We start from the raw sequence: 106,674 nt of genomic DNA, 5'->3' as shown, positions 1-106,674 counted from the left end.
TGAGCTCTCATTATTGCCGGGACTTCAGCAAAATCAGCGGCGGCTTACATTAGCGGCCGCTCATTGGCTGGGACCCATGTGGACTTAGCCAATGAGCGGCTCCTCAACGTGGGTCCCAGCCAATGAGCGGCCGCTAATGTAAGATATAGCCATCTTCCCAATGGAAATATATAGAACACAGTCCCAGGTATACATATATGCATTAAAATGTTATCAGGCCCACCATTTGGGTGTAGTAGGCATCACCGCTGGATGCCTGTCCGGCGGTTCAAATCCCAACAGCGGCGGCCGGCAAGGGTGAAAATCCAGATTGTCCCTAAAGTAAGTATCGCTAACCTAATTTCCCCCCCAACCCTCCCTTAGGGCTCGCCTAACCCTAATCCCCCCTCTAAGTGCCTAAACTTAACCCCCCCCCCTTCCCTGCAGCCTAAACCTAAGTCCCCTAGGGGGGGTGCCTAACCATAACCTTCCCCCGGGGTGACTAACCCTAACCCACCCTTCCCCTAGCCTAACCCTAACCCTCCCGGGGGGTGCCTAACCCTAAGTTCCCCTGGGAGCCCTAAACCCAACCCCCCCCCCACTCCGGCTGTCCATGCTCGGCATCACTTAGATCAGGATGCCGGGCGCCGGTCTTCCGACGTCTGGTTAATGACAGGCATCGACTTTTCGACGCCTGTCATTAGTACCACGCCGGGATTAGAAAGTCTGGAAGCCGGCGGTCGGGATTTAGACAATCGGCTTCCAAACTACATCCCCACTATTTGCAGCTGATTTATACATTTGATGGTCGGATCTACTCAGCCGCACATTTTGCCACAGTGACATAAAAGTTTTCTACTACACTCCATTCTCATATGCCATTCTCTGCAATGTTCTATGGGGTCAATACAGTTGGCCATTGGGTACTAGTATAATATGGGTCCTTTCTTGCCATCAAATAATAACTTCTGTTCCCTGCCCCTGGAGAAGTAGGTTATGTTTGTATTGGATATCCCAGGCTTTCCATAGGGGACAGAGAAAGTCTAGAAGGACCCGTTCACCTTAGGTGAGCTGGAGGAGAACATTAAATCCACTCCCTCTGGTAAAAGCCCCAGACCAAAGGGCTTCTCCATTAGGTATTATAAAGCTATTCAAGACAATCTTGACTCATTCACTCAATCTTGCCTAAGAGCTTGTAACACCATATCTGACCAGGTCCCTGTTCTCCCACCAATCCGTAGAAGCTCATACCAGTCATCCCTATAGAAGGAAAGGACCCTTCCCTGTACCCCTAGCTACCTACCCACGTCTCTTCTAAATGTGGAGGTGAAAATGTTGGCATGCCTTGAAAAAGTAGTAGCAAAATGACATGCTGTTATCAATGACAATGTTTATATGATACATGTCGGTGACTTAAGCTGGGTACATATTTAATGATGTGTGTACCCAGCGATGTGACTCGCGACCTTCTTGCCGACGGGCCTACATATCGGGGTGCTGGTACACACTAGATGATCCGGTTCCCACAACACAATATTCCATATCCCGCTGCATGGGGCAATCAGGCACATTGTCAAGCCGGTCCTACATGCAGGCCAACCTGACAATGCGACTGACGACCCCACGGTGCGTTGGAATAGGGCAAAGTGTTCTAAAAATCGTCTAGTGTGTAGGCACCTTTAGAACAATATAGATAGCAATACCAGGGTTGATATATTGATTCTAGCCACGATAGGGTATTATGTTTAGAATACAATGCAGTTTTTTTAATTGTTCAGATAACTGTTCTAGACCGCAGATTGAGGGCAGGAACAGTATTGTGTAATGAGTGGTAAAATTATAACAAACTTTGGGGCAGATGTACTAAGCTCTGGAAAGTAATACATTGAAGAGTGATAAACTACCAACCAATCCGTTCCTGTCATTTTTTAAACACAGCCTGCAACATGTCAGTCAGAAGCTGAGTGGCTGGTAGTTATCACTCTCCAGTTTATCACTTGACAGAGCTTAGTACATCTGCCCCTTAAAGTAGAAGAGTGAAATGGAAACAAATATTCTAAAGTAGTTATTCTGGCTACAATTGCTAAATGATAAATGTATGAGTAAACCGACAAATATTTACTGAGTCACAGTTGTGCTAATAATTGATTGAGATACTTGCTACTAATCTTGAATTCCGAACACGTGAACTGATAAAACGATTCATTAAAACAGATATCCAGGCTGCTGCTCTCTAATTACAATTAGAGAATGAGCAGCAATATTAATGCTCAACATAGAGCAACCAATGAATTGCATTAATAAACAAATGAACAAAAGGCACTTGGTTCCACAACAGTTGTATAGAATGTAATTAATAATAACTTATATGGATAGATCACTATAATTTATCCAGATTTACTTTTTGAGACTTGCATTTGTCTCTAACTATCTTTGGACCTGAGGGCTGTATAACAACAGAGTGAGCAATGTTGATATCAGCGGAGTGCAAATAAATGGGACAAACTCAATTAGGGGCGAGGTAAACAAAAACCTTGCACCCCTCGCGTCCAATCGGGTATGCGCACTACCAATACTCAATAAAAAAAAAGTGGTTGTAGGGTTTTCAGAGCTGAAAACCCCACAGCGTGTAAAAAAAAAAAATAATAATAATACTCACGTGTCTTGTCACTGGGGAGGGGGCTACTGGGAGTTCCAGGGGTGGCTATGAGGCGCAAGGGTTGCTGGGTGATGTAGTTCTCCCAGCGCCAGCTATACACTCACATGGGGGGTCACTCACACTCATACACACTAACAAACACTCACACACATTCACATACTCACCCTGCTGCAGAAAACCTGGCTCCCAATGCTGGAGGAAGAAGACACCGCTTCGGAAGGTGAGTAATTAAGGCCGAATGAAGCTAATTGGAAACTTAGAAATCACTGCATCTTATTTTCAGTCCCTTAATGGAATAGCAAAACCCCACGCCTCGGTTTTTTTTGTTTGTTTTTTTTACATATCCCGCCCGCAATTGGATTCTCCCCAATATCTCATATAGTTTGGATATGTAATAATGTGCACACCGAATCCATAAAAACCAATATCGATTTAGAATAGAGATTTGTGTACAATAGTCTGTTCCCTTCCCCAAAAAATCTAATCTGCATACTAAGCATATATCTTATACTAACTTAGCATTTAATTATGTGCATATGTCCAAATGCTATATGCCGAATAATGAATCATCATTACATATATTAGTTATGATCTCTCTTGAATTAATTTTTTGTCTATTTTTGTTCAAGCTGAGGCTTATCACAGATAGATGCAAACTAGGATGCATCAAAAATAGGATCTTTAACTGCTTTGATTGGAAGTGATGTCTATCACACCAATATATAGAACAAGCAAGGTGACACATTAATAGCCAGATGATCATTAGTGGAATAACCTTGGATGTATAAATTAGCAGGATATACCGATAATCATATAATTCTACAAATTTACATCAACATTATTGTGATATGCTCTAATAATAAATGTGTTTATAAGCTGATATTTAAATTGTTATACTGTATGTTTAAGTAATGCAATAACTGGTAATATCTATGTGTGTCTACTATAACACTACAATAATACACTGAACTCATTACGGAGTTTACAGTGAGATAATATTATTAGATGAGAACGGACTTGCAACATTGTATTAGTCATCGGTAGAGACAGTAACAATCTTCTGTGTTCTAGTTAAGGCCCCTACCCACGGAACAATGTAGGTAACGATAAGATCTCGTTAATGATTTCCCTTGAACTCCTCAACACTCCTGGACAAATGATATTGTGCATACACATGGAACGATTGTACAAACAAACGATATAGATGGGTTGTTAACGATTGCAAATCGTTAACACTATATCATTTGGCAGCAAACAACCTCACGATGCATCTTCTGGCTCTCCGTCGGCTGGCACAAAATGGTGGAGGGGAGTGGCCAAGAAAAGTGACGACAAATCGGTCTGCGTACACACGGAACGATGTGTGGCAGATCGTGAAAGACAGGTCGTGATCTTTCTGCATGTTCAAAAGATCACAGACCACGACAAAAGACCAGAGGGAGCGCGCATCAGCATCTTTTTCGTGCCTACACACGGCACTTTTTAAACGATTTATCGTTCCAACCGGTCGAAAATAGCAATATCATTTAAAATATCGTACTGTGTGTAGGCACCTTTAGACAGATCCACCATAATACAGGGTGATTCACAATTAGAATAAAATGAAGTTATACACTGCCAACATATTGTACAGGTAATCCTGTGGTGAATGACTAAACAAATTATACAGTCTCATCTATTTATTTCTGAACAAATCTATTGATATACAGTATACCCACAGTATAGTGATTATTTTAAATCACTTAATTTCTAATCTTATACACATATACTTCTTTGTTTTAAAACTTAACTTTTAATTTGTTTATTGTATATAAAAATTATCCATTGAAGAAAAAAATAATAAAAAGCTATGTTTGAACAACGATTTCTATGTCCCCATGTGCACTGCAACGAAAAAGTCTATAATAATTATTGGATTGAGGGACACCTGTAACATAAAATAAAAGGTCATACTATATTCTAGTTCAGGATAACAGCTTTGTTCTTTTTCAGACTTACTCCGGGCAGTAGGAAGTTATTGCTCGCCATAAGTGCTGCAGCAAAAAAGGCCATTTTACAAGAGTGGATACACCCAATCCCCATCAATGTTCAATTGTACACGGAAAAACTCAGGTTCATTTTCATATGGATTGGGTGGAGGCGTTGTTTGACATGGAGAGGAAGGTCTCTTCCTTTTCTGATATGTGGGAAAGTTTTATTGCAACCGTACCAGCCTCAATGCAATCCCAGAATTTTCATAGGTCTGCGCATGACCCAATGGTATGAGACCCAAATTCTTTTGGGTGATCCTTTCATTGTTTTGCCCGGCAGATGTGTGCCAGATACCCTTCTTCTTTTGTTTTTAGTTGTGTCAATCATTTGTACTCGAATATTGAGCTACATGGAAGCCTTTATATTGTATATATCCGGTTACCGAATGGGCACCTATGGAAGCTACGGTTTGTCTATTGTATTGTATATTGCTTACCAATATATGCGATGTTCATTAAGCTTGATTGATATGCCTTTGTCTTGCAATTAAAAAGAAAAACATTCCAAGATAATTGGATTTACTGGCTTGATCTTAATGGGTCAGCCACTTTGAAATCCCTGAGCGCTCTCACCTCCTCTTTTTATTTTCCTTTTTTCATTCTCTTATCAGAGTGTGTTTCCTGGGCCTCCAACTGTTTGGTTGTGTCATGGTGTGTATGTCACTGGCTTCCATCTGTGTGTCCTTCTCTTCAGCCAAACTTCTAGGGCCCGATGCTCTTCCCACATAGTTTATCCCAGGTTATTACCCATTGGTGCCATTTGTAGATGACTTATTCTTTCCCTCCCCCCTTTATGTTCTTGCCCTCCCCACATTATGGGTATGGTATCTCCCTGCTGCTTTCTGTCACGTACAGCACTGAGTTGGTATGACTATGGCATGCTCCACCGTCTGCCTTGATGGTTGGGCTGATCTTTTTTATTTTTGTCCAGTTAGCTGCCTTACTATTGTTTCATATCTGCCCTCTGGCTGGGCTGCCATTGTCTTTATTGTTAAATGTTCACATTGCTCTTTTGCACTCTTTGAACCCAATAAAGAAAATTTGCATTAAAAGACCAAAAGTTTTGTGCCTATAGGCACTAAAGAAGTAATGTTGGCTTTAGCTATTTTCTATGGTCTCAGTTACTTATGAACATCTCACTGCATTTTAGTCATTGTAAAAGCTAATGTAATAAACAGCACTTCATTTGCAAATAAACGATCTATGTAAAGAATAATTATGCTTAAAAATATAATTATCAACAGATACTTTGCCAAAAAGAATATATTATACAAAATGAAAATACATACAAATTATAAATGTTCATAGAAAAACAGATTTAATAAATTAAGGAAAATATACCAAATAATGAATAGTCTCCTGTAGACTATTCCAGAATGGTTGTAGCATGCATGTCTCTGGTCATATTTGATTTTTCATTGAGTTTTGACTGAAGCAGTGTATGCTCTACAACACCAATCCTAATGTCCATCTGTACTGTCTCTTGTTTAAGCTTCATCAAACCTTGTTTCATCTTCACAAGTGGAGCTGGAAAATAAGGGATATATAAAAACCAGTGATTATATTATGTACAGAGGCATTCCAAATAAGAAATACGAGATACAGTAATCATGCAGCCACTGATCTGAGTTGCACATACATACTGTATAGTGATCTAAAAGGGCAAGTAAAACACAAATTCTTATACATGAAAGGCTGAATATTACAGATCTAAATAATATACAATGAATTAGTTTTATATGTAATGAAATATTGTTTATCACACTTTGTCATGCTCTATGCGGCAGATTTCCATGTTACAAGGGTTATCTTCATTACTATAGCAGGTATATATTCAGGTTTGGATTGGTGGAATCTCTATGGATACTGTATTATTATAAGTGGAAGGGGCTTAATCTGTCTGTAATGGAGGGAGGGGGGGGGGGATTGTTAAGAGCTGCAGTGGAATAGTTAACAATAATCAATGTATTTGGCCAATTTTGGTGTTTAGTGGTCATTTAACATATGTGTACTGTCCTAAAATCCATTGCAGTCAATGCATTGCTGTGGGGTCTGGTGTGGACAAGGTTTGGCAGTATGCAGGTGCCTATGATTGCTGGGAAGCAAAGGCTGCAGGAAAAACTTACAATATCACATCTGTAACTAGTGGCTGCTGATTCCCTAAGATTGTTTAGGAGTGCAGGGAAGCACTGACACCACAGTGACTGAGGGATGAGAGCAAATGCTTGAAGAGTTCTCATCATGCCCAGTAGGCCCTACTCAAACCCGTGTGGTTTGAGGCTCCAACCACTGTTACCCACAAAAAAAAAAACACAACAATATATAAACAGGAATGTCAGAAAAATATAAATCGAGGTACATACTGAAATCTACAGATTGCTAAATAATGTAAAAGCTTGTAAGAAATATAAACTAGGAGTATGTGTATACTGGAAATAGCCATTTACTCTATGGTTCTACAGTAAGAATCATACTAGAGTAGGCCTTAAAAAACATGTAACCACAAAGTGAATCATACATGTTATTATCAGTACTTTAACTACTGCATCAGAACATGAAGAAGGCATATGAGACAGCCTAGAACATTGGATAAAAAAGCAGGCAGAAATCAGGAAAGGGTGCTTTTTTGGTAAAACAAGGTCATGGAACTGTATATTGTAAGCACAATATGATAACTTACTTCCATCTGTGATACTACTTCCTTTCTCTTCAATTTCCTGCTTTACTTTTTCTAACTCATCATTCAGCTTAAAAAAAAAAAAAAAAAAAAAAATGCAGTGGAGTAGATTTTGTTTTCATTATAGTTTACATTCACTGTGACTACTAAAAGAACTGTAACAGAGAGCCAACATGCTAGATCTGTTACGCAAACTAACAAATTACAACAATACAACTGGGAGGATTGAAAACTGGGGAGGGGTAAAAGTGTCCACAGCTAGTTTTACTAGCAGCACAAAAATAATCAGCATAAAAGTAAATCCTGGCCTGTCTGGCTCTAACTAAAAAGATGATTCCCTCTCTCTCAGAGTAGAGGGACCTAATCTCCCTCCCACATAACAGAGTCTTTAGCACAGCACTTACATTCAGTAATCAGTGTCTCTTAACAGGCAGTGAGAGATTGACTACAGAGACTGACACGCCCTTTATCAGCCGCTCACAGGTGGTCTGGCAATCAAGGCTGCTAATCAGTTTTTGTCTACTAGACATTTTTATCTATCTACAGAAAGTATCAAGATGAATATATACATTGCGTGCTATTACATATCTTCAACTATTATTATTCAAAAATGTTTCACCCATCTATTGTGACACATCCAGCCTAAATGTGTCACCCACAGATGTGTCATTTCTCATGGTGGTATGTTGGAAAAATGCAGCCATGAAAAAATATAAAGGCTTTACCTCTGACAGGATTCTCGTCTTTTCTGTAACTTTTGTTGTTAATTCTTGGTATTGCTCTTTCAACTAAGAGGAGAAAAAAAAAAACAACTAGACTGTAAGAAAGCATTTTATCTGGTCTACACCGCACTTTTTCACCCACACAGGTAAATAATGTCAGTGTGTTATTTTATTGCCAGCACAAACAGGAATAGAGCTTGATATACACAAATTCTATTTAGCAATTCATGCCATGAGAAAGTTTAATATCACAGCGCAAACTACACTTTAATAGTTTCAAACACTGTAGAGCAGTAAAAGTGATATTTACATTAACTATGTAGAAACAGTCACTTAAATCAATTACTGCAATTGACTGATTCTACATTGTACACATCTTTAATACACGAAATGTGTGATATGTACATCACCAATATTAAGCTTTCTCAACATGTGGTCTTTATGGGGTGGCACTAGAGTAAGAAATTTAGAAAGATTGAGATATACAGTACTGTGCAAAAGTTTTAGGCAGGTCTGGAAAAAAAATGCTGCAAAGTAAGAATGCTTTTAAAAATAGAAGTGTTCATTTATTTTTTATCAATTAACAAAATGCAAAGTGAATGAACAGAAGTGAAATCTAAATCAAATCAATATTTGGTGTGACCATCTTTTGCCTTCAGAACAGCATCAATTATTCTAGGTACACTTGCACACAGTTTTTGAAGGAAATAAACTATTAGCACTTCTAGTTTTGAAAGCATTCTTACTTTGCAGGTTTTTTTCCACACCTGCCTAAAACTTCTGCACAGTACGGTATTTAACCATAGTTTTCCTGTGTTTTCAGGTATCCTTTCTAGTTCACCCTCTAACTGGTCACCCCTTACCATGCGCTTACGGGCAGGGAACTCTTCCCTCTTGTTCTCCCTTTAGCACTATCCAGTCACCAGTGCTCTGCCCTAGTCTCCTATTCCCCATCAGCAACTCTGACACTGTTTGCTTTCCCAGGTTCCCTGATTTGTGAACTCACCCTCTGCTTACTCCTTCAAGATGCAGAGAGTTGCCCTACAAATGCTCCTGTTATTGTTCTATTCAGTTTTACCTATGCTATGATTTTACCTATGCTATGTATTTAGGCTATGATTGCCTATTGTGTTTTGTACTTATGATAGTTTATTACTTAAAACACTGCTATGTGAACTGTCCTGTACGGTACTGTAGACACTTTTTGATGCACTGCAATAAAATAAGATAACAACCACCACCACAATGAGGGTTGTTAAACATTCAAATAAACATTTATTTTGTGAAATGGATTTTTTTAGTGATCAGCATAATCGAAGAATTGTAACCTCCAACACAGTGATGTGTTTAGCTCACCATCACAATTATTTCACATGCTCCAACCATTGTTATCCCTATAGTCTTAAATACATCCCCACAGTAGTAGCCTTATTTCAAGACATCAGGATGATATTAAGGCAGCTAATGACTTAAACTGGAGATCTCCATATATTGTAAAATGCTGCAGGCCTTTATAAAAAGAAAAAAAGATATTCTGTTTATAGCTTACAAGGTGACATCAGTTACTTTGCTTTCCCTAGGACAGCATTAGCATCATACCTACTCTGTGACAGTACAGCAAAAATTACTTTAGCAAGAAAACATTTAAAGGGTTAGGTAAATATATAACGGGAAATGCACAATTTTGTGTGTACCTCACTCAGTTGGGCTTGTGCAGTTCGATACTCTTGGACCAAGGGATCCAGCTGATTATTTATATACCTCTCACGACTGCCCACTTTCTCCAATGTCTTACTGATCTCATTGTGGAGCTTGTCCAGGTAACCCTGAGGAAAGATTTGGTACAAGTTCACTGAAGGAGAGAGTCAGATCAGAAGTGAATGGTCGGGATATTTGCAAAGAATGACAAACGGTAATAAACTTTACTGCATCTGTATGCAATGTTCTTACACTTCTGTCTACACTGTGATAGAGACTTTTATAAGGCTAGTCATTCATGTTTACATCACACTTCCTTCTGGTTCCTTTCTTACCTCTCATCTTACACAAATAAAATAAAATTAACTTAAAAACACCTTTGTTTCTTTTAACGATGTTTCAATGCCATCTTTGTGTTGATGCATTTGGTCGACATGAACCCTCCAGTCCTGAAAATGAACATAAGTATTTGGTTAATCATGTAATCCACATAAAGTAGTTCAACAATACAATAAATATAACTTCTCTCACTAGCACATTGTATTTAACAAATATATATATCAATATCATTGTTTATATTACACAGACAATAATTATACAATATGTAAAGTGATTGAAATAGATCACATATTAGGCTTACTTATTAACACACAATATCTCCTTTCATTGGCCATTCAGAGACAGACTGAGTTTTTGGATTATGGTTGTTATGGGTTACAGCTCACCTTGTTATCCGTTCTGACTGTGACTTTCAGCTGTGGAAGAACACGCTCCACCTCCAGGTACCATTCTGTTGCATCGGTATTAGACTCCAAAATCTCCTCTGGCTTAGAGAAGTCACCAGCATTCTACAGGAGAAAAGATATTGGTGTGTGTTAGCACTGTAAGCAAACAGTATGGGTCTAGAGTGTCTGTACAGTTTACTAACAGTATACGGGAAGAAAGAAACAATGGTAAGCACATATTCTTGTGTATGTGTCATCGTTACTATGTTCAATTATCTATTCTGTACAAGATCCCCCCATTGTTTCCCTCTTCTCAATTTATTTTATAGGAATATAGCCAATAAACATATTTGTTTACTTATTTAGTTATTCATTTAAGAAAATTACTGTACATGTAATGCAGACACAAAATGCTCTTAATATAAAAAAATACTTGCCAATTTGTTAGTTTGTGCCTTAAGAACATTTAAATCTATGAAGTTTTCCTCATCATCGGACTCTTCCTCCTGACAAAACACAGTAAAATGTTAGCTTTATACACATGTACATGCCCAAGGTCCGGATTTAATTACTTGTGTTTTCCATACTGTCCTGCTTTCATTTCCATCACATATCCTGGGTTATTTTTGCTAAAATAAAGTTGTCATGCGTTAACTCCGCAGTGTGTGAACTATGTGACGTGCATGACAGAGAGGAGAAATCAACCCGAATCCTCAAAAAGGGGGCAAATAAGATAGCAGGATAGTGCAGAAGGCTGTTAGTGGCCCTACGCAAAGTATTAGTGACCGTTATATGGGGGCAAATAAGATAGCAGGATAGTGCAGAAGGCTGTTAGTGGCCCTACGCAAAGTATTAGTGACCGTTATATGGGGGCAAATAAGATAGCAGGATAGTGCAGAAGGCTGTTAGTGGCCCTACGCAAAGTATTAGTGACCGTTATATGGGGGCAAATAAGATAGCAGGATAGTGCAGAAGGCTGTTAGTGGCCCTACGCAAAGTATTAGTGACCGTTATATGGGGGCAAATGGTTGATTTCTGCAACTTTTATTATTGAGGGAAAAATGATACTAGCAACTGTATTTCAGCAAAAAAAAAGGGCTTACAGACACATTAATATGTCACTGTTGTGTTTTTATTTAAGTGTTTACATACAAGTTTGTAAAATATTGGAAAATACTCGGTCAACTCCCATCTGCAAGTTCAAAAACCCAAATCCTACCAATACAGCACCTACATGTTCTACATCATCTGACCCATTTTTCAGCTTTTTAGAGAATATAGGTCTTCATTGGTCAAATTTTACTATTTAAACAACCCTAAATAAATGATTATTCATTGGAAGGGATGTACCAGAAATACTGCACTGTGTCCTGACATTTTTACATTATAATAAAGACTTTTTCATAGTTATCACCTAGCCTGGAGGTGTGAACTAAAAATTACAAAATATCCAATTGAACAGTAAAATGTCCCAGCTGCGGGTTTTATCTGCGGTAAAAATATTTGTGCGACCTTGCTTGCTGCTAATTCAATCTGTTCCTTAGAGCAAAAACATTTGTTGTGGATAAACTCAAATTAGAAAGAAGAATGAATATAAAAAACAAACAACAAATAATAAATGGCAATAAAGATCATGAAGACTTGTTTAAGCGCTGTTTACCTCACAGGTGTATTGCTACAGAGATGAGTGCTACTATGCTGGCCACAGACGCTGTAATACTGGGCAAAAGTGGACAGGATAATTATTGGTTATATTAGAAAACGTGTTCAGAAGACGAGCACTGCCAGCCAAACTGTGCAGTCATCTATCGCTCTCTATGTAAGGTGCCAAGAGGACCAACCAAAGACATAAATGAACTAACAGTTAGACCCAGTGACTAAAGGCTGAATCTTGTCCTAGTTAGTGGCCAAACTGGACAGTGAACATGATGCTTGGCACTCTGGCTAGGTAGTATGATGGCATTGTGTGGCCAGTTCTAGATAACCATGCTTGTATTCTTCTGTTAATCATATAAACTAAAATTATTAGTGCTTAAATATAAAGTTACATTGTAGCAACACTAAAGTTGTGCCAGTCGCAGAACGGGTTTGGTACGGGATGCCGACGCTCGAGATCCCGGCGGTCAGAATCCCGACGCCTGGAATCTGACAGGTGTTGGGATTATGGCGCCGACATTCTGATGCCTTGGAGAACAACTGGCAAAAAAAACACACACTGGAATGTACATAGAAAAGTTATTCGATTATCAATATAAGATGATACAAATAATGGCAACAAATCCGCATTTATGGCATTATTCATGGAAAGGATACAAGTCATATTTAACTGTACATATATATTTATCTTATACTCACAGCAATTTCATCTTCTATTTTATTTAATGTTAGCTCAGCATCATCTTCCACTACAACCTCTTCATCTAGCTCCTCTGAGGGGTAGACAGGCCTGAAATGTAGAACCTCACATAGGAACATAGAATGCAGCACTGTACAGCCATTAACTTTATTAAGTGCACGTTCCCCATTCAGTTCTCAGATTTTCTTTCTTGTACCCCTTTGTCAATTATTATTACATATGTATTATAATTTTGTAGTAGAAATCTAATAAATAATAGGTCCACAGGACATAAGCCTCCTGGGAGATTACACATACCTTCCTAAATCCAAAAGACAGCTAAAAAAATTAAAAAGCATCCCAGCCTAAATGAACAATTTACCCACAGAGCATCCCAACACTGCTTTTGTCACAATACACTGCAACACCACAATTCACTTCTCAATCCAGCAATATTAACGCAACATCTTCACAATGCAATTCCTCATTTCACACAACCTCCTTTGCATCAATACAACATTTTTATTACAATAAAACACTAAAGTAACATGTGGCAATATCGGATTGCCACAAACGCCAACTTGTTTCACCACCATTCAAAAAACTACTAAGTAAAGATTCTTGGCATGCAACGCTGGTGCCAGTGCTGCGATGAATACATACTGAACATGCACTGTACAAGTAAAATAATGGTGTATGAAGAAGCCTAGGACAGCGCGTCTCATAACCCCCAGCCTAAACATTTCATATCTCCAGGGAAAACAGGGAACCCTGGTAAGAACTGCTGGTCTAGAACTTGTGTTCATTCTAGCACCCTGCACCTGTCATAACCTTTGCAGTTCCTCTTTACTGCCTGGGGTGTCAATCTCTGCTCTGGTGCTTCTAGCATACTCTGGTCTGTATCTCAGCAGTTTGTTGCATTAGCTGATATATAGTCAATAACTTACTTGGTATTTTAAATGTGAAAATAAAGTGTACCCCGTCCACAAAATGTCAGAAAGGGATCCAGGGAGCCCCAATGTTCCCCCTTGGCTGCGCATACACTGGATAATTTACATTTTGACTGTATAATACTAAGGCCCGTATTCAATGTGAGATAATACTAAGGCCCGTATTCAATTTGAGGTGAAAAGTCCAGACTTTTCGCCTCCTTCGCCTGTTTTCCAGGTGGAAAAGAATCGCACGTGTGCCCGCTATTCCCAGTATTCAATTCCAAAGTAGGCGAAATCGAGAACAGGCGAAACTTGGATCGGCAAAAAAATACAGGACTTTTTGGGAAATAATTGTAGGGCCCTCCTAAAGATGTCCAGACCTCTGGGATCACTATGGGTACCCCCGTTTTTGCCTGCAGAAGAAAGTCTGCTTTTTAAATAGATGCGTCAGGTGGTTATTTTTCCCGACATTGAAGAAGTGATGCAGAAGAGCACTTAGGTTTTTTTTTTTCGTTTTTAAAAGTGGTCCCATCAAATTTTGGGTACATGAAAATGGGGGTAAGCATTTTTTTTAGGTCCCTAAAGTTATATTTAAAAATCTGCAAAATTGCACCTACCGCTTGTCCGCGCAATGAAGAAAACACCTGCCGCATAAATGGGGACCCGACCTGAATTAATTTAGATAGTTTGGCACCCTGTTCACCTATTTTTTTATTTTTTTTTAACCCCCAAAATCAAACAATTTTTTTGGGGGTGTCCCGAATATTTTTAAACTTTTTTTTGACACAGTTTAACTTTAGGGGACTGTCTTAAGGCTGCAATAGGGTTCCCGCAATGCTGTACCCCAAAACCGCAATGCTGTACTTTTTTCCGCCTGCTATTCAAAGTGAAATTTTTTCGCCTATTGCATTGCATTGATTTTCCGCCTAGGCGAAAAGTCTTCCAAATTGAATACGGAGGAAACTCAAAACAGGCGAAAATGACGTCATCGGCAAAAAAGTATCGCGGAAACTGACTTTTCGCCTCAAATTGAACACGGGCCTAAATTGGAGATAGAAACAGGCACGTGGCCTGGACAACTTACTTTGGTATATTAAATGCCAGAATATTTGCCCAAGGTTATGGTTTTATTTTATCATTGGCAGTAAACAAAAGTATGACATGGAGGGTGTGTCACAACATAAAAAATTAGTAAAGGTGACAATGTTAAAGTGAAGATTTCAAAATAATCAATACAATACATACAATGTGAGCACAGTCAGGAATGGCATATAATAAGCCTAGTTACTATGTAACATTACATAATAAATGTATTTACCTTTCTAGTTCTGTTGCTATAAACAATGGGAGTATTACATGTTCACTTCATATGATTAAATCACATTTTGTATAAAAAAAAAAAAAAAAAAAGAAAGAAAATAACTTACCTCTTCCAGATGAATCCTATATGTTTTAAAGCTTCCTCAGCTAAATAATCAAGTACATAGCAAACTTGTTCTCCATAGCCTGCCTTCAATTTGGAAGGGGGAAAATCCGCTGTACCACCCTGAGAAATATAAATAGCAATGAATACATGATGCAACTTTATAGCGTTCTAGGCTTTAATCAGGAGAGGGAGCTGAGAACTTACTAATGAACGCAACTCTGTGAGAATTTTGGAAATAATTGCATTTGGATCATCATATTCTTGGGGCTGTTCAAAATAGTGTCCAGCTTTATTTATGAGCCAAGCAGCCAGGGTGGCAAACATGAAAAACTGCTCCCCGGGATTTGTTGCCAACGCAAAATACAGCCTGTTAACAAAATAATAATTAAAAAAACACATTACAAACATTTGACCGCTATCAGATATTTAGGGTAAAAGATTGTTCATACAATGGAGTCAATTCAATCAAGAGCGAGTAGGGTCCAGCAAGCCATGTTCACAGTGAATTTGGATTTGTTTGTGCACACCCTTGAGCAGGTGAGAAGGTAGGAAAACTCTTTATATTAAGGAAACCATTTCAGGAATTTTCATGCACTTCTCCCAGGTCATTTTATGTAGAAAGAAGCGCAACATTCTGCGATTCGTCATTTCTAATGGAAACTCGCATTTCTCAGGTGTGTGCATTGCCATTATGCATGCCAGTTTTATGGTGCGAGTTCACTTTTGCAAACTACCATCTAATTGAATTGACTGCAATGTGAGGTATAGGCAAATGGAGTAAAATATACAATGTAGTAATTAGAATCTTTAAATATAAAAAAAAGCAAAGACAATGCTATGTCCTCCCTTATGAGATAGGGATCTTAGACAATATTTATACATAATCCATACCTTGACACAGGCCTCATGTTGTGTTTTCTTAGTACTTCCTCTTCATAGTCAAGTAATTTCAATTTCTCTATTAAGTCTTCCATGAGGGCAAACACCTTGAAAGCAGCTCCAGGGCCTTGGTCATCATCTTCCATTCTTCTACTGTCTTCTGCCATTATCAGGCAAAACCAGACAGCTCTTCTACTTCAATTAGTCCAAGAAAATGTTTTACTCCTCTCGCGGACTTGTGCTCATGCTATATAATTAAATTATCACATTGACATAGTTACAAAAAGCTTACATAAAACACATTGAGTGGTATATGTATTCATTTTCAATCAAAACTGCTTTAAATATTTTCTGTAACTTTTTAGCAACACACATTGAGGGTGATGGTCTGGAATTGCCAGTGTTCGGACCTTTTCCCCAACAACTCACAACACTGCAGATTTTACTTTGTAGCACATAGAGGGGAACAGGATAATATGTGGTGTTACTGTATTCTCTGCAATTTATGCTATTATGCATATCACCAAGAATTGAATCTCGCCATTGTGTTCTAAGTATAGAATATCTGATTCTCCTAAACAAATATGTTTCAAGTAAACCAGAGGCAGGTAACCTGGCTTCCCAGCTGTTAAGGAGATACAAGTCCCAGCTTGTTGTACAAATGTAGTCACATTTGTAAGCCGTGGCTACTTTTTTTGAGCCAATCCTTGATTTTATAGATGTGGCAATGGAAAGGTTTGCCCTTAAGTAATTTTCAGGGATTGGGTGTGGGGTCCCGGCGCCCAGAATCCCGATAGGTTAGGATACTGACAGCTGTGGGTCAGTTTTCTAACCCTCCCCCCCCAGATGCCTAAACCTAACCTCCCTCCTAGTGCTTAACCCTCCCCCTTATGTCTAACTCTAACTCTTCCCCTAAGCCCAGTACTTACCACCAGGATTCTGACAAGTGTCGGGATTCCGGGGCCGGCAATCTGAGTGCCTGCATCCCACACATCTGGATTTTGACCGGATCCCATTTTCAGAATTGACCAACAGAACAATACAATTCCTCTTATTCCCCATGCAAATCTTACCATCTATTCTTAGGGGTATATCTACTAAAATGAGAGTTTTTACAACTGAAGATGTTACGCATAGCAATCAATCAGATTCTACTTAACATTTAACTAACACCTTCTAGAAAATAATAACTAGAATCTGATTGGTTGCTATGGGCAACATCTCCACTTCTAAAAACTCTCACTTTAGTAAATATACCCCTTACTCTCTAAGCTTTATGTTTAACGTTAACATTCATGGAAAACAGTTACAAAAGCTTACAGTATAATCACTCGCAGTTAACAGTACAAAATTGGAACTGTATTACAAAGATCACTGAGACAGTACTGTCACGGTCTCAGCTTGGAAAGGATATTATGATGATATTAACTATGCATGTTCATGAGAAGTGTTTTTTCCTTATTGTATGTAACTATACATGGATCAGGCATCTTTTTTTGGGTAAAATTTTGAATTTTTATAAACTAGTTCCAGAAGCAAGAAAAATCAGTGATATAATTTTAGAAATTAATAGAATACTTGTCGGGAGTATGGAAACTACTATAAACTTTGTATCAACTTGTAATCTTAAGTGAATACTGGCAGCTTTTGTCATAAAAAAAACAAAAACGAACACTGCGGGTGATTCAGCCTCAGACAGATGATATTACAGCTGCTAACATGGTAGTAGTTACATTAGCACTATTATGGTAATGCAGCAGGAGACATCACACCCCCTGCATGCATACTGATCCAAACTGCTTCCATGGATGCGGCACTGGATCACCTGCGGGATCCTCGGCCAGCTAAGTGACCCCCCCCCGGGCAGTGTTGATTGTATCATCTTCAGTCTAGGGATTGATATCGATGATTAAACCATTGAAGGATGATGGTTTCACACAGTTGGGTGGAAACCATCAAGGGTTAAGGACTGCACATGTGCAGATGACAGGAGCCGTGGCCACATAGACGCAAAGAACGGAAACCTCCATCATAGGGCCTGCTAAAACCATGGCCACTGGATGCAAACCATTGATGGATGGATTTCCATCTGACTATGGCCATTTCTAGTTCAACTTATTCCCCCAGGAATGTGGCTGGTTCCCCACACTGCACATTACACGCTGGGCTCTGTTAGGGCCACAGTGGGGTAATAGCACATATGACATAGCCAGCAAGTTGGTAAATCACAGCAATGGAGAGAACCATGCAACAATAGCAATGAGAAAAGCAACCGTAAAAGCGTTCTACAAACTCTGACAGCTAATGCATGCCTTCTAATAGATATGTGGCTGCTACAGGGGCATACACAGTATAAAGATGCTGACATGCTGAAGAACTGATCCGAGACCCCCCAGACAGGTATAAAGCAAGCTGTGACTACCATCGGGACAGATAGCGCCACCATTCCGCCTTACCCTCCATGTTGCCACAGCGCCTATGTGGCCGCTAAACTCGTCTCCAGGCAACGTGACGTCACGCTCTGCGACGCGAGATCGAAGGCGCACGGAATGAGCGTTGAACACCTGCTGTCTCCATATTTGCTGTGGGCAGTGACTGGGTTATCAGTGTCTTCTGTGTAGTAAATGGACAGTGTTTGACGTGACGTTATGGATACAGTAGCCAGTAGCTTTTAACTATACAGTTCGTAAAAAGCATTCATAGCTGACAGTACAATTATTAATTGTTATGCACTGTTTATTATAGAGTACATAGGAACTACAACACTGAAACACTGCAAAAACAGTTCAAAAACAATGGCTAAAGTGCCCATTTTATATATATATATATATATTTATATTAGGGGTGTGCACCGGCCACTTTTCGTGTTTTGGTTTTGGATCTGGATCTTTCTTCGTGTTTTGGATCTGGATTGGTTTTGCCAAAACCACCCTTCCGTGTTTTGGGTTCTGGGTTTTGGATCTGTATTTAAAAAAAAAAAAAAGCATAAAAACAGCTCAAATCACAGAATTTGTGGGTTTTTCTGCTCATATGCTATTATTAACCTCAATAACCTTAATTTCCACTCATTTCCAGTCTATTCTGAACACCTCACAATAGTGTTTTTATATCCAAAAGGTTGCACCGAGGTAGCTGGATGACTATGCTAAGAGATACGAGTGGGCGGCACAAACACGTGGCCCATCTAGGAGTGAAACTGCAGTGGCAGACAGGATGGCAGTTTCAAAAACTAGGCCCCAAACAGTACATAATTCAAAGAAAAAAAAGGGGTGCAAGATGGAATTGTCCTTGGGCCCTCCCACCCACCCTTATGTTGTATAAACAGGACATGCACACTTTAACAAACCAAACATTTCAGCGCCAGGGTCTGCCACATGACTGTGGCTGAAATGATTGGTTCGTTTGGGCCCCCACAAAACAAGCTAGCAATTAATCTGTCCCTGCGCAAACTGGCTCTACGGAGGCAAGATGTTGTCCTCATCCACCGATTCCTCACCCTCTTCAGTGTTGTGTACATCCTCATCCTCACAGAGTATTAATTCGTCCCCGCTGGAATCCACAACCACAGGTCCCTCTGTACGTTCTGGAGGCTGGTCTCCCTGGAAGAGTTGATAATTCATTTTATGAACATCATCTCCACATTTTGTGGAAGCAACCTCCTACGCCTTTCGCTGACAAGGTTCCCGGCTGCACTAAACACTCTTTCGGAGTACACACTGGAGGGGGGGTCAACTCAGGTAAAATAGAGCCAGTTTGTACAGGGACCTCCAAATTGCTTCTTTTTCCTGCCAGTACAGGTACGGACTGTCTGACATGCCTACTTGGATGCTGTCACCGATGTAATCCTTTAACAGACAGACGCATGCTTGTCGCTGCTGCTTTAAGGATGCAGGTGCGGCTACAGCCCACACATTTCACAAAGACAGAAAAAAAGAAGAATTTTTTTTATTGTTTGTGGAGCGCACTTTGAGGGTTACACCACCCTTTAACAGACAGACGCACGCTTGTCGCTGCTGCTTTAAGGATGCAGATGCGGCTACAGCCCACACATTTCACAAAGACAGAAAAAAAAAGAAGAATATTTTTATTGTTTGTGGAGCGCACTTTGAGGGTTACACCACCCTTTAACAGACAGACGCACGCTTGTCGCTGCTGCTTTGAGGACAGTATCATATGCAGTGACAGTAGACTTGTCAGAAATTGTTGGCACGTCCTTCAGTCCGGACCAGATGTCCAAACCGGCCCTTGACTTATGACACAGGCGCACGCTTGGCGCTGCTACTGTGTTGATGCACGTGCGGCTACATCGCACACAAGTCACAAACACATAAAAAAAATAGTTTTTTATTTTTTGGAGCACATTGAGGGTTACACCACCCTTTAACAGACAGACGCACGCTTGTCGCTGCTGCTTTGAGGATGCAAGTGCGGCTACAGCCCACACAATTCACAAAGACAGAAAAAAAAAAGAAGAATTTTTTTATTGTTTTTGGAGCGCACTTTGAGGGTTACACCACCCTTTAACAGACAGATGCACGATTGTCGCTGCTGCTTTGAGGATGCAGGTGGAATCTAGACGGGATTTGGAACCGGGGACACACTACCTCCATCAATTGTCTAAATCCCACTGCACTAATGGCGGATACCGGACGCACGTCTAACACCAACATAGCAGTCAAGGCCTCAGTTATACGTTTTGCTTCAGGATGACTGCTGTCGTACTTCATCCTCATCGCTAGGGACTGTTGGAGGGTCAATTGTTTAGTAAAAGTAGTGGTGTTCCTACTTCCTCTCTGGGATGATGAACAACTCCCATCAGCAGCAACAGCACTAGGAGGAAGTGGTTCTTGATCTTTCCCTATTTTATTTTTATCGGAGAAAGTTTGGTCCTCCATTTATGTTATATTGATATATACGTGCGGCTAAGGTGCACACAAACACAGAAAATATTTTTTTATTTTTGCTGGAGAGTAGTGCAGTTTGTGGGTTACACCACCCTTTAAGAAATGAGCCAGCCGGCTCTTTACTTATGGGACACAGGCGCACGCTTGGCGCTGCTCCTTTGTTGATGCACGTGCAGCCACAGTGCACACAATTCACAAACACAGAAAATATTTATTTGATTTGGAGTGTACTTTGGGGGTTACAGCACCCTTTTTTTTTTTTTCAAATATCTTTATTTTAGATTTTTCAGACAAGAAAAATACAAAAAAGTAACAAAAATACTCTTGTAGGTATAACAGAAAGAAGTCATTTAAATATGACAGAGTAGATACAAACATACTGCTCAATGACATAAAGACATAAAGACAAAAAAGTCAACCATGAAATATACAGTTATTTCCAAGCATCTGAAAATGATTACAGATAAGATTAAACAAAACAGAAGTAAGGAACTCTAAAAGAAGTTCCAATCTCAAAAATCACATCAAAACAGTAATGATTGAGAACCTCAAGGTTCCAGATTCTGGTACTCTATTAGATAAAAAAGAAAATAATATATATCTTTAGCCAACTAATACAAAATAATAATATAATATAAAATATAATATTTATAATAATATAAAATAATAAAATAAAAATAGACAATATACATAATGAAGAAAGGGAATAGAAGAGAGAGGGGGGGGGGGGGGGAGGAGAAGGAGAGATAAGTACCCGTATTTTTAGGTGTTTCTAGGACTGAGTCTTCTATAGTAGAGACCTTTTAATAATTTAACTCAGAAAGCTTGAACAGAAGTCATTCAGATCACTTAAGGGAAACAGACACAATATATGAGTTAAACCAGTTTTTGGAGCAAGTACCATGATGTGGGTTCAAAAATGTTATTAATATGGGATTGAGTGGAGTTATCCAAGTGAGATATATAAAAGCCCCATTTTCTCTGGAAACGTTCTACCCCCTTCTCTATATCCGGGAGAGTGTCACGCCGGTCAAAATAAAGTACTTGAAGTATCATACGTTTAACATCCCCAAGAAAAGGAGGGGTCTTTACCGTCCAATTTATGAGAATCGCTTTCTTAGCGATGGTCACTATTATCGTAAGGAGCGGAATAACTGTTTTCTTATTATGAGGGAACACATTCCAATTACTAAAGTTCGCAAAAATTAAAGCTAAGGAATCTTTTACTAGACGTATTGATAACAAATCATTTATAAAGCACATAAGTTTATCCCAGAATTTGCGGATGCGCCCACATTCCCATATATTGTGCCAAAAAGTGGCTTTAGAGGCTTTGCACTTCACACATTGTCCCGTCTCATCTAATACCATATGAGCTCTGCTACTCTGCGAAATATATGTAAAATCTTCACATGGACTTCCTGTAGGCGAGCCGAGTGTAGGATTTTCAGGGTGGGCTCATAATATCTTAAAAGAATTTCAGGAGAATCAATTGTGGGGATATCAACTGCCCATCTCTTCGCGCATTTATGCCATAGGGATTTTGCTTTGGATGAAGTGAATTCAGTTGTCAAAAGTTTAGTTTTGTAATTATTTTGCATTGTGAATGTAAATATGGAGTCTAGTGCATCTTTTGCACCTGGGTCTGTCAAAGCAGGAGGGGTATGTTGGATAAAATGTCTGACTTGGAGATACATGAAAAATTGAGAGTTAGAAAGATTGAATTTATCCTTAAGAATTTTAAATGAAAGAAAGGTGCCGCCTGGGTCAAAAACATCTTTGATTTTTGCTAGACCTTTAGCCTTCCAAACGAGGAAGTGAGAGTTATCTAAACTTGGGCTAAACATAGGATTACCCCAAAGGGTGTTGTATTTTGAAGAACAGGCGTTTCGGTTGAGTCTCTGGTTAATGTTCCACCACGCCTTGTAGGTGTCACGAAAAATGATATTACTGAAAATTAGATTGGGGAGCTTGGATTTAGGTGTGTGTAAAAGTGCACTTGGAGCAAAAGGAGAAAGTAATTCTGTCTCCAGAGATAGATCTGTATAAATACTATGTCCAAGACACCAATCCAACACATATCTATAAAATACAGCTGCTGAAAAGTCCTTCAGATCTGGGATGCCCAAACCACCCCTCTTCCTGTCACCCTGAGGCTTAGCTAGAGCTATTCTGGTTTTCCTGCCTCGCCATAAAAACTTGGAAGCTGCTTTTAAGTAAGCATTAATATCCTTTTGAGTAAGAGCAATAGGAAGCATTTGAATTAGATAAGCAATCTTCGGAAAGATTATACTCTTCAAAACCGCTACTCTTCCCAACAACGACAAAGGAAGTTCACGCCAATCCTCTAATTGCTTATAAATTTTCGAGAGTATTGGGGAAAAATTACAATGGTATATTTTAGTAGTCACATCGGGGATGTAAACCCCCAAATATTTTAAAGTGTTCTGTGATCTTAAAAATTGGGAACAAACCGTGGGTAGGATAGAAGGGGGGTCTGATCCCAAACACAACAACTCAGATTTGTTAAAATTTACCCTATATCCCGAGAAAGATCCAAAGCGCTCAATATTTTCCAAAATTGAGGGTATGGAAGATTCAGGATGGGATACAAACAACAACATGTCGTCTGCAAATAGAGCCAACTTGGACTCCACTGATCCTATCTTGATACCAGAAAACTGTTCATCATTCCTCAGTGTAACCGCCAGAGGTTCCAGTGCTAATGTGAACAGCAAGGGGGACAACGGGCAACCCTGCCTCGTCCCCCTGCCTATCACAATAGGATGAGACAGGTAACCGTTACAGGCAATCTGGGTTATTGGATTAGTATAAATAGCTGAAATTAAATGTATAAAATTAGCAGGGAAGCCAAAACATCTTAGAGATTTGAAAAGATGATCCCAAGTTAGTAAATCGAACGCCTTCTCGGCATCCAAAGAGAGAAGTAAAGGTGTCCCCCGGTTCTCTCTGAGTTCTAATCCTTGCATAATCAAAAAAACTCTCCGAATATTGGTCACTGAGTGCCTACCCATGATAAAACCTGTTTAGTCTGTATGTATTACCGCTGGCAAGCATAATTTAAGGCGATTTGCCAAAATTTTTGTAAAGAGTTTATAATCCGAATTTAGTAAAGAGATAGGCCTGTAAGACCCTGGATGTTCAGGATCTCTTCCTGGTTTAGGGAGCAATTTAAGAATGGCGCTGTTAAAATAAAGTGGCAGAGATTTATTTTGAAGTATATCATTATACATTTCTAATAAAGTGTCTCCAAATTGAGGGAAGAGAATTTTCAAATATTCTCTAGTAAGGCCGTCGGGTCCTGGGGCCTTATTGGGTTTGAGAGAGCGTATAGCTCTAGAGAGTTCTGATATTGTAATAGGGGCACATAGTTTTTCTGCAGCTTCCTGACTAATCTGGGGTAAGTGTAATTGTTCCCAGAATCTATCTCTTTGTGTATAGTCTATTTGACTGCTTGCATAAAGATCTGAATAAAACGTCCTAAGGGTTTCGGATATTTGAGTACCGGTATGCACACGTATACCCTTTGGATCTATCAGGGATTGGATGATATTTGTTGTACGAGGGCCACGTAATAAATTGGAGAGAAGACGCCCTGTTTTGTTGCCGAATTTGTGAAATTTAAAATCTGAGATATATTGTGATCTATCATGATAGTTTGACACAATAGAGTCAAAAGTCAATTTTTTATCTAGGTAAATTCTTTTATGTATGGGAGAGAGAGTCAGTTTATATGTTTGGAAAGCGTCCGTTAGCTCTCGTTGGGCCTTATGGTAATTATTATAATAATTCTTCGTATGTTGTTTCACATACGATATTATCTCGCCTCTTATTACTGTTTTGGATGCTTGCCAGAATAGGGTAGGGTTCGTGAGCCTGTGCTCCTCATTATTAGTTTTATAGGTTTGCCAGGTGGACTCTAGCATAGATCTAAACTCAATTGAGTTAACTAAGTGTGTGGGGAATCTCCATTGTCTATAAGAACCCTTGTCAATTTCTTCCTTAATAGTGACGCGAATTAGTGCGTGATCCGAGATACAGATTGTTTCAATATGTGCCTCTTGTACCTTGGGAAAAAGGGTAGTCAAGATTAACAAATAGTCGATTCTAGAAAGAGAGCCATGAGCAGCTGACAAACATGTGTATTCTTTTTCTAGTGGATGTAACGCTCTCCATATTTCTATAAGATCTAATTGTTTTTCAAAGGCTAAAATACCAAGTTTAGGTGGTTTCATTGGACGGGTTCTAATTGTCTGTCTGTCTAGAATCGGAGACGAAATGATGTTAAAATCACCTCCCACAATAAGCCTAGTCCCAGAAGGCGAGTTTAGTTTATTCAGAATTTTTTGGAAAAAAGATCTGTTATATACATTTGGAGCATAAACATTGCACAATCTGTAGTTAGAACCATTAAAAGTCACATCAATTATTACAAAACGACCCTCTGGGTCTAGGACAGAAGACTGTATCACATAGGGGTGTTTTTTATGTATCAATATTACCACACCTCTTGCTTTGGAGGTAAAAGAGGCATAGGCCATAACTTTATATTGAAACATATTCAATTTATTTATTTCAGGGTCCAATAAATGGGTTTCCTGAAACATCATTAGATCAATGTGTAATTTGCGAATATAAGTAAACACCCTTTCCTTTTAATAGGGGAATGCAACCCACCCAGGTTCCACGAACCAATATTCAATGAGCTCATTGTGTGGAAAATAAAACAGGTCTCACATTAGCAGGACTACCAAAGGTTATACCATATATAAGATCAGTAATAATAAATTCTAGAACATTTTTAAAAGACTCATGTTGCATATTAAGTACATTATCCTCATCAAGTCGGGGAGGGAAGGGTGGGTAGGTAGGAGGGAAGAGAAGAGAAAGAGGGGAAAGAAGAGAAAAGAAAACATTCAAAAAAACCATAATAATAAAAATAAAAATATCAAAATAAAAACACATAAAATTACGCTCCAAAGGGAGGCAATCTATAACTGAAGCCCTCAGGCAGCGCATGAAAACCTCTGACATGAATAGCATTAATACCCAAAACCTCAGAGACATAGACAATCAAAGACATAGAAAAAGAACAGAAAAAACAATATAATACATTATATGTTTTAGCCCGCCACGGCCCTATGATATATGTGTTGACAATTAAGGTAAATAGTTAGGAGAACGTCAAAATTCACCAATAAAGGAAAAAAGAACATTTATGAAAACCGTAGTAATTACCCTATGCAATATGCATTTTTTTTTATGGATACAATGAAGAAAGTCTCTAAGTCACCCCACTGAGGAGGCAGAGTGGACGGGTGGAGATGGCTGAGTTGCATCGCCCTCCTCCGATAGAAATGCCATCGCATCTGCCGCCGTGGAAAAATCTTGATATGAGGAGCCATCAAACAATCGAAGGCGTGCAGGAAATAATAATGTAAATTTGCGGCCATCTCTAATCAGACGAGAGCACACTGGGTTGAACTCTTTACGGGCTCTGGTGACCTCGGTAAAATAGTCTTGGAACAAAAATAACTTGGTGTTTTCCCACATCAGATTGCACTTGCGTCGAGAGGCTGACCATATGGCTTCCTTATGTGCAAAATTTAAGCATTTGAAGATGACCACCCTAGGTCTATTTGAACCTGTATCTCTGACAGGCCCCAGGCGGTGCGTTCGTTCAATTACCAAATCAGAGCTAATATCACACAACTCCAGCAACTCAGGCAGGGACTGACGTAAGAAATGGTATAAGGCAGTTCCTTTGATAGATTCAGACAGTCCCACTAGACGCAGGTTGTTCCTTCTGGAACGATTTTCTAAGTCATCGATATTATTGCATAGTTGGTAATTAGACTTCTCCAGTGTTTCACATTTACTTTTAAGGATTTGTATGTCATGGAAGTTGACCCCCACTCTATTTTCAATTGTGTCCACAAGAGTTTCCACTCGTGCAACATTAGACTTAATATCTGCTACAGCCTGTGTAAAGATGGATGCTTGATCTTGCAGCATCGGACCCATTGTGTCTTTTATAGCCTGCACCATTGATGCATAACTTATAGGCTGTTCAAGGTTAGAAAATGCAGGTTTAGTAGAGATCAAGTCGGAAGTCAGTAAGTTAGAGTCTTTCACCTGCGGCTCAATGACAGCGGCCATAGTGGAATCCCTGCGTCTGTCTCCCCGTTGCTTCTGAGTTGATTTTCCTGGCATCAGCGGAGGGAAGAATTTCTCCATACAGTGGAGACACTCAGCAGGAGATATATTAAATAAAGAGGGGGGTCGTAAACACCTAAAAGGCGGTTAACATATAGTCGGGGTGGCAATGGAGTAGTAATATAGATCTAATCCATATCCTGCCTAAGGTCCAGCAGATCTTCACAGCATGTCAGAAAGTGATAGCGGGCCTGTGCAGTATGTAGCAAGCTGGGGCCAAACGCAGCACGCACCAGATGTGGAGGAGAAGGAAAGGACCCAGCAAGGGTGGACAGAGACTGCCACGAGAGCTAGGAGGACAGAGAGATTAATGAGTCCCCCGTCTCCCAGTGTTTTGCTCTTGAGCCGTGAGCCGCGACCAGCGCACTCGGTTACAGCACCCTTTAACGGTCAAGCCAGCCGGCCCTTTACTTATGACACAGGTGCACGCTTGGCACTACTTTGTTGATGCACGTGCGGCTACTGCGCACACAATTCACAAACACAGAAAATATATATATTTTTTTTGGTTTGGAGTGTACTTTGGGGGTTACAGCACCCTTTAACGGTCAAGCCAGCCGGCCCTTTACTTATGACACAGGCGCACGCTTGGCACTACTTTGTTGATGCACGTGCGGCTACTGCGCACACAATTCACAAACACAGAAAAAATATAATTTTTTTTAGCACTTGGGGGAGCACCCCTGACGGACAGAGCACCCCCTGGACAACACTACAGCACCCCTTTAGGACTGGGACACTGCACAGGACTTTGGAGTGGACACAGCCCCTATGGAGAACTGACTGCACAACACAGTCCAGCCAGCCCCTATGGACTTTGAAGTAGTGGACACAGCCCCTATTAACAACAGCAGCACAGCACAACACAGCCAGCCCCTATGGACTTTGAAGTAGTGGACACAGCCCCTATGGACAACAGCAGCACAGCGCAGCACAACACTACTCTGCACTACACTACACTACACAGCCCAGCCAGCCCTAACTCCCACCCTCCCTCTTCACTGTCCACAGCCGAGTGAGAAAATGGCGCCGACGCGGGTACCTTATATAGGATCCAAAACCCGCGAGACCCGGAAGGCGGGATGATGACGTTTTGCCTCGATTTCAGATCCGAGTCAGGTGGGAAAAGTCGAGCCTGACTCGGATCGGCCTCGGATCGGGGGGGGCTCGGATTTCAGAAATCCGAACCCGCTCACCCCTAATATATATATATATATATATATATATGTGGCCCAATTTGCTAGATTCAAGTTGGAGAAAGGACCTCTGACATCACAACCATGTGACCACAATGGCAGCTACCAATGTTACTATCCACGTGGGAAAAGAGGGGGAATATGAACCTGTGGCGAGCAAAACAAGCCACTATGTCCGAAGCGTGGCGAGCCCGTGAGACAAGTCTGGCTCCAGGGGTCAGCGCACTCTGTGCCGGCTCTCTAGAGTGCGCCCCAGCATCACGCACGCCTGAAAATAGGGGCGTGGCCTAAACTCCATAGGTCACACCCCCAAAGTGACGTTATTTGGAGGCGTACCCGCATGGCATGCCTCCAAATAACGTCAGGCTGGGGGGAGCCTCACTAGCTGGGCTTCCCCCAGCCCTCTCCCGTCACTGAATGGATGCCGTGCGCATGCACGCAGCATCCATTCAGACTCCGGGATCCGGCACAGCTGCGGCGGTGGGGGTCCCCAAACTCCCGATTTCATCACCCGCGGGCCACTTCAGCCCACGGGTGGAACAGCGGGACAGTACCGCTGAAATCAGGATGTTGGGGAGGGGAGCACCCTCTTTGGGTGGCGCCCCTGTTCGACCGCACTGGTCGAACACCCATGGAGCCGGCCCTGCCATGAGGGGCCACTTTTGGCCCCAGTTCTGAACCTTGTCCCTCACCCTTATGCCACGGGTCACGTGGTTGTAACGTCAGAGGTCCTTTACAGCACCTCGTTCTAGACCTAACCGAAGTAAGTACTGTCTCTCCACTCTGTGTCACCCCTGTCTATCTGGTTCCTCCTTTTAGAATGTAAACTTTCATGAGCAGGGCCCTCTTCCCTCATATGCTTTTCCTTCCCTTGCTTATACCACCATATCCTCCCCCACTGCCCACAACAGCACCCAATCTCTGGGTTCTGCCACCCTGCTGCTTATTTGAGTCTTACAGCTGCTGATGCAGCAATGTTTATAAACAATGTCCATGTTCTGCAATGTTCTGTATTGTATGTCACTTTCCTGTGTTATCTGTTCATACTGTTTGAGTTTTTGTACTTTGTGAGGAGCTCTGACCTCTTGTGGTGCCATATAAAGAATAATAATAATAGTAGTCTATTGGAACAGGATATGACCTGAGTGCACCGCACACCCTGCACTCACTATTGATATACGTTCATACATAATTGGTTTTGAAGCATGTGCTCTGCCCCCGTGTGACTTTATTGACAGCTGAACCTGGAATAATGTAAACAGACTAGAAGCCCATGAAACCCGAAGTAACGTAACTTCAGGTTTGATCTATGTCTTTTGCAGAAAAACTCATATCGCATTTTTGACATGTATTGTCTAAGCCGGATGGTGCTTAGAAGGACTAAAGGAATTTTCTCCACCACACAAGTTGTGAGTTATATCTATCTATATGTTATACGTTCTTGCCTACTCTCCTGTAACGGCCAGGAGGCTCCCAAAAATCGGGTGGTGCTCACAGCTACCTAGAAGAGTGGCAAGCCTGCCTGAGTTGGCCTCCACCCATCCACAGCTGCCCAATTACCGAGCAAAAGTGGGCAGTCCGGGTGGCCGATGACACGAATCGTGCTGAATCTCGTTATCATGGGCCCCGCCACAGCTTCACAATGCTGGTAATCACAGCATTGTGTTGTGGGAGGTGAGGCCACAATGACGCAATTGCATCAGCACACCCACTTTCCCGGAGGGGGCAGCCAGGAAGTCAGCAAGTATGATGTTATAATGTATGTGAAATTTTGTAATTATACCTATAGTAGTGTTGATATTCTGTTAATTGGGCTTCTCAGGTGAGATTGCTCAACTTTATGACCATGGCTATAAATTGTGGATAGTTGCGGGATTGATATCCACTGCTCATGGAGCTGTGATGCTATGATCTTATCTTGACAAAGGACAGGAATGTAACTGAAATGTCAGCTACCTGCATACTATGTTTCCTAATAAACTGTGACTATAAAGCTAAGTACAGAGGCGTCACCGGGTCTGATGACACCTGGTGCTCACTCTGGATACCCCCTGCACACCTGAGGTGCACCCTGCCAAAAAGGGACGAGGCCTAAATAAAGGGGGCGTGGCCACGCAGAGGATCCCAATAACATCACTCCGGGGAGCGCCCAACATTGCTGGAGATGCTGGGCTACCCACGGAGACTAGGCAGTTTGCACTGACGGTTCCTCTTCTATGACAGGAGCCGGGTGCTGCAGGAGAATATCGCACTGCAGCACCCGGCTCCTGTCACTGCAGGGGAGCCGGAGAATTTTGATGTCACCCCGTCCGCACCACCCTCATGATGCCACTGGCTAAGTGCACACTTTTACAATCACACTTGAGATGTGATTGTTCTTACAATTACACTTTAGGATTGAAAGTCCAGATGAACATGCAGATTCATACGTACACACTATTACAATTTACCTTGCAACCCGCGATCCTCATCTCTCAAAACCATCTGCTGCAAAGATTTGTTACTAGAGGAGCATCATCAGAAGTATGGGGCATAATGGTTGGTAGTGCATACACACTTCCAGGATTGCCAGACATTGTACACCTTATTGTCATCCTATCTGGTCTATTTATTTTAGAAGCTAGAGGGCCTAGAAAGTGCCAAGTATTCAGCGATTTAGATGCAAGATTTTAACCAGCAATTTTTTTTAAAGCAAAACTGGGCTTACAGGCTATTACATTTGGCCCATAGACTCTATCCCAGACTCTGGAATCTTGGACCCCCGGAAAAGTGGGCAAGTCTCCCGAAGGGCTGTTCATGGGTCGTCCACTTCCCAAGTGAAGTGGGCGGTCCAAATGATTGATAATGTGGATTGACACTAAATCGATTCTTCATGGTCCTGCCCCCCTCTGCACAATGGCAGTAAACTCGCTTGACATTGACAGCGTCAGCACCCCCTCGCAACTATGCTTTGCAGACCAAATTTGACATTTCACCTTTTGCAATGAAATCAATTTACAAGGGAATTACTTTCTTTTATCTCTTTGGGCCATATGTAATAGCCCACGACTTTTGGGAGCCACGCGATTCCGGCAAGATAGTCATTACATATAAAGCGGCAATTAGAATAAAGACAAAACCAACTATTATTTCTTTCTTTCGTTTTACTGTTCCTTTTCTTATTTATATACTATAATATTTCAGAACAAAACCCTTTTGTAATGTGAGAACTATATGGGTACAGTCAACCCTGCTCATTGACAAGGTTCGACCTCTTGTAGCAGCTATCTAATATAGATATAGATGGTTTTCTTTTTTTTTTTCTTCAGATATAACAGAAATATAACATATTTAGTTTCACATTGTTAAACAAACAAAAATCATAAATAGCATAGGCCCACGTTTGCTACTAGTTATTGTCATCGATCAATGTGCACTTGAACCTACCTTATGTTGTGTGCAAAAGATATGCTTCTAAACAGGTGTATTTTTGCTTATGTCAAACTTTGCATAGCGCTTAACATGCCTTCACTGAACTGAGAACTCCCTGTTACATCACCTGAACGTGTTTGACCTTATTTCTGGAGCATATGAAAACGCAGGATATGCTTCACAAACATATGTATGTTAGAAATTACAGCGGGTCTTTCCGCTATAGCTGCACTCTAATGTAATTTCTGTTCTGACAGGTTCTCAGGGAAACCCACCCACATTCTCCTCTTATCAGAGACACCCCTCTCTCCCAAGAGTAGTAGTGCTGGACTGAGGGACAGCGCTCAGTATATTGGTCCAGAAAAGTGTAATAGCTTGCCTGGTGGTTCACCTACGCCGGTGACAGTTCCTGCTTCCTAATATGGTTCAATTAACCTAAAAAAATGGATGTTTGGTTTAATTCATATACTGTACTGTGTATTAGGTTATGTTAAGTAATGTTTTTTCTATCCAATCCTGTGTCAGAATGTTCCAGGCAGCTGTCAAAAAGTCCAGTATAGTGTGCTGATTACTGTGGAATGTGGTAAGGCAGATGTCGGAAATTCGATTAGCCATATATGATGATGATACACTCAAAACCATGTTACTATGTTTCCTGAATGAAAATGATGTAACCAATTATGTTGCAACTTGCTACTAATCATAATTTAGAGATGTACCATTGGAAACTCCATTTTTTATTGTGGGTTTGAATAATAATTCTCTCTCTGATTGCCTTAGTTTGAAATTGCCCCCATTACTTTGTCCATAGGGTGTCACAGAGCCTTTGTCTCATATCTTAATGGATTTCATCATATAATTGCCACCTTTGTCTCATATCTTAATGGATTTCATCATATAATTGCCACCTTTGTCTCATATCTTAATGGATTTCATCATATAATTGCCACCATCTAAGTGCTCAATATCATATGTATGAGTGGTTGTAGATAATGTTAATAAGATCACTTTATCCCTTTCCCCAGACAAGTTTTCAGAATGTATTGGGCCCATCTAATATAGTATCTGACAGTGGACCTCAATTTTTTGCACAACTTTGGAAGTTCTTTTGTACTCTATTGCGCATTGATTGATTTTTTTTTTTTATCAGCATATGATACAATAATGCCATCAGTGCTTTAATAATATCATCCACAGAAAAATGTATCCAACAGAAAGAGTCAAACAATCTTTAGAAGAGTATCATAGATGTTACTGTTTACACTAGTATGAGAATTGGGCTCTTCTTTGGGCAATATTTGCATATAACAATACTCCACATACTGCATCAGGCACCTCTCAATTGTTTTGTGTTCTTGGCTACATCTTTATTTGATATACTTCAGTCACCGGTTCCTGACATTACTGAAGTTTCTGCAAGTTTGAGGAGTATCTGGAGAAAAGTTCATGCAACCCTCTCCTGAGTGGGATTTCAAGCAAAATGTATTTTTTGGAGTCAAAATAAAAAAAACTATGCAAATTCAAAGTTGGAGATGGGGTATGGTTTTTAATATGCAAAATTAAGTTGAAACAGCCTTCTGTGAAATTCAGATCTAAGTATATTGGGACCTCTAAACTTGTCAGGGAATAAAGTTATGTGTGTTAAGGTGCGTATACACTTGCTGATAAAGGAACGACAGTATGATTACAACATTGTAATCGTACAGTATTTCCTCATCCTGTAAGTGCCTACACTGAACGATATGTCGTTCAGTACAGGCACCCTCCCTCATCCCTGAACATGCACAATTTGTCGTTATCGGCAGACTGACCTGCATGTTCAGGCGATGATTAATGTCGAAAACGACTATATTGACCAGCTTAAGTGTTAAGGGCATGTCATTGCAAGCGGCTGCATTCCCAGACGCACAGCCACAAGCATAGGAGGCTAATGTGTTTGTATATAAATAATAGCATATTTGGGGAAAATGCCATTACTAACGATTTAGGGGTTTAGGAACATGGCCGAATATTGATGGCAGCAGGCGCAATGCGGTAATCGGGCTCTTCAATGAAGGGATGCGCTGTGCTGATGAGGTGCTACAAATACCTTTTCCATTTGCTGGGCATGTGCTGAGATTTTGTTACCAGTGGGCGCCCGGCGGCTCCTTTACTGCAGATGGAGGCTGAAGCTCACTCCTGAACTCTGCTTTCCGGCTCCCGCAGTGTGTGTAGGGAGAGACATCAAGATGTCTCTGCCATAGTGCAGAGCGCAAGGAGCTGTCAGATTGCAGTGGGAACAGGAACGCTGCTACAGGTAAGTACAGTGCTGATGTCTGAGTGGCTTAATGAATAAGCGGAATTACTGTGGGCATTATGTGTAAGGGGTACTACTACTGTGGGCATTGTGTATAAGGGGCACTACTGTGGACATTATGTGTATAAAGGGCACTACTGTGGGCATTGTGTATAAAGAGCACTACTACTGTGGCATGTGTATAAGGTGCACTACTACTGGTGCATTATGTGTATAAATGGCACTACTGTGGACATTATGTGTATAAAGTGCACTACTGTGGGCATTGTGTATATGGAACACTACTACTGTGGCATGTGTATAAGGGGAACTACTACTGTGGCATTATGTGTATAAGGGGCACTACAACTGTGTGGCATTATGTGCATATGGGGCACTACTGTGTGGCATAACATGTATAAGGGGTAATGTGTACTGTAACATGAATAAGGGGCACTACTGTGTGACGTAATGTGAATAAATGACACTACTATGTGGTATAATGTTAATCGGGCACTACATGCTGTCTGATGTGAATAAGATTGTGTTACTGTGTGGTGTAATTTGAATTGGGGGTTCTATTGTGTGGCCATGCCCCTTCCTTGTGAGACCACACCCCTTCGGCGCACGCTGTCCCTTTGAAAAGTATTGGAAGGAGGGAACAAATTTATAGTTTGCAGGGGGGTGCCAAACACCCTAGCACCGGCCATGGTTGGAAGTTTAATTTACACCCTCCGTATCAACTGATAGTAAATCTGGTGGCTTGGAGTGGAAAACTGCTGGTGATGTGTGGTAGTTTCAAGGTGCAACAAAAGTGTATTCACATGTTGCTCAGCTTTTCATGTGCTGCATAGTATATATCCAGTTTCCAAACAGCACCTGAAATTTCAGATCCAGCCAAGCATCATCTGAGCTTAATACGCCAGCAGAAACTAGAAAATATAGGAGAGACTCATCCCAATGCCTGCTGCTCTGCACATGAGAGACAGCCCCGTACTCCCAATAAACACCAGCCACTTAGTGGGGGAGCAATTTATAGACAAATTAAGCACCCTGTTGTTGTTCAACTACAAGTCCCAGAATGCCAACTTTTGTAGTATAGTGCGTGAAAGGGAGGTGAGTTATCTATGTGTACATCAAGATGTCTGATTGGAACACAGGGCAGTAGACAATTCATTTCTGTTTAATTTCTATCTATGAGTGACACTGTGTCCAAGGATTAGATAAGGGCTGAGAGGAACAGTGTGATGCATATATATAAAAAGGAGACATAATAATGGTGGCATTTATAGAGTAAATACTATACCAACAATGGTATAATGTTAGACATAAGTCTAGGAAGAAAGCCATGGGACAGGTGTTTTGTTTACAATTTAGGTGGTTCCCAAATAAATATATTATCTAAGGACCATGGGGTCTTAATCTACTGTAACTCTGAGGCTACTGGACAGTTTAGTGATGAGTCATCACAGAGCCACCTTGCTATTATTAACCTTATGTGAAGCTACAACTTAGCACCTAGAAAAACTGCTCTCCCTATTAGACTGACTACTCATGTTCAGTGTGAGTAAGGCTTAATAGTATTTCTGGGCTTGATGCAAACCTCCTTAACGTGCATCTTTATGCATAACCATTGTTTAAATAGGTAAAACTGTTACATTTTCTTAAGCAATGGAAAGCTTTTTGATGTCACAGGAGATCTCAATAGCCTGTAAGCTCTCACGAGCAGGGCCCTCTTCTCTTGTGCGCTTTGCCTTCCCTCATTAATACCATCATCTCCTCCCCACTGCCTAGAATGGCACTTATCCCTTGGGTTCTGCCTCCATGTCCTAAAATGTTCTGTATTGTAAGTCACTTTTTTCTTGTTTTGCTCATTCTGTTTATGTATTTTGTAGGGTGCTGCAGAGCCCTTGTGGTGCCAAATAAAGTATAATAATAATCATAATAATAATTAGTGTTCACTCTAGGTCTGGCGGCAGGCAGGGCGCCGGACCTAGAGCAAGGGCACTTCTACGCGCGCCGAAGGAGTGCGCGCGCCCAAACGGGGCGTGGCCAATGAAAATGGGCATGTCTTTATGACGCGTCCCCTTTTCGTAACTCTTGGGGGCATGCCCGGCACTTACGGACATGCCAGGCAGCCCCCAAGCGCCACGGTCACTGTGAATGGATGTCGGGCGCATGCGCCCGGCCTCAATTCACCGGCGTTGACCGCTGCTCTGCCGTTTTCCCCACCCGTTGGACAGTGTGGCTCGCGGGTGGAGGACAGAACCCGCAGGCTGTTTCAGGGGGGCGCCGCGCTGGAGGGCAGGGTGCTTTCTGCCCTTCAGAAATAGGGCAGGGTGCGGTGCCCCGCTGAAACAGCCTTGCGGGAACGCTAATAATAATACACGGAACCCCACCACACCCCCCATAAATCCTGTTTGCCTCTGGACACGAAGGTGGCTGTGTTCAAGTCAGAATCAGGATTAAAGTATGCTAATAAAAACAAAACCATTGAAAGAGTGTAATAAATTTTAACTTGCTACAGGCTACTTTATGTAGCACAACAAATGTCTTCTTAAACAATCATATTAAATTTATACTAGTCAACAATATTCTACATAGAGTACCTGGAGAATGGATGATTTAATCCAAGGAACTGAAGTTATTATATATTATGCACTTGTGTGTGAGTTCTACAACTTCAAGAGATGTGTAATATCAATGTAATATGTGTGCAAATATTTATTGCAACTAGCTAGTTTCTTTGCTTAAGTAAAGCCTGTCTATCTCAACAATATAATCCTATCCAGAACAAGTCTCAGTACAGCTGTGATCCTAAAGTGTTTAAATGTTAAAATAGATAACACCAATACAAAGATAGATTATATGGATTAAGTTTTATTTCCCAAACTTTGCATGCTAGCAGTTGCAGTGTAGTTTCTGAGAGTGTATTCTTCTGAGTCCAGTAAGGTTTCCTGACTTTATTCTTCTTCACGTACCTATGTGTAAAATAAGTACACACTATGAAAACAAATGAGTTTCCTTACATCATTTTTACACATGTATACAGGAGGTGATAACAAAGATGAGAGAGACTATACGCATAAGAGTGTGGAAACGGGGACACATATGAGAGAGATTGTCACTAGGCACAGAGATGGGAGAGGCAGAGATGTTGGGGTAAGGGAGACAGAAATAAGAGACTGGGGGATGGTGTGGTGAAGCGGGGAACAAAGATGAGAAACAGGGAGACAGGCATGGCCAAAATAACAATGGGGCAGATGGGACAACAGCTCCAGGCCTCCATCATTATGGCAACATGATGGTGAGCAGCTGCAGAGCTGGCCACAATATCGGCCATAATTTATAAGCATTAAAAAGGTATAGGAGCGTGCTAGTATCAAGATTAAGTAAATTAAGTTTTTTTTTTAGTCCTTAGAAGTGGCAGCTTCAGAGGTGTGACTGCAGCACAGGCCAATATTCAAATAGGGGATCTACACCAACTGTCACCCCAACTGCTTGCAAACATCGCTGGCAGTTGGTGTGGCTCCTATTTACATTTTGGACTGCGCTGCAGCCCCACCTCTGAAGCTGGCACTCGCCCCAGACAGCGAGCTTACAGTCCCACAGCACTTGGGACATGTTGCTTTGTCAACATTTTACCACTTTTCACTTCCTTAAGGGGTCAAATTTCAAAAAATCCCTGCTTAGTGGGTGCTTACATCATGGAAGGAATATACACCCTAAATTTAATGTTTCTAGGTCAAGGGGTTTGGGCAGGGATTGATGAGACAGTCAGGCAAGAAATTGCACAGGGGGAGGAAACATTTTAGTCCTTTTCGTCCCCTTAGGAGTGGAATTTCGAAAAATCCCGGCTTAGTGGGTGCTTACATCAAGGATGGCATATACTACCCGTTTCTAGGTGCAAGGTTTGGGCTGGGCATTGGTGAGTCAGTCAGTCATAGGCTGATAGTGTATATGGTGTACACACCCACATGGCACTGGTCACTGCACATCCCCTTCTAGAGAATAGGCCAATAGGGGAAGGGAAGGATGACAGAGATAAGAGACGGATAGAAGGGGAGGTAGTTGGTAGAGATAAGAGATGGGAGTGTGAGGGGGCCAGAAATGGGAGATGGGGGGGGGGAGATGGGAGACAGGAAGATGTGGAGATAAGGGGTACAGAGATGTGGCACAGATGAAAGACACATGCAACTCTGGGTATGATAACTAATAACCCAACGTATAATAAGTCCAAAATATTTGTAATTCAATATATATACTGTATATAAGCACAAAAATAATATATTATATACTCCTATAACCATGCATAGGAATTAGCTAAAATCTCTCAGTGACTGTATGGACATGACTGTATAAGAAAAAAACACATGCTTCAGTGATGTTTTACCATCACAATCTGTGGTAGCGCATGTTCATATGTGTACATGATAGTAAGGGCGATCTACATTTTAAAATATAAAATTCTAAAGTTAGCATTTTGAAACACAATGGTGGGAAGGCCCTTATTGAAATACATTTTAGAGGCGCAGTAATTGACACGTTAAATGCACAATAGCAGCGGATAGATGTGAATGAGCTCTTGAGCTAAATTTCATTTACAGTTTGACAGTATGCTGATGTATACTAGGACACATGTAACGTTGTCTTACCTTTCCACCATCTCTTGTTTTGCTCCTTAACTTGTTCACTTGTGATTCAGCAATATCAGCCCTTTCATGGGCATCATCAAGTTCATGCTGCAATTTCTTATATTTGGTTAAATACTGATTGGCTTGTTCCTCCTGTGGAAGACAGCAGATTGTTTTATTAGGCCAAGTAAAAAGACATACATATTGTATATTCCCATCTGCTTGCTTAAATCATATCTAAATAATTCTGGTTCAAGTTGAAAATTTCTAAAGGGAGGTATCCAAATGCTTGATTTTATAGCGAATGTGGCAAGCCCATGAAGATGGCATAATTAGAACTTAATAAGCTGCAGTGAATTTAATACTTCGGACAAATACAGGGTATATAGGGTTGTTAGTCCAACTTGTGTGTGTGTTTATTTTAGTCCTTCAGTGCAACAATTATGTTATCTATATAAATCTTGAAACACTTACAGCCTCTTCAGATTGATGCTTGTAACTCTTGACTTTCAGTTGTAGCTTATCGATCAAGTCTTGCATTCTCATAAGGTTTTTCTTGTCTTCTTCTGCCTACAGAGATAAGAGAAAAAGAGCATTTTGCATAAAATACTTAAATATTTCAAGATAGTCCTGAATGATTCCACATTTTTGATAATCATTGCAAACTTCCTTTTCACAATAGTATAAAAGTTTGAGTGTGTGTATGTATCAAATGTATATATTTACAATATAAAAAAGCCCTAGGTGTTCACATGTATCAGTGTAAAGATGAAGGATACGTAAAGGTCATAGTAGTGTTTTAAGGATTAATTTCAAAGCAGCAGTTAAACTGCAGGAAACAGCCTGGTATATGCATCACTTGCCAACAGATGAGTCAGTTGTTCCTAAGGTCCCAGGTGTGCTGTGTAGCACCCCCAGGTATGCCACAGTAATACACTGGGCTTCCATTCTATTGAACTAGAGTGTCATACTAATTTTCTACCCCTATATTACTAGGGCCTGCACATACGGCTGATTCAGACTTGCACACAATTCGGCCACATTATGGGCCCGATTCTGAGTTGGAAGTAAAGCAAACCGTACTGTAACTGTGCAGCTGGACAAGCCAAGTTTTAATGTGAGGGGTGCAAATATATTTCTTGTTTTACATGCAGGGTAAATACTGGCTGCTGTTGCAGGTAGCTCACAAGTGCTGGTCAGCTTTATTTTTACACTGCAATTTAGATGTCAGTTTGGACAAGTCCCTTTCTAAATTGAAATCTATTTACACATTTTACATCTGCCCCCTCTGCAATGCAACATGGTTTTACCAAGGTGCACAGTTACTTGCTCTTTTTTGCTTCACTCCCAACCTAGCATCAGACCCTATGTGCACAAAGTGGCCCCATCATCCCTATTCCTCCTCCTGTGCAAGTAGACATCATCACTATAAGTACACATTTTCACAAGCCATATCCTTGGTGCAAGAGATCTGAAAGATGCCAACAGAACAATGTCCTATGTGCTGCCCAGTTACACCCTCTAAGCCACAAATGGAGATAACACTAAGATGCATAATACCCAGATTTCTGTGTTGTTACTCAAAATTTACTCCAAAGCAGTCACCACTGCTAAAAGTCTTAAGGTCTGTCTACAAAGTAACTTGGTGGTCAACTCTGAATCAGACAAAATTTTTATTGTATACTACTCCACAGCAAGCACAGTATTATGGCACAGCACAGGCCGCTGTTGGGATAAGTCTTGTGGTGGTGGAGTAAGAGGTCTAAAGGAGGGGAGGTCTGGAGGGGCACCAGAAAATAAATATATGCAGCTATTTGAACAATTGCATATTTGCTTTTACTGTTGATCATCCTCCTCCTTAATGTCCTTTAACATCTCATAGTTCAGAGATAAGTATAACAGTGGAACATTTAGCCTCTTGCCCCATATTTAAAAAAAATTACCGTAATACCTGATATGTTAGCTCCTTGATGCGCCGTTCATACTTGCGGACTCCCTTCAGTGACTCTGAATTGCGACGCTGCTCTCCTTCCAATTCATTTTCTAATTCACGCACCTACAGCCATGGATAAAGAATGTCAGTGAAAACAGAATACTGTGTTTATAATTAATAGACACTTGAATATATAGATTATTTATTTATTACCAGTTATTTATATAATGCACACATATGCCGCATCGCTTTACAGAGAATGTTTGGCCATTCACATCAGTCCCTGCCCCAGTGGAGCTTACACTCTATGTCCCTATCACATGCACACACACATACATACTAGAGTTAATTTTGTTGGAAGCCAATTAACCTACCAGTATGTTTTTGGAGTGTGGGAGGAAACCGGAGTACCCGGAGGAAACCCACGCAAGCACAGGGAGAATATACAAACTCCACACAGGGCCGTAGTGGGATACAAACCCAACACCAATATAGATATGTTGTAAAATATTGTTCTAGACACGGTCAGTGATTAAATCTGTTGCATTTACAGTATATACAGAATTATTAGAGGCTCCAGTTCAGAATGTAGAAAGGGGGTGGGTCACGTATGTTACAGGCAAGGGGTGTTTTTATTGCTTTGGATTTTACCACTTTACAGCAGGTACCTACTGGCAGTGATTTCAGTGTGGGCATATGGACAGTGCTCCTGTGAAAGGATGTATGGATTGTGGCCTGTTGCCTCGTGCATGAGATAGAATCTGAGTTTTATGAGTAAAGTTATATAAAGTAAGCTATGACTTGTGATTTAGACTCATGGGGGGTATATTTACTAAAGTGCGGGTCTTTAGAAGTGGAGGTGTTGCCATATCAACCAATCAGATTCTACTTATCATTTATCTAGCACCTTCTAGAAGATAATAGCTAGAATCTGATTGGTTGCTATGGACAACATCTCCACTTCTAAAACTCTCACTTTAGTAAGCATACCATTTGGTCTCCCGACTCAGTCAGCAATTACAATACAAAGAAATGTGTAATAGGTGCTGAACTAGTTTATGATTTATTTAGTATATATATATTTTTGTTAAATAACCCTTGTTATGCATCTGTAAACAAAAACAGTTGTGAGCACATTACACCAAAATTCCTGATGTCCCTGTTGTGTGTGCTGCACAAGTGGACCGTTTACACCAGAAGAAGTTGATATTGGTCACATTATATTACAACCATTTTTGTATGTTGACTCCATTGTGTGGGTATTCATCTACATTTCCCAGAAATGCAACATATCAATAGGTAAAATACTCTACCCGGGACTCCAACTTTTGAATCTGCTTTTTGCCTCCTTTTAGTGCAATCTGCTCTGCTTCATCCAGCCTCTTCTGTAGATCTTTAATGGTCTGCTCCATATTCTTCTTCATTCTCTCCAGGTGAGAACTGGTATCTTGTTCTTTCTTCAGCTCTTCTGCCATCATTGCAGCCTTAAAAGCAAATAAATGATCATTGCTCATGTAACACATACACTACAAGCAATATGGCAGTTCTCTCAACAAAATCAGAAAAGCTTAGTTGCTTGTAAAAATTTTTCTGAATATTTCAGAAAGGTGACAACTAAATTCACGAACGGAGATTGTATATTTCCCTTTTGCAAGAGTAATTCAAGAGCAATTTTATATTTATTGATGATGAAAATTATCCAGAGATAAAATAAAATTTTTGTTCGGTTGTTAAATAAATTCAAACGTGGCTTCTTACTTGTAAATGAGCAGTCTTTAGAGGTACCATTTCCCTTTATGTAGAGAAGCAATGTATGTTAGTAAATGTGAAAATAAATAATTACTGTCAGTTTACTAGAAATCTCATTGTATTAAATTGGAAAAGTGAGGTTCATCCTATGCTGTCTTAATGCCTTTGTGATATATTTACTAATTCGGAGGTTTGCATTTTGGGCAGTATTCCAGGGGTTTGCCAGCAGGATTGCATCCTGCTGATTTACTAAAGGCTAAACCGCAGAGAATCCAGACTTTAGAACACAATAGAACATTGAAGCACCATCAATGTTGTTTCTAATACAAGAATAGGAACCCCAGTTTTAGAAAGTGGAAGGTTTCAAACTGCCACAAACTGCCACCAAACAGATGTCTGCAGGCTTTTTAAGTACAACAGGTTTGGCTGTGCTTTTTTGGGGAAGGGGTTTGCATCAGGATAGGACTTTAGGAACTGATGGGGAGCAAAGGCAGGTTCTGTTGAGAAGGTCAAACCGACATTTCGTAAATACTGTGTTTTAACTTTAGAACCTGCTGTCAATCCGCAGCAGATCGAGCATGTTTCAAAACCCCTGCAAAACCGTTGCTTATTAAATTTACCCCTTTCTGTAGGATTGCTTTTATTTGTCATTTCTTGGGATTCAACCCATGTTGCTCAGATTTTATTTTTTCCTCATGTACTTGTGCTGTAATAATAATTTGTCTACAAATCAGCTTCAAGTGCAAAATGCTTTTATGAGTACAGTGATATATAGCAACTATAATCCCCATCTAAAATGCACCACTTAGCGAAATCAACAAGCAAATGTTTAGGTGTGGTAATTATTAATGATTTAATAGGACATAAAATATAATGTGCTGTCAGGGGGATACCGTATAGCATATAAAATCAGCAGGGTATGAAAGACACGTGTACAGAAAAGATGGAGAAAGAAAGAGTATATGAAGTATGGTCTGCTGAAACTATTGTAGTTAGACTAAATAACAAATTGTATTTTACTGGGCACCATGCTTCATGTACATTTCTAATGTGAAGTTTATGTACGCTACTATTGATCCATTATGTACAATAGAGTTTTCATAAATGTATATGCAAACAGTGTTAGTGTCAATACTAATCTACTGTACAGGGTTGAAGCACTGTTCCATAAACATTACTCACAGGGAACTAATATATCTGTTAAGCAAGCATGGTGGTCATAAATAATGCAAAAGATATCCCCAATCTTGGAATATGTGTCTTGCATGTGGCCTACTAGACTCACATCAGTGATGGCTTTCTTGGCTTTATCTTCTGCATTTCGGCATTCCTGTATGGCCTCCTCTACTTCATTCTGCATGTGAGACAGATCACTCTCCAACTTCTTCTTCTGGTTGATCAGGCTTGTGTTCTGTGCAGAAATGGAAAGCATAATGTAGTGGACCAGTGCAGTAGTTTGTGAGTTGTATAAAGCTATGCGTAATGCTAATGTTTTACAAATACATATTATGGTAGTCAGTCTATTAAATATTTTTGCCTAATATCTTAGGTTCTTCAAAAGTGGACACAAGTGACTTAAGATAAGTTGAAAGCCAACATGTTCAGCTTGTGTTAAAATGAAATTAGTAAGTATGTAGGAATACTCATACTAGTGAGGAATACTCATACTAGTGACAAAGCGTGGCACAGGTTTCCTGACTAATGCTGGAGCTACAGGAATCCATGTCCTAAAACCAATCCTGAGTATTGGAATTTGGTTTATTACGAGATATTAAAGTAACTTTGTCCAGTAACTATTTGGAATCCAATATCTGCAAACCCAACATTACAGAAATAAATGTAATGTTGATAGAAAAATACTGATTTTAAACCTGTGAATGAAGCAAGTTGACCCTTTCTGTAGCTTCTAGGAGTTCCTGCTCTGCCAGTTTCCGTGCACGTTCTGTTTGGTCCAATGCTCCCCTCAGTTCTTCAAGCTCAGATTGAAGCAGATTGCTCCTTCTCTCATTCACTGCAGACTGTTCCTTCAGGTCCTCGGTAAGGTGAATTGAATCATCCAGTTGGACTTGCAGATCCTACACACAACAAATGGCACATGAAAAGAAATAAAAAATCTCAAGTGGCACTGGAAATTACCGCCCAGACCCTCACCTTGTCAGTTAGCTACCTGCCCTCAATGCACAACCTGCCATTCAATGTTAGCAATACCTTGATGTGTGACTGTAGGTTCCGCATGGCTTTAGTTGCTTCTGTAGCCTGTCTAGTAGCATGGCTTAATTGAATTTCCATTTCATTTAGGTCACCTTCCATCTTTTTCTTCAATCGAATGGCCTCATTTCTGCTCTTGGCTTCAGAGTCCAGATTAGATTGCAGTGATTCAATTATACGCTGTTGGTTTCTCCTAATATTTTACAAATAATGAAAAAAAGTATAGTACATATATCTCACAATAAATGTAACCCTTTTTATACAGCTAAATTAAAGAACTAAGATTTGTATCCATGTATATCCTGCCAAATATATTAATCTTACTACCAACTATTAATGGAAAATATATGTGCATTAGTAGATCCCATATCAGATGGAAATGTTCAATATCAAACTGAAATACAGTATGGGGTGAACCTCCAATTACTTCATATTTCTGATTGATAAGGTACCAGACATACATTTACATCTGCTATGGGACCTTAATGCAGATATATGTATATAACACTAATACTTGGTGTTGAGATTAATATATTTGTCAGAGATATACATGGATACACATATTTGCTGAGCGCCATATGTTGACTATGGTCTTTGGGGTATATTTACAAAAGTGAGAGCTTTAGAAGTGGAGATGTTGCCCATAGCAACCAATTAGATTCTAGCTATTATCTTCTAGAAGGTGCTAGTTAAATGTTAAGTAGAATCTGGTTGCTATGGGCAACATCTCCACTTCTAAAAACTCTCACTTTATTTAGAGCTAACACTGTAGCTTTGGCATATGCTGATGGGCAGAACTACCATATGTAAGAGGTGGGAAAAACATTTTGGTGTAAAGGCAGTGTCTGTGTAAGGATTCAAAAGTACAATAGTTTATGTGACTGCAGAGGATGAGGAATGGAAAAGGAAGATGAAGGCTCTGTGTGGAGTTGATGTATGCCGATAAGCTAAACAGACTCCGAATGTACATCAGCTATAGATCAATCATATTAAGGAAAACACATGAATCCTGGCCCTTTGTAAAACAGGATTTGCAGTTAAATCTTTATAAACTGTTGTTTATAAATAACTAGATACAATAATTACGTCTTACTAAATACAATATTATTTATTAAATACAATACTTTGACCAGATAATACCTTATATTTTCTGTCTCCTCATCTTTTTCAGACAGTTTTCTTTCAAATTCTGCTCTTATTTGAGATAGTTCCAGTTGAAATCGGAGGGTTTTGCTTTCTTCATGCTCAAGGGCACCCTTAAGAAGAAAGTAAATCAAATAGAAGTTTTGTATTTACTAAGTCACATTACTCTATTTACAACACTGAATAATATGCTTTCTAGTTACTTATTTTGACTTTATATAAAGTATAGCATGTTAACAGATTATAACTTTTACTTTAAACACCTATTATGTTTACTGGTATAAGTTATTGTTAAATTGCACTGGTCTGCGTATTATTATTTTTTCCTGAGGTCAAGATTTTCATAGGTGATCTTTTATATATATATATATATATATATATAAATATAAATATATATATATATATATATATATATATACATAGTTCCAGAAAAACCGGCACTCCCCATATATCAATCACAAACCTTGCCTTGGTGCCCCCCGGGGGGATTTGTAAATCCACCAGGATAGAGATCAGGTGAAAAATGGTGGCACTCTCCGGACTTTCAGTGAAATGAAAAAATAGAGCCTAAGCCAATAGGTTAGCCGACGTTTCAATGTCTTTTATTAGAGATTTTCCTGAGGAAAATCTCTAATAAAAGAGATTGAAACGTCGGCTAACCTATTGGCTTAGGCTCTATTTTTTCATTTCACTGAAAGTCCGGAGAGTGCCACCATTTTTCACCTGATCTATCTATCTATATATATATATATATATATATATATATATATATATATATATATATCTATCTATCTCTCTCTCTCTCTCTCTCTCTCTATATATATATATATGGGATGTTGATTCAAAAATATAACTCATTTAGCTCAATCACGTCAGGTTTTTTGCTCTATCAAATTTTAAAAAGTTCCTATTTTGTAAATAAATTATATAATAGTTTGGACATTAGAATGTTTAACCCCCCTCATGACCCCACTGAGTTTTTATGATGTCCTCACCTCAGCTTCCTCCAGGGCCATCTGCACCTCTGACTTCTCATGCTCCACTTGTTTTTTCACCTTCTCTATTTCATGTAAACTCTTATTGCCCTCGCTGATCTGGTCTGTCAGGTCTGAAATCTCCTCTGAAAAGCAATATATATTGTATGTGATCAACCTATTGCAATACAATAAAATAGACATAGACAGGTCTATTTGAAAAACGCCACTTAAAGCAGAAGTAACATTTCCACAAAATGTGTTATAGGTATAAATACCATTTAGATTAAAATGTAAACATTGTTTTTCATATGACTTTCTGAATGTAGAATGCTATCACCATTTGTTTTCTGCCAGCTAAAACGCCTCCCGCTAATAGGTTTTATACCTTGCAGGTTCTTGTTCTCCCTTTTTAAAGTTTCTAAATTATCCAACACTTCTTCATAGGCATTCCTCAGCTTGAACAGCTCTGTGCTCAGGCCACGGGCCTCCTTCTGTGAAGCTTCAAGCTCAGCCTGGGCCTCCTCATATTTCTGCTTCCAGTCAGCTATAAGCTTGTCAAAGTTGCGCTGCTTCTTGTCCATGGCAGCAGCGGCGGCATTAGACCTCTCCAGATCAATCATCATGTCTTCTAGCTCACTCTGCAGACGATGTTTGGTCTTCTCCAGAGAGGCACACTTAGCGTTAGCTGCCTCAACCGCTTCTTCAGCCTCCTGAAGACGTATAGCTAACTTTTTCCTACGGACGTAGGATCGAAATAGTTTAAATAAAGCTCTTACATGTACCAGTTATAATTTTTATGTTGTTATTGTTATGTACTACTTTATATAAAAGTTTAACTCTATGATATTTATCACCAATATATAGTAGCATGAAAAACTACATACCAATTTATTACTTTTACAGTTTTTATAGTAACTCAGTTAAATGTGGTTAGAAGAAGAGTCAGTAACACCCATCCCCTCTCAGTAGGCCGTTCTATCAGCAGTAACCAAGGCATACAGATGTGTCCTCATACACTATTGCTGCAGTCGTGCCAAACAGCCCTTCTTGGAGCGACAGGTCCCGTCTGTGCCAAGCATCTTCTTTGTGCCTTAGTCGCAAACGGATGTGACAAACCACTTCAGGAGACTGCACGGATGAATTTGATATGTGACACTTGTATATTTGTGTGTGGCTGAGTCTGAATCTATATACGAAGTGCTATGAGTCAGCGGCTTTTTCCCACGTCAAGGTCCGAAGTGCTTCATATTAGAGATGTGCGGGTTCGGTTTTATTCGGATCTTATCGCCAAATTAGCACAAATTCGGATTAGTTCGGATTAATCTCATTGGACATCCAAAACACGTGACAGCCGACTCAATATGATGCCGTTTTTTGAGATTCGAACATATCCAAATAAATCCGAGTAAAACCGAACCGCTCATCTCTACTTCATATACAGATTCAGTCGCACACAGATATACAAGTTTTTGGGCCAAAAAGACGCTCTGCATAGGCCGAGGTGCAAGGGACCCGGTGACTCACTCGCACTAGATTTCTTCCGCCGCATGGTTTATTGAGTCTAGGTGTATGAGGACACATTTGTATGCTGAAATTTTAAGTTCTGCTGACTTCTCTCAGCAGAAGAAATGCTGGTTACAAAAGTGCAGAAGGTCAGCACCTCAGGAAGGTGTATGGGTTCAGTTAATTGCTATTATGACTGGAATTCTACATTAGCCAGACATATGCTACCACTGAATACATCGGTTGCTGATACCAGACATATTGTTTAAGTGCACATTTGGTACTACATAGCTGTATGTGAGATGTGATCATGACTTTATCAGTACATGTAAATATAGACAGCATACTTTGCTTCCTCTAATTCCTCTGTCCTTTGAATAGCGTCCGTTTCGTATTTGTTTCTCCACAGAGCCACCTCAGCATTGCACTTGGACAGACACCTCTGGAGTTCAGCTTTAGCTTCTTGCTCCTCATCAAATTGTTCACGGAGGAGCTCACAGTCATGTCTGGAAGACTGCAGAGCATGAGCCAGTGCGTTTTTCGCCTGTGGAAAAAAATCAGTAGCTAATTGTACATGAGGTTCCAGTAAAAGGAAGCATGACTTAGACTACCTTCCATTCTGGTGTCTTCCACATGGACATTCTCATTCTTTACAGCCGCATCATACATAATATATATACTGTATAATTAAGTAGTACTGTCCAAATAACTCGTAGCAGGTTAGTAGTACCGTCCAAAATAACCCATGGTAGCATAGTGCAATTAACCTGCCATGTTTATGTTATATGAAAATAAATACTATTCTACATATATTACTTTTGTTTCTTCATCATGTTGTCTTCTCAGTTCCTCAATTTGCTGAGTAAATGAAGATTTCCCCCGGGATAGTTGGCTTATTAAAGATTCCTTCTCTTCAAGAAGTCTGGCAAATTCTCCTGTTTTGTACATTTCCAAAAAAAAGAGTTACTCATTAAGTTTCTATAACAATATTCTAAAAAATATTCATATATAAAAACTTAAGGCTCGTCCTTTACAGTGGTACATTCAGCAAGGCCATGGCACCTTAGTCTGGGCAGTGAGAAGAGGCCTGGCTGCATAGGTACCACTGTTTCAGGGGACATACATACTGTTAATACTTTACTAGGCAGAAGGTGTAAGTGAATATGCCCTTAAATTGTAATTATGCACTCCACATACTTATACTACTATGAGGTCATCAAAATAGAGTGGAAACGTCTGGAAATTAATGTTATTGATGTTATTAATACTGTAGGAACTAAAACAGGTGCAATTACATGATTGTAGCCAATTTTAAAAATGTTGTCAAGAAATCTAGAACCAAAACCAAAACACGTCAATGCATTAGTACCAAAACCAAAACTTGGGGGTCTGCACACATCTCTAGTAAATACATAATTGGTAAAAGTTGAAAGTCTCAGAAAAGGAAAAGGAAATAGACAAATGAACATCACATTATTTTTAAAATCCTGCCCTTCTACTTAACTTGTATAGTAAATTCAGCTTTGCATAAAGTGACTATAAATTCTTTGTGCTTTAGATTATGGGCTGATTCTAAATCAGACACATCTCTGTGCACAGACACAAATGGTGAGTTTATGCATGCAGCGCATTCGCAGAAGCAAATTTACACATTTTTGCTTATCTCCGTCCTATCCTGAGTCATACAGAACTTGGCCAGATCTGTTCTTGAATTTGGTCAATCTGGGACGGGCACTGGGCAGAAACAATGTGAGCACACAGAACTGCCCTGACTTGTAGGAGTACCATGAAGTACCATGGGTGTGTATAGAAAGCTTTTCTGCAATTCTGAGTGATGCATAAGGGGAAGGGAAGCCTGTTTTTAACAGATATGTTTCACCTAGTATGGGGCTGTTACAAGTGGCGACATTAATGATGGCGGCGGTTGGCACGAGTGCCCACTTACAGATGCAGTTATTCAGCAGATAGGTCCAACTCCGATTCAGCCCCATAGTTGTAAGCAGAAGGCACTTTGTGATTATGTCTGTGACGTATGACATTATCACCGAACAGCAGCCAATATGTACAGTACTATGTAATTCCTTTCTGGATGTCAGAACTCTCTCTAATGGTCCAGAATAGCTCATCCCATACTCTTACTTGCATCTAAACATACACATAGACTATACAGATATTTTCATAGGTTTTTTTTAATAATCTTGTTATCTTTATTTTCTATAGTAATAATAATTATTACAAATTATGCAATGATTAGATTAGTGTACAGGACAAAAGCATCTTTATTACAGCACTCTCACCATTTTCAGTCTGAAGTCTTCCTTTGTTAGTGGTGAGGTCAATCACTTGACGGGTCATCTCGTCCACTTTGGCCTTTGCTTCATTAAGCTGGTCTTCATATGTGCGGCACAGTTTCTCCGATATGGCCTGTAACAAAATCATAAAGGCTTATAGTCAAATGGACCATATTTCCTATAAAACCTTTGTAAGTCACTGTTCTAAACAAAATATATTTGTTTTTGTAAATAGAGATGTAATAAAGACTGATTACATATTTGCACCTAATTATAGAAGTCAAATGTAGTTGTAATAAGCTGTGTTTCATTTAAATAAGAGGCAATTGATAAAATGTTAAAATCCAGCTATTAATATCGTTTTCCAGTTACTATCACCACCAGACGTGTATTGGGGAATTCAATTAGGAGCGAATACATTAGCCCGGCCAAATCTGCGTGGCAGCTGCCGCGCTTTACAACAGCGGGATCTTGCTCAAAAGTGTTCGCTACCCCATAGGGTAGCGAGCACTTTTGAGCGAATCAGGCATTTGGCTGACCGGGCGAAGGGTACGATACGGGCTGCCTTTGCCGGCATTTAAACACCGTTGCAATGGCAATTGGCACCTTCCCCTTCCAATTGAATTCCCCGTGTAGTGCTCATGCTCACTGAAGTGGAGGATTCATGTTAAAGGGTATTTCTGCATTTAGTGTACCATTAAATACAGCAGGCAGACACAAACAGGGGGCTATGCCGTGTTCAAACCCCTCCCCCCAAAAAAGTGGTAATACAATAGGTCTATACAAAATTCAAATAAAATTTGATTAAATAAATGACTCCACATTATTGGGAGTTTTTTTCTTGAATTATCCATGAAGATGGTAACAAACACCCCCACCAAAATCCAAAGTAAGAGCCCCAAAACCAACTCATTTTTAGGTCACCGGAGAAATAACTAATTGACCAGGCTGGGTCACAGCATTTTGGTAAAGTGTCAATTAGTAGTAACATTTTTAAATGATTTCATTTCAGGATTTATATTTGTAAGTTTTATTATTGATTTCTCAATAAAGCCATAAAACAAAAATAACAAATATGACAGAGTGACATCATGCAGTTGCTCCTAAATGTAAATTACCTTAGATTTGGCCAACTGTTCTATATTGGATGCCAGATCATCTGCCTCCAACTTGAGCTCACTCTTTTCCTTCTCTAGTTTCTGTTTCACCCTTTGGAGATTGTCAATCTGCTCCCCAAGCTCTGACACGCTGTCTGCATGCTTCTTCCTCAGGGCTGCGGCAGTGGCCTCATGATGTAAAGTGGCTTCTTCCAGATCTCTGCGCATCTTCAGGTACTCTGCTTCCCGTTTCTTGTTCATTTCCAGCTGGGCAGATGTTGCTCCCCCGGCCTCTTCCAGCCTCTCACTTAACTCTTCTAACTCTCTTGAGAGATCTGACCTCTGTTTCTCTACCTTGGCTCGGGCCGCTCGTTCTGCTTCCAGTTCCTCTTCTAACTCTTCTATACGAGCCTGAAAGGTAATATAAGCAACATTATAGATAAGAAATAATAAAAAAAAAATAGGTGCTTATACCTGGAAAATGTTTTAAAATAAATAAGTTTGCACTAATTATTTTCATGTTTTCTACATCTCAGACTACAGACATTTGTTTCTAAAAGTCTTCTGATACCTTAATCTGCTCCATTTATGTATTTATGTAAAACAAGATTGCATCAACTACATTCTTTCCTTTCATTACCTATGATGTATATGTATATTGACTAAATATCATATATCTGCATAGCACTGGGAGTCAGGTGTGAGATATAAGGAAAGTATATTGACTAGTTAATCTTTTGCATACAATTCAAACCGCAAACACAGCATATGAATAATATAGGAATAAAAATGGAAACAATAACTCTTCACAGACCAGTTTATTTGTGTGGGAATTTTATTACAATACATTACAGTCCCCTTTAGTGTAATGCTGCTTACTTGAAGCTCCTTTATTTTTTTCTGGAGCTGAATGATAATGGATTGTTCATCTTCCAATTTGGATGTCAACTGATTGATTTCAAATTCCTTCCTGTTCAATTGAGAAAATAAAACCTATAGTCAGCAACAGTTTTACCACTTGCAGCAATAACAAAGGACCTCACTCAGACCTGTTCGCAAGCGGCCGCTGGCTCGTACGCGGCCGTTAAGTGACCGCGCATGCACGCGCTTCATTCTGCACGTGCGCGAACTACTCAGAGCGATCTGAATCCTCTCGCTCGCCAAGCAAAGACAGCCCATTGTAATGAGTGACAGGAGAGGCCGTTTGTGGGTGGTAACAGGGGCAGGACTCTAATAACGGGGGAGTGGAGGTGCGAACGCAGGAGTGCCTGGGTGTTTCAACGCCGTTTCAGAGGCCTGCATAATTAACAGCCAGCGTCATAGTACACGTCACATGCCTGGTTTTTACACTGAAGTCCTCACAGTGCTTGCGGTAGGGTTAGGCAACCACAAGCGCTGCGATCGCTTTCGATTGTCCTCGATGTACCAATGTTTTAAAACACTTCCAGGAGTTGACGTGCGCTAGTGGCCGTCTCTACATAAGCTAATGGGTGTCTATAGACACAGAGTGATCACTCGCCAATACAAAGTAGGCGTGCGTATGCCTTTCCGAGCAAGTGCCTGCCATGCCGTCACTTAGCCGAATTTGCATACGCTGGGGGCGAGCGGTCGCATCTAGCGAGCGGGTCTGAATCAGGTCCAAAGTACATAAACTGAAATTGCAAAAGTGTAATGGTTAATAGTAGAACTAATATGATTATTGCACAGGTGGACTACAAGTGTCAGCGGGCCGTTTATGCCCGGGCATGCTGGCACTTGTAGCTCTCCAAGTGCTATCATGCACTGGCAGCCTTGCTGGGGCCAGTAGTTCACCTCTGAAAAAAACATTATTAATTCTACTATTAACCATTACTTCAGTATCTAAAGTAGCAGGGGTATGGAGAAGAGCCTTAGCGCTTTTGGCACATTTTGTTAACCGGCCCCCTAAGGAAAACAGCCCTGGTGCAACTGGCCTAAGGCTGGTGGACTCATGGTGAGGGGACTGTCACACTGCGGTTCTCCCCTTTATGGTTCCACTAGCCCAGACTGGTAAAGCCTGGTGCTGGTAATGGAAAAATTAGAGGGACCCCACACACTTTTTCCCAATACCAGCCTAGGCACAAGCCCTGGTTATGCTTAGAGGTGTGGAATCCTATGCTTTTTAATTCTTTAAATAAATAGCGTGTTTCCAGCAAATATGCTGGAAACATACTAGAATGCCAGTGAGTGTACCTTCTTAATCTTCCACACATCACTGAATGGTTGTCAAATTAGCCAGAAAGTTACAATTTATTACATTTGTGAGTCTACACTCAAGCTCACCAAAAATTGCTTGCAGACTCTGGTGAAGTTAATCTTGCAATTTATTACATATCCCCCATTGTTTTAAACTTCAAAGAGTGGATGGAGCTTGTGCATTTTCAGATTACCACATTTCTTAAGAGTCTTTTTAGTTAGTGAAATGAGGTTTGCATGTGCTCTAAGGTGATTGCAATCAACTGCTGGTCAATACTTTCAATAGGAATACTTTTGCACCATCTTGGTGCATTAACTGTGGGAAAATGCATTAGAAATCACATGACATGTAAATGTGTTACACTTGGAAATTAAAGCCATAATGGCTTTTTATACTTATCACCTGACCAAGAAATGCATGATGTTTGATTGAGTAAGAGGAGCCATAGAAGCTGTAACTAAATGGTGCTCAAAAAGCAATGGTAGGCAGGACTTTAGTTTGAAGTGATATTTTCACTGAATTCATGTGCACAATTTTATCCTGGGCCTCAAGCTTCCAAAATATAGCTCAAAGCACCTGTGTGAACAAACATCCAAAAGTGTCATTTGGGCATTCACCTATATATGCGGATGGTGAACAAACACGTACATTTGACTTACAGTATGTGCTAGGTCCTGTTTTTTCCTTTAACCATTGAATTTGTTTTCATATGCAAGTTTTATCCTGGAATAAGAACCTTACTTCTTTAGTTTCTCATCCAACTGCTGCTTATCATTCTCTGCATCCATTAGACTTTCTTGTGTCAGCTTCAGATCCCCTTCCAGTTTGCGTTTTGCCCTTTCAAGATCCATCCTGACCTTCTTTTCTTGTTCTAGAGAGCCCTCAAGCTGACAAACAAGGAGACCGACTTAATGACTTTTTAATTGCATGTGGTATTGTAATAAAACCACACAGTTAATCACAAGTATTTTGAAATTCATACATCATCCACTTGCTGTTCCAGTTTTGTTTTCAGTTTGGTCAGAGTGTTGACTTTGTCTTCTTCTGCCTGAAGGTCATCCAGAGTCTGCTGATGTGCCTCCTGTAAAGCTTTTTTCTCTCTTGTTAACTTAGTAATTGTTTCATCAAGAGCTGCCATTTCTTCAGTCAAGTTTTTGACCTGAAGGTAAGTTGAGGAGTTAAGTTTATTAGCTACATGACTATGTGGATGCACAAACATATACCTATATATGTACAGTATATACAGTATACTGAATATAAACAATAAAATATATCAGAGAGGCAAATTAAACAAATATCTAAACTGAATGTAACAAACTTCATTTCATTATACACAAAATTTAGCATGCATTTAGGCTATTATTAAAACATTATGGGCCTGATTCAGAGCCACTCGTAAGCGGCAGTTCGTTCGCTCCGAGCGATGTTTGGCCAACTGCGCATGCGTACGGATCGTTATACGCATGCGCTAACCAGTCAGTGCGTCCGAAATTCATGTGCTCGCAAAATAGCGAATGCCTGCTATTTTGAGTGACAGAAAGAGGCGTATGTGGGTGGTAACAGGGGAATGTGCTTGAAAATGGGGAGTGGAAATCAGAACGCAGGCGTGCCTAAAGGTCAAAACGGGCGTTTTATGGGTGTGCATATTTAAAACAGCAGCGTCATTGACCACGTCACTGGTTATTTTATAGTCAGAACTGCTCGCAAAATTGTGGTAGCAAACACCAACCCCAAGAATAGCGAGCAGTTCATACCCATGTCGATGTACTCGATTAATCTAATAAATAGCGGACATGACGTAGGATGCGAGCGGCCAGGGGGCGTATCTTTCCAAAAAACGAACGCAAGTTTTGTTCGCTCGTTCAGACATAGAGGCATGAACAGACCGCAAACAGCGAACGGTTCATTTGAATAGCCGCCCCTTGTTTTAGAACGAACGACCGCAAATGGCGAGTGGCTCTGAATGAGGGCCTATGTTCCATATGGAATGTAGATTTATTTCTCTCTTAAAACATTAAGATTTAACTGCTACTGTATGTAGAGCAGGTGGTTCTTTCTGTGACTGTGTAGAGCAGGTGGTTCATTCTGTGATTATGTAGGACAGGTGGACCTTTCCGTGACTATGTAGAGCAGGTGGACCTTTCCATGACTGTGTAGAGCAGGTGGTCCATTCTGTGGTTATGTAGAGCATGTGGACATTTCTGCGACTGTGTAGAGCAGGTGGCCTATTCTGTGACTATGTAGAGCAGGTGGAACATTATGTGACTGTGTACAGCTGGTGGACTATTCTGTGACTATGTAGAGCAGGTGGACCAATCTGTGACTATGTAGAGCAGGTAGACCTTTCTGTGATTATGTAGAGCAGGTAGACCTTTCTGTGATTATGTAAAGCAGATGGACCTTTATGTGACTATGTAGAGCATCTAGACCTTTCTGAGATTATGTAGAGCAGGTAGACCTTTCTGTGACTATGTATAGCAGATGGACCATTCTGTGACTATGTATAGCAGATGGACCATTCTGTCACCATGTAGAGCTGATGGACCATTCTGTGACAATGAAGAGCAGGTAGTCCTTTCTGAGACTATGTAGAGCAAGTGGACCTTTCTGTGACTATGTAGAGCAAGTGATCCTTTTCAGTGACAGACACTAATCAGAGCATGGCCATAATTTCCTATCCACTGGTCTCACTTTAGTAGATCTAATCAGAGTTAGAACAGATCATAATGTTGTCTTATGCTTCACTGAAACTGGAATGTGCAGCCCCATCCTCCTCCTTGTAGGACTGAAGAACAATGGTGAGGCCCATGGAAATTATAATGTTGCCAACACTACTGGCCTACTGACAGAATTTTCTGCTGTATCGTAAACAAGATCCCCATTGTTGGAATTAGAATACAATAGAGTGTACCTTATTTTCAGTTGCATGCTTTTCTTTTTCTGCTTTTGCTAATGTAATCTCCAGATCATCAATGTCCTTCTTAAGTTCAGAGCACTCGTCCTCAAGTTTTCTTTTCTTAGAAGTCAGCTCTGAGTTCATTTCTTCCTCATCCTCTATGCGCTCTGTGAGATCTTTAATTTTAGATTCCATTTGGATCTTGGATTTAATTAATAAGTCACAACGTTCCTCTGCATCAGCCAGGGTGTCTTGCTCCTGTGAAAGTTTACAAACTCTGTTTAAGCATTTTTCTACTAGTCACGGTATATAATTTTTTCACATAGTGTGATCTTTTACAATTTGCTCTACTTGGTTCTATGGTATCAAGTATACTTTTATGTCACAATTTGATTGTATATTTATACCTGTATTTTCAAATGTATATGGTAAATTTAGGCATGTTGAGTGACACATACATTCAGGTTTTATTAGTTTCATGGTAAACACATGCAGTGTTAAAAGATACAATAATATTCCACCTGTCTATAACTAGTTCCTGACAGGAAAAATATATATATTCCCTGCCAGTAATTATAGAAAGGGAGAAAGTTATTGTATTGTGCAACAATCCATGAAGATTTTATATATATATATATATATATATATATATATATATATATATATATATGCCTTTTTATTAGGAAGGGTTTACACTGGAATCCTACCAACTTTGGTGGCTGGTGATGCCGTGCCTATTTGCCTATTGTGCAGAGATGTTATATACAGGTTGCAGATGTCCTGCGTGAGTCCCCTCCTTCTGCTGACTCTCATGAGCTAAGGTGCCTTCTGAGACGCCCACACTTCAAGTGACAGTGTGGACGACAGGACAAGATCGTGAGGTCCCCTGGTATGAACACTTGCACCTTATTTTTGGTTTTAAAAGGACTATTGGTCTAGTGAATTTTTGCACAAAGCACGGTGCACTTGAATATTATTGTTTGCAGTTTTTTGCACAAGCACGGTGCACTTCATATATATTTGCTGCTATATTCTATTTATATATTTGATTTTTTTGTTTTTGCACAAAGCACTTTATTGCAGTAAGTGTGACACATATGCACATTCTGATACAGCAGAGTGAGCTGCTGGATGTAGATTACATCACATGTGGGTGATGGTATTCATATTTGAATAAGATTCTTTTTATTAATACACATTTTTATTTATTTTTTACAAATTACCCACGTCTCCCCCTTTTTTTGATTGCTGCTATATGGGAATTGTCCTGATAAAGAGATAAAGAGGGGAATTCAATTAGAGGCGAAAAGCCATATTCGCCTGTTTTTTTGTGAAAAATTCGCCTAAAAAAAAATTCGCCAAATTCAATTCCAGGACAATTTCGCCTAAGTGGAAACAATTCTCCAAAAATGATTCTCCAATCAATAGCTGGTGAAAAGAAATGCAAAATCTTTATTTTGGGGTGCAAACGTGGGGAAACAACTCAGACCCCTTGGGACAGCCCCCCAAAGGACAAATACGCAAAAAAAACAGAAACTAAAACCTAAGAACACCCCAAAAAAGACATATCATTTTTGGGGTGTAAATTTTAAAAGTGGGGGGATAAACATTAAAAGTAGCGAAAAAGACTTCTTGGGGGTCCACAAGTATGGGTCAGGTGTTTTTGGGATTGCAGGTGCATGCAGCAGGTGGATTTTTCACGTTTTTTAAAAGTTTCAGAGGCGAATTTATCCCGTGCTCGTCCCCGCTTTTCGCCTAATTCAATTGCAAAACAGGCGAATACGGAACAGGTGAAAAGTATTGAAAGAATTGGGGAAATCAGTCCGTACCCCAGAAAAAGATGCACTAACATAGGGAATCAGTATAGATGTGTACTAATAGCCCTAATAAAGCTATTTTGTGTACTTAAGTTGTGTAAATTGCTTGCTATTAGCGTTTTTGTAAAAGTGGTGAAGAATGGCATAAAGCTGTAGTTTTTGGTGAAAATAAGAATTCCTGTCAAATTTGGGGTGCTTGAAAATGGGTGCAAGCATGTTTTTATGTCTCTAAAGTGAACTTTTAAAAAACGTGAAAAATCCACCTGCTGCATGCACCTGCAATCCCAAAAACACCTGACCCATACTTGTGGACCCCCAAGAAGTCTTTTTCACTACTTTTAATGATTATCCCCCCACTTTTAAAATTGACACCCCAAAAATTATATGTCTTTTTTGGGGTGTTCTTAGGTTTTAGTTTCTGTTTTTTTTGCGTATTTGTCCTTTGGGGGGCTGTCCCAATGGGTCTGAGTTGTTTCCCCACGTTTGCACCCCAAAATAAAGATTTTGCATTTCTTTTCACCAGCTATTGATTGGAGAATCATTTTTGGAGAATCGTTTCCACTTAGGCGAAATTGTCCTGGAATTGAATTTGGCGAATTTTTTTTTAGGCAAATTTTTCACAAAAAAACAGGCGAATATGGCTTTTCGCCTCTAGTTGAATTCCCCTCAAAGTTTTTAACCACAATACAGTGTTTTATTGGATTCCATACACTAGAGGGCGCCAAAATCTCACAAATATATATATATATATATATATATATATAAATATATATATATAAAAGGTATTTCCTAAGGAGCTGTTTGAGCCCCGAAGAGAGCAAATAGGCGACACTCCAAGTATGAAATACTTGTATTAAATCACAAACATATGACACAAACAGTGTCAACGTTTCAAGGTCTCAGCGGACCTTTTTATCAGGACTTGTGTATGCTTTTTATACACAAGTCCTGAGGAAGAGTTCAGCTGAGACCTTGAAACGCTGACACTGTTTGTGTCATATGTTTGTGATTTAATAGAAGTTTTTCTTCATACTTGGAGTGCTGCCTATTTGATCTCTTCGGGGCTCAAACAGCTCCTTAGGAAATACCTTGTATGTATTCCAACTTCAGGAAGGCACCCATACATCTAGTTGCTACATACTCCTAGTGCCAATCTAAAATAAAAAAAAAATTATATATATATATATATATATATATATATATATATAGCCAGTGGGCACTACCTCCATGAGAGAGATCAGGCGGCACTCCAGTGGTCTTGTATAAGTGCAATGGTTTATTGTCTATATGCACGTTTCAAGACAGAGACGGTCTTTTCATCAGGGTGTACAATAGTGAAATACAAGAAACAACTTACCTAAATAGGTGTAGTGTTCATTAGGGTGCAAGTGTGGAGGCCGCTGGAGTGCCGCCTGATCCTTCTCAAGGAGGGAGTACTTGCTGGCTATCACTATCTTAAAGGAAGGCATTTGTTCATATCCAAGAGTCCCAATCTACATAATATATATATTTTTATATATATAGATATGTGCATGGACACCTGGCACTCACACTACAGTCATAATGCATCGGTGCCCTTACTCCTGATTGATCCTATTTACAATTCAGTATATTTCAGTAATTATAAAATATTGAGATGGAGCAATGCTAACATATTTTTTGCTGGCTATGGTTCGGTATACGTTCAGGAAGCCGGCTGTCGCAATGCCGACAGACGGCTTCCCAACTACTTAATCCCGGCGAGGGTAAAATGACAGGCGTCTAAATCTAGACGCCTGTCAATTTACTGACGTCGGGAGACCGGCGCCCGGCATAATGATCAAAGTAATGCCGGGCGCGGACAGCCGCGGAGTGGGGGGAGGGTTGGTTAGGGGCTCCCGGGGGGATGTTAGGGTTAGGCACCCCCCCCGGGACTTAGGTTTAGGCGGCAGGGAAGGGGGGGTTAGGTTTAGGCACTTAGTGGGGGGATCATGGTTAGGCACTGGGGGGGGGAGGTTATGGTTAGGCACCCTAAAGGAGGGTCAGGGTTAGGGGGTAGAATTAGAATAGTTTATACTTACCTTTAGGACCATCGGGATTTCCTACTCTGTCGGGCTGCCGATGCCTGGATTTGAAACGCCGGCCATGAGGCCGGCGGTAAATCATACCGAATGCCTATGGTTCATGTGTGTTATTTGCCACACATTATGGAATGCTTAAACAAGCAATGATTATAGAAAGAATAGGTTTCTGCAAAAATAGGGCATGAATGACTGAATCATTTGCCATCCACATTACTTTTTAATCCAGATTTACCCTCAAAAAATTATCTGGTCTTTACTGACCTTACACTTATACTGCATGAGTAGAACACAAACTATAGTTTGTATACAGTACACTGGAACTGATTTAGCATTGGATGCATTTTATGTAAAAACAGACTTAAAATGTGCGTAAAAGTATAAAGATGTGTCTCCTGCTGCAAGGGTAGCATATTTACTAGTTTTATACCAGGAGATGTGGCCTGACAATATTAGCAGTAAATGCTAAGCTACTGTAGAGTACCCAATTTCTGCCCAATATAGTACTTTAGTACATACTTTATATTCACTAAAGAGCGGGGTTTTCAGAAATAGAGTTGTTGCCCATAGCAACCAATCAGATTCTATTGATCATTTAACTAGCACCTTCTAGAAGATAATAGCTAGAAGGATAGCAATAATGGTTGCTATTGGCAACAACTGTAAAAAAAAAACCCAGCACTTGAATATACCCCTCTGTGTCTGGACATTGTTATTAATAAATACTAAAGTAACATTTACCATATAAAATGCATCGTAAGTGGCTGCCAATCATCATCATCATCATCAGTTTGCATTTTATATTGCACCTGCAAGATATACACCTCTTGATAGCTGCATATGAGCCTTTGTGTATTTGTGGCATTTGCATAAATGCCCTTATTGTACTTTGCATACTTGCAAGATTCCACCCTCCCACATTCCACCTCTCTAAGGGGTCTATGTACTAAGCCTTGGAGAGAGACAAAATGGATGGAGATAAAGTACCAACCAATCAGTTCCTAACTAACTTTACAGGCTGTGTTTGAAAAATGACAGGTGGTGCAGATTGGTTGGTACTTTATCTCCGTCCACTTTATCTCTCTCCAAGGCTAAGTAAGTGTAAAAGGAGTCATAAGTGTAAAATGTGACAGAATCTATGCAGGGATGGAAGCATAACCCTTTTTTGTGCTCATGCACAGTTTGAATACGTGTATTTTACCACAAAAAAGATCCTCTACATCAGCCTCGCTGTGTGTAGGATCTAGGTTTTCTTACCGCTTGTAACTGAAGAGTCAGATCATTTTTCTCTTGCACCAAGGTGACTTGCTTTTCCTCAAGTTCCTTCCTTCTAGCTTCTGATTTTTCCAGTGCTTCTTTGAGCTTCAGGAACTCATCCTTCATGTTTGCCATTTCTTTCTCAGTCTCTGCAGACTTTAACAAAGGCTTAATCTTGAAGTAAAGCTTCATCCAAGGCCAATTTTTGACAGCCATAAAAGCACGAATATTCCACTGGATAACCAACAGTGCATCCCTAACAAAGAGCACAGCAAAAGACAAACAGGGTTATTTGTGTACACTATCAGGAATGCTAATATGCACATTTAATTTATTGTATATTGAAAGCCATTACAGACACATGAACTGAGATATGTGCACAGCAACAATGGCTCACCACAGATTGAATGGGAAATAACATTTTGCACATTTCCTAGGTACATCTAACTGATATTAATGTTAACTTTGGCTCCTAGTGAATTATTAAAGGGCATTCTTATGAATATTGGTTCAGCCAATTAAATGGTGGCTTTCTCTATGTGTAGAAGACAATGACTCTTATATGTGCTTGAGGTACAAGCATTTTGGGATTATCTGTGCTTGGGAATGTCAGTTATACCTCTTTCACATCACGTCGCAAAGGCTGGGTCGCATCCAGGATTTGTACACGTGTCCATTCCGGGTGCAACCCGGCTGAGACCCCTTTCAGACTGGCATCACTGCTGACCCGGTGCTTGGAGATAAGATCATCTCTAAGCGGCAGCTCTTCCTATGCTGTGAGCGGGACCCGGGTCGCCTCGACCCTGGTTACCCATTCACTCTGCACCGCCGGGTTGAACTTGTGTTCATCCCTTCTCATTACCCGTGTTCAGATGCCTGGTTGCTCGAACCGGGTTATTTCAACTGGGCTTTTTCACACTGCACAGTAACCCGGGTTGCTGCGTGTTCATGTGCAATAACCCGGGTTATTTGCTGGCAGTGTGAAAGGGGCATTTAGTTTACAATATATATATTTAATGGTTTAAGCAATTTGTGTGGCTAAACAGTAAAAGCAGCACCAGCATGTGCAAGAGCTGATTACATGGCCATCCAATGATTTGATTATTTATTTTGTTCCATTTGTGCTGTTTGCCACCTGTTACTAAAGAAGGCAATGTATCAGTGATGATCACATATGATTGGGAAATGCATAGCTGGGTTTCTGTGCTTTTATTTACCTTCTTTCCAAAATCTTTTGGAATTCAATTCTCATTAGTTTTCCCCGGGCTCTTGCTTGGATTAGTGTGAGAATCTTAGATAACCTTTCATCTCGCATTTCTTCCAGATGTCCTAAGAGACCAGCCTTGAAAAACACCTAGTACATACACGAGCACTTTATAACATGGGAAATAATTCTTCTGCTATTATTATTAGCATTTATTTATAAGGTGCCACAAATTTCTGCTGCGCAGTACAGAGCAAAGATACAAATGGGGTAAAAAACAAAGTAACAAAATGACATATATAGATAAATACATGTGTAGCCATAGTTACAGTATATACATATTGGCTGAGCTAGTGAGCTTAATGGAAGGGACGCTACTGAAGTGTTTCCTGATGACATGTAGACAGCACTGCAACTAGCACAGACATTGTTCAACAGAATAAGAAAAGTTATGTGAAAAAATCAGAGCCTTCACCATTGTGTAAATAACCCTTTAAGAGCATTATTGGTTATTACTAGATTTCCGTTACTATCTTGTGCGTTATAAATGTATGAATATGAATAATTTTATGTACTTTGCCTGTGTAGAATTTGTGTTACGTCATCTAAATGTAATCCAATCCAGTTGAGGCGCCGGGCACTCTTCCCTCTCACTATTATTGTAACATACTGTATTATAATGCATTGCTCCATCATTCCAGGCCTGGAGTAGGACTTTGATCAGGGCTAAGATACACAGGTAGCTGCACAGAACTGTGCGAGAGCAGAACTAAGGAGGGCCTGGCTAGCTGGGACTAAACCAGCCAGAGAACACTCCCTTAGGGACAAAATGCTACGAGTAGAGTCATTGGACCATATTCAACTAGAGACAAAAAGAGGAGATATGGTAAGAACTTACCTTTGTTATCTCCCTTTCTACGAGGTCCTTAGGGTCCACAGGTGACCTTGGGGTATAGGTGGATGACGTAGGCATCGGGCACCATGCAGTTAATTTATTTCCCCCAGGATGCACTGGTCTCCCTCCATACCCCGCCTACCAGCCAGGGCATTACTCAGTTTAGTAGCAAGCCAGAGGCCGGAGGAGAGTACTGTGAGAGAGAGAAGGAAGTCTGGAACTTAGAAGAATCACATTCTCGCTAGGAAGGAGACAGAGACTGCAGACCAGACAAAACCATAGCTACCGTACAGGGCGTAAGGGCGGGTGCCCTGTGGACCCTAAGGACCTCATAGAAAGGGAGATAACAAAGTTAAGTTCTTACCATATCTCCTCTTTTCTACTTCAGGTTCCTTAGGGTCCACAGGTGACCTTGGGGATGTCCCAAAGCAGTTCCCCTTATGGGTGGGTACGCTCCTGTACAGAAAGGAGGACCTGCCACCCAAAGGAAGCATCCTGAGAGGCGAAGGTATCAAATTAATAATACCACACAAAGGTCTGGAATGAAGACCAGGTGGCCGCCTTACAAAGCTGTACAGCCGAGGCACCCCGCCGAGCTGCTCACGAAGGGCCCACAGACCTCGTAGAATGAGCAGATACAGAAGGCGGAGCTGGAAGGCCCTCCCTAGAGTGGACCTCCGAAATAGTCAGACAAAGCCATCGTGCCAAAGTCTGCTTCGTGGCAGACCAACCCTTTTCATGGAACCCAAAAAGAACAAAGAGTCTGACTTTCTGTATGACAGAGAATGGTCCACATGAATTCTGAGGGCTCGCACCACATCCAAAGAGGCCTCACCTGCTGAAAGACCCAGCCCAAGAAAAGCCGGAACCACAATTTCGTCATTAATGTGGAAAGTTGTCACCACCTTAGGAAGGAAACCAGGGCGAATACGAAGTACTGTACTGTCCTGGTGGAAGACCAAATATGGAGAGCAACACGAAAGGGCCCCCAAATCTGACACTTGTCTAGCCGAAGCAATAGCCAGAAGGAAGACTGTCTTAAACGTAAGCCATTTCAAATCCACTGATTCCAGTGGTTCAAAAGGCGGGCCCTGCAAGACCCGAAGGACAACCGCCAAATCCCAAGGCTCCACCGGAGGCACAAAGGGTGGCTGAATTCGCAGCACACCTTGTAAAAAGGTGCGCACATCCTGCAGAGTCGCAATCCATCTCTGAAACCACACAGACAGGACCGAGACCTGCACTTTCAGTGAAGCCAGGTGGAGTCCTAGGTCCAGGCCTGCCTGGAGGAAAGCCAGTATCCTGGAAATCCTAAATGTCCGAGGATCATACCCTTTAGGGGTGCACCACTGAAAGTAGGAGTGCCACACTCTGTGGTAAATCCTGGCAGAGGCTGGCTTCCCTGCACTCATCAAGGTGTTAACCACCGCACCAGAGAAGCCATTTGACCTTAAGAGGGATGCCTCAAGAGCCATGCCGTCAAAGCCAAGCGACCCAGATCCGGGTGAAGGCAGGGACCCTGTGACAACAAGTCCCAATGTTGAGGTAACAACCAGTCGGAGTGTCACTAGTGATGTCAGTGGGGCCGGCTTCAGACAGTAGGCGTTCCCATGGGAACGCCTCCGTCTGGCAGGCACGCCGACCAAAGGGGGCGTGCCTGCCAGACGTAGGCGTTCCCATGGGAACGCCTCCGTCTGGCAGGCGCGCCGACCAAAGGGGGCGTGCTGTCAATCAACATCGACAGCACGCCCCCTTTGGTGCGAGACCCGGAGCGATGGAAAGCCCGTCGCTCGCCAGGTCTCGCGCATGTGCACGTCGGAGCTCCTTCTGTCGTGCGCATGCGCAGTGGGGAACATCAACCCGCTTGCGAGCGTACTGCCGCTTGCGAGCGGGTCTGAATGACCCCCAAAACCCCATGCCCCGCTGGGGCTCTGGTACTGGGACAATCACTCCTGCCTTGCGCAGGGAATATACCACCTCCTGTATCAGTAAGGCTTTGTCCTTGTCGGAGACATCCGAGTGGAGGAAATGGTGAGGGGGTCGGCTGCGAAACGAGAGTGCATAACCCCGAGAGACCACTTCTCTTACCCAGGCATCTGGGTAAACTGAAGAAGTCGGCTTCCCACTGTGGGGTCCCCCAAAGGGAGGCCCATCCCGTCATGCTGTGGACTTGTCGTCCGGTTTAGAGGCTGGACGCCTTCTACTCCAAGCTTGCTTTTTGGGTCTGCCAATCTTCCGGGCAGCCATCTGCTTGGGAAATTACTGGCTTTTAAGCCTAGTCTGCACTCTGTAGGGCCGAAAGGAAGGAGTTCGGGAACCAGAGGGGACCGAGGCTGATAGCAGACGAGCCGACTTGGCCACTGTTAAAGTGTCCATGATCTTGTCTAGATCTGGGCCAAACAATACTTTCCCGTTGTAGGGTACAACTTCCAGTCCCATCTTAGAGTCTGCATCCGCCCTCCAGGAACGGAGCCATAAGGACCTGCGCACTGTGACAGCCGCGGCTGACACTCTGGTGGATAACAAACTGACATCCAGAGCTGCCTCATTCATATAGGTAGCCAAGTCACATATCTTGCTCACCAAGGACAGCTGGTCCTCTGAAGCATCAGGAGACAGGGACCCCTCCAACAGATCTGCCCAGGATTCCACGGCCCTAGCTACCCAAAAGGTAGCCATAGATGGTCTGGCCACTGCTCCTGACAAGGAGTAAATGGACTTTGCAGTTTTCCACCTTCCGGTCAGTTGAGTCCTTTAAGGACGCAATGGAAGGCATAGGTAAGGTCGCACTTCTGACTAAGCGTGTTACATGGGAGTCCACTACAGGAGGTGAAACCCATTTCTTAAAGTACTCCTCTGGAAAGGGGTATGCACTGACCAGACGCTTTTGCGGCTGGAACCGCCTCGCCAGAGCCTTCCACGCCTCCTCCAGATGATCCACTAGCTGATCTGACAGAGGGAAAATGGCTGTAGAACTTTAACCCTCTTAAACAAGGGGTGTTTAGATTTAACAGCCGGAGAAGTATCTTCCTCCTTAATGACCAATACCTCCTTTACTGCTCGGACCAGGCCCGGAATGTAAACACTGGACTTGTGCTGCTCATCCCTTGGGGATAGTTCCGAGTCAGACTCTGGAAGTACCCCATCGTCCTCGGACAACCTGTCATCCTGATCCACATACGGATGGCGAGGAGAAACAGAAGGCCTTTTTGGAAGCACCCTAGGGGTCCTAGATAGTGATTCAGGGTCAGAGCCTGCAGACAGGTTGACCTGAGACCCTTGTGGTACATTAACCACATGCGGTGCCAACTCAATCTGTGGCATAGGAGCCAGAACCAGCAGTTGCTGTGAAGACCCCACTTGGGGGAGCATAGGGGGCACAGCCATGTTAACCATAAGAGTCTGCAGTGCCTGAGCAAAGCTCGCCCACGGGGGTTCTTGCACAGTCCCAAGGACCGAAGAGGGACCTGGAGGGACATAACACCTGCCACATAAACCCTCATGCAGAACATCAGTCTTCCCAATGCCAGCAGCACAACGCACACAAGACTGCAAGGCGGAGATAGACACCCGAGTATTATCCTCAACGCTGGACATGGTAAAAGGATATAGAGGTGTGTAAATAGGGGTATACACAAAAACTGTTTGTGACCTAACCAGACTTGGACAGCAAGTCAGAGGTTAAACGGAAAAGCAGTGTACAGCAATATTTTTAGTAGAAAGTAAAGCAGACACATTCAGATGCTAGCAAACAGTCACAAACAATGCAGGAGAAAAAACTCTGCGCTGCCTGGCACTTTAAATCAACCTTAAAGTCACTGAAGACTGAAAGGCTTAAAAGTGTTGTGAATCAACTTCAAAACCAAAGGGGGTTAATGAAGGCTGCAACTACATACCAGATCCAGGAATCAAAGTATGTAGGGGGACACAGGACACCAGCTACTCACCGCTGCCTGGGAGTCAGAAAATGGCCCCCAAACACTTGCTAGTGGGGGGTACCTGTAGGAGGAGTCCACTTCAGCATGGCCTGAAAGGGCAAAGGCGCTCTGAGTGGGGGGGAGGGGCCGGCTGCTGTGCAGGCGTGCCATCTCCCCCGGCCAGGCTGAGAACCGCCGGGGATGCCGGGCCCTCCATCCTCCAGAGCCCGGTGGTTATTTGGATGCCGGGGTATGGGGGGCCGAGTGCCTAGTGGACGCCGGGGTATGGGGGGCCGAGTGGACGACGGGTATGGGGGGCCGAGTGCCACTGCTGACCGGTGCCGGGCGTCCCCTACCCGGCGCTAACAGGCTCCCCTGCTGTGGTTTCCGTCCAGGGATACCGTGCAGTATCCTTACCTTACCTCCCGCCCCCTGCCGCTGCAGGGACATGCCGCTCCTGCCGAGACTCATGGCTCTGTGCCGGGACGCGGCTCCGGCGGGGGTGTAGGAGCGGTGGTCCTGACTTTCACTGTACTGTCAGGGCCGTCCGCTCAATCCCGCTGACTCCACTCAGCCGAACTCTTTCAAAACCTCAGGGGCTCTTCTGATAGCCCCCCTGCGATACCCGGTGCTCCCCAACCTCTCTGGCCGGGGCACCACACTAAACTGAGTAATGCCCTGGCTGGAAGGCGGAGTATGGAGGGGGACCAGTGCATCCTGGGGGGAAGAAATTAACTGCATGGTGCCCGATGCCTACGTCATCCACCTATACCCCACGGTCACCTGTGGATCCTAAGGAACCTGAAGTAGAAAAGCCTTTTTCGACAGTTTTTTTGCAAAAATTTAGCCTAAAAACTTTTCACCTAATTTAATTCCAGGACAATTTCACCTAAGTGGAAACTCGATGCATTGAATTCACCCAAAAAGATTCCCCAATCAATAGCAGGTGAAAAGAAGTGCAAAATCTTTATTTTGGGTTGCAAACGTGGGGAAATGACTCAGAACCCTTGGGACAGCCCCCCAAATGACAAACCTGCAAAAAAACCAATAACAAAAACCACCCCAAAATAGACATGTCATTTTTGGTGTGAAAATGTAAAAAGTGGAGGGACAAGCATAAAAACTAGCGATATAGGCTTCTTGGGGGGCTGCAAGGATGGGTCAGGTGTTTTGGGGATTGCAGGTGCGTGCCGCAGGTGGATTCTTCACGTTTTTAAAAAGTTCACTTTAGAGACATAAAAACATGCTAGTACCCATTTTCAGGTACCCCAAATTTGACTGGACTTCTTATTTTCACCAAAAAATACAGCTTAATGCTATTCTTCACCACTTTTACAAAGACGCTAATAGCAAGCAATTTACACAACTTAAGTACGCAAAATTGTTTTATTAGGGCTATTAGTACACATCTATATTGATTCCCTATGTTAGTGCATCTTTTTCCGACTTTTCGCCTCTAATTGAATACCCTTCATTACCTGCAGTCAAAACCAGGAGGTACAAGAAAATAATAGAGATGTTAAGTTGATGTGTACTTGCCACTTGTACACAGTTAAAATAGTCATTTTGAGAACTGAACTATTGCTCATGAGAATGTAGCATATCATGTCAGATAATAGTGTAATCAATGAAGCACTGTATTTGCATTGGTGTATTTGATGAGTAATACTACATCATTTATTTTCTTACCATATGTTAAGAAAATCCATAATGAGTTTCCTGATGTCACTAATATTAACATGAATACGAAATAAATATGATCTGACAAAACATCTGACCCTATGATTAACATTTGCACTAGAAAACATAAATTGCTTTGAGAATGATCATAAACAATTTTGTTATCCAATATATGCAGTATATATATATATATATATATATATATATATATATATATGTATAAACATACTATATATATATATATATATATATATATATATATATATGAATAAATAAACTGGCTGATCGAATAGTTAACAGCTGAAATGTTAATCACCTTTGTATGCCCAAATCGATACTGAGTAATATCAATGTCCAACGTCCCCAAGAGTTTCTCAGATGCTTTTCTGCTGTCTACAAACTTGTCCTCGGGGATAGCGCTGGGATTCAGAATGCGGTATCTGCCGAAACCAATCAGGATAGTAGACATATGTATCAAACATGATGGAGGGATATTAATTTTCCATCCATGGTCAGTTATGTTTATAAGTATATAACAACCAAAGTGTTGATGTGAAGGTCATTTCTTAGTGCTGCTAACCTAATAGTGATATTTTAAGCTAATGAATGTAAAGTTACTTTGTTAATTGGTATTACCCTCTTGTTCAAACTGGAGATTTTTATATGCCATATAATTGTATTTTGTTACATTGTATTGGATTGTTCTTGTGATCAAAGAAGTCTCTCCCACAAATGTTATCAGCTAATCAGATAACAAAGGTAAATTCATATGCTTTATTACCTTTGTTTGAAGTCAGCATACAGAACCCTATTTGGAAATCCTTTGCGGCAAATACGAATTCCCTCTAAGACGCCATTGCAACGGAGCTGATGAAGAACCAAGAAAGGATCCATTGCACCTGAAAGCCAAAATAACCATACAGTATATCCACCAGCATAAAACATTAAGCAGTCTTTGTAAGATTAACATATCCTAAAGTAATAAACACCTACAGTCAGGTCCATAAATATTTGGACATTGACAGAATTTTCATATTTTGGCCTCTATTCACCACCACAATGGTTTTGAAATGAAACAAACAAGATGTGCTTTAACTGCAGACTTTCAGATTTAATTTGAGGGTAATTACATCCAAATCGGGTGAACGGTGTAGGAATTACAACAGTTTCAATATGTGCCTCCCACTTTTTAAGGGGCCAAAAGTAATGGGACTATCAACTCAAAAGCTATTTCATGGACAGGTGTGGGCTATTCCCTCATTATTTCATTATCAATTAAGCAGGTAAAAGGTCTGGAGTTGATTCTAGGTGTGACATTTGCATTTGGAATCAGTTGCTGCCAACTCTCAATATGAGATCCAAAGAGCTGTTACTATCAGTGAAGCAAGCCATCATTAGGCTGAAAAATCAAAACAAACCCATCAGAGAGATAGCAAAAACATTAGGTGTGGCCAAATCAACTGTTTGGAACATTCTTAAAAAGAAAGAACGCACCGGAGAGCTCAGCAACACCAAAAGACCCGGAAGACCATGGAAAACAACTGTGGTGGATGACAAAAGAATTATTTCTCTGGTGAAGAAAAACCCCTTCACAACAGTTGGCCAAATCAAGAACACTCTCCAGGAGGTAGATGTATATGTGTCAAAGTCAACAATCAAGAGAAGACTTCACAAGAGTGAATATAGAGGGTTCACCACAAGATGCAAACCATTGGTGAGCCACAAAAACAGGAAGACCAGATTAGAGTTTGCCAAACAACATCTAAAAAGCCATTACAGTTCTGGAACAACATCCTATGGACAGATGAGACAAAGATCAACTTGTACCAGAGTGATGGGAAGAGAGGAGAAGGAAAGGAACTGCTCATGATCCAAAACATACAACCTCATCAGTGAAGCATGGTGGTGGTAGTGTCATGGCGTGGGCATGTATGGCTGCCAATGGAACTGGTTTCCTTGTATTTATTGATGATGTGACTGCTGACAAAAGCAGCAGAATGAATTCTGAAGTGTTTCGGGCAATATTATATGCTCATATTCAGTCAAATGCTTCAGAACTCATTGGACGGCGCTTCACAGTGCAGATGGACAATGACCCAAAGCATACTGCAAAAGCAACCAAAGAGTTTTTTAAGGCTAAAAAGTGGAATGTTATGCAATGGCCAAGTCAATCCCCTGACCTGAATCCGATTGAGCATGCATTTCACTTGATGAAGACAAAACTGAAGGGAAAAACAAGAGATATGGTAAGAACTTACCTTTGTTATCTCTGTTTCTACGAAGTCCATAGGGTCCACAGGGTTGACCTTGGGGTATAGCTGGATCTGGATCCACAGGCACCACGCAGTTAAAGCTTTGCTGCTCCCAGGATGCACTTGGGTCCGTCCTCCTCTATACCCCGCCCCCGACCACAGGCACCTCAGTCGGTAAGCAGCTAAGGCCGGAGGAGGCGACTAAACAGAGAGAAGGAAGACTGGAACACACAAGAAACCATACTCACAGAAATGGGAGACGGAAAACCGGTGACCAGCCACACAGCCCATTTGAAGCCAGGTGCGTCAGGGCGGGCGCCCTGTGGACCCTATGGAGTTCGTAGAAACAGAGATAACAAAGGTAAGTTCTTACCATATCTCTTGTTTTCTACTTCAGGGTCCATAGGGGGTCCACAGGGTTGACCTTGGGGATGTCCCAAAGCAGTTCAACTAAGGGCGGGGACGCTCCTGTGCTGAAAGGAGTACCCGGCGCCCAAAGGATGCATCCTGAGAGGCGAAGGTGTCAAATGCATAGAACCTCAAAAACGTCTGAATTGAAGACCAAGTGGCCGCCTTACACAGCTGAACAGCGGAGGCGCCACGTCTAGCAGCCCAAGAGGGACCCACAGAATGAGTGGAATGAGCCTTAACAGAGGTTGGCACAGTTAAACCCTCCTGTGCATAAGCCTCACAAATAAAGGAACGAAGCCAACGGGCTAACGTTTGCTTGTTGGCAGGCCAACCCCTCTTGTGAAAACCAAAGAGGACAAACAAAGAATCCGACTTCCTAACCGAAGCAGTCCGGTCCACATAGATTCTAAGTGCCCGGACTACATCTAAGGAAGCCTCACCAGCAGAAAGATCAGGTGACTGAAAAGCTGGCACAACAAGTTCCTGATTAATGTGGAACTTTGAGACCACTTTGGGCAAAAACTCAGGACGCGTGCGGAGCACCACCCTGTCCTGGTGAAAAATCAGAAAAGGAGGGTGACAGGAAAGCGCCCCCAATTCTGACACCCTCCTGGCAGAAGCAATTGCCAGGAGAAAAATGGTCTTAAACGTCAGCCACTTGAGCTCCACTGACTCAAGCGGTTCAAAAGGAGGACCCTGCAAGACCCGCAGTACCACGGCCAAGTCCCAAGTAGACACCGGAGGCACGAAGGGAGGCTGGATCCTGAGAACACCTTGGAAAAAGGTGTGAACATCTGGCAGTGTAGCAATCCGTCGCTGAAACCACACGGACAAAGCAGACACATGAACTTTCAGAGAGGCCAGGCGTAAGCCGACGTCCAAACCCGATTGAAGAAACTCCAAGATTCTGGAAACCCGGAACACCTGCGGATCATAGTTTCTGGATTCACACCACTGAAAATAAGTGCGCCACACCATGTGGTAAATCCGCGCGGCAGCAGGCTTGCGTGCCCTAAGCATGGTACCAATGACCGAACTGGAGAAACCCCTAGACCTCAAGACGGCTGTCTCAAGAGCCACGCCGTCAAAGACAGCCGACCCAGATCTGGGTAAAGGCAGGGCCCTTGAGACAACAGGTCCCGACGCTGAGGGAGAAGGTACGGAGCATCGATGGAGAGGCACCTCAGATCGGAGTACCAAGGACGTCTGGGCCACGCCGGAGCTACCAGCACGAGCGTGCCGCCGTCCTGCTTGAATTTCCACAGAACCCAAGGAAGCAGGGATATCGGAGGAAACAGATACGCCAGGTGAAATGTCCATTTCACCGACAGTGCGTCTACCAGACAGGCGCCTGCGTCTCTTGTCCTTGACCCGTAAACGGGCAACTTGTGATTGTGATGGGAGGCCATCAAGTCCAGCTCTGGCAGCCCCCACCTGTCCACGAGTAGCTGAAACACCTCTGGGTGAAGCGACCATTCCCCGGGATGCATGTCGTGACGGCTGAGGAAGTCCGCCTCCCAATTGAGGACTCCGGGAATGAAGACTGCCGAGAAAGCTGGAATGTGACACTCCACCCAAGCAAGAATGCGAGACACCTCCGACATTGCTGCCCGACTGCGAGTTCCCCCTTGGTGGTTGATGTACGCCACCGTGGTGGCGTTGTCGGACTGCACCTGAACCGCCCTTCCGTGAAGAGCGGGGCCGGACGACTGCAGGGCCCTGTATACCGCCCGCAGTTCCAGGATGTTGATGGGGAGAAGTGCTTCTTCCGCGGACCAACGACCCTGAAGCGATAATGAGCCGGTCACTGCCCCCCAACCCCGGAGACAGGCATCCGTCGTGAGCAGGACCCAGTCCGGGATCCAAAAGGGGCGCCCCTCGACCAGATGCGCTGTCTGAAGCCACCAAGCCAAAGACTGCCGAACCTCCGGGGACAACACCAGCATCTGAGAGCGGATCCGGTGAGGTAACCCGTTCCATTCCAATAGAATCAGCCCCTGCAGGGGCCGGGAATGGAACTGGGCAAATTCCACAATGTCGACACCATGGACCCCAGAACTCTCATAGCCGAATGGACCGACAGGCGGCAACTGCTCAGGCAACTGTGTATCCGCAGCTGCAGGGAGGAGACCTTCTCTGGAGTCAGGACAATCCGTTGCTGACGAGAATCCAGCAGGGCTCCCAAATGAACCATCCGCTGGGATGGAATCAGGGAGGACTTCTTCCAATTTATCAACCACCCGTGTGCTTGAAGACAAGCAATGGTCAGGTGGAGATGTCGAAGAAGCACCTCCGGGGAGCTCGCCAGCAGCAGAAGATCGTCCAGGTACAGCAACAGACGTAAACCCTGACCCTGAAGGTGGGCAGCCATAACTGCCATCACCTTGGTGAACACCCTCGGAGCCGTGGAAAGGCCAAAAGGCAACACCCGAAATTGGTAGTGATGGTTCAGGATAGCAAACCTCAGATACCGCTGATGTGCCGGTGCTATGGGCACATGGAGATAGGCGTCCTGGATATCGAGGGAGACCATATAATCCCCGGGTTCCATTGCCTGAATGATGGAATGTAAGATTTCCATCCTGAACTTGGGAACTCTGAGGTATCTGTTCAGAGACTTCAAATTCAGGATAGGGCGATGAGAACCATTGGGTTTCTGTACCAGAAACAGAGTAGAATAGTACCCCATCCCGTGCTGAGACTGCGGAACGGGAATGATGACCCCTGCTTGTAGCAAGGATTCTATAGCTACCTGAATCTGGCCAGCTTTGGTCTTGTCCAGAAAAACTGGTGGGGCGGCCTGAACCGAAAAGACAGGGCGTACCCCTGAGAGACCACTTCTCGAACCCAGGCATCCATGGTGGTATTGTGCCAACACTGGGCGAATTGGTCCCCCAGAGAGAGGCCCGTCCTATCAGGCAGCAGGCTTATCCTCCTGCTTGGAAGAAGGGCGCCGAGCACTCCATGCCTGCTTCTTGGGCTTGGGTGCGGCCTTGGTCGCCGAATGTCTCAGGAAGGACTGGCCCTTGGCCTTACCCTGAACCCGAAAGGACCGAAAGGCAGAGCTCCTCACTTTAGCCGGCGCAGAGGACGAAGGGAGGAAAGCCGACTTGGACTTAGCAAAAGTATCCACTATTTTGTCCAAATCCAGACCAAAAAGTAAATCACCATTAAAAGGCAAGGCCTCCAGACCCTTTTTTGAATCTGCATCAGCCCTCCAGGACCTCAGCCACAGGGAGCGCCGAGCAGACACCGCTGCAGCCGACACCCTAGAAGTGAGCAAAGATGCTTCCCCGATATAGGAAGCTGCATCCCGCATCTGTCCCACTAACGCTCTCTGGATATCCGGAGCCTCATCAGGAAAGGTATCCTCCAAGGCATTGGCCCAGGCCTCAATGGCTTTAGCCACCCAGGAGATAGCCATGGACGGGCGAGCCACCGCCCCGGAAAGAGAATAAATGGACTTTAAACAAGTCTCCACCTTCCTGTCCGTGGGATCCTTCAAAGAGGAGATAGACGGCAATGGCAGCGTCGCGCTTTTGATCAAGCGGGTAACGTGGGAATCCACCGCCGGCGGAGTCTCCCATTTCCTGCAATGAGCTTCAGGAAAAGGATAGTTCGCCGCCAACCTCTTCTGTGGATGGAACCTCTTACTGGGTAATTGCCAGGCCGCCGCCATATGATCCGTTAATTGATCAGACAGGGGGAACACAGTTGAAGTCACCTTGGCCTTTTTAAAATTAGGAAACTTCGACCTAGGAGCCAGCGCATCATCCTCAACCTGTAGGATAGCCCGCACCGCCCTAACTAAGGCTGGAACATTAATGGAGGACTTAGCTTCCACCTCCTGCCCCATGGCATCAGAGTCAGAGTCCTCATGGATTTCTCCATCATCTGAGGACACTTCCGAGTCCGACAACTGCGCAGCTAGTGAACTCACAACCGGACGTTTAGACGCCCTTGGTGGCACATCACTTTGCAACATCGACTGAAACGCCGAGGATGAAGCCGCCAGACTCTGTACGGAGCTGGAGAACATCCACCCAAGGCGGAGGAGCCGTCGGAGCAAAACTCTGCAAAGGCACTACAGACTGACGCGTCACTGGGGGAGACTGCACATACACAGGCAGTCCCGAGTAAGGACCCACAGTCTGGGCCCCGGGGGGAGACCGCAATATTTGCGGAACACCCGGGGAATGGGGGATGGTGGGCTGAGGCAACGCCCTAGAAGGGACCACTGATGGGACCGATAACCGGTCCGCAATAGACGCCAGCACCTGTGAAAACATCACCAAAGGAGGGTCCTGTGACACAGGGGGGTTGGAGGGGCCCAGTACCAGCTGGCACCGCCCGCACAGACCATCCTGAGATAAGTCCTCCCCATCAACTCCAGCAGCACAGCGTCTGCAGGAAAATAGCACAGGAGCCACAGAGCGCTCAGTCTCCTCATCAGACATGATACCGTAAATACACAAGAAATACGTAGCACCAAAGGAATTACGGTTTTAACACCCACGCACTCACCAGTATGCGACACAACAGCCCAGATATTGTACTGTGTAGCACACAACAGTATGTGACTGACCCCACAAATACGTGATTTATATAAGTGAGGGTCTCAGAAAAACGCCCTTCCCCCACACACCTGCCGGGCCGTAGGAGAAGGAAAGGGATAGTTATAAGCTGACAGCAAGGAGAATAAGTCACAGACAGGCAGCACTAGCAATAGTCACATATAATGCAGAAAAGTTAGTACTCACTGCACCTTCCGCTACAATCAACCGCCCAGATTCAGTGTCTGGGAGGGCTATAGCGCTGTGTACACTGTCCTTTAGCAGGGGAGAGGTACACAGGGGGACCGGTCCACTTGATACCGCCTGGGAGTCTGCGATGCCTGCCAGTAAAGATGGCCGCCGGAGACCTCAGAGGAGGAGTGGCCGAGAGATAAGGGCAGCTCAGCGACGCCAGACTGCTAGTTGAAAGGCGCGCTGAGCTGAGGGGAGGAGCCGCTAGACAGGGAAGGCTGCCTCCCCTGGCTAGCAATTAACCCCCGGGTTGCCGGTCCCGCTACCAGCCTGTTACCCTGGTGGTCTAGCGGACACGCGGGGTATTCCTCTATAGAGGGGGAGCCCGCCGCTGCCGCTAGCGCCTCCGGTCTGTCCCCAGAGACCGGAGGCTTCTGACTGCATATAAAGTATCCGTCGCGTCCGGCAGCAGTCAAGGGAGTCCCCAGAGCCCGGCTAGTACAGGCTCTTGGGTCCCGCCGCAATCCCCAGAGCTGTACTGGTGTCACGGCGCCAGCGGGGAGAAGGAGCGGCAGCGTGGACGTCCTAAAGGATAGTCTGATGCTGCCGCTCTAAAAGTGTAAAAAAAGGAGAAAAAATAAAAAATGTCTCTTTTAAAATAAAGCTATGGGGCTGCTCCTGCAGCCCCACTGCGACAGGGTGACCTGACTCCGGCCGGGCACCAACTAAAACTGAGGTGCCTGTGGTCGGGGGCGGGGTATAGAGGAGGACGGACCCAAGTGCATCCTGGGAGCAGCAAAGCTTTAACTGCGTGGTGCCCGTGGATCCAGATTCAGCTATACCCCAAGGTCAACCCTGTGGACCCCCTATGGACCCTGAAGTAGAAATGCCCCAAGAACAAGCAGGAACTGAAGACATTTGCAGCAGAGCATCACCAGGGATGAAACCCAGCGACTGGTGATGTCTATGCGTTCCAGACTTCAGGCTGTAATTGCCTACAAAGGATTTGCAACAAAGTATTAAAAAGTGAAAGTTAGATTTAGGATTGTTTAGTTTGTCCCATTACTTTTGGCCCCTTAAAAAGTGGGAGGCACATATAGAAACCGTTGTAATTCCTACACCGTTCACCTGATTTGGATGTAATTACCCTCAAATTAAATCTGAAAGTCTGCAGTTAAATCACATCTTGTTTGTTTCATTTCAAAGCCATTGTGGTGGTGAATAGAGGCCAAAATATGAAAATTCTGTCAATGTCCCAATATTTATGGACCTGACTGTATATTGCTTTCCTACTCATGGTCGCTATCAATATTTAATACAATGCCAGAAAGCAGGTCAATTTTATCTTACCCTTAAATAGAATAACATAATTACATGTCTAACATATGCATCCCTGAGTATTTGACACAATAAGCATCAAACCTTTTGAAGTTGAAGTGCCTCTAAAGATTGGAATACTGTACATACTGTAGTCTTTTAAGTGTTTGTCCGAAATACTATAGCAAATGTTGGGTTCCTAGAAATACTTTAGCATCTTAATATGACTCTGATGTGTATATATATTAAATGTAATACACAAAGTTTGATTAGATAAGGATAATTACCTGGATTCTTTGTTTCATTAGGAATAATGCAGCGTACAAAGTGAGGAGCTGTTGATCTAAGATTAGTCATTAATTTATTCAGATTTTCCTGAAATTAAAAAATAATGTGCAGGATTTAAAAAAAAAAAAAATTGCAAGCAAAACAATAAATCCAATATGTACCAATACAATTTACTTTGTGGGATAAACGTTTCATAATAAAAATAAAGAACTGAGTAACAGAGGCGTACTCCAATACTGGCCATAAACTAGTACGATGTCTGGCCGATTGCCCGATTATAGATGCGTCGTACGATGAATTGTGTCGAAATCGAGTAGTATTTAGGTAGGATACGATCCGATGCACACTCCTGCCGCTCTTAAAATGTATCGTATGATCAGATGTGCAGCCCATATTATCTATCGTAATTGTATGCAGATCGTGGCGTTTATTTGTGCATGCGATGCATTGTGCGTCCGACCGGCGTCATTTCAGTGAAATTTTGAAGAAGTGAGTGTTCTTTCAATGATCTTCCCTCCTACACTGCAGATCGATCGTATGTACATCGTGTGTCAATCGTGCGGCCGGCACTGCCAGGGAGCTGCCGGGGAGTTCAAGGGAAATCGTAAGATAAATCTCATCTTATGCTGGTCGTACTAGTGTATGGCCAGCATAATACTGTGCCCCTGGGTAACATGTAAGCATAATACCAAATACATTACATTCTCAATCTAGAACTTTCTCAGGATGCTTGTATAAAAAGTTCTGAAACTCATTAAACAGAAAGTTCAAAAAACCAGAAATAAATGTTGCTGCTGCTTAGTGAGAATGTTATAACTGCAGAAATCATCACTATGACAGTCTACTCACATTCACTGTGAGGAGCACTGCCTTAGACTATAATGTGCTATACATATTGTATGTTATCATTAGTTATTCAGAATACTAATGATTTTGTGTTAAGTGTTCAATAATGTTCATAGGAAGTACACAAGACACTTGGTTTAACCATATGCTGAGAGACAGAAAGCCATTCACTTAAATTAACAATTTTAGGAGTTTATCCATGAGTAAAGTCTATAGCACTAGTTATGTAAATAGAACCAAGTTATAAATGACCTTATGCATAGAAGACACAGTTTGGAATGAAGCTCCTTTCTTGCGCTTTTTTTCTCCACCTTGGTCAGCTGTTAACAAGAAACATTTGATCAAACAGTAAATGACCCACTATCTGATGTCATCGCCAATTTGGACTATAACTATAGTTAATAAATCTCTTCCCATTCATGCTGATTCTTCCATTTAGACAATCTATTTTTTACAGTATGGAAATTCAGGTTTCCTTATTTCAGCTCTCCCTAATCTGTAAGGGATATTCCAAAGATTAGGAAAGAACCCAAATTTTGCGCTAAATAGCTTGGATGGTTTGGTACTTTCATATCATGAGCTAACATGTTGTTTTTGCTGATGGTTACATAATAATAATTATCTATAGTCTCTTTCAGTACTGCAAGACAGCTTATGTAAAATGTTTTCTTAAGAATGTATCGTATAGTGAGTCTACACATGTCACAACTGTACTAACCACTGTCTGCACTGACGTAGTTTTCAAACAAGCAAGCCAGAAGTTTGTTGGATGACTTTTGGAAGAGTCCCACCACGGTTTCATTAAGTGGATCCTTGTTCTTCTCCAACCAGCCCATAATGTTGTATGGAACCTACAGTTGCAAGTGCAAAGAGAGAACAGAAAGATGTCACAGAAAGCATGCTTGGTCGCTAACTCTGGGCCCTTTTATCACTAGGTCACTTACCACTCCAGCATAGTGGACAAGCTCAAAATGAGCTTCATATTTTCTCTTCTTGTCAATTCTTGGTTTTTGGAGGTTGGGTGATTTTCCAAGGTGATGGTCATAAAGCTTTGACTTGAAAGTCATGTCTGTAGCCTTAGGAAACATGCACTCCTCTTCAAGTATTGACAAAATTCCCATCGGCTAATGATCAAAATATATGCAATGATATATATATATTTATAAACCAATATATTAGTATAACAATAAACTCATTTTATGTAATAACTAATACTGAGATATACGGAAATATAAATGTTACCTTTTCAATCAGGTCAATGCAAGCCTGCAAGTCTAGGCCGAAGTCAATGAACTCCCAGTCAATGCCTTCCTTCTTATATTCTTCTTGTTCCAGCACAAACATGTGATGGTTGAAAAACTGCTGCAACTTTTCATTTGTGAAATTGATGCAGAGTTGTTCAAAGCTGTTATACTGGATAGAACATACTATTTGTGAGCCCATGAAGATTCATTTTTTCAATCTACAATTGGCTATATTTTAATTTTTTTAGCATATTTTAACAAATCAGATTTATTATAATATCATACACATTTCCAAACTTGATTGGAAAACATCTCACTATTATTTTCCTATCACCCACGAATTGTAATTAACATAATACTGACATTTTGTTATTTAAGTTTTTAACATGTTTATTGTTTTGAATCATTGGTTGATAACAATCTAATCTGTATACTACAAAAGAAAACATTATATTGAATACAATGTCATCTACCCTAAATTATTTGAACGGAACATGCATTATAGTGCGTTGATTAATCCAGTGGTAATTCAGTTGATTTTTGAATCATTTCATATAAATATGAGACATGTTCATTCATTATCACACATTATCTGTACTTGTTATAATTGCTGAGTATTTCCAACAAACATGACTTACATCAAAAATTTCAAATCCAGCGATATCAAGTACACCAATAAAGTGCTGTCTGGATAACTTTGTATCCAGTGTCTTGTTAATACGAACCACAAGCCATTTAAACATTCGGTCATAGATGCCTTTGGCCAATGCTCCGACTGAATAGACAACCTAAAGACAGAAACCATTAAATTATCAGAACATCACAGCTCATTACTGTATTGTGAGCAGTTTCTATTGGTTGCCAGCACACAAATTGGCTACTGAAATTAATTATTTCTTCAACTGGCCCCAGTGTTCTCAGAAAGGGAGACAAAATACATGTGGTTATGATTTTAAAAGCAAATGCTATAAATACTAACAGGTCTAATGTACAAAAAAAAAAATGGTTTGCTATACAATATATAATATTACATTGCTTTATTAAAATATAAAAATTGATCTTATCACAGTTATCATTACAATGAACCAGTGGATTCCAAGATTTGTATAGATCAGATGAGATGTGCAATCTGTGGGTTGGGATCTATAATACAGTTCTAGTATCTGTCCTCTGCTGACTGTGAAAATAACTGCTGTATTGCATTTTTATAGTCTTTGGAAATTCAATTTAAAGATGCCATGAAGATAAATAACTATTTACTATTAACTATAAACCATGTATTATTCAGTGTTAATTCATTAGACGTGTACTTTAAAAACATTTGCTTTACAAAAGGGTACTGAGACTGTGACACAGTGTCTGCATGTCTGTACCTGTAAATGATGACCTCACCTGTGCTACTGTTTGACCTTTGGTCACGTATTCATTGCCCACTTTTACTCTAGGATGCATCAGACTTTTCACCAACTCAGAGGAGCTGACCCCCATCAAATAAGCAGCTTTATCTGTGCCTAATAAAAATAAAAATGATGTATAGAACATGTTGGTACTCAAACTTCTACTTAACAATGGGCCTGATTCAGACCCACTCGCGAGCGGCTGTCCGCTCGCAAGTGGGTCGATGTTATGGACTGAGCATGCGCACGACGGAGGGAGCTCCGTCGTGCGCATACGCCAGACGCGACGAGCGAAGGAAAGTCCTTCGCTCGTTGTGTCCGATCAAAGGGGGCATGCTGTCAATGTTGATTGACAGCACGCCCCCTTTGGTGGGCGTGCCTCCCTGACGGGGGCGTTCCCACGGGAACGCCTCCCATCAGAAGCCGGCCCACTGACCTCACTAGTGAGGTCAGTGGGAGTGATTTTGGCTCTGATAGAGCCAAAATCACTCCGGAGCTTGCGGTTGAAAACCTCAACCGCAGGCTCCGGCTCGCAAATTCGATGGTCGCGATGGTCTCGACCATCGCGACCATCACAATGCACGCTCGTATAGCCTGTGGGTGGTGACCCACAGCTATACGAGCGTCCAGGAGGACGCTCCATGAAAATGGAGGCCGGCCCTCATTCAGAGTGTGCGCTCTGCTCAGAGCGTACGGCTCTGAATGAGGGCCAATATTCAAAGTACTCCATACAATATAAAAAAACTTACACAAAATGATAGTATTGAAACATAATTACTATGTTAATTGGTAACGCACACAGATCTGCTGAGTGACCCACCCTTAACCACAAAACTGATGATTTAAAAAAAAAAAAAAAAAATGTACTCAAGTGGCAATAAATCACCTTGTGGAATTAACCACCCACTACCCTGCATAGGCACTGAAAAAGTGGGAGAGAGGGGAGGGTTCCCCCCAATCATTTCAGAGTTGCCAGTGAAGCGGTGGTCACGGCCGGTCAGGGGCTGTGCATTATAGCAATAGGCTGTACAGCCCCTGAACTGCATGGAGGAGGTGTAATGTGCGGTCATTTAAGTTAAAAGACCGCACATTACACCTCCTCCTCTGTGCAGTGCAGGGGCTGTGCAGCCTATTGCTATAATCATGTACAGCCCCTGCCTCTGCTCCACTGTGGTTCCGCCTACTCCTCCTTGGTGGTTCCTCCCTCCTCTTCTTCCGTGCTGGTGGCCTCCTCCACCCCTGTGGTGCTGCCTCCACTCAGCAACAGGTAAGTTGGGTACCAAAATGAAATTATATTCTGCTACCCACAAAATAAAAATGTTCTGACGCCCCTGCCCCCCCTGTATCTATTAATCCCCCCTGCGGATATAGATACACCCCCTCACTTACTCCTCCGACCTCATGTGGAGTGTTATAGGGCTTCCCCTATTTGTCCTGGATTTTAACTTTACTGCTAGCATATAATTTGACTGCCGGTTACATGCCGTTTGCCAGGCATTCTCGGTGCAAAATTGGCAATGTTGTCGCCGGTCACAGACCACTAGATTACTGCTGGGGGGCCAGACCAGCAGAAGGAATCAGTTCTGCCCTTGTGCAGAACTGATTTCCTATTTTAAATGGTGAGGACGCAGAAGGAATGCAGTGTCACATGGGAATGCGACCGTGTCAGAGAAAGCCCACCTGGCAGCGGTGGCATCTTATGCGTCCATGCCAGTTAAGTGGGTAATAGCATGGTGATCTTTCATATATCCAATATCCCACTCTACACATCATGTCTATCCGAGTTTTAAACACACTGTGCATCTCAGGGATACAAGTGAGAGTTTTTCTCAAACAAACTCACAAATATACCAAGAATCGTGTTTGACTGAATTGTGTTTTCCGATGGTGTATTGAGTTTATAGTGTGTTAGTTCAGTCGTATTTGGTTTGAAATAGGGATGTGCAGGCTCGGATAGGTTCGAGTTTGCACGTGGAGTTCGGATTTTTCCCTCCAAAAAAACGGAACTCAGAACGAGGCAAAACGTCATCTTACATGGACGAACATCATCATTCCTGGTCTTTTGTCCAGGAATGATGATGTTCGTCCATGTAAGATGACGTTTTGCCTCGTTCTGAGTTCCGTTTTTTTGGAGGGAAAAATCCGAACTCCACGTGCAAACTCGAACCTATCCGAGCCTGCACATCCCTAGTTTGAAATGAATAGAAGTGTTTGTACAAGTGCCAGAGGTCTGCTAGCACTTGTGGTTCTACAAGTGCCGCAGGTTTACTGGGACCTGTAGTCCCACTGGGAAGAACAATATTATTACTAAATTTAACCCATTACGCCTGCACCCACCACCAGCACTGGTACTGGTTGATTCTTGGGAGGGGGAAACCCATTTTTGGGGGGATCCCCACTTTCCAAGGATTGCCAGCCCTGAGCTGACTGGTCTGGGGAGAATGCTTTGGCAGGAGGACTCTATGCTGTGAGTCCTCCTGCTGTGACATTACCACCCCGGCTGGTTCAGTACGGTGCTAGTTATAGGAAAGTAGGGGGAACCCCATGTTGGTTTTCCCCCTGATTTTCCTGTCCCAGAATGGGCCCAGAGATCCAGGGCTAGTTGTACTTTTGGGGGAGGGAGGCCCATGCCATTTTATTTCTATTTCATTAACACACAGAAGCATGCACAGATCACACTGATCTGTGCAGTGTTTCTGCTAAACACGCTGCTGATGAGGCAGTCCATTTTAAACTTCTATTTTGGCCCAAGTTTGCTCCATATATGATCGTGTTTGCAAACACGATTCATGGTAAATCCCTGTGTGGTATTCCTGTCTATGGAAAGTACTTACCAGTTGTTTGGATGGTGTATTTACTTGTATTTGTGTGTTTGCCCGTGTTTTGCAGATCCAATTGTGTTTTTACACCCGTGTTTGCCTTTGGTAAATCTCTGTGTTTGAAAATCAGGTTCATACGCCCGGGAATGCAATCTCGGACAGACACGAATCTTAATAAATATACCCCTAACTATACACAGTGACAACGTTTACACATACAGTTAGTAGATGACTGACTTACTTTCAGTGCCATCAGCCTCTGCTTGTTCTTCCCTTTGTTTTTGTTTAAATTTCATGTTTCCAAAATGCATTATTGCACCTGTCAATTTGTAAGCACCATATTTTTCATCAGAGATAAACCCCAATATGTCAAACGCTTGCTGTGGAAAAGAGAGTGAAAACATCTGGTCAAATACCGAGCTGTTTGTACTCTTTGTTGTTAGGCATGTGTTATTATATGGGGGATTTGCCGCTTCCAGACAATCAATACTTACATCAGTTGCAATTAATTCTTCACAATCATCCAAGTTGTCTACTGTTACAGCTCCTTGTGAGCTAAAGTGGAAATCATAAGGGTTTGTGGTCACTAAGAGCATATCTGCAAAACAACAAAATATGACATCAAATTAGCATTTTTATACAGGAAGTGCAGGATTAATAACAAGGCAGGAGGGGCAGTCGCCGTGGGCCCCCATACACTGGGGGGCCTCACACACAGGTATCTCAATGTATCCCACCAGCGTGTGGGGAGCATTGCAGCATAATATGCACAGGGCTTTCTGTGTGCCACAAACTGAACTGGTGCTGGGAGTATTTACATATTATACTTGTTAATAACATTGCCAACATATGATATCGACAATTTTATTGGTAGGGGCCCCCACAAGTTAGTTGCCCTGGGGCCACCACAAACCTTAATCCGGACCAGGGGCGTATTAAGGGAGGAGGGGGTCCATGTGCATTCTCCGTCTGGGGCCGCCTCCACTGACGTGTCTGACCGCAGCATCAGTAGATTCTGCGCACTAGTCTGTGCCCAGAGTCTACTGCGCATGGGCAGGTCATCAGGGAATTGGCATGGCCACCATTTTCCCGACAATTTCCTCGCTATGTTCCGGTGTTTTGTGCAGGACTGAGACACCCGACATGGCACCTCAGAGAGGTAAGTATTAGATAATATGGGTGCAGAGTGTGAGGTGCACTGCACACTCTGCACCCATTATAGATACGCCCATGATCAGGACCTTTATACAGGGTAAGGGATAGGATGGATCAGGCAGTTGCTACAGGAACTCCAGATAAATATGTCCAGTTATGCTTTTCTAGGTAATCTTGAGTGAGCATTCTCAAAATTCATAACTGCCCAACCTAGATACTAAGATCAGCTATCTGACAGGGCGTGCTGAGGCTTGCAGTACCACAACACTTAGGGGTAAATTTACTAAGAATTGTGACACTCAAATTTACCAAGAATCGTGTTATGCTGAATCCTGTTTTTCAGTGGCGTATCTGATCGTGTTTCCTACCCGTGTTCCCTGTATTCTCCACAGTCAAACACACCTGAACATGCAGACTGCACATATCAGTGAGACACATGCAGGCTTCATGTTTGTATACGGTTTACCAAATAAATGGTGGCCCCCTAAGCATAGGCCCAGCCCAGGCCTGGAGAATCCAGGAGAGGGAGGCCCCTTTATTGGGGGATCCCCACCTCCCCAGGAATCCCCGGACTGGGCTGACTAGTGAGAGGTGAAAATGCTTTAGCCATAGGACCCCGTAAAGCTGGTCCTCTGGCTGCGGCATTACACCCCAGCTTGTGGAGCCCAGTTGTAAAAATACGGGGGGCCGCACACATTTTTCCCCATATTTTTACAACCAGCACTGGGGCCAAGAGCCTGGAGCTAGTTCATTAAATACGGGGGGGGCCCTACGTTTTTTGTCCCTTGTAGTTTTTGAACCAGCGCCAGCTCAAAGAGTCCGGTGCTGGCTATGCTCAAAAGGGGGACCCAATGCCGTTTTTTTTTATTATAACCATGTATTTGCTTACAAACAAGCAGAAACATACATGGATCATACTGATCTGTGTATGTTTCAGCAGAACACGCTCAGGACGTAGTCCATTTTAAACTTCTATTTTGGACCAAGTTTGCTTAATATACACCTGTGATTGCAATCACGAATCTTGGTAAATTCCCATGTTGTATTCCTGTCTATGATAAGTACTTGCGAGTTTGGCCGATGGTGTATTTATTTGTATTTGTGATTTCACCAGTGTTATGCACAGAGCATCATGATTTTACACCCGTGTTTGCCTTTAGTAAATTTTCGAGTTTTAAAAATGACCAAACACACCCGTGAATGTAAACTCGGACACACGCGATTATTAGTAAATGTACCCTTAAGCCGCATACACATTAGACAATTTTTGTGAACGATGTGGACGATAACAATATCGTTCAACGATATATCGTTCAGTGTGTATGCAGTGAATGACTAATAATGTGCACTACCGTGGGTCGTTAACTTACAGGCCAATCTGACGATATAGTCAGAAAGTGCCTGTTCAGAGATGTGGCAGGATGACGTTACTGAACGATATCGTTAACGATATTGGCCCTCATTCAGAGCCGTTCGCTATTTGCGGTCGTTCGTTTAAAAACAAGGGGTGGCTATTCAAATGATCCGTACGCACATTGCAGTCTGTTCACACCTCTAAGTCTGAACGAACGAGCAAAACATACGCTCGTTTATTTGTTAAAAACGCCCCCTGGCCGCTCGCACCATACGTCATGTCCGCTATTTATTAGATTAATCGAGTACATCGACCAGCGTATGAACTGCTCGCTATTCTTGTGGTTGGTGTTTGCTACCACAAATTTGCGAGCAGTTCTGGCTCTAAAATAACCCAGTGACGTGGTCATTGACGCTGCTGTTTTAAATATACACACCCATAAAACGCCCGTTTTGACCTTTAAGCACGCCTGCGTTCGGATCTCCACTCCCCATTTTCAAGCACCTTCCCCTGTTACCACCCACATACGCCTCATTCTGTCACTCAAAATAGCAGGCACTCGCTATATAGCGTACAAACGATTTTCGGCCGCACTGACTGGTTCGCGCATGCGTACTAAAAAGCGTACGCATGCGCAGATGTGCAAACATCGCTCGGAACGAGCGTACTGCCGCTAATGAGCGGCTCTGAATGAGGGCCATTGTTCAGTGTGTACACCCAATATCTTTCACCAATATCTTTCAGCACATCGTCTAGTGTGTATGCCCCTTTAGAACGTGACAAGCAGTCTAGACCCAGTGGCAAACGTAAGATTTCTAAAGGGGGGTTTCCAAATGCTTGATTTTACGAGTGTGGCCAGTCCATGAAGAGGGCGTAATTAGCACTTATCCAGCTTTAATATGCATCATACAAAGTGTTTTGAACTTATAGCATATACAGGATCAGTGATCACACTAAGCCATTAAATGCGGCAGAAGGGCCATCCTGCCTGAGCTGAATGTTTTAGTTTCAGATGTGGGCACCATTCCAGAGTATGGGAGCAAATTTGGGAGTCTGGGGGAGCAGCAGAAGAACCTAGTACTGCCCTGGACATATATGTACATTTTGGTCTCGTTATGCAATGGATAGTGTATTATTATATGGTATTAATAATAAACCCTATTGATGGTCTATAGCAGTGCACCCCTAACAGTGCATGTTTTCTAGATCTCCTAGTTGATGCACAGGTGTATTTATTATTGGCTGACACATGTTAAAAGATCCACAGATGGTGCTAATTATTTCATTTGTGATAATGAGAAGACCATGCAGCATTAGTAATATTCTATTATGTTACTATTTCTATTGTGGTCATGGTGTGGGCTGGGGATGGGGATTTCCAGGCAACCCCCCCCCCCTCCCTGCGTTTGCCTATTAGACCTACCATTTGCTGTTTCAGTATAACATTTATAGAAACATAAAGGGCCGGTGCTAGGTGTCTCGGCACCCAGCGCCATCCTGTGCTCCACCCGCCCCTTCCCTCACTGCGCCCCCAGTGCATAAATTAATACCGGCAGCAGGTGGGGGGAGGGCGGGGATCTTATGCAGCCGGACCCCGGCGCCCCTGTGCTGTCGCACACACTGAGCGTGCCTGGAGCCGGCCCTGGAAACATAACACCACTCATATTATTTGCTACGTATAAGATATCCAAGGTTTCCCATTTCATTTTAAGGTACGTACTGTCATCGCCATTGTGTATAATACAGTACTTTGTATGTGCAGCTTGTGTGTTGATTGTTGTGCCAGGAATGTTATTCAGTCATCATATTTCTTTAATGGCCCTTACTATTAGTAACATTCCAATACAGAAAACAGAGAGATAATTGGGGGTGATTTAGTGTATACCTATTGGGTCTCACCTTGTAGCTCGCTCTTTTGCCCACTGGTTATCTGGTAAAAGATATGGTAGCTTCGTTCTCCAGGTTGTTGAAAAATTACTCTGGATTTTTCCAGTAAGTCTATCAATAAAAGAAAGAGAAAAGAGTATGAAAATCAACCACATTAATATATAATATTAATATATAATATATATATATATATATATATATATAAAGCAACTCTGCAAATAGGCGGAACTCGGAGACTTATAATCCAGTGGAAAAACAATGGTGTTTTAATTGTCAAAAAAGTAAAGGAACCAAACTCATTTTCTGATAATGGTTAATGTGAAATATGTTTTATGTATATACAAAAATGCATTTTTTGTTCTTACAACTTGTAGGAGGTGTCTATGTAATTGTCGTTAGCCTGTAGGTTCTGCAAGGCTGGAGAGTGAGATACCAGTGTTGCCAATTGATCCAAACTTTTGCGGCCATGAATGTGGATGTGAATATGATACTCGACTGGATTGGTGCCATAGATGTGGTGACACACCTACCACCCGTAAACTTTTAATTTTTGCCACCACACAGAGGGATATATGTACTAAGCCTTAGAGGGTGATAACATACCAACCAATCATTTCCTAAAGTTGGGTACACGCTGATAGATATATCGCCCGTTGCACTGAACAGGTGATAAATCTATAGTGCATTGTACAGGTTATATGTCTGTGAATGACGTAGTTCACAGACATATCCGATCTGCTGTGCAGCACAGCACAGGTGGCTGATATATATTTGAAAGATACTGTATATTGGTCATCTGCTGGTGTGTACAGGTGACTCGCCGATCACCCGTACACATGCCGCAGGGACCCGGCGGTGATTGACAGCTCAACTGGGCGGGCAATTTAAATGGATGCTCATTTGAGCTGTCAAGCCCGGCACATCGGGCAGACACATTTGTAAGTGTGTATACACTTAACAATCGTCAGGTCAACCTAGTGCAGAGCGTCCTAAATGTCCTCAAGGCTCCCCAACAGTTCAGGTATTAGAGATATCCATGGGTGAGCACAGGTGACTTAATTAGTAACTCAGTCAATTTGATTTAACCACCTGTGCTCAACCATGGATATCTCTAATACCTGAATTGTTGGGGAGCCTTGAGGAAATTCTGACCTAGTGTGTACCCAGCTTAACTGTCATTTTCCAAACACAGCCTTTAAACTGACAGGGGTTGCACTAGTGAAAGGATCATCCCAAACTGGACAAATAGAGACAGTATAATGCCACGTGTGCTATGCAAGAGCATATGAGGAAGCGATTTGGGATTATGTTTTTAGGTCATTGTTTATGTTTAAGCTTGTGGTAGGTAACACACATACAGCAGATACGCCATCATGTCCCCTTCCACCGGATGCAGAATGCTCAGCTCCTGGACTTCCCACTTCATTTATTATTGCAGTCACCTGTGTTCTCATTAATTAATTTTACATAGGTGACTGCAATTGTAAATGAAGTAAGAAGTCCAGGAGCAGAGCATTTTGTACCGGTGGAAGGGGTTGTGTTGGAGGGTTGGTTACAGCTAAATCCCAGTGTTTTCATGCATTATGGTTAACTTTTAAATACTATAAGTCAGGAGAGTTCTGAAAAAAAGATAATTGGAAAGACAGCAGACAATACTGCATAATATACCGGGTACCCAGCTATTAGTTGATAATTGTAAATGCAATCTCTTTTGTACGCTTTCCTCTAACTCAGGGATTCCCAACCACGGTCCTCAAGGCACACTAACAGTCCAGGTTTTAAGGATAGCCATACTTGAGCACAGGTGACTTAATTAGTACCTCAGTTATTTTGATTTAACCATCTGTGCTTAAGCATGGATAGCACTAAAACCAGGACTGTTAGGGTGCCTTGAGGACCAAGGTTGAGAATCACTGCTCTAACTGTACAGTATGTAAATTATATTTTAAATGATTCTAGGACTATATTGTTGTTGTAATAAGTTGCATAGTTTTCATAATAGAGATTACGATTAGCTTCACAAGACATGGTCATCACTGCTAACAAAGGAAATGAGTGAAGAAAAGGTGGTAGGCAACATTAGACAGGGATACCCAAGAAGACAGCAGACCTCATGGGAGATCGGTGTGCAGACATGGAGATTCTCCTGGCTATATGGTGGTGTTATGGGAGAATGCAGCTTTCCTCAGCTTACACTGTTGAGGAGAACTTTAGATGCCGTTGATCTTGGTCCATTGAAAATCAGTTTGTTCCCACTTTATGTTGCTTTCAAGTCTATTTATACTGTCTAGTAATACACTATACTATTGTACAGAAAACATATAATTTGTAATGTAAATCATAAAACAAAATAAGACAAAATTGTGCAGATACAGAGGTGTGGATAATAAAAACAAATGCACAATAGCTTTCTAGATTAGATTCCAGTTTCTTATACTGTTTGCTGAACATAATTTTGTTCTTAGCCTGGAAGATGAATGGGAATAAATAATTAATAACAAAACATGAAGCCAATGAAACACACATTCTAGCCCACAGGACTAAGGCACTCTAATTCTAACATATATACACATAAGGGCAATCTCTTAGATTTGTAAACTTACAAATTTCAATATCAGCAGAAGACAACTTGCCAGTGGTACCGAAGTGAATTCGTATGAATTTACCCTGGAATAACAAAAGTAAATAATACACTTTAAAAAAAAAAAAGATACCGCTATTGTGCTATATATACAACATATTTAACATATTTTAAATGTACTGAAATAGAACATTGAATACCGAAACTACAGAAGCACTATTTTGAAAGCTGTAATACACAACATATTGTTTCATTTCTCCACTATAATGTATATATAAATATATATAAATATATATTAAAAATATATAGAGAATACAGTTTAGAGAACACAGCATAAATGAGTATGGAATGATATGAGTTTTGAGATGAATAATACCATTAACTTTGCATAAAGATTCTAATTATTCAGGCTTTGTGTTTGTATGTCTATGGCACAAGTAAAGACGATCTTATATCATAAACAAGTTATAAAAGTAGAACAAATCATGTAGGGCAATTTCTTCTTGTCAAATAAATGAACAAATTTGTTATATGCAATTGGTGTAAATTGATAGTGTTTGAGGAAATACCATCATTACACATATACAGAGCTTCCATGATTTACTAAAATAGTCCTCCTGTTTAAACGCTATGTATAATTTATGCCAGAATGATGATTTCAAAGTCTGGAACTAGTGAATGAAGAAAATCAGCAGACTTACAAAACGGGATGAATTGTCATTTCTCAGAGTTTTGGCATTTCCAAAGGCTTCTAGAGCAGGGTTTGCTTGGATGATTTGATCTTCCAGGGTTCCCTACAGCAAAGATAAACATTTCAATACATGCATACATATTTGTATAGAAATATTATATGCAGACTGTACATTTTGCAAACATTTGTGTTGGTGATTGCGAAATCCAAACATTTTAAGATTTTGTTTTCAGGCTACTTCCTCACCCTCTTACAACAGCGGCCACTGCCTCGGTCTTCCCTCATCTCTGTGCTGTCTCCGACTTTACCAACTCCCCCATCACTCTCTCCGACCACCATCTTCTCTCCATCTCCCATCGCCTTCGCTCGCCCCACCACTTTTAGGAACACTCTCACTAGGTGAAATTTTGACTACTTTGACCCAACCAACTCCTCCTGTAGGACTCTCTTATAACCCCAATTGCCACTCTCCTGTCCTAATCTGTCTGTCTACCTCTACACCCTCACCACTGCCCAGAGCTCTCTTGATCCAGCTGTAACTATAAGCCTATGATGAATAACCAATCAAACATGGACCTCCACTCTATTCCATTATCCCCTTAAATGTTCTCACTCTGCTAAGTACCTGTGGGCAAATCATCCTCATTCACTGACTTCCACCATTTTACATTAATCTTCTAACAGCCCTTTAAACTTGCTAAACAATCCTACTTTGAGTCTCTCATTTCCTCCCAATCTCCCAACCGTCACTGTTTGGCCAAAGATGTTTGCCCCCTCTTTGCCCAGCTCTTTGAAATCTATCAATCTTCTCCTGATTTCTCCCCTTCTGGCCTTTCTCATATCACCAGCTGTCTATCAGCCATTTTCATATCAACAACCCATGCTTTCTTAAACTTCGTAACTCTAAAACACAAGTCATTGTCTTTCCAGTAACCAAAGTCCCCTCTACACCACCCCTCTCCTTCTGGACACCTTCCTGGCAGTACTGTAGAGCAAAGACCCATCAAGTAGTTTTCCACATACCATGCACAGGATCAGCAAAGGACTAATGTTTAAGGTACCATAACGTTGTTCACCTCAAAGATAGTTAGGGACCACCAATTGTCCCACATAGTCCTACCTAAATCAGACCCAGGCATCAAGATGTGCACTCCAGAAATATATGTTACATAGCTCCTATTACTTTGTTTATTTGACAATACCAGTGTTTGTTATTATCATCCACCATTAATACCATTGATGAATGTTATAAGAGGTTATACAAACCATTATTATTTTTTTTATTGTATTATGTTTTTGTAAAATAAATATGTTTATGGGGCTGATTCTGAGTCAGATGCCGCTTCATCCGTGTGTGCATCTTTTGTAGGTTGCACATCTGTGACTTTATGCTAATACCGCTAGAAGCCCTTCTCTTGTGTACATCCATCTGTATGATCAAGCACCGAGATGCCCCCTTCAAAGGTCTCCAGATGCTGCAATCATACTTGGTGCATCTTTAGACACCACCATCGATCGCAACTTGCACCAGGCCCAAGCTAGTGGCAGATTTTCCGTCTGAGGGTGGCCTTCCATTTGAGCAATTAAGCATCTGTGTACACAACCAGATCAGGGTCACGCACATGACACTCCCATAACACACCCATCTCCGTGCATCTGAATAGCCACTTCCCAGTCACTGCCCCAGGAACATCCATTACATTTCCAATACACTTCTGCATGTGTGCATCTGAAATCACAACTGCGACTTTGCACCAGTGGCGTCACAAGGGGGGTGCGGCCCGCACCCGGGTGTCTCCCGCCGAGGGGTGACAGCAAGGTGCAGACTCCCCCTCACTGAAAGGAGCCGGGTGCTGCACTGTAGCATTAAGTACAGCACTCGGCTCCTGACACTGAGGGAGTTTGCCGGCACTCCACACAGAGACCTCCTGCCCCCCCCCCTCCCAAATAATGGACACAGAGGTTTGGGCCCATTCCCACATGGCTACACCCCCTTTTCGGTGGCGCCGTGCGAACAGCGTCCCTCTCTGCACTGGGTGACACCGGGGGGAGGGACGCCACTGCTTTGCACAAACACATTTGGAATGCATGCACTCTGCCACTAGGCAAAGTAAATATAAGTAAATATAGAAACACTCAACTACGCCTGACAGAGACATAGCATGCGATTCAGAATCAGGCCCTGAGTTGGGAGCAAAGCAAAAACAAAACAAGTAACTTTGCACCTGGACAAACCATGTTGCAGTGCAGGTGGGGGAGATTAAGCTGGTTACACACTGTGACGATGTCGGCACAATATGTCGTTTCCGGCCAAATCGGAACTACATATTGGCCACATTGCTCAGTGTGTACGGCAATATGCGTGCTCCCACGGTCGCATGCAACACAATCCGGTCCGCCATACTGTACATCCAACCGGACGATATTGCATGCAGCCCTGTTGCAGGTAATGAAGGACAGAACGAGAGATCGTTCCGCCGTTCATTACATCGCGCAAATGTGCACCCACGGTACGATATGTCAGGACAACATATCGTACCGGTACACATCGCTCAACGGAACAATTCAATTGTTGCTCCATTCCGACACCTAATGCTGCAGGGAGAAACATTTCATCTCTGAGATGCAAGAAGAAATGTTTGCAAAGTCCGTTGTTTGGGGGCTCTAACCACTTCTTTAGACTGGGTTAGCCGCTTTGTGCAGCTAAACCCGATGCCTTTAGGCACATTAAATACTAATGGGCGCAATTGAATTGCTCCATCGGGCGCCTATTCGTATAGACACCCAGTAGGGGGCACACAAAAGAATTGAATTGCCCTCCTTATGCCTAACCCAGTGGTTCCCAAACCTGTGAGCTGTGGCACCCTTTTGTGCCTTGTGACACTTGTAGGGGTACCCCTCAGGTTGGTGGTCCATCACCAAATCAAATTATTTATGTAATGTAAATATGTGAACAAACAGAAGTGCAAACCAATCCACCACCACATAACTGAACCCAAGGATACAGGTAACCGCAATTTACTTCAATTTACTATTTCACTCTATTTTTTTCTGAAGTTCTCAATAACAAACGTAAACTTAGGGGTGCCGTGAAAACAATGCTGATAGTCTAGGGCGCCGTGATTCAAAAAAGTTTTTGAAACACTAGCCTAACCAATAAAAATGACTTAGCACTGTCATGATAAAATGTAGGTGTTATCGTTGCCTAGTGTTAGTATATTTCCTGACTATTATTACAATTGCACGTAGGTAAAATGTTGCATGTCCGTAAAGAAAATATAGAGATTGGTACAAATACAATAAAACAAACTCTGACAGACCTACAGTATATTTCACATAGAATTCACCACATCATTGCATTTGGGTCAGATTAGGATTATGAGGTCACTGTTTTCCCTTTTCCACCAGCTGCTGGTATTAATAATTACTGACACATTTTAGAGTCACATAAATGTTATCTTTCACTAAATTGTAATAACAATATTACAGTAAACCGTAAAGAACAGTAAAGAATAATTTCAAGGGTTGTTAATACGAAAGTACTAGGGCATTTGAAGGGTAACGTGTCTTATGGTGCATACACATGGTCAGATTTTGCTGGTTGATTTGAACGATAACGATCATATCGTTATCGTTCAAATTGACCAGTTTCTGGCCCCTTCAAACAATGGTCGATGCGTGGGCACAGATGGTCGATATCGACCATCGCCCGTGCATGTAGGCCAACCTGGTCGATATCGACCAGGTTAGCCTGTTTACTATAGGGACCCTTGATCGTTGATCGCAGGTCGTTACGTCGTTTGGGGGTTGGTGCATGTTGCTGTGTGTTCAATATTGAACATCCAGCACATGCAGGACGACCAGACAATGATATTGGATCGTTGTCTGATCGTCCCGTGTGTACGGGCCATTAGTCAGTAGAATGGTCAGTTAATATACAGCAAATGTAGATACAATATTAAAAGTTGCATATATTTGGTGCACATACCCCAGTCTTTGTAGCTGGTTGCTGTAAAAAAAAAAAAATCAAACAAGATTTTCATTAAGTTGTTATTCTCTTATTCCATATAAATGTTTCAGAATATAAATATATTTTATAAGCAAAATAGTAGGTGTCTTACACACAAGTTTACTCAGCGCACCTCTGCAAGATAAAAGGAGTTCCCAGCAAATGTTCCCAAAAGGAGAATGCATCAAGAGAGGAGAGAGCCGAATAAGACCAAAAAGTTATGTTTTCTTACACTGGCACAAATTGTGCTGTATTTGGTTGGGTTTGTTGCAGGTTTTCTGTTGTCTCCCAATTTTAGGATTTTTTTGTGACATGACCGAAAAAGAGGATCTGTTCTCTGTGAATGACGGGATCTCCTGGCTTACTGTCACAAGTTTACTGATACAGTACAGTAGAGCTCTCTCACTGTAGGTCTGATAAGCTGATTTAAATTTACTACAGTTTGCTAGTGTAAATTTAGTAAATTTGTGACGCGCATACCAACAAGGAGAACTTATGCCCATGCGCCCATGCAGAACTGCACGTATATGGCACTTGCACCTGCTTGTGACTGGAGAGGCAGAACGGGGAGAGGGAAGTGTCTGATGTAGGCCTTACAGTAAGAGCATCGTCATACAAATCTGTCTCATTCACGCCTGCAGAAAACTGCATGTACACCTGTTAGGAGGCATATCTTTGGCATCGGCTGCTGATGACTTGGGGTAAGCCAGGCGCGTGTGCTGATGCAGATCTGGACTCATCTTGAGCTATGTAGGATTTTGCATATGAGCGGAAATAAACTATTTTTGTATGCACTTTTTATACCTATTTTGGGAACATCCTCATATCAGACCATTTGAGTCTCCCCTATCCATGCTCCATTATTAACAACTCACAATAACCCATAAAATTTACCTGGGGGGGTAATATATTTGATTTGTACATAAAAAAGCCAGACACCAATATGGATAAAAGGACAAAGCTTTGTTACAATTAATAAGGTGGCAAAGTGTGCCTGCTGATTAACCATCAGGATGCATGCTTTAGGCCAACCATGGGCTACTGAATTTCAGACATATCAAATTACCCAGAGCAAAAAGAAAGGTCACGATATATACAACAGTACTTACATTCTTTTTACCAGAGGGGTCACCAATTGCAGCAACTGTTGCAAAGTACTGAATGACACGTTTTGTGTTGACAGTCTTGCCAGCACCAGATTCTCCGCTAAGGACAAGTTAGAATAAACAGATTCATCACTTTAAGTTGTAATGTTCCATAAAGGAAAATTATAATAATTCCAAGACAATGGTAAGAAAAACTATTTAAAAGTTCAGAGGGAAATCTCGATTATAAGTTATCTTCTAATTACATTAGCACATGCAAAACCAATGCATCCAGGTAAACACCAATCAGTCAGCAGGATATTCAGTAACATAGGTAAAAGTATTAAATATTAAAAAAAGAACTCAAACAATAAAATCAATAAAAATTGGTCAACTAGAATGAAAAGATTTGCAGATGTGTAACAGCGTAATATGTCTAATATCCTGTGTTATATAAAGGAACTCTGTTAATACAGCTGCTTAACAATATACAGAACTTCAAGTACAACTACTGTTCTTATAACTGTTTAATGTGGAACATTATTGTGGTAAAAGGATAGTTTGCAATTAACTTTTACAGAAATACAGCAAACGGTGCATCTTTTATTGTGTGGTTTTATGTTTAATGACTGTGGAAATAAATGTAATACAGGTCGAGTCTCCCATATCCAAATATTCCGAAATACGGAATATTCCAAAATACGGAATAATTTTGGCATGACTGAGATAATGAAACCTTTGATTTTTGATGGTTCAATGTACACAAACTTTGTCTAAGGCACAAATTGTTACCTTCAGGCTGTGTGTATAAGGTGTATATGAAACATAAATGAATTTCATTTCTGTACACAAACTTTGCTTGAGCCACAAAATTATTGAAAATATTGTATAAAATGACCTGCAGGCTGTGTGTATAAGGTGTATATAACACATAAATACATTCTGTGTGTATATTTGGGTCCTATTCCCAAGATATCTCATTATGGTATGCAAATATTCCAAAATACAGAATATTCCGTTATCCAAAATACCCCTGGTCCCAAGCATTTTGCATATGGGAGACTCAACCTGTAATAGTTTTAGATTATTAGTAAAAAGTAAAGAAGTGAGAATGAGATCAAATTGCCAAGACCACATTTAGCACAAAAGAGGGAGGGTGAGCATTAGCATATAACAGTACAGGAATATTGCTGTGTAGATACATTCTATAATGGTTTTAAACATTACTCACGTGATTAACATTGACTGGTTTTCCCGATCTAACAAGTAATAAATAAACAGAATTACAGTTAGATAGTCTCACATTTGTTAGATAAGAGGCTAGTGAAATAATTTGAAACACACTAACAGGCACTGGCATTGATACTTCTGGATAATGTGGAACTTTTTTTATTTTGTATTATTTATTTCCATAGTAACTGTCATTACTACACATATATGAACTAGTCACATCAAATCCACCAGACGCATGTTAGTATACACTGAAATAAGAAGCATTTTATGCTGTATAGATCTTTGCCTAGTTTTAATAAGGTTTCTCAGGTTATTTTAGCTAAAGTTGTTGGAAAAGGTGAGAGAGATAAAGTTATTATGAAATCGCTTCCAAAATGATTTTTTATCTGTCAAATTTACGATTTGTGAAAACTAACATCAAATTATCAATATTTATAGGTCCAACCTGACTGAAGAAGTCACAAGTCACGTGATGAAATGTGTAAGGGACTCCTGGCTGTGATGATCTATCCATGATGCAAAAGGATGATTCATATTTACCTATGTGATTCTCATAATACAGTATATAAACTTTGGGTACCGATTGGTTATCTATACTCCAGAATACCACAATCTGTGATTTTAAGGATATCAACAAATTTGCTAAAAGTCTTAATTTGTCTGGATTTTTCAATGTTTTATTACAAATTCACCAATTTGAATCACTTATGGGTGGGGACACTGGTTCCTAATTATCTGTTTCTTTATTAGAGCCACCATTACAAGCTTTTCGGTCGTACACTGTTCCTAATGTACAGAGGCATCACGGGTGTGATGACACCTAGTGCACACTCTGTAGCCTCCGCAAAGGGGACGTGGCCTATCGGGAAATCCTGATAGCGTCAGTCCGGGGGTGCCCCCAGAGACCTGTGCCAGCACTGTTGGCTCCTCCTCTGTGACAGGAGCTGAGTGCTGCAGGAGAATGTGACACTGCAGCGCCTGACTCCTGTCACTGCAGAGGAGCCAGCATTTTGTGATGCCACTGCTTATGGATTTACAAATAGTGGTTGTTGAGCTACCACCTAAAGACACTATGGGGTCAATCCAATTAGCCGCAAGTAAGTGTGGCTGTTTGCTTCCCTTACGATACCGCCTGACTTTAAGATTTTTATATTCGCACTACCATTGGTCTGCATTCAAAAATCTGTGAGCCTGGGGTGAGAGGGGAGCATGCTGCGGTGCTTTAGCTGGCGTTTCTACGACATTGCAACTACAACTCGCCCCCTTTACGGCTTATTGGATTGACCCCTACAGTATAGGAATGATTTGTTCTTCCTAGGGGTTAGTCCTATTAGGTGTGATTTGGGACCTGCAAGTCGTTCTCACAGCGAAATCACACTCAGTTGCAATCCCATTCCAAACCCGCAGTGCTTTTTTCAGAGGGATTTCACATTTTTTTGAGCAGGTGAAAATGGAGGGAAAAAACTTTACTTTATGGTACAAATGTCAGGACACAGTGCAGAACTTCTGCTACACCACTCCCACTTAATAATAATGTGCTAAGACGGGTTCAAATAGAATAATTTGGCCAATAAGGACATGTCAGTTTTCAGGTGAAATGTAAAAAAGCCCAACAATGGGTTAATTGTCGCGGGACAGGTATGGGGAGGTGTAAATTATGTGAGACATGTATGGGGATGTGTATTGATGGAAGAGGGGCTTTTGAACTTGCAGATGAAAGGTAAAAAGTCTTTATTCCAACTTTTTTCAAAACGTGTATGAAAACACTGAAATACTACTATACAGACATTTTTCTGAACCACAAAATGTCTGTAAATACTTTAATTTGATGAAAAACAGTTGCCCGTTATCATTTTTCAATCATTAATAAAAAGTGCACAAATCAGCCGTTTTACACCATTAAAAATCCTCCAGTACTTTCCTTACGCCCACTATCAGCCTTCCATATGGTCCTGCTATCTTAGTTGTCTCATTTTTGTGGTCCAGGATGGTTTCCCCACTTTTTCATGTTTTTCTCCCAGGTTGTATTTTGTAGAAAAGTTTTCCCCCCCCACCCCACCCCACCCCACTGCGACTATTGCAAATTGCCATTTCTAATTGTATCTTGCATTTCTCGGGTGCGCAAATTCGTGCGATGCATGCAATTTTCATTAAGCAAACTTGCATTCGCAAACTCGCTCCTATTTGGACTGAGCCCCTAGAGTCTCCATTTTGTTTATGCACTGAATGTTGTTATTTCTGTTTTTATGGTATATTCAATAATCTTTTTAGAATAATAGAATAACATGTGTTTTATTTTATTGTTTGTTGTGCTTCACAAACACAATTATTGAAGATTTTAGTAATATAAATCACTTGAACTATTTATTTCTATAACACCAGCTCACCAATTTTGCACTGCCTTTTATTGTTGTTTTTTAGTCACCTTCTTTCTCTAGATGAATGTTAATTTGTATTAAAATAAAAAATAAAAATATAGAACTTTAAGCTATTTAGTTATTTGTCCAGTTTTACAAAAGTTTGTCAAGTTATTTTAGCTAAACTTGTAGGGAGAGATGAAAGAGAGACAGTAATCTCCTTGTTGAAGTGATTTCATAATGATTTAATCTGACCGATTTAAGATATGTGAAAACTAACACAGAAATATAGACAATATTTTTAGTTACTGTCTGACTGAAGCAAAGTCTGCATCCACATAGATTTTCACATATCATGATAAGGAATCACTTCTCCAGAAAACCTTTTTGATAATTTGTTTTCTTCATTGATAAAGCAATGAAAGAATATATAATTAACATAGTTTAAAGAATCAATACATACAGTATGAAAAAAAGTCACATTCAATAACTGACTTCACATTTTTACAAACAACCCGCGAATAATTTACAAGACGACAGTGATAATAAAATATACTTACTGCGTAACATGTCATGGTAAGCGTTGTCAGCAATGGAAAATATATGAGGAGGCGCTTCGGACCGTCTCTTGCCCTTATAGGCAGTAACCACTTCAGTCTTGTAGACTGGGAGCCATTTGTAGGGATTCACAGTTACACAGAAAAGGCCAGAATAGGTCTGAAATGTAGAAAACAAATGATATTATCTCAATCAGTAAGTGGTGGATAACTGGTCAAGTCAATAGCGGTTGTTTCATCATTAACTCATTATTATTAAGCATCCTGTTAAACGACATTTTGATTGACAAGAAAAATAACCAAATTAACCTAAAGCTTGAAATGTAAAATAAATGACATTTGCATAATATCGGGACTATAGAACAAAGGATCCGATTCAGAGATGGACGCAAATACTGTTGCAACTGAGATTCCGCAAACAGCAGACTTGCAAAATTATGCTAGTGACTCAGCCGCCATCTTGTGCGCTGAGATGCCCACCTCTGGCTTCTGATATCCACCGCTTAAGTACAAAAGTGGGAACATCAGAGGCATCAGTTTCACATCGAACTTCTGAGTAAGCCCATGCTGTCTCAGACAAAGTAGCTCTCCTAAAGCTGCATACAAACTTAATGATATGCTCCATGAGCGATATCGTTAAGTTTTTTCCCTGGACTGCTGGGCTCAATATCAGGAATGACATTGAGTATACACACTGAACGATATTGTTAATGATATCGTTCAGTGACGGCACCCTCCCTCATCCCTGAACATGCACAACCTGACAATATCGTCAGGTTGACCTGCAAGTTCAGGCGATGAAATACATCATTAACGATTTGCGGGAGCGCACATCGTTAACGATATTGTGCATACACACATTATCGTCCATATAGTCCAATTTGTCGTCTAGTGTGTATGACGCCGGGGCCTCTGCAGCTGGGAATAAATTTGCAGAGCCTCACTAGAGCATGCCGAGAAAACGGTCACGACCTGTGTTTTCCTAACACCCGCCCCGTTACCTCTCCCAAATGCTGACTGTCACTCCTCTCTGTGACCTCCGTCACTAATCCATAGCTTAGCGTGTGCCGTGCAGCTTTGACACATGCACAGTGACAAACAATCGGCCAACATCGATATTGAGGCCATATAGTAAGACCTCTCTCTATAATGGAAACTGGCATTGGTTGCCATAAACACAGGAAACATATCTATATTTTTAAACAAGCACATAACAAAAGTTGCACTATACATGTGTGGCCAACTATAGATTGTGGATCCATAGCACACATTCCCAGAAGAAATGATGCTGGCTAACAAAAAAACCCTTGCAGAATAAAGTAACAAAGGACTTTTATATAAAAGAAATTAGCAGCCTGCCCCTGTGGTAGTTTTTATTATCTGAGGTTTTAAAAGATTGCTTTGTAGACGACAATAGTCGTTTTTCCTCCTGACGTCTACATGATAAGATTACGTTTTGATGTGACATGCAAAAGGACCGTGTAAAGTTGTCCATGAGAAAAACAGTCTCCACTTAAATCAACTCCAGCCACTTTAAGTGTCTGTCCCTGTGCTTTATTTATTGTCCTGCCAAAGCCGACTCTTACCGGGAATTGGTCTGAAATTTTGTATCAGTAAATAGGGCTTACATTAATTTTTCTGGAAAAACCAGATAATACATATCAATCTCTACATGGTATAACTTAAAGTCCATCGTGATATATCTTTAACGCTCTGACTTCCGTTTTTTCATTGACTTGCTTCACTAAAGTCATCACTGCTCAGTTCCCTTATGTCATACATTAATGTTTCATACATGACTTGCTTCACTAAAGTCATCACTGCTCAGTTCCCTTATGTCATACATTAATGTTTCATACATGACTTGCTTCACTAAAGTCATCACTGCTCAGTTCCCTTATGTCATACATTAATGTTTCATACACCTAAACCCTTCTCCACAAATGCTCTATAGAATAGTGAAAACTGCATCAAAATCCGTCCAGTGGTTCTCGAGATTAGCCCGAACACACAGACAGACGTCTACCAGGGACTTTATTTTATGCTATGCATAGATATAAACTGCAGGAAATGAGCAAGAAAAGAGGATGGATACTGTATAAGGCATGATCCAGGTTACTTACATAGATCATCCAGTTTGCGTAGCGTTTACGTAGATTAAACAGCACAGAGGCTTCATTCAGATGAGTTAACATGGCCATGTCTTCAATCATATCAAACTTTGGAGGGTTCATCTGTTGAACATCTGCATCTTTTACTACGACAGTCTAAAGCAAGGGGTAGAAGTAGCCAATATTTACCTGGGTTGGGCATCATACAATACATGCTTAACACCTGTAATAAGTTGCATTTCTACATAACAGTATTTCAGTGCTTATAGAAAGTACATTGGGATACACAGTATTACCTTCAGCAAAATGTGTTACTACTGTTGCTCAAAAGCAAATTCAGATGGTTTGCTCATTTTCATTTATTTGCAATATATTTTCTAAATAAAAATGTATAAATAATATATATTAATATAATATAAACAATAAGTATATCAGTTATAAATGATCATAATGTTACATTAACATACAACATTGATTAATATGTAGTTTCGCTAAATAGCTTCTGCCTGTAGGTTTATAACATTGGTTTTGAATACACCAGATGAGTAAATGTAATATAAAGACTTTTGCCATGTGTATATGCACAAGCCTGGAGGAAATGGCAGAGCCTATGTAATAATTACACATATGCAGACCCCCACATTAGTGCTGTAAAGGTCATGGCTGTGAGAATAAACCGATTTGTTGCCTTAAAACCATTTGTGCTGCAAACAGCCTCAGGCATTTCGTATATTTCACCTTCCCACCAGCAACTTCAACAGTGACTTTTCCTCCACCCGTCTCCTTAATCTCAGCTTCCAGATAAGCTTCTTTCTCATCAGGTATCCAGCATTTCTTCTTTCCTGTTCAATAAAGCATCTATATTACATTACACAATATTATTCCAAATGTCATGTTATCAACATTTAAAGATGTTTGTGGCTTTTACTTTATCATACCTCTTTTTCATGGGGAAAAAGCACTTTTTTTTTTATACATATACGTACAAAAGATCCAAGGTGCTATAAGTGTCTACATTAATTAATACACATATATGTTGCCTACAGGAGGTCTGTATCCAGTGATTGGAAGCCTCAAATAAACAAAAATAAGCCAACATTTATGTATACACACATCCGCCAGTCCACAAAATGAATAATTAAATTAATTAAAAATATATAAATTAAACAATAAATAATATTATTATTAAACAGATGTCAGTTCTTTTTTTAAAAACAATATCTTTAATTCTACAAATTGTTTTATTAATGTATGAATTGTTATAAGATTAATCTAAATATGTTAGAACTGCATTCAATTATAATAATTTAGAAGATCGATCGATCAAAGCAACAAGTTTATAGAGATGATCATTCATATTCATAAAGTTGGAATATGGCTGATTTATATCCACTAGTCTGAATGAAGAGAACAGATGAATATTCCCTTAGGAATTTTTCCCAGATCTCTTCAGTAGTGGGAAAACAGTACTCTTCATATGGTAAGTGACGAGTATAACTTAATGCAGTTCTGATTTAGATTATGTATTGTTTTATAAACACACACATATATATATATATATTATATATTTATACGCGCACACACACACACATATATATATATATATATATATATATATATATGTGTGTGTAAACACATGCAGGCATATATTTATATATATATATGTACACACACACATACTGTATATATCTGTTGATGAATAGGAGTATCTGCAACAATCTCAAACTAAATTACACAATTGCTGCTAATTATTGTACAGTCACCTACTAATAAGTCATGAAATATTCGGCAGATCTTATATCGAAGAAGATAGGTGTTTCTATGTAAATGTGCAATAGTACAGATGTAGTTAAGAGTAACTGTAAAAACTAAAATTATCCCAGCATATCAAAAACAACTGTCTATGAAGCTAAAAGTGTCACTACGTCTTAAATGTCTTTTCAGAACTAGTACCTGCTCTCCTTTGATGTCCCCAATAACTTTGTAAACTTTTTGTGAATTTTTGCAAGGACATTAAAAAGTCATATAGACAGAACAGTTGTAAAACAAAAACAAGAGAACCCATTATGTTATTAAGTAAAATAAAAAGTTAACTTGCCATCAAAAGCCACCGTCTGCTGTATCATTAACTCTTTATCACTCTTCCTCAGGAAGGACGCTGCCTCCCCAAAATCTGACATGTCCATCATTTTGACAGATTGTAATGATCTACAGTATCAGTCACTGTAAAACAAATGTTTGCAAAGTTAAATATAAAATATCTATATAATACATATACAAATATGTGGATAGCAGGTCTATGGACCTATACATACACTGTCACAAAATGATTCAGTAACCTGTTCTTGATGTGTCCTGACTTTTATATGAGGTCTCCAAGGTCAGCAAGCCCAAGTACCTTTTGGTTGAATCTAAATTAGTCTGTCGGGTGCTGGTAGATTGGTGACATTAAACATACACTTCTGGGGGGAGTGGTTTATCAGGCTCTTGTTTGTCTCTTCACTTCATTGTTGGTACATTGTTGATAAATGACCTAATGGAACAGAGAAATTGTTTTCCTAATCACATGTCCCAAAAACATGTGATAAAATATGTACTTCATAGTCCTGAAAATATTTTCTTATCACAGTCCATTTCAACATTAATGGCAAAGTAAAGGGTTGTAATATTTATTTGCTGAGAAGGTCTATACTAATATACAATCATCTAATTTGAGTTATCTACAAACACAAATAATAATTTTTTTCCATATTAACCAAGTAAAAAAAATCAGA

General features: G+C 41.4%; 2 protein-coding genes across 3 annotated transcripts; both read right to left on the bottom strand.

Moving 5' to 3' along the window:
• Positions 1 to 4,334: 4,334 nt before the first annotated feature.
• On the bottom strand, positions 4,335 to 18,603 carry IFT57 (intraflagellar transport 57). The gene is made up of 12 exons (XM_088481109.1): positions 18,519 to 18,603; positions 16,075 to 16,309; positions 15,388 to 15,550; positions 15,185 to 15,303; positions 12,846 to 12,936; positions 10,928 to 10,996; positions 10,491 to 10,613; positions 10,143 to 10,214; positions 9,762 to 9,893; positions 8,071 to 8,133; positions 7,349 to 7,415; positions 4,335 to 6,195 (listed from the first exon to the last, which is right to left on the bottom strand). Exons 2-12 carry the CDS (start codon positions 16,227 to 16,229, stop codon positions 6,035 to 6,037), a joined length of 1,215 nt encoding a protein of 404 aa, XP_088337235.1. The 5' UTR covers positions 16,230 to 16,309; positions 18,519 to 18,603; the 3' UTR covers positions 4,335 to 6,034.
• A 17,975-nt stretch (positions 18,604 to 36,578) lies between these two features.
• On the bottom strand, positions 36,579 to 106,300 carry MYH15 (myosin heavy chain 15). Of its 2 annotated transcripts, none has more exons than XM_088481107.1 (43): positions 106,216 to 106,300; positions 105,999 to 106,123; positions 104,639 to 104,742; positions 103,913 to 104,056; positions 101,793 to 101,949; positions 98,874 to 98,901; positions 97,667 to 97,763; positions 96,537 to 96,557; positions 92,559 to 92,651; positions 91,880 to 91,943; positions 89,289 to 89,387; positions 85,375 to 85,478; positions 85,122 to 85,260; positions 82,057 to 82,175; positions 81,303 to 81,452; positions 80,663 to 80,833; positions 80,365 to 80,544; positions 80,139 to 80,271; positions 79,673 to 79,740; positions 78,574 to 78,661; positions 70,343 to 70,460; positions 69,878 to 70,001; positions 63,083 to 63,219; positions 61,866 to 62,121; positions 56,747 to 56,989; positions 54,818 to 54,994; positions 54,577 to 54,722; positions 52,500 to 52,590; positions 51,642 to 52,031; positions 50,530 to 50,656; positions 49,049 to 49,167; positions 48,580 to 48,776; positions 47,115 to 47,464; positions 46,748 to 46,872; positions 45,750 to 45,865; positions 44,610 to 44,802; positions 44,273 to 44,476; positions 43,687 to 43,812; positions 41,966 to 42,136; positions 40,671 to 40,775; positions 39,194 to 39,289; positions 38,741 to 38,872; positions 36,579 to 37,066 (listed from the first exon to the last, which is right to left on the bottom strand). In XM_088481107.1, the coding sequence occupies exons 2-43, from the start codon at positions 106,087 to 106,089 to the stop codon at positions 37,049 to 37,051; spliced, it is 5,811 nt and encodes a 1,936-aa protein (XP_088337233.1). In that variant the 5' UTR covers positions 106,090 to 106,123; positions 106,216 to 106,300; the 3' UTR covers positions 36,579 to 37,048. The 2 variants fall into 2 exon arrangements, with proteins under 2 accessions (XP_088337233.1, XP_088337234.1); XM_088481108.1 differs by having other exon boundaries at positions 106,240 to 106,254.
• Positions 106,301 to 106,674: the final 374 nt, after the last annotated feature.

This window comes from Taudactylus pleione, unplaced genomic scaffold (assembly GCF_031769625.1).
Source record: "Taudactylus pleione unplaced genomic scaffold, aTauple2 ptg000265l, whole genome shotgun sequence".
Lineage (NCBI taxonomy): Eukaryota > Metazoa > Chordata > Amphibia > Anura > Myobatrachidae > Taudactylus > Taudactylus pleione.
This window is presented reverse-complemented; position numbering and strand designations above follow the sequence as displayed.

Coding starts and splice junctions, on each gene's coding strand:
- MYH15 (XM_088481107.1), bottom strand. CDS start 106,089: ATGATGGACATGTCAGATTTTGGGGAGGCAGCGTCCTTCCTGAGGAAG. Junction 91,944..92,558: donor ATGACAATTCATCCCGTTTT/GTAAGTCTGCTG, acceptor TTGTTATTCCAG/GGTAAATTCATACGAATTCA. Junction 44,803..45,749: donor GAGGAGACAGAAAATATAAG/GTATTATCTGGT, acceptor GTAAAATATTAG/GAGAAACCAACAGCGTATAA.
- IFT57 (XM_088481109.1), bottom strand. CDS start 16,229: ATGGCAGAAGACAGTAGAAGAATGGAAGATGATGACCAAGGCCCTGGA. Junction 10,215..10,490: donor CAGTCAGAACGGATAACAAG/GTGAGCTGTAAC, acceptor GTTCATTTTCAG/GACTGGAGGGTTCATGTCGA. Junction 6,196..7,348: donor AAGTAGTATCACAGATGGAA/GTAAGTTATCAT, acceptor CTTATTTTCCAG/CTCCACTTGTGAAGATGAAA.